Source organism: Pelmatolapia mariae, linkage group LG6, assembly GCF_036321145.2.
Source record: "Pelmatolapia mariae isolate MD_Pm_ZW linkage group LG6, Pm_UMD_F_2, whole genome shotgun sequence".
NCBI classification, from domain to species: Eukaryota; Metazoa; Chordata; class Actinopteri; order Cichliformes; family Cichlidae; genus Pelmatolapia; species Pelmatolapia mariae.
Genome location: NC_086232.1, coordinates 7,627,797 through 7,771,975, shown reverse-complemented (window position 1 = coordinate 7,771,975; position 144,179 = coordinate 7,627,797). Strand labels below are relative to the sequence as shown.

Here is a 144,179-nt window from a genome sequence, read left to right as displayed (position 1 = left end):
ATTTATCTCTCAGTTTTTTATTATCCCGTGTGGGAAAAACACACTGAGAGAAAGGGACATAAACAAATGTCCCAGAAGCAAAGTTTCCCTTCAGTTTCTGTTATCTTCCTTCAAATCTGCAAAGATACTGAATAACACAATCCTGTTTTTCATATGTACTTTACAACAATTCAGAATGCATTTGTAGACTTTTATTAAGCTTTCTATGAGTCTTTACAGAACAAAGTGTAACATACCAAAAACTGCACAATCAAGATCTGACATGATTCCATCAATGAGTCCCCGCGGGGCCCCCAAACATACTTTAAATGTGACCGCATATGTTTTCACTATTTCTCTCTTACAGCAATGTAAGTATTTATTTATTTAAGTATTAGGATCAAAATTTGCAAATTTGTCTGAGATGTAAAAAAAAGAAAAAAGTTGCTGTATTGCAGTTTATTTTATTATGTGAAATATACCTGCCGCTGTGCACATTGTCATAATTTCATAAGGTGAATAAGGTAAATGTAACACCAAACTAAACTAAACTAAACTAACAATGATCTTGTTTATGGCCACACACAGACCTGTGCTGGTTGCCTGTGTGTAACCCAGCAGATAGTAAATATCCTGCGGTGCAGCTCTATCTATGGAGCTAGAAACAGACAGATGTATGTGTGGATGTTCGTGTAGACACCTCGGCGACTTTCTCTATTTCACTCTATGTCATCATCGAGCGCGTCCTCATAAAAAAGGGCCAAACAAAGCAGGATGGTGTTTAGACTGGCACACGGCCGCCTCCATTTACTTTAAATAAGCATTAAATCCAAAGACGCCAGGCTGAGCACTCGGTTTCTGTGTGTCAGTGTAGCCAGAGCTCTAAAGTAGCTATTGGAAAGAAAATAAAACTTGTTCAAGTTAAGCGACTCGGGACATTTGGTTTTGGTTGGGAGGGCAAGCATTTTGAGAATGTGGTGCTCTTGGTGTTCTTAAAGGGTCTTCAGAGCGAGGAATTCTTTAACCGTGAACTATGCATGATCTCATTTTAGATTTAAAACTTGAAGCTGACTCTGTGGAGCCACACTAAAGAAAGAAGAATCTAATGAAGCAAACAGGCTACATATTCAATCGCTCATAGTAATCCAAATATCCATCACATTCAGTGTATAGTGCCACAGTTTCATGGCTGTTACCAGTTCCCACCCAACATTAAATGAATATCCTTTACTTTTTAAAAACAATTTCATGCCCCTGAGCATAAAAAAAGTCTGATTGAAATGTTGCTCTTATTCAAATGAATCTACATCTGCACCATGGAGATCACAGAGAGGCATGAGCTTTTTCGACTCTTTGAGCTTGTTGTTTTGTCAAGTAGCTGTTTTAGGATACTAGCTGCTGCACACCATCTGCCCACTTAAAAGCATTAAACGTTCTTGTCAGAAGCTGTGCAAGTGTTGGGAATTCTTCACTGTGCGTGTGGGTGTGTGTGAACTTTAGGGATCCTACATGTCCTCTGAGGTTTTGCAGTAAAGCTGGAGGAACGCTGCGAGTTCAGCTCTACAAACCGCAGCGACTCATTTTACTGTATAATGTCCATCTGGAGGGAGGAGGCTGTTGTGTTTGTGGTGCTGACAGACGTGGAAGGGAGACTGCGACCTTTCCGGGAGCTTCTGATTGGACTTTTATCTTTCACACAAACAGAGATAAGTCAGTTAGAATGTGGGTGAGTGAAGCTTATCAGAAGTTTGATGGGTTAAATTACTTGAATGTATCACTTTGCCTCTGTTTACTGAAAAAAAAAAACAAAATCATGTTTTCTTTGAAGATACTGAAGGACTACTTGGTCATTTTGTTACTAGATCCTTCTCGATCTCTGCTCCAAGAGCTCATGCACTTGGTCACAGTCTTTTATGCTACTTGTACAAATTATACTTATAAGGCAATTTGTGTCTCCTTTCTTTTAAAATACCCTGTCAGCTACCACCACTTACAAAGCTACTAACTACATATTTTGCTTTGCATTTCCTTGAAAATTGTTACTTGTTACGTCCCTGTTCTCCTGCAATTATGTTCTAAGTATGATTAGATACTAGAAACTAAATACTTAAATTTGAACATTTTCAGGGTAACATTTTGGAAAACAAACAGCAGAATATCCACAAAATCTGATGAACATCAGCCATGATTTTTTTTTAATTGTTTTTTTACCATTCTAGCACCAAGGTCAAAGTTTAACTTATTATATTTTTTCCAGTTATAAGCCTATTTTATTTAATATTGTTACAGAACTCATAGTCACTTCCGGGAATTTGGGTTTGTGTGTGTTTTTTTTTTCTTTTTTGTTTGAAACCATAATTTTACAACTGGGACGTTAGTGAATTTAGTGAAATTTCTCTCTCTCTCTCTCTCTCTCTCTCTCTCTCTCTCTCTCTGTATTATGAATGTAGTTGGTAACAACAGGAAATGCTACACCTCTTGTCTTCTGTCTGTTTGCGGCCCTGCAGAGGCGCCAGGCGGCTCTGGATGGTTGGATGGAGAGAGAGAGAAGTGAGGGAGATAATCACCGCTTCAGAGCCATGCATTTGTGTGGTGTGTGTGTGTGTGTGTGCGTGGTAGAGAGCGAGCGCGTGTGTGCTTGCAATGTGTGTGTTTGGATATAAAGGACAGCTCAGATAGTTGTCAGAAGGTTAAATGTGATGATGAAGGAGGGTCAGCCAGCTCCAGAAACAAACTTTATTAGGCAGTTAAATGGCAATAACTGACACACACACACACACACACACACACACACACACACACACACACACACACACACACACACAGCTGTATACTATAAACACGACTCCTGAAGTCGTATCATTTCTTCGATTCAGTGTTATGCGGACAGTAAAAATTCAACAGAAAGGGAAAAAAAATTCAAGTCAGTTTGTTTTGGAGGTAAGGTGGGCCTCAGACTGAGAGTGTGTAGAAATTTACAGAGATGAAATAGAACTGAATAGAACAGAGTACAAATTTCTACAATTTTCAAGTGCAAAGAGATTTAAAACGAAAATCACAATTGCACAATCAGTTCAAATGAACAATAACTTGACAAACGAACCGAGTAATAATAAACATGTTCTTAAAAATTGTATTGTTATTTTTTTGTTTACAAGATATTTACCAGCGAGTCTTTTGGCTTTGCTGTGTTTTATTCGTTTCCAGTTTCGGAAATGCGTCTTGATTTATAACCGTTTTTTCTTTGTTTTCTTTCTTTTCGTGAAATGACGCAGTAAGTATACATTCAGTTAAAAAATGCATTTCTCGTCCGCATCGCATGTTTTGTTCAGTTTGGCAGCGTGAAGAAAAGTCGTCCTTTATTTGGGTGGTTCAACAAAATCAGCGAACATGACGAAACTTGATGAAATATGTGTAAAAACAGAAAAAACATAATTGTGATACTTTTTAATGCTTTATGGTCTTACAGAAATTTGAATATTAGATCTTAATAAATCTCGATTGTCCTCACCTGTTAAAATGTCACCTTTACATTGTTTCTTACATTATAAGATCACTCTGTAAACGTCATTAAACTTTTGGGGATGTCCTATCCAGACAGTTCGATTAGGGGCTAAAACAACAGGAACAGGATCTTCATTTTGTGATAAGCTCGTACAAAAGTAATCAAAAGTAAACAGACAGAAACAAGTGTAAATCTTTGCAGACTGGACGTCGTGCGTAAAAGTTCGCGCGTCTTGGAGCCTGTAGCTTAAAAGCTGAGAGTGCATGCGTGTGCTCGCGTGTGCGTGCGTGTGTTTAGATAGCAGAGGCCTGCAGCCAGTAATAGCTCCATTAAGCAGAGTTGGAAGACGCTATCTCAGTGATCCGTAACGTCTACCTCCGCCCTGCAGGACAGGACCAGCGGCCACACACACACACACACACACACACACACACACACACACACACACACACACACACACACACACACACACACACACACACACAATTTGATCTCCAAAACAACGCGATTTAGCGGAAAGACGTAGACACATGGCGGCTTAAAAATTCGGGCTTTTCAGGACTTTTCTCCCGAGGCCTGTCCGACGTTTGTGGGTACTCCCCCCCCCCCAAAAAAAACCCCCAAAACAAATTATAATAAAAAACAGAAGTAATGAGAAAGAAAAGCGCACACTTTTTGCGCAAAAAAGAAAAAGAAAATCCTCACATGATTGTATCTTCAGATGCCAGGCCTTCTCTCTGCTGATGTGTTTGGCCCTGATTCGGAGTCGTTAAAAGTGCGGGACAGACCTCTATATCTCTCATACACAACCGCAAACACACAGCATGACGCAACCGGCTGTGTTTATGAACCCGCCCGGCCTGCTGTATAAATTGCGGCGTTGAATGGTTTACCTAATGGGACTTCTGTTTCTCGTTTTCTGTCACCCGGCACGCCAGACCCGGCTGACAAACGACCGACTTTTACCGGCAGAGGAATTCCTGATTTATGTGGGAAATGAAACAACAGCGAAGCGTTTTTTCTCTCGTCTTTAACCATGCAAATAAAGTAAATTATCTCCACCCTGCAAACATTAATAGCGGGAGATTTGTATATAAACGCGACAGCAGAGAGGAGGCGATGTCTTCCATAGTGATAGATGTATGTTTTGTTATTTTGTTTCTCATATTGTGGCGCGATGGAGGAGGAATAAACTTGAGCTGGATGCAGGGAGGGAGACCCGCCGCCCAGTATATCGACTCCTAAGCCTCCACTTCCATTGTTATTACTGCAGAGGAAACAAGTCGTTACAGCCACGGTGCTCTGATTTATTGCCGTGTTGTTTCGTTGCTTAAGTAGAAATTTCCAGCGGGGCTTGTTGGTCTAATTTAATGAGAAAACCACGCAGAGGTACGCCTCCCGAAGAACGAACGAGCGTTTAGAGCCTCTTTAGTGTTATCACACAGCGGGGATTCATTTTGCCTGAGCTTTCGAGGAGAGAAGCATTTTTATGATGAATAATTTGTCCAGATAAACGCAGGCAATGTGATGAGTCCTCCCGTCTCCCGTGAGAAGTCTGTGTGTCTGTGTATAAACTGGAGGGCATTAGTGCCTCCAGGAGAGAGACAGACCACTCCATCACGGCGCAGACAGTCCGGATTCCCCCATTAGAGCCCTTCACCCTTTTTCTCTCGCTGAGCGTCTTCTTTATCTGCTCTCTATCTCCTAAACAGCATCCAACCTGGCTGCTTTACAACCTGCCGAGGGTCTCGGCCATCAATCACCGCCCGGCTGAGCTCTGTCAGGCCGATCCGAGCCTGTATCCAAGTGTCAGAGTGATGCTTCTATGGACACCAGAAACCGAAACATTGAGACTTATATGGCTTTTTTTCTGGATGTAAAAATCAGTATTTGCATTCTTTTTAGCGAAATAAAACAGAAGTAAATTTCAAATAGGCAAAACATAAAGAAGGAGGCAAAGGATACTTTTAAAATGTCACTTTTTAAGCACAAACAAATTAAGTGTTTCAAGTATTTCCCGATTCACCAAATTGGCCGCATTCAGTGAATTGAAGCTCTTTTGAAACATGATTTTTTTTCTTGTTTTAACCGAGACTCACTATGTTTTCTGAAAATGTTTGAATCAGCATAATTTTATCTGGGAGCGTTTTTATGAAATATGAGCTCGTCTCAAGAGGAGAAATTTTGTTTTTAAAAGTCCAACGGGGATGTTAGACACTAAAAGGTTCTTTCTTTGTTTCTCCTGTAAAAAAAAAAATCTAAACACATGCTGCTGAAGCTTAACTCGCTGACGCACTGGAACGAAACCCTTTAAACTTATCAAAGTGGCATCAGCTGTTCTGCTTTCCCCTTTTCCAGCTTCAAAGACATAGACGGGAGTCGTCTCCCTGCTCTTCTCCCTGCTCAAGCTTTTAATATTATGTCGACGATTTGCCATCTAAAAGAAGTAGAAGGAGTGTTTTCTGTGGCATTGAGAGGGGGCCTGCACCGGTTTCAGGGCCCCTCCAAAACTGCTCGGCTGCCCTGCAGGGGCTCACTTCTTCCGACCACGCAGAGAAAGTTCCCACTCACACGACCTCTGTCAGCCCTGATGAATTAACTCTGAACGAAGACAGAAAGATTCCCTGCAACTTCTCAACTACTAGGCTGAAGTGAAGCGTCTATGGAGGACGTTTGATTTGTACGTTTAAGATAAACATGAGACCCGGTTCTCAAATGTTGTCTTTGTGTCATGAAGTCTAAAGTTAAAATGTCAAAAAATCATTGTTCTTTGACCCTTTTTGATAAATATCTAGAATACAAATAACATCTTTCATGAGTCTGATTAAAAAAAAATCTTTTGTTTTTACGCACGGGTTTGGATTACGCGCGCTCAGGGCAGAGCAGAGCGTGCACATGTCTCGCGCGTCCTCGTTGACCTGCCAGTTACCCCACCTCCGCTGGAAGACGGGGAGCCTCGTTCCCCACAGCGTCCCGTTGATGGTCCCCAAGCGTCCCTCCCTGTTTAGGCGGAGGAAGGGCCTGTTTCCTGGACCAGGCTAAACACGGGCCTCCGGAGCGTTGCACTCCGACAGGACTACCCACTTCTGGCCGGACGGACACCGGCAATAGATCACTTCGATCACCGTGGGCCCCGGGGCCAGGCGAACAGCTGGGAAGGGTCCGAACCAAATGGGGGGGGGGGGGGGGGGGGGTCAAGGGCCTCCTGTACCGCTACTGCTCGGGAGTTTGTCATCCTTACTCCCCCAGCATGACAGCAGGGTGGAGGGGAGGAGGATGTTTACCGCTGTTTCCCAGCAAAGCTTCCTGCCTGACTTTCACTTTCACTTCCACAGGACTGCAGAAACATCAGCAGGGTCTTTATTTACATTCATCTACACACATATACAGCAACTCTTCTAGCAAACAAGACTCCTGTAAGTCACAGAAAATAGAAAATAAAGGACCGCTAAAAATGATAAAACATACCGTCTTAAGAAGGAATTGATTGATCAAGAGTGATGTTTCATATATAAAGCTGAATTTTTAAAATATATTTGAAAATGTGCTGTTGATTAAGCTCAGCGCAAGGTTTAAGGACACTTGTTTAACCTTAGTATTAAACAACTAATTAAGAACAAAGAATTATTAAAAATAATTCACCAGAAAGTGAGTTAATATTTTGAAGGAGTGCAATATTTGATACCGATATTCTCACCCTTCTTTCACTGATTGGGTTTCTCTGCTGTGGTCAATTTTCCCAGTTTCACTTCCGTTTTTTTTTGTTTGGTCTGTGGCTTCCTTTATCCTCAGGTTTGCTGCTGCACCTTTCCCCATATTGTCTAAAACAGAAACAGCTGCCGTTCAGCGCAGTTATACTGAGATTATGAGTGCATGTCAGAACCTTTGGAAAATATCGAACATGCCTAAATAATCAAACAAGAACGAAAAGGAGATGTTTTCCCCTTAAAACACCTGTAACCATGGTGATAGGAAGTGAATGAACAGGTTCAGCCAGAACTCTTCACTCTGCATCTTTCCTGCATCTCTCACGATGAAAGTTATGCGTGTGTGTGTGTGTGTGTGTGTGTGTGTGTGTGTGTGTGTGTGTGTGTGTGTGTGTGTGTGTGTGTGTGTGTGTGTGTGTGTACGGGTTCGTACTATCCTGGTGGGGACCAAAATCTGACTTTTACTATCCTGGTGGGGACTTTCTGCACCGTGGGGACCAAAATCCAGGTCCCCTCGGGGTTGAAAGCAATTTTCACACTCAAAATGCGGTTTTACTGTCAGGGTTACAATTAGGTTATGGTTAGGTTTAGGGTAAGGGTTAGGGTTAGGCATTCATTTTTAATGGTTAGGGTTAGGGTAAGGGGCTAGGGAAAGCATTATGTCAATGGGATGTCCCCACGAGGATAGCAAACCAGACATGTGTGTGTGTGTGTGTGTGTGTATTATATCTGCATTCAAACTGCATGTGTGTCACTTGTGTGTGTATCAGATGTTGTGGGTTTGTGTTTCGCCTGAAGTGAACTTGATGCTGTAACCCAGTCCAGTGAATCAGCTAATGAGTTTGCTGGACATGTCATTAGCTGTATAGACGTGTAATGATGCCATTCATGTGACACTTCATCAGTGTGTGTGGGTGTGTGTGTGTTTCAGGTTGACTGTGAGCGATTAACACTATAGTTTTTTTTTAAACAACTGGCTCCAATTATCGGTTATGTGTCACCTAAATATTCTTAAGCGAGTTAAAGTTTACAGTTCAGCCTCCACTTAAAGACTTTTCATGTAGCTCATTCATGCAATAACTCTTAACAATAACATAATATAAGATAATGGAATAGCATTAACTCCACACAAGTATTAAATACAATCATTAGATTTAAAATTATGATAATTTTCCCAACTACTTTTGAGCCTCTGAAAATGAGATACTGAGGATACAAATGACTGTAGTTCCTAAATGGTTATTGTAATACTTGTTAAACCCCCTGAATCAAAGCTGAAAACTTCAGTCACACCATGATCACATTTAAAATCCACTGTCTTGGTGTAAAAATTTAAAATGGCAATAAAAATGTAATTGTCCACATAGTCATGGACGTATCTGTATATCATTTACAAAGGAAGTCAGAATAAAGTAATGAATGATAACATTAATAACAATGACATCTTGACCTATCATGGAATTGCTTGTTAATGATAAAATAACTACGAATTTACAGTTTATTAATGTTAATTATTATAAGGGGTTACTCACATATCTTCTCCTATTTATGTGTTAAAGACAGAGGACTCCATTGCACTGCATACAAATACACACATACAGATCACCAAATTGGCACACATGACATTCTGTGCACATAAAGAGCTGTAATAAATATTTTGCGTTGTTTTGTTCATAGTTTGATTTCAAGTGACAAACAGGGAAAACAGTCATTTGATCCAAAAATGCAACAAGTAATGAGACTTTTTAGTTTTATTTTAGTTTTAATTTATTTTAGTTTTAATTTATTTTTGTTTTAATTCATTCAGCAATAATTGAATGAATTAAAACATTCATTGGTTCAGTATGTAATATAGAAGCTTCGTTACACACTGATTCGTAGCATGGTACTGATAGTGGTATTATTTTTAATACAACAACACTTAGCACAATATAGATCAAGTTTAAATTTGTATATTTATTGACTGTTATTGTTAAATGATTATACTACACCTGAAAGTACAGTTTGCATTTAGATTTAGAGATAATTTTATTAAATAAAATTTCAAATAGTGATGTTTAGCTGTTCAAATATAACTATAATATCTGATAGTCCCACATGAATTCCAGTTATGCTACAAACAACTCAAATGTATTTCATGTTTATTTACATTCACAGCCACCAGATCTGAACCAAGCTGAGCTCTTACAGGTAATTTTAGACCAACAGCAGTCCTCCATCACCACGATCAGACCACCAAATGAGGAAAAAGTGGTGTTTAATCCTCCGTTAGTGCTCGGAGAGTTGTTGCCAAGGAGCACCGGAGCGTCCTGGTTGCACATGGCTTCCCCAGCATCTTAATACAACACCTCATCATGTTTTTTACTTTGTCTCACATCTCTATGCCGTGCTTCGTGTGTGCAAGTATTTACACACTGTGTTGTATATGTGTGCACACGCCTTCATCTAGCACCGGGTTGTGTCTGACCTTGTTGACCTGCGCTGGATTAAGCGGCTAATATATCTGTGGAATGATTGTGCAGGTCTAATCATAGCAGAGATAAAGTGTCTGCTACTGTACACACACTTCCTGTGTTTCTGCCTTTGTGAGGCCCTTCAGGTTGTGTTGTGTTGACGTTGTGTTTTTATCACTTCTGAGGTTATCACACTGATTTACATTAATTTCCTGAAATTAGCTTCTGTTGTGAGACCTTGAGATAACCTCAAGTCAGGTCTTTGTCATATATCTGTACTGAGTGATTTACATGAGGAAAACCTGCTTTTTGCCGCCCAAAAGGAAGGCGGTCCCCATAATGTCACTGTGTAAACACCGACATCGCACAATGTGTGAAATACAAGAACCCATTTTCCAATTCAAGTTCTTTGTCCACACCCTGAAATAGTCCTTGGCCAGACAGAGAAAGAATGACACACTCACACACACCTCAGCAATGCAGCGGTGCTTGCATCATGTACAGACCTGTCCTCTCTGCTCGTGTGTGTTGGACAACAGACGCTAGAAACATGACAGGGATTTTTCTCGCTGCATCTGAGCTGCGACAGGAATGTCAGGAAGTGTCGGCCATGTTCAGATGCTCTGATCTGACGGTATGTAGTGCCCCGAGTCACATTTCTTTCTCTCTGCCACTTCACCATGCACAACAGCAGCAGTCCTGGTCTGTGTCATAGACCTGCAGTGTGAAAGCAGTCAAATATGTAACAGACTGATATCCCTGCTTGAGATCGGCTGAAGCACTTTCTGATGTCTTTTTAAACTACACTGCTGGCACAGAGAGGATTCCCTGCTGACCTTGCAGCAATGACAACAAAACTAGTTTAATTACTTAAAATTTCACAAATGTCAAACATTTGTTTATGTGCAGAAAAGCCTTCGGTCAGCATAGCAACTGAATTAGTGAGTACTGAGCCTGTGCACCAAGTCTACTCAAGTAACATTTTGACTGCTCCAAAGAATCAGTCACTTACCCATTAATTATATTTTATTGGCATTTCCAAAAGTAATTATGGACTTGCATGGTTGCCATGACATCAACCATTTGTCATGATTTACTGTTTTTTAAGCCTTGTGTTATTTGTATGGGTGTATTACACAGACACATACACCTGGCTATACTGTAGTTTCCTGAATGGACCGTATTGCATAGACACACAATGTCAGTGCAGCTTCCTTTTCTTTTGTAATTTGGGAAATTAAACAATCAAGGTTTGATCATCCTTATCACCTTTAAAAAAGAACCCAACACCGATCATTAGGGGGTAAGAGCATTTGTGTGCCTATCCATCCACCCCGACCTCCTCCACAGGATTTACTGCCTTTTACCTTGTTCTGTTGCCTCAGCTGGTCCAAACTGTTTGCAGGTAAACAGCAAAATAAACGTTTCTGTGAAGACATATAAAACATCAATGTTTTTATAAGGTATATTGTAAGAAATTTTAGAAAAAACACCTTTAATTCAAATAATTTTAAAACAAGCCAAGAAATATTTAGTCATTCCTGCAGAAACTTTTAAGAAACACTGGACCCATTTTATCTGGATATTATCTTGCTTCCAGTGAATGAGAATGTTTTTGGTTTTGTGCATCTTTTCAGTGAGGCTGTGTATATTTCCCCCCATGCATTGTTTGCCTGCTTAGACTGCCGGCAATCATGCATGCACAGCAGATGCAGTACAAAGCACAGCAATTACAGCAAAATTGCTGAAACAACTTTTTTGTGTGTATTTAATTAATTAATTAAAGGAAAACCATCCACCTATAAGCCAGAATCTCCAGCTTCCTGTCTGACACTGTGCAGCCGGAGACTGTCCTTCAGCTGCTTGAGGCAGTAGGCCTCCACCCTGCTGTAGTGTCCTTGACCAAAATACCGAACCCCTCACAGTTCCTACACCCTGCTGCTGCCGACTCTCTGAGCGAGTAAATACCAAACAACATTATATATGAACTCACCTCTATCAGGGAATCCTACAGCGCAAAATGAAATGAGTCAGACACTCTTGGGGATTCCTTCTGATCATTTCTTTACTGCGTCTGCAGAAAAAAAAAGAAATCACTGAGAAAAACACAGCGACACTTAAGTGCTCTCCTGGACAGAGCTTAAGTACCTGAGAGCTCAGCTGTCGCAGGATGTGGGAAACCGCAAGTCTCCCACAGGACCAACCAGACACCCACAGCCAGCAGGTGTTTTGAAGCAGGAAGGCTGTAGTGTTGATGGTAGTCGCTATGTTTGCTCTGCTGCTCTTGAGATCAAGAAAGGAATTTTATTTCTTCCTCCACGTGGAGTTTCACACACTTTATGAGGTGCAAGGTCACGACCATCAAAACTGCAAGTAGCGCATGTTTTCTTCATTTTTTTCAATTAGCTTTTGTTCAATTTTCATTGAGAAAATTTTACAAAGGTATCAAAGTATTAATAGCTTTAATAAATGTTTTATTTTTATTCAACGTTCATGCTGCAGTGTGAGTTTTGTTATTATTAAGATGTGTATAAATAATATGATCATTCATAATTCTGATATGTTTAAGCTGCATTTGGAATTTTTGCCAGTTTGTTGTATCTTAATGTGGCCTTGCACCAGTTTACTGTACCTTTGTTGTGGTGTATTGGGTAACAGTGATGGAAATAGATAACTTTTCTTTTTTCCTCCAGAAATTTTAATTAAAAAAGGTTATTGTCTTTGTACAGAATTATACATCAAGCATATTGCATTTTGGTTTAAAAAAAAAAAAATCGGTCTGTCACGTTAAGCTCTTTTAACTCCTTTGACAAGACTGTAGCCTTGGAGCCAGCATTTAAAAGAATCATGTCTGCTATGTTTTGGGGTTTTGACTACCATTTAGTATATGAATGGTAATAATTAATATTATAAAGAACAGGGGCTTACCTCTTAGAATAATTTTACAAAAGTGCTCATTTTCCACTTCCTCTAATCCTTTTCCAAAACTTCTGAAAAATTAAGACCTGTCATTGGTTCTCTTCCTCACGATTACACTCACTGTGAATTAAATCTGACTAACAATGATTTAATTAAACAACAATAATGCCTTCTAATATGAGGCATCACAGCTAAAGAGTACACTAGGCAAATATGCAATAAATGCGAGGTACTTCCATCTACATGAATTACTCAGACTTCACGTTGGCTCTCCGACAAATACAACCTAATTAAGGGATTGATGTTATTTGAATACTCCCCATGAGCATCATTATTTGTTGAGTAAACATGCGGCTAATTAACCTGTTTGAATAGGCTCAAAATATAACAGCATATATGATTATAGCCTTTTGCTACGAGATGCACAAATGGTTTAATTTCATAGTGATAGTGGCAAATTAGGGTTAATTACAGTATGCGTCATAAAAAGGTGACTCAGAGTGTATTTTGTGCACATTATGAATTTGAAATGATGAATTTGTTTATGCACACACAAGTCATGTGAGCCGTACTGAAGCAGGGGAAGAAGAGGAGAACCCTGGATGAAGGAGATTCACTGATATAATTAAAGTGCAGACAGGGTGATTTCCACTTGTGGTTTCAGATTAGGCTGTTTGTGGTGAATCCAGCTTCCCTTCCCAAGTTGTACCGGGCTTTGGATATACTAATTATTCCACACAGGCATTTATCTGTGTTACTTTAGTCTTTAATCCCGGATTCACCCTCTTCTGTCTGAGGAGATTTGAATGGAGAATCCACATTAGATATACAGAAACAAACCGAGCTCCACATTCTACTTACCGACTTATTCTCATAAGCAGCAAAGCAGCTACAAAATCTGGGCCTTCTCTCGGCTGTTTTGGGACATGAAACCATAAACACCAGTGATTTGTGGCATGCTCCAGAATGTCTGTTATTATTTGGTGTCCTGGAGCCATTTAGCTTGACACTCATGTATGATTTCATAATTGAGCTATGTGCGTGCTTCCTTTTCTCATCGTGATGAATGTAAGCCTACAGTGTGCTGACACTATGAAAGTATTTAGACATTCATTTGATTATGAGGTAACACTATCTAAAGCTAACACAGCCTAACACAGCATTCATGCAACGATCCCAGCCATCACAAAGGTCAAACTGTCTGATTTTTTGAGGATGTACTTTGCGGTAACTTGGACTTTATTGCATCCACCCATTAATATGAATTGGGTGCATGAAATAATATGCCTCTGAGTATATATGGAGCGTGTCTATTTAACACAAGAAATGGCTTTGAGCTAACTTTGGTACAACTTATCAGTGGCAACAACCTTTTAATACTTTTAACAATAAAAACACACAAATTGGAAAGCAAGGATTGGCTTAGGGTGGCACCAAATGATTTGCATATTAATCTTTTTTAAGCTGTGCTGCCAGTGTTACTGGTGTGGAGCCAGTTCTGCTTTAGTATCTTCATTAGAGAGACTAGAGTTTTCAGGCCCCTCTTCTGTGGAACCAGCTTCCAGTTTGGATTTGGGAGACAGACATTATCTCTACTTTTAAGATTAGTCTTAAAACTTTCCTTTTTGCTAATGCATATAGTTAGGGCTGGACCAGGTGACCCTGAATCCTCCCTTAGTTATGCTGCAATAGGCATAGGCTGCTGGGGGATTCCCAGGAAAGGGAAAAGACTCCCAGTTTTTCCTTTTCAGTCACCTTTCTCACTCACTGTGTGTTAATAGACCTCTCTGCATTGAATCATACCTGTTATTAATCTCTGTCTCTCTTCCACAGCATGTCTTTATCCTGTCTTCCTTCTCTCACCCCAACTGGTCACAGCAGATGGCCCCGCCCCTCCCTGAGCCTGGTTCTTTCTGTTAAAAGGGAGTTTTTCCTTCCCACTGTCACCAAGTGCTTGCTCATAGGGGGTCATCTGCTTGTTGGGCTTTTCTCTGTATGTATTGTTGTAGGGTCTACCTTACAATATAGAGCGCCTTGAGGCGACTGTTGTTGTGATTTGGCGCTGTATAAATAAAATTGAATTGAATCACATCGCTGCAAACGAGGCATGAGCGGACCATTTTAGAACAAAAGAATTCTTCTGGTGTTGATTTACAGAGCCGTAAGCTCCTCCTGCGATCAGTATCTTCAGAGTATAAAACCCGTTATTGCTGTTATTAATAATGTAAGTGGGAGTCATATTTTGACAAGGGAATGTATTAAACACGTTTCCCTCCCTTGTCTGACTCTGTCTACGTGGAAACTTTTTTGCGCACATTGAAAAAACAAAAAAAAGAAAAGAATTATATAATGTCAGTATAAGGCCGTACTTGTATATCCATTGCACCAGCATCTTTCCAGTGTTAACATGTTTCTCTGGATTGGTTAGACATAAATCACTCTCTCTCCTCAGCTTCTCAAACAGGTGGCGCCCCGCAACATCAGCCCTGGACAAACACCGTCTGGTCCGGTTTTAAACCTTCTTAGAGCTGTCTATTTACTGCCTCAATGGTATGAATGAAACCAGAAGTTTGTGGTGCACTCCCCCCCCCCCCCCCCCCAACCAGAACTGAAAGGTCAGGGAGGGGTCACTGTTGTCACCAGTGCAGAGATGGGAAACTATTATTGGAGCTATTGTGGAGTGACTATAATTCATGCGAGAGGAAGTTGTCTTGTTGTGTATAAGTGTACATCTGCATGTTCTAATGACTGCACGTTTACACAAATCTATCTTTAGACCCCACGAGGTTTATGATTCATCATCCTGCAGTGGCACTTTAAAAAGTTCCATGTATCCTCACTGCTGAACGCTGAAATACACAGAATAATGAGCTGAGACACCCAGTGATGATAGATATCTGACATTTCCTTTTCAGGCTATTTTACGAACCTGCTTAATAACATTAGGAGCTTTGACTCTTTATTATTTAAAGAGATAAATGAGTGTTTGACTCAAACACTGTGATGAATATTCATATAGAAAATGTAAAGATTTCCCATGACTGTGTTCATAAGTGTGCACATAAACGCATGTCCTAGCGCTCTGATGTGGCCTTGTGACCTTCCAGGAAGTAAACAGTATTTCAGAGGGATGAATTCAGGCTGTTGCGTTCTGTCCGTGTGGTGTCGCCATCAAAATGACAATCTGTTATTGGGATAGACGGCGTGGCTCCTCCATCACACGCCAACGCTGTAAATAAAAAGTTTCCAGAGTCAAGCTTTTGGGCCTGAGCGCTGGGGTTTTTGGTAAAGAAATGCTTTTCCCAATATTGTTTAGGAACACTGAGCTACGCATTAAAAAAATGCGTAAAGGAATTCTGGGTCATAAACACAAAAACACAAACATAGCGGACATATCAGCGAGCGCTGCACGAAAGCACCAGCAGGGCATTTTTTTAAGAAAATACTAGATATCAGATAAAGTCTTCCTCTTTCATCCTCACAACTTGTTTTTCAAGTTTGAAGATTTCAATTGATCTCACCAAGTCTAACAGCATCACAGATCATACACGGTTCTTCAGCTTCTTACAGCAAATCATTCACATTCACATTCACGGTGTTCATACACGTTTATATTCTCAAATATTCAATCAAATTTGATCCTTTTAAAATGAAAAAAGGCAGGATAAGCAAAAAGAACTGGACAAGTTATGTTAAAGTAGACTAAAAATACAACCAATCCAAAAACTTGCCACTAAATTTTAAAACCAGAAAAACACAGAAACAAAAAAGCTTGTACTGTGACAAATTCACATTCAAAATGACCAAAATGTGATATGTCATCCAAAGAATCAGCTCATGCAAAAAAGGAGACTGAAGATCTTGAAACAAGCCCTGAAAGAAAAGAGACAAAAATCAATCTGACACCTTTGCATTTTGTTTTTTAATCTTGGTGCTTTTTATAATTTATTTAGTGGCTAAATTTCATCAAATTTTATTTTTGTTGTTTCTTTCTTTTCCCATTAGAAAGTATAATAATATATTTTTATTTCTAAAGACTTGTTGAATTGTATTTTTGAAGTGTTGGAGTGGAGGAGAAGAGGACCTATAACACTAACATGAGAACTAAGATGGTTTTCCTAAGCTGTGCTAATAAAAATAACAACTAGTGGAAATAATGTAATAGTTCATGTCTATAAACATCCTCATTTTCGTACTTTTTTGCTGCAGAATCCTGCTGCAATACAAAGAGGTGGAGATGACTGGTGCTTTTACTGAAGTTTAAATAGCAAGCACACACACACACACACACACACACACACACACACACACACACACACACACACACACACACACACACACACACACATATGCACACTTTATCCAGTTCCCCTCAGCTGCTATGCAAGGCCTTGCCTCTAAGAAAGTGGCCCTGAAGACCCCAAAATAGGAGCTGACTGTTCCCAGACTTCAGCCATCTTGCAGCTCAGTAGCCTTGACAGCAGCCGGCCGGCAAAGCAACAATGAGGCCGTCAGTCAGCCGAGGCCCGACACCGACCGCCGGACAGTTCAGGGATACGCGCCTGCATCTGCATACCAGGACTTTATGTTCAGCGAACAACTGGCATTTTGTTTGGTCACACACACACAGATAAGATGACTGAACCGTCAGCACTTTGCTGTTGATGTAAAGCTAAAACAACTGAAACCTGCTGCCAGAAAAAAAAATTCTCAACCATGAAGCCAAATGAGGAACTGATGTGGTGAAGCTGTTAAACTCCCAATGTCTTTTTCCTCATTTGTTCCATTCGGTGATGTTTGAGTCTGTAAACATGATAGCTGGAATTTTTTTTTTCTGATAAAACTTTGTAGGGGTGTAGAGTGGAGTCATTGGACTAATTATCCATTAAAATCTGGCTTATATCCAAGGTCAATTTCATGATTTATTGGTCAGAAACGGACAAAAAGTTTTATAACTTAAAAACTGTGGTACTTACAAGTGTGGTGTGTATATTATCAACATATAAAAGTACTGTATAAAAATGCAGAATATAAATGATAAATTATGTCAGAGGTCACACCTCTGACCTCTCCTTCAACATCAACAGACTGATCTAAAGGTCAAAGTGATAATAATGGTATACAGAGATATTGAAACTATGTTTCTTATTGCTATTCTTTGTACTGACATTATATAGGGATAAAGGCAATGACTTATCTAAATATCACATAATTGTAGTATGACTTTGTTACATGCATTACAGAAACAGGTTCTAACTGTTTAAATACATAACATTTTGAACGTGTACACAAATGGTCCAAAAACCTTCATATTTCTTACAAAACATTTAAACAGATTTTTTTTAATGAATACTACACACGTGGCCTTTGCACTTAGTTTAACTGCGTGCGTTTAAAAATAAGAAAACAAAATGACTACAGAGGAAAAAATACAATGCTATTGCGTTAAAATTAATAAAGTGGGAGTGCACTGCCTTGACAGAGGTTTGGAGTACTTCTTGTTAAATCACTGTGTTTTTCCGTTTGTTTGTAACTTTAAAGTTGCAATGCTAGAAAAATGGAGATGTAGAGAGAGACTCCAGGGAAAAAGCAGCAGGTCATCATTTTAGGAAATGAGAATCGGAGGAGAAGGTTCCTCTCTGATAAAAACTAAAAAGAAAGGAAAAACCTACAAAGAAGACATTTCTCTGACCAAAGTGTCCTTGCCTGACTGAAGTTTCAAGCTGTCAGCCAATCACTGAACAAGACCCCCCACCCCCTTTAAAAAAAAAAAACTTAAGCAGGATCACCCCCTCCTCCATCCACCCAAAAACCCATCTCTGCGTTGTCTCCTCTTTCTGTCTTGTCTCCTCTTCACTATCAGCCTGAAGCCTGATGACAGGACCGGCCTCTAGTCAAACAAACAGCAGACATGCTCCAAGTAAAGGCCGTCAGTCAACAGTCTCCTCCCACTTTGACCCCTGACTTTGTCCACCACCTCCAACACCACCTTCTCCTCCTTCTTCTCCTTGCAGACCCAGGTCCTGTTTGTTGATGTGTACACAGACACGGATCACTTCCTGTCAGAGATCAGCCAGACTCAACACAGACACGAAAGCAGGGAGTGAGTACTGGCCTTGGTGTTCTTGTACTCAGACATACAGTACACACACACACACACACACACACAGTGTAAATTACTGTGTTGACAAGTTGTTGTGCGCACAAGTTTGACAGAGGAGGAAATGAGACCTATAGTTCACCGACAAACCACACTCCATTAACAGTCAATGGCAAACCACAGACACACAGAAACAGTCAAGGAGGTGACGACCAAAGACGCTTCCAGCAACACACGAGGTCCCTGGAGAGGCTGACAGGGTATCCTCAGAAACAGGAGCAGCAATGTTTCCTACACATGTGTCAGAAAGGTGCTGTTTGTTGTGCACCTTCAGCAGGACTTGTTGTAGAATTTTCGACATGTTGCTGATGCTTCTGGTTTGTGCTCTTACTGCAGTGAAGAAATGAAAGAGCTTGCATGAAATTAAGAGTGAGAGAAAAGGGATGTGTAATAAAGAGTCTCAGCTGGACAAAGTGAAACTTGTGATTGTAACCTGAGTTAAACTGAGGTAAAAGTGAGCTCACATGGGTTTATTTCTGTTTACTAAACTGAACTAAAGTAAACTTACCTGCAAATATGAAATCGAGTGAATCATTACCTTTTAATTAATGCAGTGCACTCGATTGCAAACATTTGTTTTTGTCTCATAAAGAAATATTATAACAACATTAAATTAGCTTTATATATATTATTTTTATATATTTTACATATTATTAGGTTTATTATGGCAACTTTTTTGAAACTCGGTTAACATAAGTCTGGTTTTCACCCTCTTGATGCTCAAATGAAATTTGTCTACGTCACAGAAAAGTGCTGCGCAGTACTCATGAGCTTAAACTTACTTTGATTGCTGTTTTTTCTGCAAAGCAGGCAAAGTGGACCGTGGGTTCTTATAGCTCTTGCACTAAAAAAATAAACAAAACAAAAAAATGCCAGTTGCAGATTCACTTGTTAAATATCAGTAGGCTCATCTTCATAGTGATTTCTTTAACAATGCATGGAAAGTCCTGGAAACTCCAGGCAGGGGCTGTAGCAAATGGTGGATTTTGTCTTTAAAACCAGGCCAGCTATTTGCTTTGCTTCTGATGGCCTTCAAGTACCCGTGGCACAATCTGGCAAACGACATGAGGGAAAGACGATAGAGTGCTAGCAAACACAGTGTGCTCTAAATCCTTTGTGTACAACCTTCTCTATGGATTTTTCTACTCACGTAAAGTTCATTAGTTAATGTATACCCACATGTGTAAATGCTTTCCTGTGCATTTTTTTTTGTGTGTGTGTGTGTGTGTGTGTGTGTGTGTGTGTGTGTGTGTGTGCGATGCGTGTGTGTGCGTCTTTGTGTCAGAGTTGGGTTGAGTGTGTGTTTCCGAACATGAGCAGGCAGAACTTAACACTAAGCAGCTGTCAGAGAAGCGCTGGCTATCGTCTTCCCCGGGGGGTCGACCTATCAGCTTCTCCCACTGATGGCTCTCCTCTCTCAGCCTCGCCTGGGCTGGCCCGGGGGTGGTGAAGGTGTGTGTGTGTGCAAGTCCTGCTTCTGCTGGGGCCTCAGCAAATCTGATAATTACTGACCTGACAATGATCCCCCCTCTACCCACCTCCCACCCACTGACTCCCTTCTCCCAGACCTCCCTGATGAACAACTCTAAAAAAGTTGTACAGTGGTTGAACACATGAAAGGTTACATTAGAACTCTCTTTAACATTATCACACACACACACACACACACACACACACACACACACACACACACACACACACACACACACACACACACACACACACACACACACACACACAGAAAGAGAGCGGAGGGATTTTCCCCATTCCCCAGATATTTCCCACATGAAACACACAGGAATGAGAACATCTGAGGCTGATGGTGTGTGTTGGAGAGCTACAGTCTGACAGTCACTGTACAGGTGCTTTGCCCAGGCTGTTAAATACACACACAGCACAGTCCAGCGCTGTTATGTGGGCCTTGATACGATTTAACAGGTGTGAGAAAATCCAAATGTAGCAGCTTTTCCAGCTGGGAAAATCACATAATCTAACAGGCTGAATTTTATTATTACCTTTTCCTGGTTAGTATGGATCTAGGTTTTAAGCTGTTTGCAGTTTTAGAATGTAGTTTTAAAACATGATTTATCATTCACATATCCACTGTAACAAATATCCGAGCTCCCACCAAAGTAGCTATAAAAACTGCCATTCACACATACACAGTATTTCCAAAAGTATTCAGTCAGCATCCCAAATCATTCAGGTGTTCCAATCACTTCCATGGCGACAGGTGTATAAAATAAAGCGCCAAGGTATACAGTCTGCTTCTACAAGCATTTATGAAAGAATGAGTTGATCTCAGGAGATCAGAGAATTCCAGCTTCTTACTGTGATGCCAGCTGTGCAACCATTCCAAACATGAAATTTCCTCGCTACTAAATATTCCACAGTCAGCTGTTAGTGGTATTATAATAAAGTGGAAGCAATTGGGAATGACAGAAACTCAGCTGTGAAGTGGTAAGCCACATAAAATCACAGTGTAGGGTCAGCGGATGCAGAGCCAGAGTGCAGAGCCAATAGCTACAGAGCTCCAAACTTCATGTGGCCTTCAGATTATCTTACATGTGTACAATGAGAATTCACAGGATAAGTTTCGATGGCCGAGCAGTTTCCACGCCTTATATCACCAAGCACAATACATAGTGTCGGATGCAGTGATGTAAAACATGCTGTAACTGGACTCCAGAACACACTGGACACAGGAAACCTGTTCTCTGGAATGACAAATATCTGGCAATCTGATGGATGAGTCTGGGTTTGGTGGTTGCCAGGAGAATGGTACTGGTCTGACTGCACTGTGCCAAGTGTAAAGTTTGGTGCAGCAGGAATTATGGTGTGAGGTTGTTTTTCAGGAGTTGGGCTCAGCCCCCTAGTTCCACTGGAAGGAACGTTTAATGCTTTAACATACCAAAACCATTTTGGATGATTTCATGCTCTCAGCTTTGTGGGAACAGTTTGTCTGTTTGTCTTTGGCCCCTTTATGTTCCAACATGGCGGGGAACCGGTGCACCAAGCAAGGTCCATAAAGACATGGATGAACGAGTTTGGTGTGGAAGAACTTGATTAGCCTACACAGAGTCCTGACCTCAACCCGACAGAATTCAGACTGTGAGCCAGGTCTTCCTGTCCATCAGTGTCTGACCTCACATATGTGATCCAAAATTCCCATAAACGCACACACACTAACCCTAAACCTTGTGCAAAGCTTTCCCAGAAAAGCTGAAGCTGTGGGCTAACATCATATTAAACTCTGTGTGTGTGTGTGTGTGTGTGTGTGTGTGTGTGTGTGTGTGTGTGTGTGTGTGTGTGTGTGTGTGTGTGTGTGTGTGTGTGTGTGTGTGTGTCCAAGCTACCTTGATAAGTGAGTTCTTGTGAGTTTTTCTTTTGTCTTTCCCAGGATGTCCTTGTAAATATAATGATAATGTTCGGTGCAGCTGCCATGTTGTTCTCCTAATGCATGTTTATGGATGCGAGTGCTCTGCCCACAATTAAAATCAGTTCAATGTTAAATTTTAAAATGATTTAAAAGTGATTTTTCTTGTCATTTCTGAGACACCAGGCCTCCACCCTCTAACTGTTTTTTTCCTCTCATGTAAAAGTAGTACTTGATAGTTAGGGAAATTGGTATTAATTGTTTATTTGATAAGGATCGCGCAATTTGACTTAGCTCCAGTGAAGACCATCAAGCTGATCTTTTTTTTTTGCCATTTCAACCCTTATTCAGAGTTGATTGTTTATTTACATGACATATCTGAAATATATAGTTTTCATTTTCATGACCACAATTCACTAAGAATAAAAAAAACTACTCTAGTATTGCTTGGCATTCCCCTTCCCATCAGGTACTTGACGCTCAACTTTCCACACAGAGTCCTCATCAGGTGAAAATGACTAATAAATAAAAATTGCTAGCAAACAACAAAGACCAAATGCTGAGTTGAGAGGATGTTAGCATGCTGCTAATGTTTCTGTAGCCTGTTGATTTCAGTGAAATTTAAAATGCTAAACTTTTGCACTTTTTCTTTTACTGAAATAGCATTTTTTTTAATTTTGCTGACCAGTTGTTTAAGATTGAAAGGGAAAGATACATCAAATTTGTAAATCATAAATAGCTAAGGGTTGTTGATCAATGTGGAAAATGGTTTTAGATTGACTCTAACAACCAAGTGCGTGTGTACATTTAGCTATTGTGAACCTGCTTCACATTCTGACTTGTCAAATTAAGGTTTCATCCAGTGGGTTGTCCCCTCTGCCTCTCAGTAAAACATCTTACTCTTTTTTTTTTCCTTCCTTTTTTAACCTACCTAAAAAGCCTCTGTGGGCCCTGTAGCCCTGCAGCCAAGCAGGAAAGCAGGAGCTGAGGCCACAAAACGTCCATCATGTCGACAAATTGACTCAGTCAGCTTCATCCAGGAGCATTAGTCCTTCGGCCCTTTGAAATTTTACCCCGTTGATGGTTCACTGGAGTGCTTTATGGAGAAGCAGAGAGAAAAAGAAAAAAATGGAGGAGAGGAGGAGGCCTCATCATGTCTGGTAATGACAGTACGAGAGAGGAGCAGCAGTGTGTGTGTGTGTGTGCGCGTGTGTGTGTGCAAACGTGATGTGACCCTATGTCCATCTAAAAGAAAAAAAAGAAAAAGAAAAATCGATTTTAAGTTTTTGACCTGAAAAAGAGAGTTTGTTTCTTAGTTTAGATTTTGCTAAAACTTTAAATTAGAGTTCAATTATTATTTATTTGTGTGTGTGTGTGTGTGTGTGTGTGTGTGTGTGTGTGTGTGTGTGTGTGTGTGTGTGTGTGTGTGTGTGTGTGTGTGTGTGTGTGTGTGTAAATTCATCAGCAAGTCACACACTTGACTGACACAAAAACATGCTACTTTAGCTGCAGGAGGCCTGCAAGTGGAGGCTATACAGGAGTGAAACCGAGGCTATTCATCAAACACTTCAGACCTAACAGGAGAGACTGAGAGAAGAAACGCGAGAGAGTGAAGGGAAGAGGTAGGAAGAAGAGAAAAGAAAAACACACCTGGATGTTTACAAAAAGTTTATGAGGAGAGGCCGTGTCTCTGTGTGTAATGATCTATGCTTTAAGTGTGTTGTGATGGACACTTACTACGCAAGTCGGAAGTAAAAATTTTGAAGTGAGACTTGAACGTTTTCATTGCATGATTTTCTTTAACCTAATACTTTTTGTTATAATTTACAAGCAGATGTTACACTTTTTAATGACAGCTAAAGTAACTTGAGACTTCTTATACTTGAAGACACATCAGTGCATGATATATGAAACAGTGATATAGATTAAACTACACAACAGTATATAAAGGTGGTAAAAGTTGCTCCAACTAGACCATCTCTATCACTCTATAAGAGACTAACAATTATGCTATCAATTAATTAAAAAGGATATGAATTAATCATTCTAATTATTTATCTAAACAGAAGAGTTTAAAGAGTGAAAAATAAATTCAAACACTTATCAATTAAGTTATTCTAGATTGATAATATTGTAACAAAAACTTAAAAATATTCTGTATATTTTTGCAGGACTACTTGTACTGCTAAATAGTCCAGTACAAATTCCATAAAAGTGAGATGGACAAATTATTTATTTACTTTAAGAAAACTGCCAAAAAGATACTTAATGCTCTATGATGTAAGACAACTAAAGTGGGAAAATAAATGCAATAAAGGATTTTATTTGCTACCATTAATTAAAATCCTAACTGTTGTAATTTGACAGATTTTACATTTTAATTTGTACTTATTTACTCTTGACAAATGACTGAAGGTTCCCTTAATAATCCAAAAAAGCTACAGACTCAAAAAAAGGGGTAAAAAACCAGAAGGAAACATGCTTTGGCCAAACCATTCCAGTGTTGTGTGTTGGTACAGTTTTTACTGCTGTGAAATCACAGGTCCAAACTGACGTTTTAGCCCAAGTTTAACTTAAACTACAACAACGAGACGCCACTAACTCTGCATATTTCTCTGCAGAGCAACACTGACCCCTTGTGGTAGATTGCAGATCCTACATCAACGCACTATCAGACTTCAATCAATTTCGAAGATGGTTTGATAAGAAAGTCTGATTATCTGAAGCACTTACTCTTATCACGAATTGTTTATGAAAAAAATACATAAGTTTACACAGCTACATTCTCAGCTGAAAATATGTTAAAAGTTTTTTTGCGACCCAGAAAGAGAAATAAGAGTAATATTAAAACTAAGTAGCTGCCGCCATTGTTGGAAACTGGAATTGGCTGGGCTGCGCTATGAATTCTGCGATATGGTTTTTCAATTTTGTTGCCCGGGTGGAAAATCGGGAGAAATTCGGGAGAATGGTGGCTCCGGGAGATTTTCGGGAGGGGCACTGAAATTCGGGATTCTCCCGGAAAAATCAGGAGGGTTGGCATGTATGGTTGTGGCAACATCACTAACCTTGTCAAACACCTCAGAGTAAATCATATCACAGAATATGACGAGCGTATGTTGAGACGAACTGAAGAGGAGGACAGGGACAGGTGCTGCTAGGGCGAGACAGTCGTCTCTCACGGAGTCCTTTAGTGATGCAGGCAGGCAAGGTGTTCAAATAGCGCACAACTTCAGTTTTTTTATTTCTATATGATGAACTCTGCATTATTAAGTGATAAGAACAAGTAATCTGATGTCCTGTAATCATTATGACGCTATAATTTGAGATACAATAAATAAAATAAGTTTTTGTACAAAGTATCGGTATCGGATCAGTATCGTTTATACCACCCTGAATATTCGGAAAGGAAATCAGTGGTATCGCACATCACTAGCGTCCAGTTGTCGGCAACTATGAGTATGAATTATGTCACATCATTTATTTATTTATAGATTACTTTTAAAATGGGACAAATCCCTATGGCACGAATTTGTCCAGTGAGATGGGCTTATTTAGACTACAAAGACTATAGACTTATTATCACTCGTCACGGGTTTATTATCTTCTTTCTTATGGTATAATTGTAGTTTTTTTCTACAAGATATTTCTCCGCTCTCATTGGCTACTTGACAGGCTGCGTCAGTTTTCTGCCCCTTCCTATTGGTAGCTGAACTGATGCCTATTTCTTGCGTCCTGGTCCAGTTTGAGTGAAGGTGAACCTGTAAACCCGGTCTGTCTCTAGAAACACCCATTCCTCATTTGCTCCTCTTGCACAACACCGGGATCATCGTCTGCTTCATCCCGAGCCATGTCCCTGTTTAGCGACGTGCCCCAGGCTCCCCCGGTAGCCGTGTTCAAACTGACCGCTGACTTCAGAGAGGACACCCATCCACAGAAGGTGAATCTGGGCGTCGGAGGTAAGAGATGCTAGATGTCAGCTAATGCTAAAGCTAGGTTGGCTTGCTCTCTCTTGTAGTGGCACTGTAAAGCATAAACACATCGCATCAGCTGTGTTTCCTATCTTTTTGTAGCTTCCATTGTTTGGTACATTCGGGCGATGGCGGTGGTATCATGTTCGCACACGTAAGCAGCTTTTGATATATGACCTTCGCTGCAAGCTGCTAGCGGCAAAGCTAGCATTAGCTTCTTCTCATGTTGGCAAGTAAATTGCTCGAATTTTTTCATTGTTAGTGCAAATGTTACACCTCTCACTGAAAGAATTGACAGTTCCAGGAAGTAGGGCTTCATGTCGTACCACAAAACACTTCTCATTTAAAGACTTTAAAATCATGATGTTAAAACGCATAGCGGCTGTGACTTGTTTTACTTGTCCATCTGTCCTTGAACTCATCATTCTCCACTTACACACTAACATCCTGTCAAAGCAGGAACTTACAGGCTGAAGTTTTCTTACGTAGTACCATCAAAGTAGTTTAGTATTTTTTAATATGTAATCTTACGAGTCGTGTTTGTTGCGACGTTGTCAATCATTGTGTGATACATAATAGGTAAGTCCTTGAAACTGTCATTAGTTTGCTTGGTTGGGTAGGAAAGTTTTGTAAGAAAGTGTGTTCAGTTTTTAGAATGAATGCTAAAGTCGTGTCTCATTTGGAAGGTTTTGTGCTAGTTTGTGTCCCTTACTTAACGTGCACTGTAAAATATCTCTTTAGTGTTATTTTATCCTCATTCTGCTGTAATAAACCAGCAGACAATTTTTAGCCATCTTTAATAGGGTTAACAGGTTGACACTTGTATCCCAACAGTTTCAACATTAACCCCAATGTGCCAGATGTGTCATCTCGTATGAGCCTAGTCTATCCTGCTCCTAGCCCGATGCTTCTGGCTAAAGTGAACTAATACTTAGTTACTTCAGGTCAGCCAGAATAAGGCAAAACTCTGATGTAGCTGCTGTAGAATCTATTAACATATTCTGCCTTTAGGATGTAATGTAGAGCTAGCAGTTTGTCACCTTTTCATGTGCACAGCCTGCATGTACACTTTATGGCAAGAGTCAAAATGCAAAATATGAGCAAAAGCTAATGGGCAGAATATGATTTAACGATCAAAGTGCTCCCTACAGGATTATTAAAATTCAGTAGTTTCACTTTTTCTGGTCATTGCCAAAACAAAACTGAGCACTAAACCAGTTTGCCCTGGAGAAACCATTCCAGTAGTTTTATATTAACTCTATAATTTAGTGCCTCTCTCTGTGTGGAAATGGATCAGTTAATATGTTAAATTATGTTAAAAGCGAGTCCACAAAAGCAACAGGAAGAGTTTTCTGGGTTCCAGATTTCTCCAGGCCTGTTTGCCACTTGAACTGCGTTTTCAGGTAAAGTGATGTCAGATTGGGCTCTATTCAGATTTTGTACTGGCCACACACAGAATTATTTTGCATACCCCAAAGCCACCATAAGCATGTTTGACCTTTTAAGTGTGCTTGCCTTTGGACCCTGAGTGACTGTGTACCGCCGCTGCCAAACCCTGATATGTGATACTGCTCTGCCCACGCTCCAGACCAGTATGAGGGAGCACAAGTTCCTAAGGAGTCAGATATGTGCTACACACATGTTTGCCTGTGACCTTCAAAGTTTATATGGCATCATATGAAGTTAAATGGCAGTTTATTCTTTCATGTGCGCATTTTCTTCTATTCACTTTACTATTTGCAGATTGCAGTGCTGTGTTATTACCATTTTTATCTTTGAAGTATTATCTATAATTTTGTAATACTCGGTGATATGGCGCTATACACAGTGACGCAAGCAGCAGAAACAAAGTGTTTGTATTTAGTTATCTAGTATATCAGTTGTAAATATTTATCAATGTAATACTAAGCATAAAAAAGCTTTTTTGTGAAGTGCAGGCATGAGTAATAGTCTACACAACCTGTCCCTAAGAAGCAATACCTGTGGCTTCTGGATTAACATTTGCTTTGCTTTGTGTCCCCTCCAGCTTACCGTACTGATGACTGCCAGCCCTGGGTGCTGCCAGTGGTGAAAAAGGTGGAGCGGCTCATCGTGGAGGACGAAAGCCTGAACCACGAGTACCTGCCCATCCTCGGTCTGCCAGAGTTCCGCTCCGCTGCCTCAAAGGTCGCCCTGGGAGACGATAGCCCTGCCATCAAGGAGAACAGGGTGGGACATGCACACTGACACATGGAGGTTTTTGAACAGTTGGAGCAAATGTAATAAATGTTGTTTATTTTTGCAGTGAAATAAAAAGGAAATAAAAGCACATTTTACATTGATTAAAAGTTCTTTAAATTTTAATCTATACCTCAGCTTTCCATTGATTAATGGACATAACTGGATGGGTATCAGCTGATCAGGTTTGCATGCATCTTTAATCTCTTTTAAACGTCCTTAGAAACCCTAATTTAAAGCTCCATGTTTTTATTTCTCAGACTCCAATAGTAGTGGTGTATTAGTTCTGAATACACTGAACCCCTCAGTTTATCGTCTGTCACACCCAAGCACCTTTATTTCCTCTCCTTTTAAGGCAGATTTCTTCTGATTGGCTGCCCCTTGCAAAGTTTGAACAGTAGGTGGGAGGAGCTGTTGTGCTCACGGCCATAGCTGTGTGAAGGCGATGGCCTCTTAGGATCTACATGAGGTCAAGGAAGAGTAGAAAAAGCAATCTGAAGCCTGCGATTTTGACTCACAGGGAATTCTTGTGCGCAGACTTCCCTGCAACCTCATTATTTAAAACTTAATTTATATTAAATATGAGCATTTACCACTGCAACAGTTTAGGTAAAATAGGGAAAAAAGTGAAAAACAAGAGAATAAGGGCAGGAAAAACTGTGAAGGCAAGGTCTGGAAGACCAACAAGTCTTGGTGAATTAAATTCGTGCATATTAACAGCAGTGTTCAGAAGCAGGCATGACCTGCAACCTTATCACAAAATTCACCGGCCGAACTGTGAAAAGCAACATGTATTTAATATCATACGTATATTTCTCTGATTGCGTTTCCCACTGCCCGTTTTCTCTCACAGGTTGGAGGAGTCCAGGCTCTGGGTGGGACAGGTGCACTGAGGATTGGGGCAGAGTTCCTGCGGCGGTGGTACAACGGCGTCAACAACACAGCCACGCCTGTCTACGTCTCAGCACCCACCTGGGGTTAGTGGACAGTTTTAGGATGCAGGAAATTGTAGTTGAGAAAGTTTGACTGTTTTTCGATAATGGAGTGAACGTCTCAGTGGGTATCAGAGCTGATTTGAGTGGTAAACACCTGCTGAACGTTTCCTCTTCCAGAGAACCACAATGGTGTATTTGCTGATGCTGGCTTCAAAGATATCCGCCCCTACCACTACTGGGATGCTGCCAAGAGGGGCCTGGACCTCGCTGGGTTCCTGGATGATTTGGAGGTGAGGATGGAACGATGACTCCTGTTTAGTTACAAGAACCCAACAGACAGTGACATGAAAACAAGAAGACTCTTTGGGAGCATTTTTTTTTCATTTATTTTAAATATTTTTACTCATTATTTGTCTTCTCTGAGCAGAAAGCTCCAGAGTACTCCATCTTTGTCCTCCATGCCTGCGCACACAACCCCACTGGCACCGACCCGACCCAGGAGGAATGGAAGCAGATTGCAGAAGTGATGAAGGTAGAAAGACATTATTTTACCATCATCTGATGGCCTTGGTGGTGTCTAACTCACCATAAATATCTTCTTTTTTAAAATTGCTTTAATGTGTAATTAAAAAAGAAATGAACTAAATTTTAATGTATGTATTTCGCCTCTTCCTTCTCCAGAGGAGGAAGCTGTATGTGTTCTTTGACTCCGCCTACCAGGGCTTCGCCTCAGGCTCTCTGGAAAAAGACGCCTGGGCCATCCGCTTCTTTGTCTCCGAGGGCTTTGAGCTTTTTATAGCTCAGTCCTTCTCCAAAAACTTTGGCCTGTACAGTGAGTACTCATGGTCCACGTACATTCATGCATACAGTCTTGTGTGTTTTAGCCAAAAATAAGTTTATACTGTTTATACCTCTACTTACCCTCGAATTAGTTTTATATGGAGCCATATTTTATCTGTCTCTACTTACAGATGAGAGAGTGGGGAACCTGACAGTGGTTTCCAAGGACAACGAGAACCTAACCCGCGTTCTGTCCCAGATGGAGAAGATTGTCAGGACGACCTGGTCCAACCCACCTTCTCAGGGGGCACGCATTGTCAGCAAGACCCTCAACAGCCCTGAGCTGTTTGAAGAATGGTACGCTCCATCAGTCAGCGCTTTAATATTAGCATACTAGCTCCTGCTAACCCTTCATCTTTTACCTGATTATTCAAATAATATTAATAACTTACCTTCCTCGTCGGTGCATGCACATGCATGCTTGTTGCCAAATGTGCATGCTAGCATGGTTTTGAAACTTTGGAAACACTTGGCCTTTCTCTCATGTGCTATTACTTTTAGAGGTTTATAGTCTTTGTCAGCTGACTTTTACTCTCATATCCTGTCTTATGTCCTTTTTTAAATATCCCCACTTGTCTCCATCCCGCCTCCCCGCTTTAGGAAGGGTAATGTGAAGACCATGGCAGACCGAGTTCTGTTGATGAGGGATCAGCTGAAGGCCAAGCTGCAAGCTCTGGGCACCCCGGGGACCTGGGACCACATCACTCAGCAGATTGGCATGTTCAGCTTCACCGGCCTAACTCGTGAGTGAAAACATACATACACGCACTAATGTAGAAGCACATCCTGCTTTTAACATACTGGGATTATCAGAGTTAAGCGTCACAATGGTGGAGGGACCTGCAAGATACCCAAAACATCCTTAAAGGAGACCTATTAAACTTGATGTTTCTGTTCTTGGACTCTGCTCTTCACAGTTAAAGTATCTTTATATATCTTATACTTGACTTTTGTGCAGCCCCTCAGTTCATATTCTGTTTGAAACAAGCGGTCTTGGCTCACTTTATCTTCACATCATTTATGAAGTTCACTCACTCTGTTGCAATTTGTGCTACAGCCAAACAGGTGGAGTACATGATCAAAGAGAAGCACGTGTACCTGATGGCCAGCGGTCGCATCAACATGTGCGGCCTGACCAGCAAGAACATCGACTACGTCGCTCAGTCCATCCACGAGGCCGTCACCAAAGTCCAATAAAGGCCATTTGTGCCCGCCCACTTCCTGCCTCCTGTACGCCACAGGACGTTTCATCGTGTCTGTGTCCCTCTCTTTGCTTATCCTCTCCTCCTATTGGTCAAATTGCATCCTCACAATTTGCAGTTGAACCAACGGGAGGAAGGATGTGTTTTTGTTCTCACATGACGGCGTCATTTTATGGGAGGTACAGTGGTTTTTGGAAGAGACTTGATTGCACACAGCCAGGTATGATCGAATACGCAGACGTGACAACCCCATCATTTGTTTGAATTGTTGCCGCAAGCTTCTGTGCAGTCCAAATCATTCCACTCAAACTGGGCACCAGAATGTGGACTGGGAAGATTTGCGATGAAATTATTATGCTTCCTACACAACAGTAGTACTGAACAAACTGCAGCACAGGAAAAGTCGTGTAAATAGATGTAATTACTGTTAGAGTCCTGCCATTTCATTCATAAGCACTGAGACCACAACAAATCACTTTCCTGTTTTTAGCCATTAGAATATAAAAGCTGGTACTGTAATCTGTGGCAGTCTGCATACACAGCACCAAATTGTTTTGTTACTATGCTGAATATGTTTGACTTTATTTTGTTGTGTTAAAGTTCAACGGTCATCATCCCCATCATCATCATCTCTCAAAGGTAAAGCACATGCCTGATGCTGTGTTGCCTTGTTAGACATACGGCAGAAGATAATTTGTTTAGCCACTAAGTCAACAAAATCGCCTTCTGTGCCATCATTGAACAAAAATCACCTTTTTCCTCTCTCTGTTACTTTGTTTCCACCCTGCAGTGCCCTTATGTTGTTACACAAAGCTTCTGTAAGGTCATTTGCTGTAAGAAGCCACTGATCAGACCTCAGAACCTGTTCTATGCCGCAGTCACATGTTAAGTGGTGTTTGTAATGGCGTTCGCACCAAATTAAATTATGAACTCTGTGTATGTGTTTTGTTTTTTCCCATATCTACCTTCTTATGAGACAGTGCATTTAAAATATCTTCATATTTAAAGGCAAAAACAAACAATCTGGAACAGACACCCAGATATAATATAATCAGCAGTTTAACACCGTACATTGTGTAGAATGTATGGAGATGTTGACGGCACTGAGTGTGAAGTGAAGTCATCAGCTGTCACAAGTAATCATAGCTGTGCTGAGGAGCTTGTGGCTGCTTTCCAGAACAGAGCAGGTGACTAAAGTGACTTTAAACAGACTATTTCACAAACTGCTGATTTACACAGATATCTCTATGGTTCATAAAAGAGAACTGTCCAGTCAGTGACTGCTTTAAGTTAATCTAAACTGGAGGCATAGAGATAGAGGAACTCCAAACTCGCTGTATGTCAAAACTTGAAGCAGCAGACGATCCTACCAGGTTTCATTTCTGTCCTCAAACAACAGGAACTGAGGCTAAAATTGGACAACAGAAGACTAGAAAAAATGTCCCCTGATTTGATGAGTCTTGATTTGACATCTCCATCATTCACATTACAGGGTCAGACGTTAGCGCAAACAGCATGAAAGCATGAATCCATCCTGTCTTGTAACAACGGTTTATTGAATTTAGGCTGGCGGTGTTGGTGGTGGTGTAGTGGGGTGAGGGATATTTTCATGGCATACTTTGCGCCCCTTAATGCTAACGACACTTGTCAATAGGATCGTGTTGGTTGGTTTGGTCTTGTGGGAAATGTTTAAAGCAAGAAAAATAAACCATAATATATCATCACCAGATTTGTCTTTAATATAAAATAAAGACAGCAGACTGTTAAAATTCAGTATTTTGTGGAACTCTGTATTTTTATATATTCTGATACAAAAAACATCACATAGTTGCTTTTCTATTTTACAAGTATTAAACTCTCATATTTCCAAGGAAATGCTGTCTGTACATGTCTGCAACTCGGCTCCTTCTGTTAGAAAATACAGTGAAAACAGCTGAAAACAAATTTGCACTGATCAGCTGACATTACCTTGTCTCATAGCAGAAATAGTGAATATACAGAACTGATCTCAGACATGTTATGAGCGCATCCTGATCTCCAAAGCTCAAATAGATGTACAGCAGGAAGCATGAACCGACCTAAGAAATCAACAACGTCCTGCAGCAGAATCTGTTATTGTCTGGATTTGACCTCAAAGGATGCTGCTGATTGGCTGAGGCTGGTGCCCCAATGCAGCAAAATGACTCAGCAGGTTTCATGTATTGTACTCAGGAGGGATGTTTCTCTCTCCCTGGCCTCCTGTTACATTAACCAATGAGCAGAGTTGAAAAGCACCCCTCCCACTAGTTCCTAAATATGTGTTTGTACTGCTGGGCGAGGCTGTTTGATGCTAATGCATCTCACTAATTTGTTGACTGTCTTTCAAAATTCAATTTAAACAAATCAAGATCTTTAATCCTCCCCTCCCCCAATTATGCAAGTAGAGTTTTTAAGTGCAGATGATGCAGCACGATAACATTTTACAAAGTAATGCAGCAAAGTGGTGTCAGTCAGGAAACAAAACTGTATTGGTGAGTCAAACTTTAGGCCTTTTAGTGCATTTTCCTTTTTTTCACATTCCTTCCTCCTCCTCCTCCTGCTCCTCCTCCTGCTCCAGGTCTGTGCTGCAGTGGCACAAATCTGATCCTGAACCTCAGTGACAGTGCCACACCCATCCATCCCATCCCTGCTGCACCATGCAGGCCAACAGAAAGCGCAGGTTCAGAGGCAGCTCTTCACAGATCACCAAAAACCTGAATGATTTGGGCCTTCAGACAGTCAGCAGTAAACCTCCAGAGCCTCCATGCTATTATTACTGAATCATTTTCCTACACAGTAAGAGTGGCAGGATATTATACTTCACAAAAGTGATCAAAAAAGCGACGTCTCAACTATCAAAACCGAGAAGGATTTCAAGTGATGATGTCATCCACAAACTGGCACTGGGAGTTTTCAGCACTGCTGTCATATAAACTGTAGTTGGATACATGCAGGAGAAAGAAAAACAAACAAAGCCTTTTAAAGACACTCTTCCACCTCCGCTAACAACGTTTAAGGAGAGTTATATAATCATTACATCCTCTCAGAGCCCAAACACTGCCTGGTGTGGTCTTTGGCTCTGTGGCTCAGCAGCCACTGTTTCTCATACACTCAGCACTGCCTGCAGCACATGTAGCAAACATCAGAGCAGAACAATATTTCAATGCTGGATTATTTCCAAAAAACCACTTTCCTGATGTTCTCAGCCATGAGTTTAAAACATGACATCCATGAAACCCACATAACCCCCAACAATGAGACTTCTCTAACAAATGGATGACATTTTTTGGCCATAGTGTCTACCAACTTTTTGAGTCTAAATGCTCACTAGCCCTTTGCTAACACCTCTGCGTGGGATGTTTTATTGTTACCACAACAAAACACTGATTTTAGCCGCTTAAAGCAAATTGCGCCAGACTCCAGGATTTAGGCCAAGCTAAACTAATCGCTCTCAGCAAGACAGGGAATGACTTTGTGTTCGACATTCAACAGTTAGTAGATTTGTCTCCAGCCCACGTTTTACAGACACTTAAATACTTCTCAGACTCAGCGATGAATAAAATGAACAGGAGGTTTAGAGCTCCAATCGTAATACCCACATGCAGTTGAAAAATATATTATCATAACCATATATTTGTCTTCATCTACTGAATCGATTCACCGCATGGGTAGAAACACGTGGGCACATTGAAAGGTTTACATTATATGTGAACATGATATTCATCCAAAACTATGGATATGAATTCACTGCTGTAATAGCCTACACCACACAAGCATCAGCAATGCTGGGCACTGATGTTTTCATTTTGTTCGTTCTTTCTTTCTTTCTTTCTTTCTTTCTTTCTTTCTTTCTTTCTTTCTTTCTTTCTTTCTTTCTTTCTTTCTTTCTTTCTGTTGGCACTTCTGGGCCTCCATACCATCAGGAATCGCTGTATGCTATTTCACTATTTCTCAGTGTGACCACATTTTGTGAGCGACTGGTGGAAAATGTGTGCATATTTCATATGCAGTATATGAAATGCAAGTGTTAACAAATAGAATGCAAATAGACAGTATTTCTGCACTGTAGGCTGAAACTCTAATTATTATGTAAAGGGTGCTAATCAGGCAGCCTTTAAAAGAACCTTATAATTTCACTTGTGCATTTTGGAGCAGTACGTACAAAACAGCAACGTCTTTGGTGTCTTCCCTCTGTTTCCCGTGCAACATCAGTGTCTTTAGCTCCATTGAAGAAGTAGTCTTACATGAGTAAAAAGAAACCCAATTTTTCTATAAATGTTTTACATTCACAGTCTTTTCTTTATACATGTGCATCCACACGAGAACCTGGAGATGAGAAGCCATGGCATAGTGCTGAAGCTTGTGTTCTTTGATACCGTGAATCAAAGAGTGGAGGGAGCAGGAAAGCCAGAGGGTTTGGTGCATGTTGCTAAAGCTGCACCCCCGCTTTTTGTTAGAATGGTGTCTTCCACCCACAGGTTCTGTGCATTCCTGGAAACGGGCCCACTTTACGGTCTCCAACAGTGCGTGCTTTTGGAGTGTGTTTTCAGATAAAACTCTGAGAGCTGTAATTCAGCAGCCACATTTGTCTTTACAAACAGCTTAAAGAACCATCACATGATGGAGTGTATTCAGGTCTGTTTCACACACACTCTGCTAGGTTTTCACCAGCGGCTGCTCTGAAATGTCCTCTGGTGTTTTTTCCCCTTCACGAGATTTTTTCCTCTTCTTGTGGCCTGAGGAAACAAAACACATTAACAGTTAAATGCAGAAGGACTGGTGTACCTATCATACACCTAAAAACTACCATACTGTTGTTAAATTTAAATTTATAGAAAGTATTTATTTTGGCTTCTAGCTAAGGTCACATCATATTATTGCCAGTTACTAGCATTGTAAGGCTTTGGATCTTAATTTAAGGTGTAATTTTTACTAGAAATACACTGAAATGTTTCTGTTTATCAATCGCCTGTCTATGTCCAGACTTTCTGATAAATCAACATGGCTGAGGCTTTTTTTTTGTTTAAAATAAAATTCTTTTCTTTTCTTTTGGGTTTTTAAAATTGTTTTTAGTTTCTCATAAAAAGATAAAAAACACATCATTGCGCTTGAGGATGAAGTATCATAAAGTAACAGGTCTCTATGAACCAAAAAGTAATTTTCTCAACAAAAAGAAGGAAACACTTTGATCTAAACAGTGGAAACCAAAAACATCAATTCTTTGCAAACTGGAATAAAAATCTGTCAAATTTGTTTTATACACCAGATGGAGGTTGTAATTTTCACTCATATTAAGCATACATATGTGGAGCATTACAGTTAGTTCTATTTTACTCAATCTATCAATCTTTCAGTATCACTTTAAAAGTCCTTTACAGGCTTCTGTAAGCTTGTGTTAAGCTGTATCCACATAGGCAGCAATCTCATGGTGTATTGCTTTGAATGGTGAGTTCCAGGCTCCAGTTGCTTAGGTAACAATCTAATGTATTTACTGCCCTGCATCATGTCAATTAGCCGTATCCTGTGATCTCATTGGAAATCGCCTCAATCGGTTGCCTTGAAGTTGAAAAAGGTTTATCTCAGGACTGATTCACTTCTCATTAACAGTGATTTTTCACCTGTATTCACTTTAAATATTCACCTGAAGTTGTCGATTGTCTTTGACTATCTATTGGAGATTATGTATCGGAATTTCAGGAGCAGGACCACGCCTCCAAACACGCTCCTTCCGGCTGTCATCTATGTAGGTTCCCCTAGTTCTGCAAGCTGATCATTCTCGTTTACGTGCCCCACCCTCCCTCCCTCCTTCTTCTTCATTCTTCAACTTCTTCACTTCTATTTAGTACACGGGGATCTGCCAGGCCCGGGAGCCATCGCCAGTCTCCTTCGAGGCCTTCCCCAAACCGCAGCTCAATTCATGTCAAAGCATTCACTTTTACCTACTAAAACGCTGTCAAACTTAAATGAGGACGTGGGCCCAGCTAGTGAATTGTCTCTAATTTCTGCAACACTTTTAATGCTGAGTGCACAAAGCTTCATTTCTGTGAGGTTTTCATTTCAGATTGAAATGAAGAGAAGTAAATGAAATACCCAAATCAACAAAACTCAAATGTCCCTGTAAACTATTTATAGCTGTTTGTGTATAGTTTTACTTTCATGAAGATTTGGTTTTCAAATTCAGCAGCAGCAGCAGCAGCCTCCTACACATCAATCTGACACAAAGAGCTGGAATCATCCTCCAGAAACAGCACGAGAATACAGAGTAGGCAAGTCCAAAACACTAATGTATGTTTAAGTGTGTGTGTGTGTGTTTGAGTTTGCATGTGAATCAAATCCAAGTAGGAAGTGAGTGAAATGAATAGAAAGGGTTGGTGAATAGGTGGCTTGTGTGTGTGACTGACTTAGTTTGAGCAGCAGTTTCTTGCCCAGTGTGTCCTCTGAACCACTCAGCGACAGGCTGCTGATGAAAGGGGATGTGTCCGTTTCTATGGGAACAGAGGCCATGTCTGAGAGGGAGAGACAGAGAGAGAAAGAGAGAGAGAGATTATGACCTGTCAGTGATAAATAGCTTTGGTCTCTGCTAGAGGACAGACTAAAGTCCTGTGTGACTCTGTGCTGAGTTTGAGAGCCATGTGCTAAAAATATCTGTTATATTATGTTTGTGTTTGGAGTTTTCAAGCTTTTTTCAAGGATTCAAGCTGGTGGTAAACCTGCCTTACATGCATTAATGCAGAAAAAGATTTTTCGTGATGATGTGTGACGAGTGTGTTCTTTTGGAATATTTTAGCGTTGTATACGTTTCATGTCCGCTGTCACCGTTAAAGACATGGACGTGACTTCCTCTCTGTACCCGTGTCTATATTTTGTAATCAGTCAGATTTCTTGTGTGGAAGCGTTTATTTTTTAACATAAACAGTTAGACTAACCAGGCTCACATCTGTCCTCTCTGATGTAGGGGATCTCATCCATCCTCAGAAACACCGAATCACTCGGACTCTTCTGGCCATCAGACTTGCTACCTGCAGCAGACACATCCACAGAAACATGTACATCAAAAAAATCACATTATGTAGTTTCTTTTACTGGATTTAAGATGTGAAATCTTTTACTGATTAGTGAATAAAACTGTTTGATTATTGTTTAGTTTTGTTTTGTTTTGTTTTGCAGAAATAGCATGTTTTTCTTGGTTTTGGGTTTTGAAATGTTTGAATCCCATGTTGGACTCTGAGGAAATCACCTTTAAAAAAAACTGGATAACTTTACAGAGTAGATAATTTAATATACCAAATGTTGAACAATAAAATATACAACATAATTGTTTTGTATAATAATTATGAATGAAAATAAAATAGCAACCACTCACTGAAACTCTAGATTAGATAGTAGGTGACAATGGCTCTAACCTTTCAGTTTCCTGGTACAAAGTCTCTCCAATTTCCCGTTTGCACTTATATGCTAGTAGAGTTGATAACGGTCACCAGTTAGCAAGTGAGTGAATCCTACAGACTTTAGGAATCCCTAATCCTAAAGCTTATTGAAGTATTTGAAGTAGTTTCCAGGGAAATACTTCAACCAAACTAATTATTTCCAGTAATGACAGCAGGTCTGCAGTGGGTTAACTGTGGCTTTGTCCTGCATGTGGAACAATGTCCTGATCCTCCAAACATTGACTAGAGTCCACTGGCGGCTCTATCACTAGAGGTAGGTACCATCTACTCCTTGGGCAAGATGCTAACACCATGTCTCTGATGCATCCATCGGACTATGAATGTATGTGAAAGCACTTATGTAGAAAAAGCAGAGAAAAAGCACGTGTATGAATGGGTGAACGAGCCAAGATGTATAAAGTGCTTTGAATGCTCAGGTAAAGTAGAAAAGCACTATATAAGAACCAGTCCATTTACCAATTCTAAAAAAAGCTTATGTTAACTATCCTAATATTGGTTTTAACATGACTTCTTAATGGCTCAGTCACACTAGAGGAAAAAAATCAGTGGCTGATGTTTGCATTGAATGTTTTCACATTTGGAGCAAATTTAAAGTAGATGCAGTCACAACTTCAAAGCCCAGAAGTTCAGGGTGCAACGCCCCAAACTGCTGTGGTCTGAGCTGCACTGACATCAATCGCCCTCAGGCAGTTTGGCAAAGGTAGGCTAATTTATAAATGCAGACAGATTTCCAACAGGCTGCAATCTGTCTGAGTCAGCATCCACCAAGGCATCTGTTTGCAGTAGGACACTCAACTCAGCTGGTTGTAAGGTTATATTCCTGTATAACCGCTGCAAAGCACCTGTGTCATTTTGCAGTTAAATTGTTATCCTGCAGCAACAGAATTTCTGTTGCAGACCTGTCAGGTGGGTAGCCTCTGAACGTAAGTAGTTAGTTTAATGTTCAAGTAGTTTAATATGAATTTCTGTGATTGAAGAATGCAGCACATCTGTACTTTTCACCAATTTATCGCAGTTATATTATCACAGCTTGCATGTAACTGTCAACTTGAACCCATTCAATCTCAAACTGATAGCAGACTGATGACGTCCTATTGTTGTTTTATTGCTGTCTCGATGCACTAAAATCACTTTGAAGATGGCAACTGACTGTGAGTGACTGCAGATCTGGTCCCTGCCTTCAAACTGACCATTTCAAAGGCAAAGAAAGTTCATTTTGGTCGTGCTGCAGTCTCCAACCAAGACTGTACAGGGTGGGCCATTTATATGGATACACCGTAATAACATGGAAATGGTTGGTGATATTAAAGTCCTGTTTGTGGCACATTAGTATATGTGAGGGGGCAAACTCCTCAAGATGGGTGGTGACCATGGTGGCCATTTAGAAGTCGGCCATCTTGGATACAACTTTTGTTTTTTCAATAAGAAGAGGGCCATGTGACACATCAAACTTATTGGTAATGTCACAAGAAAAACAATGGTGTGCTTGGTTTCAACGTAACTTTATTCTTTCATGAGTTATTTACAAGTTTCTGACCACTTATAAAATGTGTTCAATGTGCTGCCCATTGTGTTGTATTGTCAATGCAACCCTCTTCTCATTTGCAGGAGTGGCATGGCTTTCTACCTCTGATGGCTCAAATAATCTCTCACTGACATCACTGTGACATGAAACCTGCTTCAAGTCATCCCTGTTGGCATTGCATGACTCCATGTCACTGGAGTCGAGGTTACTTACGGACAATGCGGTTCTTCTCATTCAGCAGGGAGGTGCTGTGCGGTACACTGGACTGCTGTCCCCGGGTTCGGGCTGAACTGGGCCGACTTGGCTCCCTGGGTGGGGGCATAAGGGTGGCAGTAGTGTGCTCTGGGGGCATCAGTGTGGTGGTGGTGGGCTCTGGTGCTGGTGGCCCAGGGGTCGGGGAGTTGCTTTCTGTCAGACGGGTGTCAGCATCAGGGGTCTGAGGGGAGCTGTCCATCCGCGTAGCTGTTACTGCATTCTGGTAGTGACTCCGGGTGATCTGATACATAGAAGCAGAGGATTATGGGTATTATTAAGAGTTGAACGTGAACCTATTCTTTTCTAAAAGTTTTTTTGTAATTAGATTTTATTACACCCTGTTATATCTAATAATTAATAGTGTAAAACTCTCTTATTTTTGTCCATTTTTGACTAAATGTTTTTTCCTTATTCAGTGTGATGTAAGAGCCCATCATATCAGACTTGTCTTTACTTGTCATGGTCAACTTTCTTTTTGTCTTTTGCTACAAGTGAGATGAAATCAAGGACAATGTTAATGAGGATGGTAACGTCTGCTGCTTAGTTCAAGAGATCTCATTAAATATTCATTGTCTCAAGATCATTTGTGTCATCGTTAATGATCCTCGGGCCTTTTGTGTTGCACCATTGTCACAGTATAGCTTCCTTTCAACACTGCGACCTCGAGAAGTCATCTGCAAAACTGAATTTCATCACTAGTACCCCGTCCACTCAGACACCGATGTCCTCTAACCATGGCCAGGAAAGGCAATCATTAAGTTACTGTTTAAAAAAAAACCTGAAGCTTTAAGGACAAGCTCACTTTAGCACTCAGTGGTGATGTTAAATTTAGGAGTAAGTGATTTGGTTATACAATAATGTCAGTGAATGTTCTCCATCTGATATTTGATATCCAAACAAATATGGCTATGAGTGTGTGTGTACACTGTAATAGCACTGTACTCCTGCCAAGGTTGAAGGCGACTGGATGATTGTGATGATTGAGATATGTAAAGAACAAAAAGATGGAAATGAAGAGAATTCTCCCGTCATTAGTAAGGTTACACTGTGACTTTGCATGGTCCTCTGAAGGACTGATCCTAATATTTTTCCTGAAACTTAGTTTCTTCATATTGATCAGAACTCAGTTTGTAGTTTACCATAGCAGGGATTTTAATATATCTGAGTCTATCCCAGTAACATTTGTTGTATACTGTGGGGATGGATTTAATTTTGTTTTTTGCGGGCAATTTTGTGTTACACTTTCCCCCATCTGTCTTTTATCTGATTTCATTTTGTTCTGATAGCTGACGCCTAAGTGACCAGAGTTATTTCAGTCCGAATTTTAGTCAGGGAAACATTTCTTCCAAGGAACTATGAGCAAAAGATTTTGGGAATGTCAGACTTTTCAGTCCTTCAAACGTGCTCTTCATTAATACAGTTCTTCAGCAAACTCAGAGCAGTCACAAAAGCCTAAGAACAAACCAGAAAACTAAATATTTGTTCCTTGACCAATGTGATGTAAGAGCCCATCATACCAGAATGTATTAATCTAATGTTATATTATGAATGAGATGGATCACAGATGCTGGCAGCACAGTTTTTATTTACTTATGTATTATGGTAGATCTACAATAAGCTTTCAGACATTTCAGTAATTCTGTAATTTTATAAAATAATCCCGTTATGAAATTCAGTCTCTGGTTTGGCGCCGATAATGGACCTTCAACAAAATCCCCAAATTAAATGAAGTAAGAAAAATCCAGCATGTAGCCTCATATTTAGTCTCAGCAAAAAGTTGCTAAATGTAATGAACTTTTTTCAGTCATGGTTATACCGTCTCCCTCTCCATTCAAGTCAGAGTACATGTGCATTTTAAAGCATGTCGTCTTTCCAAATGAAAAGAACGCTTTCAGACACCATGTGAGTTTCAGGTTTTACCTTGATGAGCTGAAGGTGCGTGAGCTGCCTTACAGAGTAGTCTGGCAGGTAGACATTCCCCCCTCCATTCAGCTGGCTCATACTTCCCCCATAGAGCATCAACTCAGAGCGGTCCAAACCGCTGCTACGAGAGGGCGATCTGTGGACTGCAAAGGACGATATGATATCAAATATGTATCTTTTAACAAGGACAGAAAAATGGTAGAGGAGTGTCAGTCAAATCACGAAAGATCTCAGGGATGTCACTGCAGCTGAAAGAGTTCACATTACACCTGTTATATCTAATATTTAATACTGTTAGACCTCCTTACCACACGAATCTTACAATAATATTTAAATATTTAAATGCTGCCACTCAGAGCATTTAAATGCTACAACTGAAGATTTTTGAAGAGTTTCAGAGCATTTTCACAAATACACTATGTGTTTGCACAATTTCACTCAGGCAGTATATTATGCATGTTTAGGGAACTAATAATCATTCACTACACAATGTTTGTGTTTGCTCCATAGTGGAGTCACTAGAGGACACATGCAAATGGCAGATCTCACATTTTACATTTAACCTGATATTTAAACACACCGCATTCCAAATTATTATGCAAATGATATTTTTCTCTGATTTTCCTAAATAGTCAGTTCAAATGACAGTCAGCATAATTTTCAAATGTCAAATGTTACTCAACAAAACTCCCAATGAAAACAGTATGTTTTTCAAAAATAAAAAACTTAAAATGCACTGTTCCAAATTATTACGCACACAGAGTTTCAAAACATTTTATAGGTTGTAGAGAATTGAAAATGGTCATTTGTTGAATTTGCAGCATTAGTAGATAAATTTTACTGAAATCAAAAGCTATTTCAATCAAATACTTCTTAACAGGTCAAGTTACATATTAACATAGGACCCCTTATTTGATAGCAGTTTCACAATTCTTGCATCCATGGAACTTGGGAGTTTTTGGAAAGTTTCTACTTGAATGTCTTTGCAGGATGTCAGAATAGCCTCGCAGAGCTGCTGTTTGAATGTGACCTGCCTCCCACCCTACATATTTTTTTGCTTGAGGATGCTCCAAAGGTTCCCAATAGGATTGAGGTCAGGGGAGGATGGGGGTCACACCATGAGTTTCTCTCCTTTTATGCCGATAGCAGCCAATGATGCAGAGGTGTTCCTTCCTCACCTCTGTCAGTGCACACCAGGGCGGCTGTGGCTACAATGTAGCTTGCCATCACCAGTGTGTGAATGTGTGTGTGAATGGGTGGATGACTGAATGTGTAAAGCGCTTTAGGGTCCTTAGGGACTAAGTAAAGCGCTATACAAATACAGGCCATTTACCATTTTACCATTTGTAGCATAAAGATGCACTTTATAAATGGTGAAGCTGTTTCATAGAGTATGTGGAGTTCTGGCTTCATGCTCGTTGGTTTATAAACTCATTTTTAGTTTTTCTGTGAATTTGTGTTGGTTTTTGCTTCTATTATTTTGACAGCAGATACTAAAGGTTAATAATCAGGCCCCACACAGTGCTTAACAAGTTTATTAAATCACCTGTGATACAAAAAACAAACCAAACAAGACAAATGTTTTAGAAACTTAAAAATGAAAAATGACTAAATTGATTTGACTGAATTCATATTTTATACCCATAATTTTATGTTGTTATGAAGGTAAGTAAGTCCAATTTGACATGGTAATAAAAAAGTGCTTTACTATTTTATTTCTGCTTTTTCTAAAATAGTAAGTTTAATAGACAATAACTATGTTTTAGCATTAAAGAGCATTGGCATACTAGTGTATTAACCATTATAGAAACATAAAAAATGATGTTGCAAATTAACAATAATGTTAATCTAAGACTGCTGTGGTATAAACCTTACATTCGGTGGCGGTCTAATATATTTGTAAGTTCAATGATGTTTGGGAAGGTTTTTTGTACCTGCTGGCATGATGGCCGGGACCCCGAAATAAGAGAACGCTCCATTCTCGAACTTCAGTGCCTCCTTACCAAACTCTACTTCAACTCGACCCTGCAAAATAATATTGGAGAAATATAACGTGATCTGACTGACTTGCACACAGGATATCATAGCCATAGCTAATTACTGCCATGGCGGAAGGTCAAATTCTTACAGGTACCTGTAGCACTAGGATGAAATAGTCCACTGGTTTGTTGCGCTGGAACAGGAAGTGCTGAGAGGCTCGCTTGTTCTTCTCATCAAACTTGAGTTCTTGAACCACACTGGGGTGTTTGATGAGCCTCAATAAGATCTTCTCTGAGATGTGTGTTGGTTTGAAGGGCTCCACCTCTGAAAAAAAGCAAAAAGATACAGGTGCATAAACACCTGCACTTTGACTGGATTGGGTGAAGACAAACACTGCAAATATTCTTGTTACAAGTGCTAACACACTGATGTTCTTGTTGCATATGATGCAGAAATGTAAGCGCTCAGAGAGACAGAGAGGCTATTTGATTGGCTGCTACCTGTGGAGAGGAAACGATGTGTTGCCAGGAGAAGCTGGGGGGAAATCTTCACTTTCATCTCATTTTCTGACAGTTTGAAGATGGAGAAGTCCTGCTGCTTTCGCTCATGATGAGAAACACGACGCTTTGTGCGATTATCAGCTTAGACACATAAAAACAGCGTGATTAACTCTTACATTTCCATGTATTTTGACCACGTATGTACATTTGAGCTTATGCACGTGTGTTTGCATACATACTGTAGAGATCTGTCTCATCCAAGATCTCTGACTTGATGATTTCCTCAATGACATCCTCCAGGGTCACGATGCCCATCACCTCGTAGAAAGGGTCACCCTCACCCTCGTTGTTAACACGCTGCACGATGGCGAGGTGGGACTTCCCTGCATGCACAGTGAGTCTCGCATCAGTGTCACTTTTCACTCAAAGCCATTGGCAGTATGTAGATAGGAGGGATAAATACAAGTAAATCTATTCAGATTACCCAGCTGTAAATATAACCATTTTTAATATTTAAAACAATATGCAATATGGTCCTGTTTAACTTTTACACAGCTTCACAAATGTCACTGGATCAATGGAAAAGAAATTTCTACAGCAGCGTGCAAAGTCATTAACTTTGACTGAACTATTATTTAACAACCTTGTATGAAAATGAGTATCAGAGTGATAGTAGCTTCTATCCCCAATTTTTCATTTTTTATATGGATGTTCTCCAGTAAGATCCCTGACTGGTTGTCACAGTAAACTGTGTGGAGTGTGGTGATTGTTAGTGGACCCAAATGCAGAACACAGGCGGAATTTAACATATGATGAGCATTTAATGCTGGAGCAGTCAAAAAAAGCGCAGTCTAAAAACAAAAAATAAAATCCAAGAGCTATGAGGAATTACTACACTGGGGTACACACAGCAATGTGGGACAACTCAACAAAGGCAAGGGGAGACTGGGACAATAAATACCAAAGGTATTGAGGCTAGAAAAAGCAGGTGGGAAACACAGCAGAAAGAAATCATGGACAACAAGACAAGGGAAGCAGAACTCAATGTAAAGCACCGGCGACAAAAGACTACCAAAATAAAAGAGGAAATACACAATCAGTAGACAACAGACTCAAACATTTAAACTTTACACAGCAGGGCACAAGGGGGAGATGAAGAAAATAACAATAGAATATAACAAAATAAACCTAAGGCAGAAAGCGCATGAAAATAACTAGAAAAAAAGGGAAACACAGAACTAGAAGTCAGTGAAGTCAAATGTGGCAAACAAGAATACACAATAATGAACAAACAGAGAACCAACAGAACATTAAAGAGCACTTCCCCCTCAAGGACAAGGGGTATGTTACAACTTTGCTTTGTTTTATTACATGTTGTTTTTATTACAACATGCTGATGTCAGCCATTTTTAAAAATTGCGATACGATGATGTCAGCCTGTTATGGCTCCATATGTCGTGGAGTGTCGGATTAAAAAAAATAAAAAGCGTGTTATATATGATATAATCCTTGATATGGTTTCTTGAAATTTGTTTTCAAGTTTAATTTTGACCTTGATGCCAGTAATGAAGGTAAAGGTCATAAATGCTTAGCCAACCTAGGTATTCATGCCCCAAAGGCTTTATGAACTGTTGGACAATTGTTCAGACAAATCAGCTGAAAATTTGTTGGTAATAGTTTTCAATGTCTTTGGTGTGACCTTGACCTGATTTTTGCCAAAATTAAATCAGATGAAGCTGTCAATGTTATCTTCCACCACACAAAATTTGAAAATGATATCTTGAAAACTGTGGACACTAGACAAACAAACAAACACAACTTCCTAATATGGTCATCTCATCCACACTGCTCTGCCTCTAAGCACAGAAGCCCCGCCCACCTGCCGATTAAATCTTTAATGTTTATGAGGAACAGCCAAACAGAGCAAAGTAAAGGCAAAAGGAGAGGGGAAGCTCCTAAAAACCCATAGTGAAGGGAATTATGGGCTGCACAAAGACTCAGTATAAGATAAATAAGGATTATTTTGAAGTATAAGTCATGCGAAGCTACCCTAGTACAGACCCTTAAAATTGAGGGATTCGATTGCTGGAAACAATTTTATAAAATGATGATTGAATTTGTTTAACTTGACTTACTAACAGTACACCTTTTGATTCTTGAGATGTGAAACTTGGAATACAGTTATCCTGTAAAGTGTTGGTGTGTCAAATAAGATGATTAGATTTCATATTTAGCCTCTGGATTAGATTTAAGTAATGCTCCTTCCCTTTCCACTGCACAGTATGAGTCATAATGACTGAGTGGAGCTGTGCTGTCTGATGTTCAGTAAGTGGAGCGCCAGCGGGAGCTGAATGGAGTGGGTGTAACAGCAGATGGGATTTAATACAAAGGGCGCTCTGGATGCAAAAACACAATCCGTCATATGAAAGTCTGCCGTGCTCCTGCTGTGTTTACTTCCAGGGTGATGAGTGTGCGCTTCTGGAGGTAACATCTTGTGGCGTTCCCAAGGATAAATGGCATAATTAATAATCCATGCACTGCTGGATGAAAATCTTGTTTGGGAGCATATTTTACAAAGGAGAAAAACAAAACAAAATGATGAAGTGCTTAGTCAGGCTGACAGGATTGTCTTTTGATCTTATTTCATTTGAGATGTGTAGGAAACATAATGGAAGAACGAGTTCACCGAGTGAAGAGTGAGCACTTGTTTGTAGCCCCTCCTATTCTCAGCAGCCTGGCTTCAAATCAACTTCCTCGCTCTCTGCTCTTACACTCTTTGCCTGCCAAATACTACCTCGCACACACTGATGCACAAACACAGACTAACACAAATGCACACGATTCTGGATTCTGGCAGTGTTTCTTGTAGCTAAATAGGTCAGGCGTACATCCAAAGTGGACTGAGAGAGGCTCATGTGCAGTGCGTTCTCTCACAGTATTCTGTTTTTTAAAGATTCTTTTAAGATTTAACAACGGCAACTGTGTCTCAGTGTCTTTCCTTGCACAATTACATCTTTCATTTCATTCTTTCTAAAGTATTTTGGAATTTAACATTTTTATTCTTGACTTTTAACAGCTATATTGTAAAGGCACCGATCATATCATTAAAAACGAGCAAAGTGTTATTTCAGGCCAGCCTCAAAACCAAGCTCAACTGCCATCCTGGTAAATAAAAAAAGAACGAAAGAAAATGGCTCCCTTCATTTCACTTGGGGAGATGGCACGCGTTGGGTTAGCTTCCTCCTTAAGGTCTCGGGGCAAATTAAAGTAGCTTTAACTGGTCTACATAAGTCAAAATATAGACATATAAAGCATCATAAAAGATAAAACAATAATTTATTGACAATAGAACAGAAACACAGTTGACCTGGGTAATCCTGTGATTATTGTGTTCTTCTTTTGTCTTTCTTTTCTTCCTCCTATTATTATTATTATTAGTTGTTGGGTTTTAGTTGTAATAGTAGTAGTGGTAGTAGTAGTAGAAGTGTATGTGATAATTAAGTACATTTTAAATAAATAAATTTTTAAACATACTTTACTAATTAATTTACTATTTATTAATTTATTCATTTTTTGTCTATAGCCTAGCAACTTTTTTTTAACAAACTAATCTTATCAAAAGTTTAGGATTCCTTTAAACTTTTATCTCCTGGAAACAATGTCTCCTAGCACCAGCTGTTTTAAACTATGTCTTCTTATGGCAGCTGACATGTCTGAACTGAGCTCATCCTACAGTTAATCTCCGAGTTCACATTAGGATTTCATTCCTGTAAAAAGAGACCGGACTACACCAAAACCAAGACACAGGAAACTATGCTTTCATAGCATTCATAAGGTTCAATTCTTCAGATCTGAAGAAGCCTCATGGATGACGGGTGAAATGTCCTCATGTAACTTAAAGTCCAGTCACTTTTCTTTCCAAGCCACTTATGGGGAAGTTCAACATAAGATCAAAATTACAAGTTTTACATCTGGCTCCTAGCGTTATTTATGTTAGATTTCCCCCGTTTGGGGATATTGGCTGTAGAGATGTCTGCCTAACTAAAAGGCACTCCCCTTGAGAGGATCGAATTGCCAAAAACATGTATTTATAAAACATCAAAGGCTCTTTCCTGAAACCGTTACTCTGTTATTTTTTTTTAAATCCACAAATGTGGCTGAACAGATTTATGTAGGCACTATTTTCTTTCTGTTTAACTACATTTTCAATCCAAAAAAACCCCTGTGCTTCTAGCTAATGTTACAGTTCAGCCCTATCAATAACATGAGCCTCTCCTCACAGAAAGATGTACTCGTCTCTCTGCACAGTTTATGGTTGGAGGATTACAGCACTGTGAAAAAATATTTATCCCCTTCCTGATTTTGTATCTGTTTTTGCATCTTTGTCACCATCAAATCTTTCAAATCACCAAAGAAATGTCCAGTTTTATTATGCTGTTTTTAAATATAGCTTACTTTTAAAAAAAAAAACATAGCAAAAAGCAGAGAAAGGAAAGAATTATATAGTTAATTTCCTCCTATTAAAGTTAATTTATAAACGTGAGCCTCACTCAGAGGTGGACCTTGCTATTGTGTTTCACATGATCGTCCTGCCACATAACTCAAGCACTCTTGAGCTTCAACTCATTGACTGATGTCCGGACATTTTCCATTAGGATTTTCTGGTAGACAGCAGAATTCATGATTCCATCAATTACAGCAAGTCATCCAGCAACAAAGTCCCAGACTACCTACCACCGCCATGCTTGACTTTTGGTATGAAGTTCTTTTTATGAAGCACTGAACTAGTTTTATACTCGATGTAACAGGATGTAAGCCTTTCAGAAAGTTCTGCTTTTGTCTCATCAGTCCATGAAATATTCTCCCAAAAGTCTTGGAGGGCGTCAAGATGTTTTTTGGCAAATCTAAGATGAGCCTTTGTTTTCTTTTGGTCAACAGTGGTTTTCTCCTTGGAACTCTCCCATGGATGCCATTTTTGTTCACTCACTTTCTTACTGTTGAATCGTAAGCACTGACCTTAACTGAGGCGAGTGTTCTTTTGTGACTCCCTGCTGAGTTCTCGATGTGCTCTTAGAGTAGTGTTGGTAGGCCAGCCACTGTTCCAAATTTTCTCCATTTATGTATAGTTCACTGTAGTCCCACAGCTTTAGAAACATCTCTGTAACCCTTTCCAGATACAGTTGGCAATTACTTTTCACATAGGGCCAGGTAGGTTTGAATACATTTTTCCCTTGATATACGAAATGATAATTTAAAAACGACATTTTGTATTTACTCTAATATTAAAATTTGTTTGATGATCTGAAAACAGGCAAGTATGACAAATATGCAAAAACTAAGAAATCATACACAGTTTTGTATAAGGAAAATAGTTCCTATTTGAAAATGCGTCATTCTAAAATGTCTCTCAAACAGATTATGGACTGAAATGTAAAAAGCGGACATGAGAAAGAACAGATGGCGGAGAGACAAACTAGAAATACAGCACACTGAATATTTTATACTCTCCCTCCTTGGAGACTGCATACTGAGAGGAACTGAGAGAAGGGAGAAGATTCAGAAAAAGAAAAAATAGTGTAAAGGGATGCAGAATTTACACTAGAAGGACAGCATAACTCGGTGCCTGTCATTAGATAAAGTTGACCTAAACTAGCATTCACTTCTTCTTTTTTCACTGTATTTCCATCAGTGAAAGCTCATATGTATGTATTTTTGGTGGTAGTAATGAAATCTGACTTTCATTGACAAACTCCTTTCCTACTTTCAGTTCTCTGGCCAGATTAAACACACTTTGATCAGGCTTTCTGTGCAGTGCTCTTATTCAGCTTCCCACCTGTTTAAAGAACCCTATGCCTGGCAAACTAAAGGTCCCCTGTACTGGTGCTGCCGTTGTACACAACAGGAAATGTGTTACTTGGCTGCTTTCATTTGTGCCAGACACACTGCTTAGCATTCAGGCCAAAGAATCCCTGTGCAGTCTCACAAGACCAGCAGACTCTCTGCTGCAGCTCTGACCTGCAGTCACATCAGTGTTTTACTTACTTTCAATAAATTATCACCTCTTCTAACCAGCCCTCCTGTTACTCTGTTCTGCACTGCAGCTAATGTGCTGTCTCTCATTAAGCACTGGTTAACTATTTTCCCTGTTATAGTCAGAATTTAGGTCTGAAGTGTCATTTTAGCAATAATTACAATGTTTTAAATGCACTCGAAAGAAAAGGTTGGATGTAAACTGACCTTTCAGCCAGAGCTGAGGTTTAATGTCAAAATCTTTTTCGACCAGGCTCTAGCTCCGCTCATATTCATCTTTGGTAACTTCAGTATTTCTACTATTCCTCACAACTGAAAACATAAAAGTAACCGTGAGTGTGTATCTGGAGCTTTACGAGGGATAGCATCTCCAGCTAAAACATTAGAATTACCCAATGATATAATGTATATACCTCTGAAAATGGTCACTGCAAGCATATTAGATACTTTAAGTATATTTGGTACTAAAACTACTAAAACTGTGCCTTTTACTTTTTTTTTTTTAAAGAATAAATAATACTCAAAAAAAAGCCAACATAAATCTGGCTCTTGTGGAATCCTGCTCTACATATGATACCAGCTGCATGACGACAAGGCGGCACATGAGCAAGAAAATTGTACAAAAGGTTTTCTACACCAGATTTCAACACTGTACTTATTGCTGAACAAATATGCCTGTGGCCTGCAGACTTTGCTCTGTTTAATCATCTAAATGCTATGCAAATAAATATGGTATAATCATGCTTTAAGGCTAAAGTGCAAAACTGTGTTTGCATAAAAGATAATCAGCCCTTTATTTGTAGTTATTCCTCAGAATTTCATTTCTCTAGTTTTATGTTCCTTTTTCTTGATGATTCAAAGAGCTGTGGCTCAAATCAACCCACAAAGCCAGCAGGCATATGTCGAGCAACCACTGATGCATTATACAGTACTGTGCAAAAAGACTTGAGGAACTGCTTATTTCTTAGTATTTTGCTTCCAAGCAGTCAGACTTTCTTGTCATTTTTAAAGCAATAATTCTTCAGGCTTTCTAAAAGATCTTTTAAAGTTTCTATTTGGGATTTTTTTTCCACTCATTTTCAGTTTAGTCTTTGTACCTAACCGTTTTCAGAGGGATGTTTTTGTTTTTTCCAAGGATGAACCAGGGTGGTGTCTACACAGAACAAATCAATTAATAAAGAACCAGTTTTGAGTTGTACCTTTAGACACTTTGTTACTACCAACCTGCCACAAAAACACATCATTTTCTCCCATGTTTTAATGGGATCGATAAAAATGGCAAAGATAGCACAGTTTAACATAAAATAGTATATTTAAATCAACAAGTTGATTCCCAAAGAGTTATTAGCCAAACACATGTCATATCCCATATCCTCACATATTGTGCAGTGTGCCCTTAAAGAATCTGAGGAAACCTACAAAAGAAGAAGTGGCAGGCCTAGAAATCTATTGACAGCTGATGAACAGTATATGAGAGTCATGTCTATAAGAATTTTTTTTTAATCTAGCAAAGACTTGACACAGGTACCCTATTGAAGAAACTGCGTTCTCATCAGAAATGGGTTCAGTGGATGCGTGGCTGTCAACAAGTGGTTCTTAAGGAAGAGAAACGGGAAAGATTTAACAGGAGAGATCTAACAAATCACACGAGAACTCGACTGAAAATGAGTAGAAACTGGTCTTATGGAGTGATGAATCCAAATGTGAATTTTTTTTTATATAAACCATCATCAATATGCAAGAAGGAGGACAGGAGAGAGGTGCAACAATGGGTGTCTACAGCCATCTGTAAAACATGCTTTGCAGTTGCTTTTCAGCCAGTGGTGTTTGGAATTCACAGCTGATGGAATTATGAATAAAGACAAAGTACATGACGATTTTGACCCGCTGTGAAATACCATCTGGAAAATGTCTGAATATTTCAGCATGAAAATGATCCCAAACACACTGCCAATGCAGTATAAGCATACCTGGATAGAAAAACCTCAATATTATTGAAGCAGTTTGGGATCATTTTGACAGAGGACAGAGCAAAAGGCAGACCCTGAAGATTACTTAAAGAAATGAGAAGAACATTTGCCTAAGAGAGTTCAGGCTGTGTTGAAGAATAAAGGTGATCATTCAGAGTATTGACTATTACTTTTATTAATATTACTTTTATTACTATTATTTTTTCCCATTTCCTAGAAAATTTTAAAGAAATGAAGGGTGCCTTAAGACTTTTACACAGTGCCGTAGATCACCCTGCAGCTGTGTGTTTCCTGCAGCAGCTCTTTCTGTGAGCGCCAGCTACTGCAGGAGTCTCACTGAAATGAATAAGAGGGCCTGAGTTTTCTGCTGCAGTGCCCACACAGAGACAAAGAGGCACAGGAAGAAACACACACACGCACACACTCCCACGCACGCACACACGCACGTACCGAGGACAGACCTTGTTTATAATCCTTTGACTGTGTAGATTATCTCATCCAGATCCCTTTGTTGCAAAGCGACACAAGAATTATATTTGTGTTCATCCTGCAGCGCTGGTGGCATCTGGCTTCATACAGTACAAGCTACTACATAATCCAGATATATGCAGCTCATTTTAAATCCACACACAGGTCTTGCTTGTCTGTTACAGGATGTGTAAGACAAGACAAACTTTTTGTGCTTAAAGCTAAAGAGTCACACAGCTTAGATTTCTGGAAAATTATACCATTACCAAGTTTATAAAATGTTTCCAAAAACATTTCACTACAACACGCTAAAAAAAAAAGATGTTCAGAATAAATAGAACCCCCTCTGTGACATTTGGCAGTGAAAGCTTTTCGCTGTTTTGTGCCAAAACAGACAGAAATACAAACTTCTCCTGCAAACAGAGTCTGCCTGGGTCAGGGTGTCCTCTATTTATCTTCCTCTCCTCACCACAAACACAGCAGAAAAAAAGCGCTGACTATGCAGGGTCCCTGAGAATGCAGGAAGGCAGTGATAAGCAGCAAGGTCTGTGATTGGCCAATTCGAACCCCACCTATTTAAAACTAGAGTAAGATGGAACAGCCTGCTGCCTGCATACAGGGTGGAAGACTGCTTCGACTCTGCAGGGGAAGCTGTGCACACTGCAAAAACAAAAGAGAGGGGGAAAAGAACAGCTTCTTTTCAGCCTCAGATTGCAAAAGTGCATATTTGCATTCCCTGGAGTATCACAACTGTTTAATACTAAGAAGACCGTCTGGAGATGAAAGAGGTTTACGCACTGTTGCTAAAAGATAGGTCAGCTGCCTCAGCTGCAACTTTCAGGGCCCATATCATTCTCGTATTTAAAGGTGGTAGAAAACAAATTATGTGTCAGTACACAAGTTACCGTCTTAAGTTCATACATTAAATACTAGGGTTTGATTTCCCTGTGTGCATGCCACAAGTGCCGCTGTATGCCCCGCAGTGAGACACCGAGTCCTTCCTGCTCCCTTTCTGAACTGTAGCACTTCAAAGCGCCAGAAAACATCTGCAAAGTATCACAAGTATCACAGTATCATGAACTGCAGAAAAAACTTTCTTGTTAAAAACACGACTCATGAGTGCAAAGATAAATCAGGTTCAAGTACAAAACAGGAATGTTTCGTTTTGTGTGTTTAAACGTTTTATTTTTTTATTTTTTGTTTGTTTGTTTGTTTGCCACCTCTCACCCGCATTTCTCACCCAGGTTACTTACAGAGTCTGTTACAGCTTAAGTTATAAACTTGAAGCACCCTGCTAACGCCACACCCACTCCCTTCTAACACCCCTCTCACCTTTCTTGAACTCCTCCAGCATGGCGTCCAGTTTAGTGTCGTTGAAGACGCAGTGCAGCGGGTGTTTGTAGAACTGGGTGATGGTCTTCAGGGGGGTGCAGTCGTCTGGGTCCACAAACGCCAGGTCCTTCACAAACAGAATGTCCACGATATTGGATCTCTCGTTCTCAAATACCGGAATCCTCGTGTATCCGCTCTGCATGATCTCGGACATGGTGTTGAAGTCCAACACCGCGTCCGAGGCCAGCATGAAGCAGTCGGTCAGCGGAGTCAGGACGTCCTCCACAGTTTTGGTGCGCAGTTCTAGTGCTCCCTGGATTATGTTGAGCTCTTCTTTTACCAAGTCGTGGTACGGGTCGGTGACTCGCAGCATTTCCAAGAGTTTCTCTCTTGTGTAGAAGTTGGAGATCTCCTGGTTTAAGATGAGGTCCAGCAGCTTGCTGATCGGGTATGAGATGGGGAAGGAGAGCACCATGAGCAGCCGTGTCACCCAGATGGTTTTGGATGCGATGGCCAGGCCGTGGCGCGATGCGACCGAGTGTGGAAGAATCTCCCCAATGAAGAAGATCCCGAAGGCGCAAATGACCGTGGAGAGCCAGGTCATGCCCAGGATCTGGCACATCCACACGGCGAGCGAGGCGTTGATGATCGCGTTCCCCAGCAGTAAAGTGCACAGGACATAGTTACCGTGCCGACGCACAGACTCGATTTTCCGCGCGTAGTTCTGTTCGGTGTCGGTGCCGCTGTTCTGGAGGACCTGTAGCTCCACTGGATCGAGCGCCAGCAGGCTCAAGTTCAGCCCGCTGAACAGAGCTGACAGCCCGAGCAGGAGGACGGAGACCAGCACTTGCAGCCAGAGCTCCGGCACTGCCGAGCGCTCCTTCACGGCCACCCAGAAATCTTTAGTTCGGTAGTGTTCCCATTTGGATCCGTCAAAGGCGCACATGGAATAATATTTAATCTTCTCCCCTCTCCGCAGGTCTTTGGCCAGCAGCTCCACCAGCACCGAGTTCTGACTGGAAGCAGACTTGAAAGAGCCCAAAACCTCGATGTCGGAGGTGCTGGCGTTCTTGTCCATGCACATGTTTCGCTTCGGGTGAACTTGCCCCTCTCTGCCGGGAGTTGGCTCTTCGATGAAGGCGATCCAGGGCGCGGCGTTGTTGGCACGAGTACGGTTGAGCTTCTGCGAGGAGGTGGAATAGTAGACCCGAAGTATGAAGCGAGTCCCCTCGGTGGCTTTCAGCACCCCGTCCTCCACGGACAGCTCCGCCCCGGTCTCCTCTGGTCGAAAGCCGAGCAAGCCGAGCGCCGGGGCTGGCAGCAGCGAGCAGGCGCAGAGGAGCAGGAGCAGCCGGCTCAGAGAGAGCGGAGCCCAGCAGCAGAGCAGGGAGACGGCCCGGTATCGCGCGGCCGCATCGGATGCAGCCATGATGCGGTGTGAGAAGCTCTCTCAGTCCACGGTCTCCGGGTCACGTGCCGCGCGGTTCCGGTCCATGTGGAAGAAGGAGGGACCATCAGCGCTCCGCTGACTGCGGTGCTGATAATGATGTTCGCCTGCACGCACACACACAGAGGGAGGGGGGCTCTCCACCTTGCCGTGACGCAACTTTCTAATAATAACCTCGTGGATTTCACTGTGGAGTTTACATCAGATTTGTTGCGCTCAGCAACTCCAAGCATTCTTTCACCTTCATCGAGGTTTAAATAATAACTTTATTTTATCCTAAATGATCGAGCTCATTTCAATACATTTCTAAAAAGTTTGGGGTACTGTGTAAAATGTAAATAAACAACAGAGTGCGATTAATTAGCAACCTCATAAACCCATATTTTAGAAAACATATCAAATATCAGAGCAGTTGGGGCGGGGTGACAAAAAGCAGGTTTATGAAAAGTTTTGCATCTGATCAGGTTAACTGGCAACATGTCAGCAACATCACTGGGTATAAAACGAGCATCTCAGACAGGAAGAGTTTCTCAGAAGTCAAAATGGGTCGAGTAAAAGAACAAAAAAAGAAGAAGGAAAAAACACATTAACAAATTGTGGAACAATTTAAAAACAATAAAACTGTGTAAAACTGCAAATACTTTGAATATCTCATCATATTACCAGAAGATTCAGAGAAATCTCAAGAGATTTCTGTGCAAAGGAAAAGACTGAAAATCAATATTGATTGGCTGTGATCTTCAGGTCATAAGACAGCACTGCTTTAAAAATGGACATGGTTCTGTCATGGAAGTCACTGCATCAGGAAAACCTCCAGAAATGACGCTCTGTGGACACAGTTTGTTGTGCTATTCACAAGTGCAGGCTAAAGCTCCAAGGATCCATATGTGGACATGATCCAGAAACCCAGAAACTCAGTGATCCAAAGCTAATTCCAAAAGGACTGAGCTAAATCGTAAAACTGTTCTGTGGTCTGACACATTGAAATTTGAAATTCCTTTTGGAAAACATGGATACTCTGCAAGCAGAGAGGGGCCATCTCTGATACTATGGGAATGCATTCATGTCTGGAAATGGCTGGAATTCACAGCTTGCACATCTGGTAATGAATGCTAAAAGACGTAAACAGGTTGTAGAGCAACACTTTCTCCAATCCGGATGATGTCATTTGCAGGTGAGGCCTTACATATTTCAGCAAGACAATATTGAACCTTCTGTAATGAAATGAAAAATATAAAGAATACTCAGGACTGTTGAGCAGCCAGCAGCACCTTGACTCTGTGTTAGCTAGTTCCCTGATTCCTGAAATAATAAAGATTACTCCCTGAACTCCGCCTTAAAACAAGCCCATTGTCTGCACTATCACTGTGTGCTGTAGAATGACCTGAAAATAATAATTTTCAGTGAAAATAATGGGATCAAACAGCAAAACAGAACATCACAGCAAAAGAACAACAACACACCCAAGTTTCAGTGTTTAGTGTATTACGAAACAAACAAACTTTTTAGTTTGTTTGTTTTGGGTGAGCGTTAGAGTAATGATCAGCAGTGATGATGACAGACCTCACAGGCTAAAAGGTGCTAACACAGTTGGTTCAACAGCTTTCAGCGTGGGCCGATTTTGGAACACTGCTATTATTGCTTATTATTTTATTAATTGTAGTTTCTACATGGAAATAAAAACAACAATAGATGCCAAAAAATACCAAAAGTAATCAGACTTTATCAGTCTGTCACATTACTGTGGGGGAATTTTGGCCCACTCTAGGTTTGGACCTTGACTGGTCCGTTGCAACAGCTTGATTCTTTCCTTTTTTTGCCTGTTCTGTTGTAGATTTGCTGCTGTGCTTGAGATCATTGTCCTGTTGTAGACCAAATTTGGGCCAAGCCTTAGCTTTTGGTGTCATGGTGAGCCGTGTGGCAGGCAGGGGTTGGACCCAAACGCAGGACTCCAAGACAAAAACTTGACTGAAAGCAGCAGCTTTATTTGGAAAAACAAACTAACAACAAAGTACACAAACATAAGAAGAAACAAACAAAAGAACAAAAACTAGAACTAATGATCCTGAACTTGGAATACACGACAAGGATCCACCGCTAATGTGGAGAACGGGGCAATAAACAGACGAAGACTGAAGACTTAAATACACAAGCAGGACAAGCAGAAGATGGGAAACAGACGGGGACTAATTAGACAACAAGACAGAGAGGAAGCAAAACTGAATACCCTGAATACAGGACAAAGGACTATCAAAATAAAACAGGAAACAAGAGACATGGCAGGGAGACAGATGAATGGACATGTGAGGTTGACACAGTGACTGAGGGGATGAAAACACAGAGACAAGACTAGGGGAGGGAGAATATGATCACAAAGAACTGAAGGCAAACAGAAACACACTAAACATGATGAAAGAATGACTAAGAAGCTAAGAGCTACAACCTAACAGAAACTAAATGATCAAACGAGAACACAAAAGTACAAGAAAACCAAACACGAACCACTCAGAGAGTATAACCCAACTTAGAATATAATTCCACCTGATGCAAAACAGTCCGTAACATAAACCCTGAGTCAGAGACGCAGGGCCATGACAGTTGGACAGATGGCCTCACATATGACTATAGAATACTTTGACATACGGAGGAGTTCATAGTCAACTCAGTGACTGCAAGGTCCCCACGTCCTGTGGCTTCAAAACAAGCCAAATCATCAACCTTCCTCCATTGTGCTTGACTGTAGATATGTTGTGTGTGTTTGTGCCTTATAGTGAAAAATCTCCGTCTTAGTCTCAGTGGTCCAAAAGGACATTGTTCCACAAGTCTAGTGGTTTGTTCAAACCTAAACTGAGTGATGTTGTATTTAGAGAGACAAGACCTCTCTTTCAAACAAGCCAAACTAATTCAGTCTCTTTACCTGTAATGTCATGAACTTTAAAATTAAAAACGATAACTGAGAAATACAGAGTAAATAATGCAGCTATTTTGTTGTTGTTGTAATTTCTCTGACCACTGCATGGTCTGACACTGGGGTCAGTTTGCAGGCACGTCCCATCCTGTTTTTAATGATTGAATAACCTCTCTCACTATAGAATGATGGACTTCAAATTGGTTGGAGACGGATATATAACCTTCTGAGATTGGCGGCAACAACTGGTTGTCTAATCATTGCTAATGTCTTTCCTCCCAGACATCATGTTAACACATAGCTGAATGAACCTTCTGCACCTGGCTGATACTTATTCTCCTTCTTTCCATGGAAGCACTTAGGGCATACACAGATTTTCTCACACTGTGTCTGCATTTTGGCTTCATTTTTTTCTTTTTCATTTTAAAGGGGGTCCTTTTTGTCCACTCCAAGATTCACTCTGTAGTTTCAGTTAACTGCGAGCAGCTAGACAGCATGTTTATACCATCTGGTATAAATCAAAGGTAATTAACGGCAAGAACCGCAGAGAATGTTATGATTTGGTCATTTTGTAAATTGAAGGTAATAAATTGTTTTTTCCACAAGGTGGCAGAAGTGTAAAGGCTATCAGAATCTGGGGGTGTTCGTCACATCCACCAGCACAGACAGTAACTTGTCGGATCTGCGTCGCTCAAAGCTGAATCAGATCACTTTGAGTGGCATGTCATATAAGCTTTGCTATAGCGATTAATATACAGTCCATAAAAATACCCCAATGTTTCCTCTTGTTACTTCTTATTTGTCTGTTGTGTGACGTTTGCCGACTGAAAATGTTCAACAATAGAAGAGCCAATGTCAGGATCAGTCTTATTACAGTTTGTATTTTCCGCTTCTCTTTATTGTTATTTCATTTCGACTTTTTGTTTTTAATTCTGTTTAGTTTCATTTAGTTTTTCTAGAGTGGATTTCACTTTATGTTTTCATGTGTTTCATTTTCATTTTAGTTCGTTTTTTATTACATACATCGGTGGCAATAATTATGAAAATCAGTACAGGTATTACAATAAAAACAAATAACTTTCTGAAGGCAGCTGACTCACAGAGTCTCGTAGAAACCCGAAATCTCAATAAGCACGTCCACCAAAGCGTCTTGAGGCAAGTTCTAATTAAAATAAACCAAATTTAACTGACAGATATTGCAAGAATATTTCCTCTGTATTTTGATTTTATTTTAGTTAGTTTTCCTTTTAATTGTTTTTAGGAGTTTTTTTTTTAATTATTTTTTTTATTGTAATTAACTAACATGGTTTTTTTCCACATCCAGTTTTAGTTTTGAATTTAGTTTTAGTGAACTATAATGACCTCAGTCGAGATGTGCTTATTTTTATGATTGCTTAATTATACATCAAGCAATGATTTTGGAGAGAGGAGAAACTGGATTCGAGTATATTGTGCATTTTGTTCATTTATGGTTATTAAACGATTGCCAGTTTTAACCAGTTAATGTTTGACAAAACATCTAAATTCCAGTTTCGGTAAAAGTATCAAATAAGCATCTTTCTGTAAGCATGTTTATGTTTTCCCTCTTATGCATCATACTAAAGGGATTAAACAGGCCACAACTGTCTCAGCCTTCCACAAGAAATATTGAAATAAAAATTTAAAAGACTAGTATTATTTTTTTTTTTAATTTACTTTAATTTATTTGTTTATTTATTTTCTTGGCCACAACATGATCGGTCATATTAACCCTTTTGCGTTTATTTCAAAACTTGCTTGTGGTTGATGATCCCTTATTGATCCTGGGCTGAGCTGTGGATCTGTGGCTGTGTATTGAACTTCCGCGAGAGTCCATGTAAATCGTGTTACCATTCTTTTAAAACTGATTCTAAAGTAGTTAAGGTTTCAGCCATGTGGACGTTGTTGTAAAATTATCACAAAACCGTTTTACGCAATTCAGGTGTCCCACTGTTGTGAGATAGAGGTGTTCAGGGTTGAGATCGGGGATTTAGAAATGACTTATTTGTGGTCAATATTTGAAGAAGCAGGTTAGTGATTAACTGTTCTCGGTTGCAGCAGCTGCACAGAGTCCCAGCACACTGCCAGCGAGCACCCCAGTCACTCTGTGTCCGAATTACAATGCAGTGCGTCCGGGCTTGGAGAAGTCTGAACTCCCTGTGCAGGGTAGCTCACCACAGAGCATGGAAACGATCCCAGAGCCACACAGCAGCTGCCAGGCTGGACCTCAGCGGGATTTATCCGCCTATTGCCACCCCGTTCACCGCCAAGGAGGACGTAGACTATCAGAAACTGGAGGAAAACCTGCAGAAATACGCCAAGATCCCATTTAAAGGTCAGGCCCGAGGCACGCAAAAGTCAAAGTTATCAAAAACAGTTGTGTGAGTAACAAAGAGGTCATTGATACGCATAAGGTCGATTTTATTTACACAGCTCAGAACATTATGAAGCTATAGTTGAGTTTGGAGCGTAAAACACCAGCAGCATACTGTTTGCACTGCTGCATGCGCCGCAGTCTGACATCCATGGATAATGTCTGTATTTGCTTAGGGACGAGACACACAGGACAAAGTTCAGCACTGAGGCAAAAACGTAAAGTAACGGCAGGGCCTGATTTGGATTTGTCGCCCCCTGGTGCTCGTTACCTGCTCCTGCTCCTGAGTTTTACTTTCCGTCCACAGCAGGACATATTTGCACTTCTGCTTCCACAACATGTTACTGTTGTTCACTAAATGATCGTTCTACATGATTATTCTTCATTGACCAGAACATTTCTTTTATTAATAATTAAATGATAATTAATTATAATGAAATTGGCAAATAGCAAACCTACACATAATACTGATATTATGTTTTGTATTCTTATACAAAGATGGTGAGTGAACTGTACTAAGAATCAAGAAAGCGTACACATCAGTCAGCACATTTACTATTGTTGCTTGTGATATTACACTTTCTATTACCTTCGGCACTGTCATTGAACCTGCTACTCCGTATGTTATATTTCAGTCTCACTGTTCTTAATAGACGGCATTTTTCAAGGTAAGCAAAGAAGGACTCACCGGCTCCACCAAGGTCTTATCTCCTACATTCACATTTGCTGTAGCTAGATGGCAGAATAGTTTATAATACCTGCAGCTCAGTCTGATGGAAGCATAGCTCCATCATGAAGCAGCTTCAAGACACCAGAGGGGGAATGCAAAACCTGCACTGTGCAGGCCGGCAAGACCCTCAGACTCAGCTGCAGCACCACGGAGGTGCTGGACTCAGACAGACAGAAGCCGAGAGCTTCTCTCTCTGCCCTACATGTCAGTTATTACACAGGCAGTAAGAGAAGAGGCTGCTCGCTCTAATGTTGGCACAGAGGAAAGAGAGGATACAACCCCAATTCCAGAAAAAAGTTGGAATAGTTTGTAAAATGTAAATAATAGCTGAATGATTTTCTTAATAAAATAAATAAACTCATATTTTATTCACATACAACACAGAAAACAAAGTGTTTAAACTGAGAAAATATACCATTTTAAGAAAAATATGAACTCATCTTGAATTTGATGGCAGCAACACATCTCAAAAAAGTGGGAACGAGGCCATGTTTACCGCTGCGTAGCATCCACTCTGCTTTTAACTACCGTCTGTAGATATCGGCCAGCTGAGGAGAGCAGCTGCTCAACTTTTGTAGGTGAATGTTGTCACATTCTTGGCTGATAGAAGATTCTGGCAGAACAACAGTCCTGGGTCTTCTTTGTCATATTTTTCATTTCTTGACATGCCAAATGTTTTCAATCGGTGGGAAGTGTGGACTGCAGGCAGGGCACTTCAGCACCCGGACTGCAAAGCCGTGCTGTGGTAATAGCTGCAGTATGCTGTTTAGCATTGTATTGCTGAAGTATGCAAAGCGTTCTTCATGTGGATGGGAGCATGTGTTGCTCTAAAACCTGTACATGCCTTTCAGCAGGGATGGCATCTTTTCAGAAGTGCAAGCTGTGAATTCTATAAGCACTGATGCACTCCCAAACCTTCAGAGATTCATGCTTTTGAACTGAGCACAGATAATAAGCCACATGGTCCCTCTCTTCTTTAGTGCAGAGGATGTGGCATCCGTGTTTTCCAAAAAGAATTTTGATTCGTGTGACCACAGAATACTTTGTTGTTTCAACCTTGCCTCAGTCCTTTTTAAATGAGCTCTGACTCAGAGAGAATACGCCTGTGTTTCTGGATCATGCCCACATATGGCTTCTTCTTTGCATGACTGAGCTTTAACCTGCATTTGTGGATGGAACAGCAAACTGTCCACGCATGATTTCTGGAAGTGTTCCTGGGCCCGTGCAGTGACTTTGACAGAATGTTTTTAATGCAGTGCCGCCTGAGGCCCCAGAGATCACGGGCATCTAGTATTCATTTTCAGTGTTGTCCCAGACATTTCTCAACATTCCCAAAGTGTTTTTATAATAATATGTTTGGAGATGACGAGGTATTCAAAATTGTCCCAGTTTTACATCGGGGAACATAATTCTGAAACTGTTTTATAGACACAGTTCTGTGTGGATTAGTGAACTTAGGAGAAAAGAGGAGCTTTTCTGTTATTTAAAGGAATATTAACAACAGTTTATCTTTTATTTATTTACTTTGTTGAAGTATGCAAGATTTCAAATGTCTTTGTTAATGAGAAGGGTGTAAAATCTGACAAAAACATTTTTAGGGGTTTTTAGGGCGCTGTGGGTCATCTAGAAATGGCTGATACATTTTGAGATCATATGAGCTTCTTTACAGAGCTAACCCCTTCCCCCAAAAAACACCTCAAATATAAAAAATGTGTTTTATTGTTACAGGTCTGGTGGTTCAGGGCTCCAATGGTGAGTATCCTTATCTGACGGTGGAGGAGCGGGTGGAGGTGGTGAGGATGGTTAAACAATCGCTGCCGGCGGGAAGGCTGCTGATAGCCGGATCAGGCTGCGAATGTAAGTCTCTCAGCTCCTATGAGCTCAGGCTTTAACTTTACAGTGGAGGGTTCAGTGATAAACAATATTAAGTAAAGACAATAATTAGCCAGCTTCATGTTGTGTTAAAATAATTCCCAATTCAGTTAAAAGAAGTTTCATTTTTAGAAAACAATTACTGACACTGAACTGAAGCTCATTACAGAGAATCATCACACTGTGTGGTTATCTTCTCCAAACTTTGCTTATACGGTGAACAAAGCCCCTCAAATGCATCGCGACCACTGAAATGGAAAATTGTAGCATTTATAATGGAAACCATTAAAAAATTAGTTAAACTAGTTAAACTCTGACCTCTTCTAAGTGAACAGAGTTAATTATTTTTGCAGATAACGCTTTTTGTTAAAGGCACAAAATGATGAAAACATTTTGAAAATTTTTTTTTGTTAATCAAGTGTAATTTCATTCTGATCTGCGCACGTTCGGGGAGAAAAAACAGTACAAGTGAAATATTTTGTGAATAATACAGAGTTTTGTACGATGAGTGCTAAAAGTTTAAATTGACTCATTATGTTTTCCATTCTGGATTTTAATGACTGCGATTCGAAGCTTATTATAGAGGCGGCAGTGTCACCGGTCTTGATGGACTGATAATTGGAGTCAAATGGAGTCTGTAACAGTTTGATAGGCTGTTCATTCTGTAACGTATAATAAACACTCAGAGAGACGAGAGTCTGCATTAACTTCTACTTCCATAGCCTTCCTACGTTCACTGCTTGTGTAAAAACTTCCTGGTTTCTTTTTTCCATTACTTACTGCACATATGATCAGCCACAACATTAAACAATGTAACATACCAACATAACAACATTAAAGCTGGGTTTACTGTACGAGTGGCTGGGACAGTCTGCTCAGGAGTGACTCAAGGAACCCTGCGACCCACAGGACCCAAAGCATGCGCAGGACCCAAGTGCCTCAGGACATCCTCAGAGATCTCACGTTCATACCTTCACTGGTTTGGTGCCAAGAGGGGTAAACTAAACGATATTTGGCAGGTGGTTTGTCAGCTGTGGCTAATCAGTGTTTACATCAGATGTTACAGTTACACTCTGCAGGCACATTTACTACGTGAACTGTCCCAATTCAGCTTCTATAAAATACTGCAAACAAAGACAAAAACGGGTTATTCCAGTGCTCCCCAAGCTTTTTTGTGTCATGGACCAGTTTCATGCCAGACAATTATTCTGTGGTCTGAGGGGGTGGGGTAATATAATGTAAATTTAACTATTGCAGAGCACAGAGGAGGTTCATGAATGTAGCGATTCTGCTTGATTAAATTAGTCAAAAGTGAAAGTCTGCGTTGAAGTTGTTTCCTTTCCTCCTCCTTTTCCTGTTCAGCCACCAGAGCCACGATCCAGCTCACGCAGAAGATGGCAGCAGCCGGAGCCAATGCTGTGCTTGTGGTAACACCCTGCTTCTACAAGGGGAAGATGGACAGCCGGGCTCTAATCCATCACTTCACAAAGGTCAGCGCAAACACACGAAAACAGAGTGCCTCGCAAATTTGGGGTTAGGCCTTGATTTGGTGTTTAAAAAAAAAAAAAAGGGTGAACGATCAGTGCTTCCCAAAGTGAGGTGCTGCAGCACTCTCAGATGAGGGTAAAAGGTGCAACAGAAATGAATACAAAAAACAAAAATTCCTTATATTTCCATGTGGTCATGTTCCCGTGTGTCCAAATAACTATATAAATGTGTGCGCTTATTAATTCTGAAAATTATGCAAAATTCCATTAAAGAGTTACTCTGAGAATTCTCTATGAGGAGCTTAAAAAATCAATTAGAATAATACTTCTCCACCTCTCAAGTAAAGGATGTCTGTTTATTACAACAAAGCAGTACGGCCCTTTGGGTTTGAATATTGCATTATTATATATTATCTACGCTTTGCTGAGCTCAACATCAGTTAGATTTACGAGTTGAAAAGTGTTTTTAGAAGATAATGAAAGAAGATTAAATGAGCACCACCAAGTGAGTATTCTTTCATTTTGCTGCTAGTCCAACCGGAGTTCTATAACAAGGAATAAAGTGTCTTTGTTTTTACCTGGCTCACTCTCAGCCTTGTGATCGGACCTGTGCTGATTATCATAAAATAATTAGAGCTAGCTGTTTTAATTTTCAGGAATCTTTCCATGCATGCAAACATGGCAGAAGCTGTATCAACACTGCACTCCAGACAATGTTTAACTGCAGTTCTGACTGCAGTACCTGCTCCCTGTTGCTTCCACAATTTGCTATCGTTATTTACCCATCGCAGTTTTAATAGTTAAATGTCAGCCAGCCAGGCCACCAACACGTCTTTTTATAGTGTGAGCCTGATCCGAGTTAGTAAATTCACTGTAAATGAAGAAAAGACTGGGAAAGTTTGAGAACCTTCAACAGGTGTTTTATTTGAGGTCTCACGTCTGGTTTTTCTCTCTTGCAGCTGGCGGACAGCAGTCCGGTGCCGGTGGTTCTCTACAGCGTGCCGGCAAACACGGGGCTGGAGCTGCCACTGGACGCTGTGGTGGAGCTTTCTCAGCACCCAAACATCCTAGGTGTTAAAGACAGTGGGGGAGATGTAAGAAACACTTTAACTTCAGGTTTTTTTTCTTTTTCTCTCTCAATGTAGTCTGTGAGTCATGAAGAAATCGATCAAGTGAAACAGTATCTCTGCGTATGTCAAGCAGCCACTCCAATGCTGCTTGATCTAGCAGAGCCACAGATCTCCATGTAATTTGATTTGAATTCCTTTTACAAGATTATACTTGATAATAAACTGACGGAACCAGACAACATCTCATGAGATGAGATTCTGAAAAGTCGGGAAGAAAATTGATTTAGCCAGGCCACGTTTTACCTGGCCAGGAAAGTGAGTGAAACTGACGAGGAGAAAAGCTTCTTTCAAGAACTAGCGTCGTGATTTCCAGTCGAAAAGGATGTAAGCCACACCACCTAAACCCCAGTGAGCTCACCAGCACTAATCTGACTTTTGTTTTTCTTTTCCGTCATCTGCATTTTATCTGGACAGAAAAATCAAACAAAGCGGAAAAAAGTTTGCATTTTGTGCAACTATGCAATCAGACAGCGCACGGTGTTCCTGTTGTTTTTCAGTAATCTAACTGCTGCAAAGAAAAGAGAAAAGAGTGGAGACTCCTGAAGAACCTAAAACTAAAGCGTGTGTAGTTTTATCCTGCAGGGTTGATTGCAGGGTTGCGCGTCTGGGAAAAAAAAAGGACAGTTTGCTCTTGTCGAGCTCTTAATACCATTTTGTCTGTGTGGGAAGTGTTTGCAAGAAGTTGCAAATGGATTTCTGATTTGGGAAATAACATGTTTGTCCACTCGCTGGGAGACTGGAGTGTGGGTGTAGTTCAAGTACAGAGCAGCCCTGCTCAGTTGTAGGCGTGATGAGGACAAACACAGAAAACAAGGGGTGATGGGTCAGATTCAGGGAAGCAGACAAGTTGGAGAAAGATTTTTTAGAACTTGAGAGACAAACACATTTGCTGGCATGAGCCAGCTCTTGTTATTTGGCACAGATTGTTTCAGCTCATTAAACCTCTGTATTTTGTGTTCAAAGAGAATTTGACCAGGGTTTACAGGGAGGGGACAGTTTCCCCCAACCCCCCACTTAAAAGGTGTGTCCACTTGACTCATGTGGAGGGATTTATAATGGAATTTGAGTCACTGCACAATCATCTCTGATGGGTCTAAAACTGCCCGTACTCTGTCATTACCTACCTTTAAACGTATGCAGGACAATATCTGGCTGAAACATTTTTACCCACCTAAACGTTAAGTTGTGTGCAATCTAACTTTATCATTGCATAAGACGCCTGCAAGTAAATTGCAACATTTACGTCGTAGCTGCACTGAAAAAGGTCAAGTCAACATCCAAGATGAGATGCTGCTATAAATAAATTATTAAATAAAAAATATATATGTCTAAAAAGCCACAGTAAGTGTCATAAGTCAGTTTTCAGAAGCTACATCTGACAAATTTGTTTGATATAAAGTGAAATACACAGAGGTCTCTTGGTTCCTTGAAAATGAAAAATGACTGAAACTATGGAATTATTAAGCTGTATAAACTAACAGGTGTGAAGTGTGTATATCACAAATCTGTGAATGAAAACCAGGGTTAATTAGAGCCTGACTGATAAAGCATTTCTAACATCACTGCCTGACATTTGCCTATTTAAAAATCTCATATCCTGATATAGCGTCCAGTACTCCTTTTTCTTTCAGACACATAAAAGTTAAACAAACATTTGTTATGTTTAGTTATTTAATGCTTTGCTTGATTCTGCTAACCTCAGCTGACTGTTATGTTTGTTATGTTTTCAAACACGTGTCTAGCTATCAAGAATGTTGTAGAGTGCCCTCTTGTGGGCAAAATATGCAGTATCGGCATCTCTGAAAGTGTGTTTCCCATGTCTGTTCTTTAGTTTTTCAATTTAAATGCACGAGGCATTTAAAAGATTTATACTGATATTAGCTGATACTAGCTTGGCAGACGGCTAATATGAGCCATTCCAATGCATCATACTGACTTTATGGTATGTTTCACATCAAAAGTTTTAACGTGCAAACTAAATGGTAACTAAAGCGACCAGCTTAAAGGAACCTCATTGCATTTTTTATAGAAAATCAAAATGATGCTATTCCTATTCATTGACACTCAGCCAAGCAAAGAAGAAGTATCCAAACACCCAAACAGTTTACATCTTTTTATTACAGCTTTATTTCCCTACAGTCTTCTCTTCCCACATCGCTGTGTATCATTTGATGTAGTGACCACCTGCAGATTAGAAGATAACTGTGAAACCGTTGGCAAGAATGTTTATTGTGTGTGTGTGTGTGTGTGTGTGTGTGTGTGTGTGTGTGCGCGCGCGCACGCGTGTGACACTGTCCTCGTGAGTATAAACAAGATTAACAGGAATGCACTCATCACAGCAAAACACATACATCATGTAGCTGAGTGAAATATACAATATTTTGCTTTGAAATATAACAGAAATTGTTCAGTTAGATCTCTTTTATTTATATAGCACCACTTCACAAAAACAATCAACTCTGCAAATGGTGCAAACTAGAGGAGAAAGTACACATAAGTTGATGGCATGCAGTAGTGGCACATTTACACATGGGGAGTAAATAGAGGAGAGGGGAGGAGAGGTGCTCAGGGCATAATCCCAGCAGTCTGAGCCTATAGCAGGATAACTACAGAGTGGTTCAGGGTTAAAGTACCATACCATAGCATTTTATTTATAAGGCACTTTTAAAACAATAACAGGGCTGACCAATGTGCTGTACAATAACACCAAATATAAAAGACAAACACATAACAGAAGGTAAAAGATATAGAAAAACAAATGAGTTGTTGAAGTTAAACAAGAAACGAGTACATAAAAGTAACATAGACATCTCACACTGGGTCGAAGGCCAGGGAGTAAAAGTGTGTATTTAAATGAGATTTCAAAAACAGTGAGTGAAGGAGCCTGCCTCACATGCAGTGGAAAATCATTCCACAATTTTGGAGCCACAACTGCAAAAACCCTGTCACCTCTGAGTTTACGTTCCGTCTTTGGAATAAGCAAAAGCATCTGGTCTGCTGACCGGAGAGAACGAGGCGGGAGGTGCTCCAGCTCGGACAGATCAAATGGGGCACAACCATTAAGAGACTTAAAGACAAATAAAAGGATTTTAAAATTAATTCATAAACGAACTGGAATCTAGTGAAGGGATGCTAAAATTGGAGTGATGTGCTCTCACTTGCTTGTGCCAGATAAAAATTTAGCGGTGGTGTTTTTTGCACCAGCTGATTACGATGAAAGGTGCATGACAGTAATCGAGACGAGAAGTTATAAACTCATGTATTAATGTTTCAAGGTTGAGTTTGGCTAGAAGAGACTTGACCTTTGACAGTTGCCTCAGTTGGAAAAAGCAGGATTTTACCACTGCATTCACATGAGGATTGAGCTTTGAATTACAGTAGTCCAGCCTAGAAGTAATAAATGCATGAACTAGTTTTTCAGTGTCACTCTGAGACAGGATAGACAGAATTTCAGAGATATTGCACAAATGGAAGAAAGCAGTCCTATATATTTGTTATAACAATAGTGTATGCTAGTGTAAGTAGCAGAAACTCGAAACTATGTAAACTAAGTAAATGAAGCACAAGTATCCAAGATTTCTACATAAACGTACTGGCAGTAAGTGTTTCGTAACTCAAACAAACATTTAGAGTGAAGTATTCCTTCAAAGGCGCTCTTAGACTTGGCCTGGAGATGTCGTTAGTGAATAAAATCATTGTGCTGAAATCCTAACATTGACAGTATAAGGATGCACTGAGTAGAAATGCTCTTTAATTACTTTCTTTCAGTTCTATTTTAGAAGCAGCTTGATTGCAGCAATTGCATTTTCAAGCAGATATAGCGATGCTGATGACTGACAGCAGCCAGATCTGAGAAGGGTGGAACAAAATAAATACAATATATTGAAGGTAAAACCTGAGGTTTGAGTACATCTAGTAGTTTAGTAGCTTGTTTGTTCAGTCACAGTGCCCATTTCAATCCTGCTTAAGACACTTCACAGTCTTTCCTGATTGCCAATCTGAAATCTGATTTAAAACAAAAAAAAGCACAAAGAAATGTCTGAAAAGGCACTCGACTCTTTCGAAGACTTTATGTTATTTTTGTCATGTACTTAAGTTATTTACTGCTTTCACATATCCCCTCACTGGCATTATTAAGGTTTCATTTCATCTTACTTCATCTTCTTTAATCTGATTCCTTCTGCCTACACAGTGGGTGTTTTACTAAAAGTCTGTGTGTCTCCTGCGCACGCAAAATGTGTGAATCTACTGAGCAGTATGACATCATTGCTATCTTGGCACGGCAAACCTGTCTGCGCAGTCCAAACAATTATCTCCTCTAAGTGGAGTAATTAAAACAACAATATTATTATTTATCCCAGTAAGAGAGAGTTGGAGGCAATTAAAGTCACATCTTAAGAAGCCATGAACACTCAAATAAGACATAATGAGATGTAACAAATCTTTTCATCTGTAGTTATAAAAACGTTTAATGGATTGAAATGGAATCTGCCCATGCTGTCACTGAAATTCAAACTATGTACTGTCAGAAAAGTAACAACTGGATGTGATGAGGGTTTAATGTCTTTTTTAATATATTTAAGATAGAACCGTCAACAGCTTTAACTTTAAAGCTGATGACAAAGTTTCTACATTAAAATTCAATCAGTGTTGCTTGAGTCCTTGTGACCATGTGATCGCTGATAAATCAAAGGGGGTGCACTTCAGGATAGGAAGTAGCTACTCATCTTGAGATTAATCTAATACTGTTAAAGAAAGAAAAAAGAGTAAAAATGTAAATTAAAAAAAAGCTCTTCTTTGTTTAAATGTATATAACTGACGCAGATAAACGATAACTTCAACTTGACATGAATTATGCTTCAGTGGCAAATCTACGTTGTAACGATGGACACAGAACACATAGCTATGTTTACCACCTATAGGTATTATTAAAAGTCAATATTTCGATGCCTTACTCTTTCTGTACATATTACGTTCTTACAGTCCTTATTTTACAAAGATGGGCTTTGACAGAAGTATCCATGATTGTGTTCTTCGTTTACATGAGTATTTTCAGTATTTTCTATTCGTTCTACATCGTTCTTGTTGCACATGGGCACATCACTTGGTGTGCTTAACTTTTATACTCTTCTTTTTCTTTTGGAAACAAAATTTAGACATCAGTATTTGATTGTGGCTGTTTCTTCTTTATTTTGTTAGACCACAAATTATTTTATTTTGACAAGCACCTATCAATGGTTAGCAACATGGCTAATGCTAGCAGTATTTTCTCTCACCCCAACTGGTCCCAGCAGATGGCCCCGCCCCTCCCTGAGCCTGGTTCTGCTGGAGGTTTCTTCCTGTTAAAAGGGAGTTTTTCCTTCCCACTGTCGCCAAAGTGCTTGCTCATAGGGGGTCATTTGATTGTTGGGTTTCTCCCTGTATGTATTATTGTAGGGTCTACCTTACGATATATATTTATACAGATTTGGTGCTGTATAAATTTAAAAAAAATTGAATTGAATTGAATTTCTATTTTATAAACCAATGCAAAATTGAAAGAACCTCAGAGATGTATTCCTGTGGTATGCTGTGGCTGTATGATGATGCTAAGTTGGTTAACAAGCAGATAAGTCTTACTGATGGAGTAAACATAAAGCTAGCTGTCTGTTATGAAGCCCCTTTAAGCCTAAAGATCTCTTCACTGAGTTTGTACTTGCACCAGATTAACCCTTGGTCTGTCCTAACTCCTATTACTCTGTCTTTCCTTTCTTTTTCTCTTTTCTCTGATAAAGCGGCTTTTTGCATCTGCCATGCCAGGTAATCAAAGATGTCAGTCAGGCTCTCTGACATTAGAACTACATATATATATATATAGGCTATATCTATATATAGTTTTTATACCCATTATAAAGAAGAAACATAATTAATTTCATAATAAAAGGTTAAATAAAAAATGCTATAAAATGAGCTGTAAAGTAGCCCAATGTTTGCAATATACCCATATCAAAATAAATTGAAAACATTTTTATACATAAAGTACATAAGTACATCCTAGTACATGAGTTTATTTGATTTTTTTTACACAACTGACCAAGAACATATTTGATTGTGTTTAAAAAAATGTCTTCATATAAAGCTGATATACAATATATGACCTCATATTTAAAAGTAAGGGCTTTTATAACACCTGTAAATCCATTCAGTGAGAATCACAGGTACGAGATTAAGAACCAAGTATTAATCGGCACAGGGTATGGGGTGATCTTTATTCAAAGATCTGACATGTATGATCTTGACTTTGTTATTGAAAGCTGTTCTGTCATCATGTTCAGATCTTATGAGAGCTCGAAGGCCTTCAGAATAAAAGGCTGTGGATATTTTTTAGTCTGAACCAGGTTTAAAAGATTTCTGAATGATCTGAAATAAAGCATAAAATTATCTACAATTGACATAATTTTCAGATGAAATCAGTGGCAAAGTCAGCCCAAGAGTAGAGTGTTTGATGCAAAAAAAAAAAAAAATCTCCAAAAACCTTCAAATTGTGTTACAGAGTCTGCAGGCAACGACTGGAAGAGATGTCAAAGTTCATATATCTGCAATCAGAAAGAGACTGCACAAGTTTGACCTGCATGTGAAGCATACCAGAAAAGTCTTTGCTATCCAAAAAGAACATCAGAGCAAAGCTCTGCTTGTCTGAGGCTTTTTCAAGCAATATGCTTTGAATGGACTGTTAAAGATAGAACTGTTTAATCGACAGGAACAGATTTTATGAGGATGAGAAGAAACTCATGCCAGCTTGTAGCCACTGATTTAAGCATATATTATACATTCTGTCAAAGACGCTTACTAAAATGTGAAGTTATCTGTGTGAAAGTTGAAGTCGAACCAGAAGTCACTCTTTCAACCACATAACGATTCTGAGCACAATAGAAACACCACCAAGGAATGGCTCAAAGCAAGTAAATTGAGGGTTATGGAATGGCTGATTCGAAGCCCAGATTCAAAGCAGATTGAAACATTGTAGGATTTGAAGAAAGCAGTGCATGCATGAAAACTCTCAAACATTTTGCAAGTGAAAGTATTTGCCCTTTTGAACAGCTAAAAGAAGCCATTTATGCTGTCGGGATGACTAATAGCTTGTGAACACAGTTTCTTTTCCTCAGAAGAACATCTGAAAATCTCTACATGTTGATATTTCTAGCAAATAAAATATAGAAAAAGCATATTTTCCTTAGGTTGTTTAAGTAGGTTAGTTAGAAAGTGTTTAGTAAGTGTTCAGTAGGCACAGTTTCAAAATAGGGTCCAACTTCTTCTCCAAATTTGTCCAAAAGCGAAGTTTCCACAGGATGTCCTTATTTTGTTACATGACTATTTTGACTATATTAGAGAGACTTTTTTCTGTTATTTTAAATCAGATTCATGGATATGAACCCAAACAACATTGAGCTCTGCACCACATTTAATAAGTTCCCCAGCAAAATGAGCTGAATAAACAGTGAGCAGTTGTTAAGCTAGGGGAAAACAAACAAAGTGACAGGCATAGAGATTTCTCACATTAATAAGGTAAGACCTGAACCTTTAAAAAAAGCTCCAGCAGACCAGCCACCTGTACAGCTCATACTGCAGAGGGTTAACTCTCCCCATGCCCTCGTGTTAGATCATAGGCTAATGACAATAATAAGAAGGGTTAAAAGAAAAGAAAAGAAAATGACCGTGTTTTAGGGCAGACTGCAGCCTTGCAGCAATTTTGCTTTTCCATTGAGGACCTGCCTCTAAATAGCCAGAGTGCCCGAGCCTTCAGGAGGCCAGCGGGGGCTCCTGCAGCCTGCCTGACTGACTGATCAACTGCAGTCCTCTTGTTTGAAATTAATAATATGGGGAAACTGATTGACAGTCTCTGGTTAAAAATAGAAGCTCCTTGGTAACACGGATGGAGGGTGTGGGTTTTCCCTGTGGAGCGTTCAGCTTCATGCACAGAGCAACCACAGAGTTGTCTAATGCTCCCTTTGAACACTTCAGGTTATTTGGATTCTGCACTTCATATCTGGATTGACAAAAGAGAATTAAAAGAGGCGAAACAAAATGGGGAGCTCATCAGTTATTCATGAGCTTCTCCCATCATCCGCCTCCTTCTGCTTCCCATCTTTTGAAGTTGATTCCTCTTTTTAATTCTCACTTGGGACTTGTCTGTTTCCCTCTCTCTCCTTCTCCTCCCCCTTCTGTTTTGGATCTTCAGCGATCCCCTCCTCTAAAAACCTCGACCATGTGTAGAGACTGTGCTTCTCTCAATTCAAGCGATTTGTTTACCCCTGTGAGATGTTGGGTTTGTCGTCTCTTGTGACAGCCTCCCCTGGGATTAAGAAACTATAACAGATATTAGTCCTGATGCAAAAGAGGAGTGATAACAATGAAACCATTCTGATTTTTACTTCCTCTTCCCCTTCTGTTTATTTTTTTTAACTTGTTCTGCAGATCACACGGATCGGCCTGATTGTCCATAAAACCAAGGCGCAGGATTTCCAGGTTTTAGCGGGCTCGGCTGGGTTTTTAATGGCAGCCTATTGTGTGGGTAAGAAATCTAATACAAGGACTGCTGTTCCTCACAGAGATCCACTGGCACCATTTACTTGTTAAAGTGAAAATATAGGAAAAAAGTGGATTTTAGGTTCCTTTTTCCACAAGAACAAGTGTAAAAACACTAATAATAATAATCATTTATAAATATTTGTTTCTGATAAAAGATCATCTCTGCTTTCTGGCAGGAATTTGACTACATCTCAGGCCACTTAGACTTACTCTATATGTGTTTTTTTTTAGGACTGTTGCTATATCAGATTATTGGTATGTCGGTAAAAGTATCCATTTCTGAGATTTTGTTACAGCATATGAAATAATATTGTATTACATAGGATGGTAGTATGTGTTAAGAAAGTGGTAGGAAAGATTTTTAGAAAATGAATTAAAAATGATTGAAGAGATGTGCGAAAAAGAACATTTCTCATCGTTTTATGTGTTTTTAACACATTTCATGTTTTTTTAAAACCAGAATTATCTTCTCTACGACATCGTGACTCTTCTGTGGATTAAATTTGCCCATTGTGTTTTTCAGGGAAGAAAGTAATTTATATTTGTGAGAGACATACAAACCTGTCTCAATCAGAGTTTTCTAGGTTTGTATAGGCGTACCCTCAAAAACACAGACAGATAGAACTTTATTAATCCCACAAGGGAAATTGTGCAGCAATTAGACCACACGCTAATGCAGCGGGAGACAAATACAAAACAGTTAACCTATCCTTTTTAATAAGAATGAGCAAACACAGACACTAAAAATACACAGAAGCTGCAACAATACAAAATCACTTGTGCATATTTTAGCTAGTACTTCAGTATTTAGCTGTAGCTCTTTTTCATTTTGTCTCTCGCATCCATCTTCCCTTTGACCATACATTACTCTAGGGACTTGTCTAACATATTGTGCAGAGAGGCAGGTAGGTACTGGATGCCTTGCAGAGTGAGCGGGAGAGAGGGCTATCAGCAGCATGCTGTACAAGTGTCTTTGAGGTGCACACTCACCCGCTACGGATGAGAGCATGAAGTCTACTGCATCATCAGATTCATGACTGATGTGTGGATTCTCAGAGGTCCTTCCACTCATTCCTGCTTTTTAGAAATATGCTACTCAAATTCAAGACAGATCAAAGGGAGCTCTCCCTGTCTCCCTGATTGTCCTGGAATTACAGTGCCGACGCCACACGTCCTAAACATGCTCATACAATAAATTCCTAAATCACACAGTAATGGCTTAAAATGGGATGTCCTTATTATTTGTCCTTATTTAACACTTGTTATTGTTTTCTAATTGATTTATTCTACTTTCCAGCTAGTACAGCTGCACTTTTCTGCCCTCCCTCAGCATACAGCTGCACAGCCACACAGAATTTGAATAGTTTGTGTCGATTACAGCCAACACAGGAAGACGTTTAAAACTGTTGTAAAGGACCATAAATAAGTGGTCAATAATAATTACGGCAAATCACAAAAATAAGATGAGATGCCATATGTGGAGCAACTTCCAACTGCTGATAAGCAGGTCTGAGGCACACAAGCTCCTTACTACCACAGACCTGGAAAGAGGACGGACAAACACAAATACACAACCATTCAAGCCCACAGAGAAAAGGAGGCTATCGCACAAAGGAAAGAGAGAGGAATGAGAGGCGAAGCTAGGTCTCTTAGAGCATCTGGATGCAACACATCTGACAGGCAGGGGAGAAAGGCTGCATGATTCATTATATATGTAACAGTTAACCCAGCTGCAAATTACAGATAGTTAATATAATCAGTAATATTGTATTGTAACACTTTGGCTTAAAGCAGATGGTAGCAATGAACTAAAACACTGAATTCATACAGAAACACAAAACAACTGTGAGAAAAGTTGCTTGTCAGTGTTGCTTTTCTAACAGATCTCACCAAATGATGGATGTAACAGCTGCTTTGTGTGTAGTACGTACACAGTAAAATGCCAACCATTTTATTGTGTGTCCAGATTCTAAGTGTTCCAAATTTACTTTCACGAACATTCAACAATGGGCACCAGAGGCATTCGCTACCTTCTGCTTAATAGCCCACAGTATGTTTTACAGCTGTGAAAATTACAGTTGTTTCACTAATAACACAAAATGACAAATTGCCCCTAGAAAACAGTAAAAGGCACAGGCTTGTGTATTTGAGTCGTAAGCTGCGTTTCACCATGAACCAACCAATCAGGACTTGAGTAACTGTGCCATTGTTAGCAAGAGTAGGAACAAACCAGCTGGAATCTGATTGGATCATCAGAGGCAGAAGGTCTCTGGCTCATCCCTGTTATAGGATTTAAAGATTTCAGATATTTAAAAACTGAAATAATTGAAATTGAAAATGTCCTATTGTTACACTGTCCAGTAGGGGACACAGTGTTTCTATGTAAAGCCACATTGAGATGAGTTTTTATTTTATGCTTCAGCTTTCAGGTTAAACTTTATATCTGACTTTCATGACTCTCACCTTTCCCTCCGTATAAGGCTGCTCAAAGCCAGTTTCTGAAAAATAAACCTGGACAGCACAGCAAGCAAACACAGGAAACTCAAGGAACCATACAATCATGTCTATATTTCTCACAAGTTGTTGAGCCTAAATCCATATTTCTTCAGGATCAAAGAGCCTGGAAGCACAGAAGGGTTATCTGCATCCAACATTCAAGACACCAGCCCTGTGGCATCTTCTTATTTATATCTTAGCTGTGTGCAAAAAAACAACAAAAAACAACAATGTTACTAGTTACTCTCTGCCTCATCAGTTTTTTGACACAACTATTTAAAAAAAATCAGTTTGGTGTTTTCTCACCTAGTGGAGAGGCACGTAAGCTTCACTAAATTGTAAAGCAGCAGCAATATCAAGTAAAGTACCTTCTACCTTTTTCATATGCTGGCCACGTACAGTGTACTGTAAGCTCGGATTAGATAACACACCTGGGAATAGGCATCAGTATGATGCTCAAGATGCTCAAGAACCTAATGAGTCATGTTCTCCCACTACCAGCCCCGTCAAACACACACACACTCTCTCTCTCCGACGGTTCTCTGATCTTTGGTCCTTGACATGTTGTCATATATACAGAATTTGTCTTGTGAGTAAACGTGTGCGTGAAAGTGATGAAGGCAACACAGAGTGAGTTAAATGAGAAAGTCTCCTCACAATTTATGTTTTTTTTGTCCGAATGAATTCTGTCAGCAACCCTAACAAAGATGCATGTCAGTCAGTTTTAAACTTTAAAGAGACAGGACTACTCACATCTAAATCCTCCATGCACGGGTTGCATGCAAACATATTATATGCTCTGCTGGCCATAGTTTCTAATTCTGCTGACGTTTAGCTATAGAGATATAAAGTGAAACCATTACATTGTTCAACTGAGTTTGAATCCTCATTAAAAATATTACCTTAGCACAAGTAATAAAAAAAGGATCCGATTTAACCTTCTTTTTTAGCTTCAGCGAACACTTTTCCCACCATCTAGCCTTGATTGCTGAACCCTCTCTAGCTTGATAGAGCGCTGCGCTAAAGAATGGAGAGCACTAAGGGGGAAGAGCTTTTTAGATTTACAGGTCAAAAATCATTAAAGAATAATCTGCATGAATAAGAAAAACACTGTACTTACAATTTAATACAGTATATTATATATATTTAAACATTAATTGAAATGGTGACTTTATTATAGTAAATTTTAATTAGTGTGAAATGCACATTTCATTGTGGATCGTTTTCACTGTGACTTAGTCTACGTCAGTTTAGCCTTTAGTACTTCTGTGGAGAAGCTTCCCCTCGCAGGCCTGCTTGCCTGTCTGTCAGCAGCCAACAGCGATACTAGACACACAGTTGTTGCCTGGGTTATCTATGTGAAAAGAAAAACAACTAATGAAAACAGAAAAGTCAGACAACCGTCTCTAAAGTGATCATTGCCTTGTACTGACATGCAGTTGGAATGCAAAATCAGGACAGCTATACAATCAGGACAGTGATATATTAAAGTTGATATACTGATTGTTGGGTTTGTTCATTTCCATTTCTTTGAACACTAAATTCTACCCACAGATGCTATATTTAATATTTAAAACACTCTGAAGGGGACACAGAAAGAGACACGCGGCGATGTGGTGATGGAGAACACTGGCTCACAGCTGATTGGGTGCTAAATATTTATTAGAGCTTTACCTTCACAGTCAGAGCCCAGACTGTCCACTAGCCATCAACCGTCAGCAACACGGTGACGAGCGAATTGCTTTATATGCAGACTAAACGCTGCACCGAGTGACTCCACACATAAAACATGTCAAACCTCTGCCTTCAACGTAGTTTAACAACAAGCTGTCAGCATACCATCTCACTCCTACATCAGGTTAGTTTGCAGAAATCTGAAGTGCCCATTGTTGACAACCTTTAAGGATTATGCTTGCAGCTAAAGACATCATTATGGCCTAGTGTTTTCTGAGGTCTGAACTAGCGCCCCCCAAAAAAGAATGTTGCTTCTAGACTATTAATGAAAAAATGGTTGCAGTGAAAGTATCAAGTAGTCAAAGAGAAAAAGAGGGAAATATCTAAAAAATATAAATTTCGTGTTGGAGATTATTTTTTCTCCCTTCTAATAACCCTGTCACACTTCAGACTTTACTCTGTAACTACTGCAAAAAAAAGGTCTGATATGATAAAACTAGTGGAAGTTGGCAGATCTGCTTTTCTTTGATTTTTGTCATAATTGTAAACAGGAACTTGTATCTGGCAAAAACAATTCTGGTTTCTTCCCTCTTTATAGATGAGGTTTTTACAAACTAAGAATATTTAAACTCAAAGGGTTAAAAAGATATCTCCTTGCATAACAGTTCCTAAAAAAAGAGATGAATGGAAAAGGGAAGAAAAAAAACTATATATATATATATATATATATATATATATATATATATATATATATATATATATATATATATATGCCTTTTCCAGTGATTCTTGAACTCTCATCGGTCTTTGATTTGTGTCTCTAGGTGCTATCGGTGGAGTGTGTGCGCTGGCTAATGTGCTGGGCCAGGAGCTATGTGAGTTGGAGCGTCTGTGTGTGTCCGGGCGTTGGGAGGAAGCCAGAGTCCTGCAGCAGCGCCTTATCGAGCCCAATGCCGCTGTGAGTACCATCTGCTGCTCATTGCACGCTTTTATCCACCGCAGACATGAACTCCCACAAATGGTGCCAGACTGGAGGTTTAGTCACATTTCTTAGAGGTAAAACTGTTCTGCCTGAAATACTCTTACTGATTGCACTCTGGGCCAAGAAGACAACCCTGATTTTTTTTTCTCTGCTGTATTTATAGATAATCTGATGTTAAACTCAACACAAATGTTACTTCCTCTATTAACATGCAAAGTCCAGTCCACTCAGAAAGCCAGCTTCCTTCTCAGACACAAATGATTCTTTTGTTTTGTTTTGTTTTTATAAACAACAGACACTGACGGCATAAGCTGTTTAAAGTTAACCTTAGCCTTACCTTTGGTTCGTCTTACACCTGTTAGCACACAGGGCAGCTTATGATCGCCAACAAATTCGGTCATTCAAAGCCAGCTGATGCCAACAATGTTCAGATCTTCAGTGAACATCCACCTCAAGTGATCTTTTGGTTGGCCTTTCTTATGTCTACCCATTCATGGAGTCCAGGTCATGGTGGTCTTTGCAAATTGTTCAGGAGATACAGTGGCTTGCAAAAGTATTCGGCCCCCTTGAACTTTCCCACATTTTGTCACATTACAGCCACAAACATGAATCAATGTTATTGGAATTCCACGTGAAAGACCAATACAAAGTGGTGTACACGTGAGAAGTGGAACGAAAATCATACATGATTCCAAACATTTTTTACAAATAAATAACTGCAAAGTGGGGTGTGCGTAATTATTCAGCCCCCTGAGTCAATACTTTGTAGAACCACCTTTTGCTGCAATTACAGCTGCCAGTCTTTTAGGGTATGTCTCTACCAGCTTTGCACATCTAGAGACTGAAATCTTTGCCCATTCTTCTTTGCAAAACAGCTCCAGCTCAGTCAGATTAGATGGACAGCGTTTGTGAACAGCAGTTTTCAGATCTTGCCACAGATTCTCGATTGGATTTAGATCTGGACTTTGACTGGGCCATTCTAATACATGGATATGTTTTGTTTTAAACCATTCCATTGTTGCCCTGGCTTTATGTTTAGGGTCGTTGTCCTGCTGGAAGGTGAACCTCCGCCCCAGTCTCAAGTCTTTTGCAGACTCCAAGAGGTTTTCTTCCAAGATTGCCCTGTATTTGGCTCCATCCATCTTCCCATCAACTCTGACCAGCTTCCCTGTCCCTGCTGAAGAGAAGCACCGCCAGAGCATGATGCTGCCACCACCATATTTGACAGTGGGGATGGTGTGTTCAGAGTGATGTGCAGTGTTAGTTTTCCGCCACACATAGCGTTTTGCATTTTGGCCAAAAAGTTCCATTTTGGTCTCATCTGACCAGAGCACCTTCTTCCACATGTTTGCTGTGTCCCCCACATGGCTTGTGGCAAACTGCAAACGGGACTTCTTATGGTTTTCTGTTAACAATGGCTTTCTTCTTGCCACTCTTCCGTAAAGGCCCACTTTGTGCAGTGCACGACTAATAGTTGTCCTATGGACAGATTCCCCCACCTGAGCTGTAGATCTCTGCAGCTCGTCCAGAGTCACCATGGGCCTCTTGGCTGCATTTATGATCAGCACTCTCCTTGTTCGGCCTGTGAGTTTAGGTGGACGGCCTTGTCTTGGTAGGTTTACAGTTGTGCCATACTCCTTCCATTTCTGAATGATCGCTTGAACAGTGCTCCGTGGGATGTTCAAGGCTCGGGAAATCTTTTTGTAGCCTAAGGCTGCTTTAAATTTCTCAATAACTTTATCCCTGACCTGTCTGGTGTGTTCTTTGGACTTCATGGTGTTGTTGCTCCCAATATTCTCTTAGACAACCTCTGAGGCCGTCACAGAGCAGCTGTATTTGTACTGACATTAGATTACACACAGGTGCACTCTATTCAGTCATTAGCACTCATCAGGCAATGTCTATGGGCAACTGACTGCACTCAGACCAAAGGGGGCTGAATAATTACGCACACCCCACTTTTCAGTTATTTATTTGTAAAAAAATGTTTGGAATCATGTATGATTTTCGTTCCACTTCTCAAGTGTACACCACTTTGTATTGGTCTTTCACGTGGAATTCCAATAAAATTGATTCATGTTTGTGGCTGTAATGTGACAAAATCTGGGAAAGTTCAAGGGGACCGAATACGTTTGCAATCCACTGTAGGTGAAGGATGTGTCCTCCTAATTGAAATCACTAAGTAATGGTGTCAGTGTAGTAACTCAGTCCGAGTAAGAGATCTTAAAAATCCTTTGCAGGCTGTGTTGTTGCAGTTTGTTGAGGTTTTGGGAAATGTTTTCCGTTGCTCTCCATGTTTCTCATGCATACAGGACAGTGGGCACAGCTACTGAATTGAAAAGACATATTTTTGTAGCTGAGTTTAGAGAGGCAGATGCACAGATCGGTTCCAGTCATTATAGTATAGTTAAGGCTTTGTCCACCTAGCTGATGACAGTCCAGTCAACCATACTGTCAGCAGTGAATAGATTCCAGAGTACTAGAACTTGTTCACCTCTTCTACCTGCCTTTGGTTGATATGAATGAGAATCTGTATATGCAGTACCCAGTCTGTAGTCCTCTGATCTGGTTGAGGTCTACAACATGTTTAGCTTCTCTACAAAGCAATCCAACAGTTGACTCACCCCCTTATAACAAAATCAGTAGTGAAGAGGAATAGAAAAGGTGAGAAACACAACCCTGTGGTATTCCGGTTTCAATCTTGTGGAAATCTGTTGTGGCATTTTCCGTGCAGATGCAGCAGCAAGAGCAATGGTAAAGAGAGCCTTGTGCTCTTGTAATTCAAGGTTTTGTTTGATGATCATTCGCAGGGTAAAGATCTGTTTAGTGCATTAACTGCTTCTGCGAAATCCAGCTTGTACCTTTTGTAATCGCTGTTATAACTGTACGTGATGGAGTAAAAAAATCTGAGGATTTTTCCAGGGACACAAATGGTACAGCCAACTTAACTAGCTGGCTAACCTTAGCTTGCTACTGTTCTTGCCAGAAAAATTATATCTGAACAGAAACACTGGCTGGCTTACATAAGCCATGAAAGTATCTCAGTCAGTAAAGTAGCAAATGATTTTGTGCAAGAATAAGTGATGTAATGCCACAAAACACGGGGAATTATTAACGATCGTGTTCTGTAATAACCTGCTAGCCGTGACTCCAGGCAGGTACACTTAGCTTTAACTTGGCTTTGCACCATGTATATTTATATACATATATATCTTTGTAGCGTCAGGTTAAATGTCAGTTTTGCACTGTATGTCACTCTGATTTGTTCTGAATTGAAGGCAGGTGCTGTTGAGCATGTCTCACGCTCTGTAAGTGTGCATTAAGGTGAATGTGGTGGTAAATGTCACTGCTCTACAGTCTAAATCATAAAACTCCATCTTCACTACAGTATGAAGTGGCATGTGGTACAGGTGGATTTCAGCCGTCAAATATAAATCACAAATAGGGAAAATGTCTAGGTTTAAAGCTTTGCAAAGCACAACATCATCCATATGGGATATACAGTCAGGTCCATAAATATTGGGACATCGACACAATTCTAACGTTTTTGGCTCCATACACCACCACAATGGATTCCAAATGAAACGAAGAAGAAGAAGAAGTGGGAGGCGCATTTGCAAACTGTTGTAATTGTCACTGTCCACCGTTCACCTGATTTGGATGTAAATACCCTTAAATAAAAGCTGACAGTCTGCAGTTAAAGCACATCTCGTTTGTTTCATTTGGAATCCATTGTGGTGGTGTATAGAGCCAAAAATGTTAGAATTGTGTCAATGTCCCAATATTTATGGACCTGAATGTATATGAAGACTGATTAAAGCTCTGTGTTGCTAGGTGACTAGGAAGCTGGGAGTTCCCGCTCTGAAGCAGGCGATGGAGTGGTTTGGTTTCCACGGTGGCTCCTGTCGATCACCTCTTCAGCCGCTCACAGAGGCCGAGAGTCAGCAACTGAGGCGGGACTTCTCCTCCAATGGGTGGCTGTAAAGTGATCTAGGCGGAGCGAAAGTGCGTGTGTGAGCGAGGTCACTATGTGTGGACCTATTAGCTGTTGGTGTAATTATATCATGAAGGGAAAACACAGCTGCCCATGAAAATAAATAAATAAATATTCAGTTCTGCCCACTGTTGATATTTATTGAGCCAAATCCAAAAACCTGCAAAAAACTCCCCCAAAACATTAAAATAAATGTGTAAATAAATGAATCCAACTTCAAAGTTCTATTTGGTTTTTGTTCTTCTTTTTCTTTGACCTGGACTGACTGAAATTTTCTTGGCCAATTCCAATTTTTCTCCAAGTGCTCTGCGACCAGTACTGCGACTGATTAACTGAAAACGAGTTGCTGTACACCCGCGTGTCTCTGACATATTTTAACTTTCCACGTAATAGCAGGTGCAGAATATATAGTATAACAAAACAATTTTTCAATTATCTCCACTATTTTGGGCCATTACTAATACTGACGCTGCTAGCTTCCGGCTGATACTGAGCTTTGTTAGCTTCTGTAAAATGTTCAACTGGCTGAGGTTGATTTAAGTGTCTGCTTAGGTTTGTTGTAACAAACATCGTCATGGTGGTCCCCCCGTGGTTTACTTTGCCAGACTTTGTGTACATATATATGTACACAATGCTATATAGTCTTTAAATCTACACCATAAAACATGTAGCAGCTGACATTACAGGTAATGGATCAAGCCAGCAGAAGCCAATCAGACTCAGGAAGAAAAGTGCCTCTGGCAGTGCAAGCCACCACTTTAAGGTGTTTATACAGTAAAAAACACTAAAAGTATGACAATGTACACAAACCAGAATAAGAAGCCAGTGACAGGCAATTAGCTGCTGATCTTTCCTGTTGTTTTTATCATGTGATCAGTTATTTACTTTCATATTTTGTTCCACTAAAGCAAGAGGACAAGTGGATGTAATAAGAGATTCCAAACTAGGGACACTTTTTATCAAGTGCTTCTTAACCTCAGCCTTACACAGGGAAAAATAATACCCTCATATTTTAGCCTGTAACTGTTATTTTTCTTCTTTCAAGGAGGTTTTGTGATTACTCTGTCCGTTTGTTAGAGTTGTTGCACAAAAAATATTTCCATGAAAATCCTGCCAGGGGTCGCTCGATGCAACTTATGGATCCAGTTTTGAATTCAGGAATTCCGTTAAACTCCCTTCAAATCTTTACGTATTAAATTGAAATAGGAAATATGTCAGCCATTGTCTTAATGTTCCCAAGATACCAATAACTAACCTGGATTGGTTCATAGCGAGGAGTGGCTTTTCAGCCTAGTGTAAAAAGTAGATTTGTGTATAATTGGCGTATAATGCATTTGGCAGATCATGACCTGTTTGACTTAAGCTTTGAAATGTGGGACTTGGACCTGGAACTCTTTAGTCAGGACTCATGTGTAACTTAGGAAACAATTACTTTGTCTAATCGTTAGTGGATGTGTAAAAATACAGAATTTGTAGACTCACAGCAGTAGACAGTAAATGGAAATCACCCGACAGTGGAGTAAATATGAGTTATTTAATCACAGTATTGTCTGTTTTGTCATTAGAAATACGGTGATCTCACAGGGCATGCATTTTATACTTTGGACATTTGTACCTACTGCAATGGCAGAAAGTCATTTGTATGCATCAGCCTCATTAGTTTAAGATGCCCTGTAACCTAAAGGTAATTGTCATGTAATTACAGCACAGCTTTGGCATGCTTTGACCTCAGGAGATGTCTTATTATTCAGAATACCTCAGTAGAGCTATTGTATGGAAACTAAAAGTACAGCCAGGCCACTTGTAACCTCAGGCTTATTCAGCCTCCCACTGAAGCCTCCCAAGGTCTTTGAAAAATAAAAAATCTGGAACAGAAAAACTATCACATCATTTTGCTCTTATTTAAATCAGTCATGTATGTTCAGTGTGTGTGTTTGTGTATAAAATATCTCACTGGGGAATGATGCCCATACTTTTTTTTCACTAATTTCCTGTGCTGATATTTATCTAATATTAGAAAAAACAAACAGGCGTTCAAGAGCACATGTGCCCCGTGCCCTTCCTTGGCCAGACACAGCACTGAATGATGTGTTCATGCATGTCTGAGATTAAGTCTGGCCAACCAAAAAGCCAAAAAAAAGTTCCTCATCTCAAATATAGATTTGATAAATGTTTTCAGAAAGACCTGAGATCAGCTAGAGTTCAGTGGGAGGCAGAGCTGCAGGTCATGGTCACAGTTTGCTGCAGAATACCAGAGCGCTCTTTGATGTGAAAAAGTTAAAAACCATAATTACTGTAATTAAAGCCAAGTGTAGCAGGTAGCCATGGCAATGAGAGCCTTTGGCTTTTCACATAGCACTTTTTTGCTTTTATCTTACCATGAGTCCAATTAGCACCTTTCTTAGCAGGAGATATTTTCAGAAATACTTACAGGATCATAAAAAAGGAGGATATGTTGTGTTTTCTTCTGTTCCTGTGCGACAACGACACAGTACAGATGGAAAGCTCTGAGTATAAACAGTTTTGATTAAATCACCTGCCACTCAGTTTTACGGACATCTGTCTTACAAGCACAGTTGTAGTTTATAAGTAATGTTTAACCCTTGGTCTGAAAATTTTCACTGTTTGAGAAACTTTGAAATTGTTTTTTTGAAAATACACTGCTTCACTGTGACAGACCTTTGTTACTGTGATTATTTGGCTTTGTCAAATATTGGAAGCATTCAGAGCTATTGAAGACACCGAGTTCGTGTCCTTTATTTGGGAGAATATCTCCGCATAATGACATGTGACATTTTTTTGTGTAATAAGAGAATGTTCAGTGACTACGTGTGCCTTGTCTGTAAGACTGCAGAAAGTAATTTCCTTTAGAGTGCATGGCCTTATAACAATTTCTTTCTTTGTGGCATGAGTGAAAGATAAAAATCCAGATTTTGTGAATAAAAGTGCACTTTAGTGTCACCTTGGTTTTCAGGGGCCTGCTTTCTTTGCTGCAATACACGCTTTTTTGTGTCAATTTTACATTCAATTATAAGACCTTTAGTCACTTTTTTTTAACAAAGTATTCAAGGACTTGTGTAAAAAGTGAGTTACTGAGCACAGCGTCTCTGAAAAGTCACTGTGATTTGAAGCTGCGAGGGATAGTTGGCCTCTGCCTAAACCTTTCCTCACCTGCTTGTTAGATCCGGAGGATGAAGGGGAAATATAATATAAGCCAGAGTGCAACTACATACTTTTGGAGGCAAAGCTTCTGCAATCTGATACCCAGACATGCATCCCCCACCCTTGATATTGCTCTGCTAGGTACCAAGATAAGTGCAGTTTTATATGAGGTCACATTTCCTTGAAAAACAAGTTTATATAGGGTCCATGTACCGAAGACAGAAGAGGAGTTTGATATATAATACAAAGAACCCCAAGTTTCTCCCAATGACAAGCCAGCACCTTGCCATACATATGAGGGTGTATGAGTTTTTGTGAGTCAGTGGGTGAATAACAAACACACTATAAAACTCTTTAAGAACTGCCAAAGTTTAAAGAAATGATTTCCGCTGTAAATGCACATCATTTCCCCTTCACCAGATTGCGCTGCAATCAAAGCCCAGCATTATCACAGCAACAGGAAATAAGTTATCCTTTTAAAAGTGTCATGATGATAACAATAACTGATATTTTAAAATGAATAAAGATGAAGCAAAGTTACAGCATCAGTAGCAATAATATTATGCAACTGTTCTTTTTTGTGTGCTTCTTTTTGCCTCCATGGTTACCTCCAGGTGCTTGTATTTTGACTCTAATTACCCAAAACCAAGACACACACACAATTATGAATTTGACTGATACTGTCATTGCTTTTATTTTTCTCTCATTTTCTTTTTGCAAAGTAAAAATCAGATGTTATATCACTTCAATACTAATTAATTAGCACTCATATCCAGAAACTGTGCTTAAATGATTAATAACCATAATAGATTGTATTAGAGAAAATCACATGGAAGTACACTGTTAGTGCAAGTTTTACAAATGTGCTGTCAACATGTTGCGCTGTGCCAATTACTAAGTGTTTCCTTATTAGTTTATCGCAGCTTTTAAGCTGAACTCTGCTGCCCAGTGCTGCAGTCAAAGTTGACGAGAGCACAGCAAAGCCTGAACCGCGCTCCACAGAAACAACAGTGTGAGCTAAAAGAGGCAAAAACGTTCAGCAGAGCTACAGAGTTGATAATAATCTTTTGTTTTTGCTACTATGAGTGACCTCTTTTCATCCAGCTAATGAAACCAGTCTGAAACGGTAGTTAGTGGGGCTTTTACATGGTAAGTTAACAGTGGCCTTCTATAAAATAAGGTCTATTCAAAACACAAGTCAACAGCCGTGTTTTTTTGTGTGTGTGTTTTTTTAAGTTCATGAAAGCGATTTAAGGCTCTGATCCTGCAGAGTTTGAAAAACATTCCACTAATGAGTTCATATTAATAAACCTGCTCAAGGATTTCTGATAATATGAGGTTTCTTCTTTTTATTTCATCTGTGTTTAAACTCTTTCCAAGGGCGGCCTTGTTACTGAAGATTTTTGCCAAAGAACTAAATAACAAAAAATGTTCAATAGGATCCTTAAATACCTATTCCTGTATGTCTCTTGTCACTGTGGTACCTTTCAGTCCTTTCAGACACCAGAGGAAAAGTGTCCTAATGTTTGATCAGCTGTGTTCTTAACTGTTGACCCCTGAGGTCTGAAGCCTCTTGGAGCTCAATCGGTATAATTTAAGCATTCACGCTAAGTGTCATCATAACTTTTTGAAGTGTTGTCTTCACTCATTTCAAAAACCTTTTGGTAATTGGTTTCCTTTATCATTCTGTGAGGTGCAGTGGCTTTAAGTGACCACATGGAGGCGACACGCCCCACCGCTGCTTCTGCACTGTCAAGGGCATCCCTTTGATCTGGTTCGGGTGATGTCTGTGCTCCCGGTGGGCAAACAGTAGGAGGGGGGACCGGCCTCTATCTCGCTCCTGCTCCTGGGGCGAGCAAGTGGCGAGTCAGCAAAAGAGGCACAGCATCACCCGGAGGAGCGTGACGATGACACGGCGAGGTCATCGCAACGAAATCTCCCAACAAATACACTCTCTCTCCCCCCGCTGCCTTCTCTGCACATCATCATCCCTCCACACCTGACGATCTGTCATCTGTCTCCCCCTCCTTTCCTCTCTCCACCCTGCCCTCACCTTTCTTTCTCTTCCCTCTCTCCTCTCTGCATCCCAGCCCCCCCAGGCAGTGTGGTGACCTCTCTGCGTAGTGTTGCATGTACAGCCCAATCCCTCTCTCCTTCTGTGCTCCTTTCCCTCTCCATTATCCCCCATCCTGGTCGTGCTACAGATTAAAACCAAACTTAAAAGATTCCCCGATCCCTCCCATCCCCTTTTTTTTTCTTTCCCATCTTTCTCTCCTCCCCCATCCTCTCTTCTTCCTTCCCCTGTGATTAGCTACTGCCTGACTCACGCAGCTCTCCCTCCTTTCCCTCTTCCCGAGAGCGTGGCACAGTTAAGATGGCTAAATATGAAATATCTTTTGCTCTTAATTTTGGCCTTCCACACCATTGTGTGAGCTTCGTTGTGTAAGAGGAAAAACTCAGTTACAGCCTACCATGGTTAATTATATCAGTGCACAATATGTAGGCAAAGCAGCTCAACATGTATTTGTCTGGTTAACAAGTAGTGTTTATGTAGTCACAGTTTTTCTGCCCCATGAAATTTCTGATCTTACTATTGTTCGCACTCTCTGGATAGCCACAGAGCTTCATTCATGTACAGAGGCTTTTAAAAAACACCAGTGAGCCGGTTTCTTCACTGTAGTAGTTGATTTTCATTCATGCAGCATTCTGCAACTGTAATATTCTTGAAAGGGCCCAGTGCTGATTGATCCTGCCACTAAATCCCATCCCCAACAATTGCACTATTTGATCCTGTTTGAATCATTTTTGTCAGCTCATCGAGGAATATAAAGAACTTTTGTATTTTATCTTCATTTTGAAGAGTCTCACAGAGCAGGTAGCATTAAAAGAATAATGAATTTTTACTTTTGAAGAGAGCTTTTTGACAAATAAAGAACGGCTGTTTAAACCAGCAGAGCCTTGGCTGGGTGGCGTTACAGTGTGCCTCGCTTCTAACCAGAAAAAAATAAAAAGCTGGTCTGTCGTGAACTTTGCAGGAATTATCAGTTAAATGTGCGAGACATTAATTGCTACATGCAATGTTCTATAATTTGTGTCTAAATTGGACAAAAGTAAACGTGGCTCTTCTTGTGTTAGTTAAGATTAAAAAGTGACTTTGTATTAATTGTAGTCTACCTTACTAATTATAAGGTGTCTGACATCAATGTGAGAGTTTTAGATCAAACCAAAGTTACAAATGGGGTCCCTAGAGCTTGTTTAAGTTTTTTTATGCTCAGTATCTTTTAGAATTGGAACATGAAGCACACAGTCAGGAATTATCTAAAGACTAAGTTGAAGTATAAATCTCTGAACATTTTTATAATGAGGTCCCAGCTCACCACTCTTTGACTCCCTGTTTCTGAGCCACATCACTACTACACAAAAAAAGGACGAAAGGAAGGGCAGCATGAGGGGGAAGATGAGAGAAAGAGACAGAGAAGTGGGGGGGAATTTGTGAACCAGATGGATGGAGCTCAAAGATTACGAGCGTGTGAAGGTCCAGACAAAAGGTACAGAGTGGAATAAATGGAAAAGTAATGGTTGACATGCCTGGTAATAAGTAGAAATAGTATTTAAAGTCACAAAGATTTTAAAAAATATAATAAGTTTGATTAGTCTGACAAAGATATACATAGCTGGTTTCACAGTGCGATTTCAGTCCTAATTGGGATTGGCAGCTGGAGGTTGGTACAATAAGGGAGCTTCAGAGAGTGACAAAGGTAGCGACAACCTGATTAATAACTAGTTAAACTGGGCGTTGTAGATCTAAAATTAAGCATAATTGAGCAGCTGCATGACCTATTTCTTTGCCTCAAATGGAGACCGTCTTCAGCAGAGGAACAAAAAAGCAGCACTGATTGCTCAAAAGCTTTGAACAGCCAGCATTTTTGTGGCAAGATTATGAATTAACCTCATTAAAAAGCAAAACTGGAACTTTTTTTTGATGTGCTATAAAAAATAAAATAAAAGTTAAAACTTCTGCTTACCTGTAAACTTAACTAATGAAGTTTTATTTTATAGACAATGTTGTACAGCTTTGATTCACACATACATTCATGCATACATTTTGGAACAAAATGTGATCAACACTGTTATCTGTACAGTGGGCTCTAGAAGCCTGATCTATACTGCCTGCTCTCCAGCAGGCTTTGTAAACACGGTGGAAGTAACTGTTTAGCAAATACAGGGGCAATATTCCTTCAGGAGTTAGTACAGACCATAAACTCTATATAAAAGTAAGACTGTCCTTAGTTTCTTTTTCTTTTTTCTTTTTTTTTGCCTGTCCCGTTTGGTTCTTTTGCCATCAGAATTGTTGTCTAAAGGCAAAGAAAGATGCCCAACGGATTTACTTTACCAAATGGACCATCCCAGCCTTGCCGTATTGGTTTATTTGATTCACCTTTGCTTTTATTGTTTATTTTATTTTCATTTGCTGAACATGGGACAGACTTGACTGGGGAAAAGAAACGGAAGAAAGAAAGAGGGAAAGAAAAAGAGCGGGGAAGAGGGACGGTGATAAAGGGCAAAAACCAACCAAACAAACAGACAAAAAATACATATATCAATCACCTGGATCACCTGTTGAGAAAAAAAAAGAAAAAAAAAGAAAGAAAAAAGAGCAATACAATAAACAACATCATCGCGATGATCTATGTGAATATAACAGTAAATACTAAATATTAAATATTATTGTGCAGCACGTAAGATCGACAGCGCACAGTGTGCTTTGAGGTAGGAGCCAAAAAGGGTGTAGTTTGTTTGTGTGAGCACCCGTGTGTACACCTGTGAGCATGAGCGCGCTTGTATTTAAAAGGTTCCTTCATGTAATGATCTGCTAGAGGGTGTGGGGAGCCATAGCCCCAACCTCCCCTGTATCAAGACTAGTGTAATCTATTAGATAATTTCTATACTGGTTAGAATTAAGATTATATTTATTTTTCCAGTTCATGAGGACTGTTTTCTTGACTGTTCTTAGTTTCTAGGCTATCGTACTACCATTTGGTTTTCGGGGTTTTCTGGATTACCGGGCACGAGCTATCGGCTAACGCTTGCCTGGCTTGCTAGCTTCATTACCAACTAACATCCATAATTCACTGCTATATAAAATGGGATGCTAACATTTCCAGTGAAAATCAGGCTTCAAAGAAAATGTACTCATTGGAACAGTCTCTTTAAGCCCCCCAGTCACAAAAGCATAGAGATGGTTTGCAACCATGTTGTAACCACCAGTCACTATGTCAAAATGAATATTCCCCAACCAGCTGTTGAGGTTGGTTGCTGGAGGTTGCTGGCAGAGACTGTGGAATAAATTGCTAATGACCCATTCACTCAGGCTTAAAGACTGGTCAGTGACCTCCTGGCAACCATGGGTCGCTGACAGTCGGTCCTGGCTTTAGTCACTATCAGGATTCTGTGAGCAGCAGTTTGCATGGAACCTGTTGATTTGTTTGCAAACAAACTACTCTCTAAGCAACAGTGTGAAAACTGTGAAAAAGGTACCACAGTAGAACACATCTGCCTTCAAAGTAAAAGTGATGCCTTTTGAAACATGTTGGTTTCACAGGTAATGGTACAACTTCGACTTAGATGAACATTCTCTGTTTCCTGTTTCTGTCGCACTTTTTCGAGTTTCACAAACCCCTGGGTGGTTGGTCAGTGTTTCCAGACAAGTTGGCGTCTTTCATGCAGATTACTAGAGACTGCAGCAATCTGCTCATAACCAAAGCAATCACAAGGAAGTTTCTGGTGCAGAACCCTCTTTGTGATTGATTTAATTGGCGACAGCCAGCAATATCCATCAATCACATACCAGTCAGTGAATACTCATTTGAATTTGCCAGGAGATTGCCAGCAGGTCTGTAATGATGTGTAACTGGGTTCTTAGTCCAATCAAAAGGGAAAAGGATAAATCAGCACCTTCTTGTCTATGTGACCATGTCCTTAACATTGCTTTAAGCTTTGAAACAGTATAAACCAGTAGGTTAATTGATTTAAATGAGCACTGACCAAATCACAATTCTGTTTATCCCCAGCTAAGAGGATGCCACTTGGTAGAGATGGAAAACAAGCAAGTGGACAGTATATTTGCTGGGCTGACATTTGCCAGGTAGTCTTAAATCCAACTTTTTAAATATACATAAATGAATAATTGATTTATATTATGTAAAAAATCAAAAGGTTGTTTGATCATAAGAGCTCTGGCCCTCCCTATTATTGAATTTGATACATATTGTAGGCTACAGGAGCTATATGAACAGTTGGTTCATATTAGCAATTAACATTGTGTTGCAATTGTTTGATTAGAAAGCAACTTCTTTACGTGAATATGCAACCTGATCATTACCAGAATTAATGTACATTGATGTGATTTCAGCCTCGGTAACTTTTACTAAGCAGCAGCGGTGATAACAACATGATCCTAGTTTTTTCTTAAAGTATGCTTTTACTGTTGGTTTGAATGAGGAACCTCTAGCAGCAGAAATCTCATTCTGCACAGTTCGTTTTTAAGTGCGGAGTCAAAAATGACTTCACCAGGACATTCTACTATTGAACCATGTTTTTATATTGATTTATGCTGCTTTAAGACTTAACCTACTTCAGTGATTATATTCATGTGAAATGCATATTTCAGCATTTGTGGAGTTTAAAACAAGCTTTAAGTTAACCATTGGTGGCCAAAAATAGCATGTAATCTGTAGAAAGTAGATTGGAGTGGGGCCAGTGGCATACAGGATAGCATCATGAGCGTAAAAACAGAAATTCCAGAAATCAGAATTCAAAGCAGCAATGGCGTGTGTTGGAATTTTAATTCATTGGAACAGCACTCACCTTCTGGAGAGGATAGGCTCTGCTGTCTCTCCCTATCAATCTCCACCCACACTGTGCATTTAGTCTGAATGCCCAAGTTCAAGCACCTTCTTCAGGACTGAAAAAAACAAAAAAAGGCTATTTGTCACAGATTACTGCTAGAACCTACTAGAGATGGATTACATCTATCTGACCATCAGTGTATGGATTTTTTTCCTTGATGGATGTTGAATATGTATATCATGTCTTCATATCCCTTGGTACTCCCACCCCCTACATCCTCTCCTCTCCTCTGGTGTTTTAGCTAAGCCCAAGTGTTATTCCTCCTCTCCAGCATTTACACATGCAACTCCATCCCTCTCACCCTACTGCAATCTGCCCCACTCTGGTTTTTCTTGTTTCTTGTGCCTGAAGCACCTGCAGGGAGAAGGCGGTGGCATGTTGAATGTGAAAATATCACCATAAAATTAATGTGTCCTGGTCTTAAAATCAAGACGTGCTGTGATGACTAGCCTGAGGGGGAGCTGTAATAAAGACTTGATTTCATCATGTAGGGAATGAAATGAATGTGAGGCTCAGACTCTTTGAATTTGGGGGAATTTTAATGTACAGTACTTGTAGAATACTTCTGCACAAAAGCCCAGTATGTGTGTTTCTTCGCACATTTTGTAATGTTAATGTCAAAAATCTTACAACATCTTGTTGCCCTTTGCATACAAAGTATGTACAATGAATGCTCATCATCAGAGTTAAGGCATGTACTACTTTTTACACCATACTGGAAAATAAAAATACAGAAGGTCCATTTGTTGTCAGTAGACATCTATGCAACACTCAGAAACTGTATATAAAAATCAGCATAGCTTCTGGGTGTGAAAAAGGAAGCCAAGTCAGACTAGGGAAAGCAGACTAGGGAAAGCAGTTGGTAGAGACTGCAGAACGAATAAAAGTCTTGCAACTGCGTGCAATGAAGTTGCGATCTTGTTGCCTTTCAAATGGTTACTTCAAAGACCCGTACCAGGTTTGCAAACACTTTTCCATCTTCAAAGTGACCTTGTTGTGTCAACACAGCGATAAAACTGAATGACGAAGACATTTTGCCATTAGTTTGTGATTGAATGGGTGCAACTGGGTTTCTAGTTACAAGGAGTCTTATTTTTCCTCCAGTGTCATTGACCCACAAAATCATGCATTTTTTTCTACTGCCCAGTAGAGGGTGACTGTTGCATCTAATTGTATAGTTTGATAAAAATGACTTGTTGGTTCACGTGATCTGTGACCTCACAACCCTTTTCTGAAGAGTTCATGATCCGTGTCCCTAGTTTGAAATCTTACTGAGTAAAACACAACGCTGGTTTTGTAGGTTATGGTTGCTGTTAAGGTGAAAAAGGAGGCTAAACCAGCAGATGCTACCATGCGGCTGACAAGTCATTAGCCTGTGAGCATACAGCATTGCCACTCACATTTGGTTTCAAAACAACAAGACAGTAATAGTAAAAATGATAAGCCCGAGGCTTCACAGTGGGTTTTCCGGTGGCTTGGTCCATCGTTTATATACATTTTTTATATACGTTTTTTGGGATTAAACATAGTCGAGTTGAATGATTACGGGGTTTTGTGTTTTTCACAAGGAAGTTTTATATTGACATCAAATGCTGTTCATGAACGTGATAACAAATGGGAAACAGCCCCAGAGCCCCCCCCCCTGATAAATATATACCCTCAGTGTATTTAAGAGTTTCCTGCCCTATCTATTTCATTTGAATACCCTGCAGTTGCTTTTGCAATGACAAGATCACACTGGACTCTCTCCTGTTAAAGCTCTAATGTAAGCCTTCCACCCAACAATACATTTAGTATCTTCAGGTTTCATCATTTAATTCCAAAAATGGACAAATGTCTGTGTGAATTCGGTTCCTCTCAGACTCGTGTTTTCTTTCCTGGCTGGCAGGTCTTAGAATCAGCTGATTTGAATAAGAAGCAGCCAGTATCGGGGTGATGTTTATGTCTAACCTTTCTGCCTATATCGTCTCATCCTTGAGCTGCAGCTTATAGCGGAAGAGTAATGGCTGCTGAAATTTTTATTTAGCAGATGAATATACCTATTATATAACTCCCCCAGCGCACTCAGGCATCCATGCATTGACTCAAACACACATACACAAACTCCCAAAAGTGCCATTGTAGAGCAATTAAAACAGGCAAAATCCACGCTTTGTGTATCTGTGCCCCCCTCTTTCTTCATGCACCAATTTTTTTTTAATTTCTCACAGCTATATGTGCAGTGACAGGCCTCTCTTATCAGTATGCTGCGTGCACTTCCTCTCTAAACATGGCCAAAGCTTTTGGGAGCCGTGAAGCTTCACTGATAAGATAAGAGACAAAGCCCCCTCTCTTTAAGGAAAGCATGAAATAGAAAACAGGAGATCCCTCCCTGTGGAATTAGAGGGATAGAATGGAAGAAGAGAAGCGATGATGTTTGGAAAATGAAATTTAAAAACCACGTCAGATGTGATCCACGAGGTTGGGGGGGGGGTCACTTTTAGGAACAAAAGAAATGCACACAAACACGCATGTACATCTTCCAGTGGTGGTGTGTTACATGAAGATGATCTGCAGAGCATATTTAAATACTTTGCCATGGAAACAGGCTCCATGATTAGGGGCAAATAGGCAAAACTGCTGCAGCACTTGGGATTGAGATGATACAAATTAAGGGAACTCTGGGCGGTTGCCAAGGAGACGAAACAGGCGGAGGGGTTAAAGTCCAACCTAAACACACCTTAAAGCTATTTTAGTGACAGCAGAGCAGAGAGTGGGTGGGGGGAGGGGAGGATGAAGCGGGGGGAGGGGTGGAGGTGGGCTTCCGACAGCCGAGCTCCACGAATAATCGTTAGACCTGCCGAGATGTGTGATCAGAGTTCAGAATCCTTCCATATGTCTCCGCATGTGTATGCGTGTTGACTTGTGGTTGTGTGCACCTTTCGTTGTTGTGCCGTTCCAGTGTTTCATGTCTCCCGGCGGCCCTCGCACCACAAACACAAAAGGCTCACAATCTGGTTCAGTTTCATGCATTTTCTTTATTGTTTTGTCTGTGGATTCACTTCCATCTAAAATACCAAACGCTATTCATCTTTTGTTTCCATGACATCATCATCTTAACAACAATTCACCAGAAACAACAACACAAAGTGACTTTTTGGCTTCGTGACATCAGCGAGTCTCAGTTTCCAAATGTTTTTGCAGTGTTTAAAGGTGCTAAAACGGGGACGTGGCCCCACGTGAGACGACATAAAACATGCATCTGTGAAATTTCTGAAAAAGAAAAAAAAAAGCCCAGTTACTGAGTTTTTATTTACAGAGATAAATTTTGGTTATCAGTTGTCAACTTTGTCTTCAAGTTTACTTTTAGTCAACAATAGCTTTTGTTTATTTTTCATCAAAATGAATATTTGAGCTTACGACTGAACTTGGACAAATGATTAAATGCCTAAAATGTTTTTCTCCTTCAGTTTTCATAAAAGACTGAAATGCTGCTCACGTGTAGCATGTGTAAATGTTTACAGTATGGCACCTGAAAGGAAATGTGATTAAAGCCTCTGAGAAGCCACAAGTTGACCTGTGATCTGTTTTGCCAACGTAGTTTCACAATAAAAACGCTCTGTATTAGGAAAATTAAATTCAATTATGAGACAAGAAAAATAAATGCATTATGCAGACTTGTATCTCCTGATAAAGATCATGGGGAGTGTTTACAATTAGAAAAACCAGTGAATGGACATAAAAGGGGACCAATTTTAACCCAATAAATACTTCAAGCCTTAGTCATATTGGTCAGTGACCAATGTGCAAGGTTTACTGGCGCCTTCAGTCATCCTTTAATAACCAGTAATATTTCTGAGCACTTTTAGCTTCAAGTGCAAAAAGAGATAGGTTCCTAGAACCTAATTGCAGGTCTTTTGCAGAGTGTCTTTTTCCCATCCCCTTCCTCCTCTCCAACAGGAAAGCTGTAAAGCCTTCACTTGTTTCTTTTTAACTGGAAATTGCAAGCAAAAGCAGCACACCATGACAATTTTTTAACCTCTGGTTCGTTAGAAATTTGGACCGATTCAGTTTTTAAATGAATAAAAGCATTCTATGCGTTTTGACAGCGTGCTTTAGAAACAGCGGCCACAAGCTGAACTACTCAGGGTTCTTTTTAAGGCTGGTAATCATATTTTAGTGCAACTATTTTCAGTTGACAAATAACTTTTTTTTTACCTTAAAGAGTAAATGTCATTTACTCTGTGTTGATTGGCTTCTTTGACCAAACAGTCCTGAAACAAATCTAATCTGCCTCTAATCTGTGGAGCTTTCCTTTGGCTGAATTAGCAGAAGTGCTTTCGTCAGGCTGTCAGCACACAGAACTGTGAGGCGTTCAGTCTTTTTAATGGCTCAACAATTATTCCCTCTAAAGGGGTACTGCAGCAATTTCATATTCCACTTAAATGGGTGAAATTCAATCAGCAGAGGCTGACATATCCTGACTTTAAACTATGTCAACACAGGAGGCATAACATAAGCAGCAAATTAGCTGCTCTACGATTCTCTGTTTCTACACAGTATGGAGGTGCTGGCTTCACTCAGAGCCTCATTCGCAATGATTTTATTTATGTGCGTGAAATGGAAGAACATACACTCGAAGTACAAACACACCTTTCTGGCCACCAAATGTGCAATACAAATGAAACACAAACTGCCTTCTAAGCAGAAAGCTGAACTGATTAAAACAGAAGCATATCTGTTCCATCGGAGATCAGATAGACGACTGAAAACCATGCATGAAATACTTTCTCTGCAGAACAGCCATGCATCCCTAGTCTGGATCACGCCCCAATGCCGAATCCTAAATTTCCCATTATGCAGCTTGATAGGCTTTTCTATAACATAAAGCAAGTTCTGGTTATTTCAAACAAAATTGCCAGAGAGCCCCTTAAAGACACCAGTTTTACTCCAACAAAAGCTATTGTTGTATATTCTCATGGCGTATTTCAGGATAAAATCTCGACAGCAAGATAATGTAAGACCTGAGCCATTTTTTCCCTTTGTTGCTGAAAACTTAAAAAAAATCAAAAAAATCTCTAAAATCCAGATATTTTGAAAAACCTTGTGTAATGTTTCAGTTTCCATCTCTCAGGTATTTGAAATACCCAAAACAAATATGAAGGCATACTGTGAGTGAAGGCAGTGAGTTGGTTGTTACTCATCAGGCAATCATCTCACCAGTGTGATAAACTGGTCAACCGCTGCCCTTCAACCCCACACTCATTTTTTCCTTTTATTAAGCACAAACACAAAAACACACAAAAAGACAAAAAGATTTAAGAGAAAGCAATAAGAGTAAGTAAAACAGTCAGCCGGTATTCAAAGCACAGTAGAAGAAGGTTTTTGTTCAGGCACTCGATTAAGTAACTGTGTGTCATTTTTCATAAGCAGTGTTGATTCGCTCACTTGTTGAACAACTGTTAAAGAGCCCTGGATTGCTCTCGCCCTATTTTCTCATTATAGTAGTGATTATGGTAATGGGCTTGTTTGTGTTTGTGCCGTACATAAGGACAGTCTAAGCGCAAGTGTGTGCGTGTTTGTGTGAAAGAGTGTGAGAAGTAAATACTGTGGAACTAATGAAATTATAGACACTGATTACGTCTCCATTCCTCACACATGTGTGTGAATTAAGTGTCCGTTTCTCTCTATACAGACTCAGGCAATGCCTCTTGAACTACACAGAGAAAAATATTAAGATGTACATACAGCTCAAGACACCAAGAAAAACAACAACAATGGATTCCTGGTGTAAATGAAACAGTCAGAGAGCCTCAGTAAAAAAGAAAGAAAGAAAGAAAGAAAGAAAGAAAGAAAACTGTCCTCAACAATGGCATTTCACTGTTAAAATAACCCATTTAAAAGGCATCAAGTCCTCAGACTGTTAGAAATCCCACCTAAAACAGAATTCACGTTATGTCATTCCATCCTTTAGCAAAAAAAATTAACTGTCTGAACTTTGCTGATGTTCTTTGTCTTTATGTTTACATTTTGATGAATATCCAAGTAGGCTGATGTGTACTCTCCTTTTAAGAATATAATAAATAAACCACAGCACTCCCAATTTATAGCTAGCACTTGAAGTGAGATTCATGGTGGATTGATGTGTGTGGGGTAGCTACTAATAGATTATAATTAAAGGTTAATCATAGGCTATTAATTTTAATATTCACTAATTATTTTATTTATTTGATCATAATTTGGGGTTTAATAAGAGGAAGTGGTGCTGAAGCTGTGGAAGTAAAAGAATTAACAAATAAAGACACAATAGTCTCTAGTAAGGACTAATCAGACACAATGTGCTGTTTACACTGCTGACAAAAATAACTGAAGAAAATGAATAAATGTGACTTTGGACATTTTGATATGGATCCTGCTGCTCTTTGATGCTGCTGTGTTTGCGAACAACCCTAAAGGAAAGACTTCTTAAACAGTTGGAAGCAACTTATACATCAGCTGCAGTTCAAGGTGAGTGTTGTTCATTTAACCTGTTACAGTGTTTTTTAATGCAGTCAGTTTTCAGTTTGTACCTAATAATTTTAAAATTAATCAATGTGGAAAAGCCTAAAATGCAAGAAAAGAAAAGGAGGACCTCTTTTGAAATGATGCTGAAATGTGCGGAGAGTCATGTTTCTGTGTACAGAATGTGTACACAAAATAATTTTTTAGGCTTTGAATTAACCTGAAGTAATGTTTCTAATATTTCATAAAGAATCTATATTTTTGTCCAACCCAGAGTCGTCAGAGTCAAATTTAATTAATAAGACTAATTTCCTGGTGTTAGCGTATCTTAGCACAAAGCCAGGGAATAACAAGAAAGAGCAGAATAGCTTTGGCTATAAAAAAATCAAACTTTCAGTTAAATAAAATTTATACAGCAATCATAAACAATTATATGAGAACTTGAGAATCACTTACTGCCCACTGGAAATCAGCTTAGCCTAGGAGAAGACTGAACAAAGGTAGTTGTGCTAAAGTAGCTTAATCTGGCTTTAGCATCATACTTGGCACAGATGTGGACATGGCACCAAAACGTAAAACTATTTCTTAGCGTATTATTATTTATTTTAGTGATCTTAGATAATCTAGTGAGAATTAAGAGTTGAAATGCTTTGTTTTTAAATCAAACAAATAAAAAAAACCCCAAAGAAAACAGTTCAGTGTTCCTGTGACTATTAATTTTAATTCAAGACCTCACATTCTCTTTTTATAATGTTCCAGCTCTAAAAGCTATGGCAGATAGCATGTAACCTAATTCTCTCTTTAAGTCAATAAACTGTGTCAAAGCTACATTCTTAGAGATCGTTTGACTTTTACTGAAATGTGTGAATTCTGTTTTAGGGTGGACTTAGATGGCACCCTCATTAATAATTAATACTCATCACAGTGAACCAATGATTTCAGTCATACCCACATTAGAAAGTGTAACTTTGCTAATGCTGAGAGACAGTCATTCGTGTTAATATCACATGGCAACTTTTAAAGTTGAGGTTTTAAGGTGCATTTTAAAGGGTTTCATTATCCTCTTTGTTTTCTAAGACTGTGAAGGAACATGGGATCATTCAGTTAAATACAATACACGACAATGTTAAAAGATTCACTATGAACATAGTCACAACATTTTTGTTTGAAATAATACAGTGAATAAGACTAAAGATTATTCCAGTGGAAACCCAGCCCACGTCATCCCCCTAATAACAGCATACGTTTAACAGTTTCTGTTTGGATCCCAAAGCCAATTAAAAGGTGTAAGATGCCTCCATCACTTCAGCTCTTTTAGATGTCGCTGTCAAACTGGTCAGCAGGGAAGACATCGGCCCCCAAACCACATCCCAAATTAATTGCACACTGGAACATTCACGTAACTGACACTTAACTCCATTACACGTTGAATACCCCAACCCCCACCCACAACAGTACGACTACATTCACACACACATATATATAGCACATCTACACCACCAGTCTCATTACATAGATGGCCACTGATTCCCAGCAGGTATGATACACATAAAGGATGTGCTAGTTACTTTTTTTGTTGGGGGGGGGTAAGATACACAAACTGTAAACATCAGATGAGACTCCAAAGTGACATCAATAATTAAGGGTTGTGAAGAGTAAAAAAGAAAAGTGCATAAAGCACATTACAATATGTTTTACCTTGCTGGAAAGCCTTGGACTATGTGAAGATTTTCACTGCAAAAATACACTGCAATGTTTTTGGTTCATGGATTTTGACATAAATTTAAATCACATTTTGAATTACGGACATTTAAAAAAGAGGCATAATCTTAATGCTGTTTCTTAGAAAATGGCTCAAATTTCACGCAGAAAAAGGTCCACATAGTTCTCCCACGAAACCCTTCATTTGAGCCTCTCCTTCATCAGATGGCCCTCCCTTTCACCTACAAAGCCTTTCTTTCCTGACAGAGCAGGAAGCTCCTCAACTCCAAATATAAAAGCCGGTGGAAGGAAAATCTTGCTTTCAAACAGAAATTGCATGCTATTATCAAATTGCACCTCCAAAACAGAAATTGCACTCATTATTGCAGCCTGTGACAATGCAGGCACTCCCATTCTCCTCACTATTAATCCCCATCCTCCACCCTCCCAGCTTCCTCTCTGATAATAAGCCACTGATTCGGGATCAGCTGCAGCCGCTTGGCACTGTGTGTTTGGCACTGAGGAAGATGTTCCTGCTGTTCTGTAATCAGACTGAGCTGTAACGGCACTGAGTGAAAAAGACCACCAAACGCTGCTCACATCATCTCTAACCAAGGCCCTCCTGACATCTCTCTGAATCAAACTGAACAATCTGTATTCTCCTTAGAGCACCAATAAGAGGTCAGAAAAAAAACACACATTTTAAAGGGAAGGTAGGAAACCCAGAAAGTACTGATCTGGTGAGCTGATGTTCAAAACAAGTGCTGATATGAAAATAAACATGGGCTTTGATTTATTTCAGTTTGAAGAATGAAGCCTGTTGACACCTTTTTGAATAGTTTTCCCTTATATTTAATTTGACTAAAAACAGGCAATCCATTGTTAGAGCTGACCTATGTGGACAGTTCTCAAGCAGTAACTCATTTCTCTTTGTAATTGTAAATTTCATTTATACAAACAGTATCTGAAACTGTAAGCTTTGTTTATATTTTTGCAGGGTCAGCTGACCTCTGCTACACTGTCTCAAGCAATTAAGTAAATAACAGTGTTCCACTTATTCATGGTCTGTATTTTGACTCTAATTAGAATCACATGGCAGAATTCTTTGAAGTTGCTCATTAAAATCTGAGACCTATAAAATAAAGTTTTCAGACATTTTGCTCTAAACGTATATGAATGACTTAATTTCCATGTGAAAGCATGTCAGTGCTGCTGAAACACTAATTCAAGTGACTAGAATTGAGTACTGAATCTACTGTGGCTTTTGTTCCTGGTTGGCAAAATATGAGAGAAATGAATAATCTCTTATTAAATCAAATACGTTTGTATTTTTTATGTTAGTAATGAAAATGTGCCTGTCCCGTGTTTGTTGGTTGTCTGCTGTGTAATGCAATAAAGTTACTTTTTACCACATTTACGTCCTTTGTCATAGCCATGGTCTGTAGTGCTCTGCTGAATATTTGAAGACAAAACAGCTCTATCTAACACAAGTTTTACATCAATAAATTTGAATAAAACTGTGATTAAAAGTTAAAAATGTAATCTTTGGTTTTAAACCAGTTGTGACTTTTATATTTGTTAGGCTTGAGAATTCACCAGTAAAAATAAACATTAAATCAAATCAAATCAGAATCATTTGTTTTACTTTTGTTTATCTACTATTTGTTAATAGTTAATTTATTCAGAAATATAAAAAGTCTCACTATTTTTTTTGTGCACTTCCTCTTCGAAACATAAATATTGAGTTCTTTTTTAAAATAAATTTAGGTCACTTTAAACCCACATGTCAGATATTCTTTTGACATGAAACTCACCAAATCAGTGTTTACTGGAAAACGTCCACATGCACTTCTGTGTTTTGTCAGATTAACTGACCCTGAAACAGATTTAGCACCAGTGTGTGAACTGAACATTAAATCTGCATTTGGCTCAGCAGATCCTGATTCAGTGGCTGTGTTGACAAAACTTAAGGGAGCCATTCATTTCTTCTCTGCACATACTGCATATTATGTGAATGAGAGATAGAACAGACGTATAAGAACAAAATCCTAGAAACTAACTTACCAGTCCAACAAAAAGTGGATGAGAAGGAACCAAAGAGTAATAAAATTAAAGGAAAAATTAAACAGCTCAAACCAAGGGGGTAGTGTTGGGAGGATGATTCTGGTACTGGGGCACTGTGGGTGATGTAGTCCACGTCACATGGCCAGAGCTCGGGCCTTGGCAGCTGCCGCCTGCGCCCGCTGCACGGCTCCCTGGCTGTTCTCTCTCTTCATCAGCTGGCTGGTCTCAAACAGACCCTCGTGGGTGCCTCCTCCTCCTCCGGGGCCTCCGTCCACAAACGCCAGCACTCCTGCACCACACAAAATTCTCATCATGCATTTTATCAAAGCAAACAGGTACGGAGGAAACTGACTAACAGCCATACTTGAGACACAACTCACTTCATCAAACAAGTGACACATGGCCAGAAGTGTCAGATCTGGCTGCCTTTATGGACTGTTTTGAATTTTCTGTCTCTGAAAATAACTATCTGCTTTAGCAGGAAATGTAATTGCTGCCTGAATTAATGTTTACTGGCAGCGTGTCATGTTCTTATGCTTCACAGAAGTCAGAAGGAGGGGGTTCAAAGGGTGGATGGTCCATGTACACAGCACAGACTTTGACTCTGAAGGCTGCTTTCGCATCTTTGGGACAAGTTGCCTGGCAACTACTGGGGAGTCCAGCAGGTTATTTGTAGCCTGTCACATAACAGCCCCTAAAATGACAGACTGTCATCTTTACTCTTGAGCTTTGTACAGATTTAACAAACAAGGAACAAAGTGTTAGCTTTGGCAAGGCAAGGCAAGGCAAGTTTATTTATATAGCACAATTCAACAACAAGGTGATTCAAAGTGCTTTACAGAGACATTAAAAACAAAAACAAATAAAAAGCACGATTTAAAATTGATTAAGACAAGCAAACAAACAAACAAACAAACAAACAAACAAACAAACAGGCTTGAAATAATGTGGTAGAAAGTTGTTTTTTGTTACCTTTGCACGAGGCCAGCTAAGCTAAGCTAAGCTAACCAAGTACTGGCTTCATCCAACGAGCAAGAGATTAAATCAGTTTAGTTCCCAACATGTTAAAATATTGCCTCAGTGTTTAGGAGATCACATGACAAAAACAACGAAAGTGGATACAATACCAAAAAATTGCTAACAAAATTTAAAACAGCAAATAAAACACATTAAAAGCACAAATAAGTTAATACACAAAGGGGTATAAAAATGCCAGGTGACACAGGATGCTGCTCCTACTTAGGTAGGTCTTGCAATCCCAAGACGATTTCAAGGTAATAAATAAATTCAAGAAGGGAAACAATGTTAAGAAGTTAAAAATTGCATGAAATTATTAAAACAAAGATATTTAAATGAAATGTGTTTGCATGTTGATCTAGAAGTTTTCCAGTACAGTGTAGCTGAACACCTTTTGTATTGTGGCAGAGCACCCCACCCAAGTATCTGATATATCATGTTAAGCTGTTAGAACTCAGCAGTGTAGCCAGGAGTTTGAGCAGACCTTTGCTCTTTGAATTGGTTCAAGGCTGAGTAGCAACAGGAAAATATGTGACACTGATGTTTGGTGTGCGACTTACACCAAATACAGTATAGAACTGCTACTCAGACTCACAACAACTAAGTTCTGGTCCTAAATGTGGCTATAAGAAACCATGACAATAACTTCAAGTTAATTTTACATTAACTTTTAAATTTTAAGTTAATTTCTTCATTTGAAAAAATACATCATCACCTCAGCTGAGAGTTGGGAACTCGGCTTAATAACAATCAACAAAAAATTACATTTAAACCACCGCTCAAATCAGCTCTGATTTCTGGTCTTCAACTGTCAGGAAACTGAAGGAATCTTTATGTTCCATCTCTATTTTTACAAGCACAAAAAAATCACCACTTGTCACACTGACACACTGATCCACCCTCTCCACACAACAGCCTTCAAATAAAAAATGTGTTGATTACCTACAGAGACTCTGTGCCCAGACACACGGTAGCTTCAGACCAGACAATTAGCACATTTCACTTTTTAATATAATTAAAAACACTTAAAGTAGTTGGAATCACAGACAGATAAACCACTGAGACTGGAGGGTTAGTTGAAAACATACATCTGAATTACTACCTTAATTTAATACAAACTTAAACAATTAAAAAAAAGCATAAACATTAAAGTCCAGCAAGCAACACAAGCCAAAGGTTTCCAAATTTAGAAACTTTTAAGCTTTTCAAAATGTTTTTTCATAGACAGCATTGCAATAAAGCAGGCTTCCCTTTTAACTCACATGATACTGAATAATTCCTCCTAATGAAATCCAAATTACCTGATCAGGGCTCGCAAAATCGCTAGCTCGACGTCCCGGGGCTAGCGATTTTTCCAGTCGGGCTACCAAAATCCATTTCAGCCCTGCCCGTCGGGCTATCATAGGAAGGAAAGATATGTCAATGCTTTTGCATTCTTTCGCAAATGTAGCTGAGTAATTATGTCATCGGCATCGATGAGCCACTGTCAATATGTGACACATTGAAATCGAGTTTGAATTTGCGCTTGTTTTTTGCTTTCACTTTCACTTTGCGATCGCGCGAACTGTGTATAGAGAGCAGCAGCACTGATTGGTAAGTCACAGATTAATTGCGCACCAATTCCTCTGGCATCGTCTTATCAATCGTTAGCTTACTATCAAACATGACAAGTGAAATCTCCTGCAGCAAGCTTAAACATGTGATAGAGGTTGATTGCGCAGAGAATTGCTGATCGTTATGTAAGTACATGTGTAAAAGCAGATGGATTTACGCAGGTATTTTAGTTCTGCAGAGCAAAACAAGACAGAAGGGGCAGCCAAAGAAAAGCCTACCACAAAACGGAAAAGTTATGACAAATCAGACTATGAGGCAAAAGGAAAGTGCAGCATTTTTGGTTTCATGGACAAAAGAATTTATGTGGCTGGAATATGACGAGCTAAATAACATAATGTTCTGCCGGGTGTGTTGTGAGTTTCCCTCGATTTCTGAGTCGACAAGCGCCTTTGTTACTGGGACCAGTCATTTTAAGAAAGACCCCATCAGAACCCATGAGAAATGCAAGAAATGCATTATTGCTCAGTCTGCAGTATCTTTCCCAGAACAAACACCAATTGCAAAAAACATACTAAAAATAAACCAAGCATAACAAGAAGTCCTGAAAAAGCTGGGCTTTTGGGCTACCAAAAACTGACAGCGTGCTATGTTGCAAAGAGTGAACTACCATTGGCAAAATTTAGCAGTCTTTGCAAACTTCAAAAAGCAAATGTCCTAGATCTTGGTTCCACTTGCCTCTTACCCGTGATTTCAGTGGAAATTTCAAATTCAGGATCTGACACAGACTGATTCATGTTCTACACAGTTCTTGCAAGTTCATAGAAATTTCTGTTCAATTAGAACCAAATATTTGAGTTGATGATTGTAATTTGTTGTTGTAATTTGTGTTTTAAATATTTTTAGACTGATGTTTTGTTTCCTTTACAATATTATACATTAAAGTATAATATTGTAAAGGAAACAAAACATCAATCAAAAAATTGTCCTCTTTTTTTTATTCGGGCTACTTAAATTTATTTTGGGCTACCAAAAACTGACGAGTGCCTGCCCGAAGGGCTACCAGGGATTTTGAAATTTTGCGAGCCCTGCTGATACATCATATTTAAAGGTAATAATAGAGTATGCAAAAACTAAGATGCTGGCAATGTCAATCTCATCCAAAATCTCTAAATAATCTAATAGTGAGTATCAGAATATAAGGTCTTACCATAGCCATCCACACAGCCACTTTTAAATTCGCCCTCAAACTTCATGCCATCAAAGCGAGTGAAGACGCCGACACCTTGAAACTTCCCCTGCACAAATTCCCCTTCATACCTAAAAAACATTCACATAAAAATGCATTTACATGAAAGACAGGGGCAAATTCCAGGACTGCAATAACAGCACTGCAGAAGAGAAAAGGAACAAGTAGGTGAGTAAGGAAGGACATTTTTTTTAAAGTATGATTTTAAACTTACAAAAAATACAAAAGCTTTATTGACTCTTTAATTCTGTCCTTGAATATTTAAATTATGAGTGGTACAAAAGCACAAAAAGCTTTTGGACTAAAATGTAAAGCTGCACTAAAGTACCAAAGCTTTCTGTAAGTGTGTGTCATCTTAAGTTCACAGAGGCAGAGGAAAAATGTACTTTTTCAGGGTTTCTTTTAAGAATTTAAAATATGAAATTGTTTTTTTTTGTGGTTTTTAAAAAGCCAAATGTTGGAATCTCAACATTTCTTCCTATGGCAAAAAGAATGTGTTGATTAGACATTACAACCAAAATAACTCCAGAGAAAAGAAATATGTGAAGGAACACAACAAAATCATGTAGGAAGCAATATGGATCTATCACTATTGCTGGATGGTGTTGGGTGTAAGGCATTGGAAAGTGATTAGGGATAAGGAAACAGCATTAAATGCTTTTAAAAATAATAATATGTAACATAAAGGATTAGTTTTACATTTCAGGTAATCAGTTATTCATGCAGTAACCTTTTTCCAATAGGCAGCTTGTTGCTTCATTTCTCTTTGCCTTTGAAAAAATAAATAAATAAATACAACGAAAAAATCAAGACTTTTGCTTTTGTCTCTGTTCCTCTCCTTGGTACACAGCTAGCTAGCAAGAGCAGAAAAACTCTGATGCACCTTTTAGCCAAAAACAGCTCCAAGTACAGCTAAAAAGAAAGCTAGTTTATTTTTCCCTATAGATTGAAGTAAATTCAATAATGTACAGTAATCTACACACTCATTTCTCTCTATGGGAAATAGAACTAACACAAACAAGCTAAATGCAGGTGCTACATAATGTAATCTGAAGACATGTGAAAGACTTCAAAATTAATGGTTGAATATACGACACCCCGAGGCAGCTGCTGTTGTCATTTGGCCCTATATAAATAAAAATGAACTGACTTCAATGACAAATTATACCATAACACAGACACAACCACCAAAATGTGAAAAAATATATATTAGTGCTGTCGAAATTAACGCGTTAACCCAAATTAATCCGACATCAAGGTCAGCACGATTAAAATTTTTAATGCAATTAACGCATCTGGAGTGCAGAATGACTCAGAATCCCCGAAAAGTTTCTGTCAACGCATTTTGGGCAGTTTGTCCAGGTAAAGTTGCCTTCACACATGTGCAAATGGCCAGTTGACCTGGTAGTGACAGGCAGCTGAACCAATGAACTCAATATGGAAGATGATAAACGCACATTTGCCCTCTCGATGCGAAATTTGAGTATTAAAAAAGTAACAAGATGGAACAGTCGACCCACATAAAGTATTATGCACATTGTGCAAGAAGGAATTTTGTTTTCCCTGAGGCACTTCCAGGTTAAAATATCACATTGACGCGAAGCTTACATTAGTCGGGAATGCTGCTAGGACTTTGGCTAATGCGTCGCCCAGCTTGCGACAAACCACTCACGGAGCATCGGGGACTCAATAAGTCTACCTCGGACATATTGACTGACACAATTGCCAAGTGGATTGCAACAAACTGCAGACCTGTTAATGTCGTTGAGAACGCACTTTACATAGCTTTGGTTCCTCGTTTCAAGGACTTGAAGTGCCTTCCCAAAAGTGACAGAGAGAGACTGGATAAATGTTTACAGAGTTTTTTGTTTTTTAGTCTCATAAACAGACCAAGCGAAGTGTGATGTGGAGGACCCAAATGAGACAGATTAATCTTAATAAAAGGTGATTCGTTTATTAGGCTGATAATCCACAAATAAAAGCTAAACATAAAAAGAAAAAGAAACTGAAAACATCGAATTACATGAACTAATCCTGGAATGACAATAGGAGGTACAAGAAACTGGGAAATACACACAGGAGGGTGATCAGGGAGTGGAAACAGCTGGGAAGCAGCGCAGGGAAAAATCAGGCATTGTGGCGGACCACCAGATGGCTCCACTCACACCCAAGTTGAAGGGAAGAGCTGGGTGGAGATTTTGGCGCTTACTGTATCTTAAGTTCTGAGAGACAGTGTGTGAATAAACAGTTGGAGTGAGACACAGGAACCTCTCGTGTCGTTATTACATACCTCCACATTGGTGACCCCGGTAGCGAACATGCTAAGGCTCGACGACGAAGCCAGCTCCGGCCTGGAAGCATCGGCTGCCCCCGGATTTGCACCTCCGCCGATGGCTGCGTTTGCTGTGGCGCTTAAATTGCCGGATTTTTGGCTTCACGATCCCCCTTCATGGTTCGTGCACGTAGAAGCTCAGTTTGCTCTTCGTGGAGTTTCAGCCGACGATACTAAATACCACCATGTGGTGGCCTCTCTTGACCCGCTGTCAACCCGCCGCGTGATGACTCTCCTCCGGGACCCCCCAGCCCAAGGCAAGTACACCGCTCTCAAGGCGCTGCTGCTGCGGCGTTACTCCCTCTCTGATGCTGAGCGAGCCGAGAAACTCCTTTCCCTCGCGGGCCTGGGCGACGGCACCGCCCTCGAGCTCATGGAGAGCATGCTGTCCTTGTTGGGCGCTGATGATGGAGGATTTCTCTTCACCCACCTCTTTCTCCGACAGTTGCCGGCTCCAGTGCGCGCTGGCCTTGCCAACTCCCCGCTATTGGCCACGAAGGATTACCGCTCTCTGGCGGAAGAGGCAGATCGCATCCTCCTTGCTACCAGGAGTTTCGGCGTCCAGGCGGTTGTTCAGGACTCACCAGCGTTTTCCCCTGCCTCCTCACCGATGCTCCAGGGACCCTCCGACTCGTCCACGGTGGCCGGAATCGCTGCGCGGCAGCACCGCGGAAAAGGGCTTTGCTTTTATCACCAGCGTTTTGGGGCGAAGGCCCGGCGCTGTCTTCCACCTTGCAGTTTCCAGACCCAGGGAAACGGGCATGTCAGCGCTCGGTAGCAGCCGCGACCGCTGGCAACAAGGAAAGGCTGCTTTTCTTAGAGGACTCACGCTCGGGGAGGCGTTTCCTGGTGGACTCCGGCTCACAGAAGAGCCTTCTTCCCCCGGCTGGCTCGGACAGGCTAGCTGAGGGCTGCGGGCCATTGCTAACAGCGGCTAATGGCTCTCCCATCAAAACCTTCGGTGAAAGGTTGGTGACTGTTTGCTTTCATGACCGTGACTTTCAGTGGAACTTTGTTGTTGCTGCTAGCTCTGTGCCTATAATAGGCGCTGATTTTCTTTGTGCTCACGGACTGCTGGTTGATGTTGCTAACAGACGTTTAATTGATGCTGTGTCATTTTCCTCATTACCCTGTTTTACTCGGGGTGCTCAGCCCGTGGTGCATGCTAACTCAGTGGATTCGGGTGACGTTTTTCAATGTTTGCTTTCTGAGTTTCCCTCACTCACTGTCCCCACTTTCTCGAGCGCTGTGACGAAGCATGGGGTGGAGCATTACATACCTACAGTAGGGCCCCCGGTTTTCGCGCGCGCGCATCGCCTCGACCCTGCTAAACTGGCTGTCGCTCGGGAAGAATTTGCCACCATGGAGCGCCTGGGCATCGTGCAGCGTTCGAATAGTGCCTGGGCTTCTCCGTTACACATGGTGCCTAAATCTGATGGTCGGTGGCGACCTTGTGGGGATTTCCGCCGTCTTAATAACGTCACAGAGAACAACCGTTATCCCATTCCCCACATCCAAGATTTTTCCGCCCATCTTGCGGGGACCTCGGTTTTTTCGAAGATCGATTTGGTACGGGGATATCATCAGGTTCCCGTGCGCGCGGAGGACGTCCCCAAAACCGCCGTTATTACACCTTTCGGCCTTTTTGAGTTCCTGCGCATGCCGTTTGGCCTGAAAGGTGCCGCCCAAACCTTCCAGCGGTTGATGGACTCTGTCTTGCGCGGGCTGCCCTTTGTTTTTGTATATCTTGATGATGTACTGGTGGCCAGCAGCTCAAAGGAGCAGCACCTGTTCCATCTGCGTCAGGTTTTTCAGCGTTTGACGGAGCATGGACTGATTATTAATCCGTCTAAATGCCAGTTTGGGTTGCCCGTTCTCAATTTTCTTGGGCACCGCATTTCCGCTGAGGGCGCGGTTCCGTTGCCTGACAAAGTCCGCGCTGTTTCGGAATTTCCGCGTCCTGCACACGTTAAAGCACTGCAGGAATTTTTGGGGATGGTGAATTTTTACAATCGTTTTCTCCCCAGGGCGGCACATCTGCTGAAGCCCCTTTACGGGGCGTTAAAAGGTAGGAAGGCTAATGACGCCGTCGACTGGTGTCCAGAAGGCATCCAAGCGTTTTCTGATGCTAAGTCAGCGTTAGCTAATGCTGCCCTTCTGGCCCACCCGTCCCCCTCAGCGCCGATTGCGTTGACCACCGATGCGTCGGACATAGCGGTGGGTGCGGTGCTGGAACAGCGAATCTCGGGTGTCTGGCAACCGCTCGCCTTTTTCAGCCGTACGCTGCGTGACAGCGAACGCAATTACAGCGTTTTTGACAGGGAGCTACTCGCGCTCCACCTGGCGACTCGCCATTTCCGCTTTTTTCTCGAGGGTCGTCACTTTACCGCATACGTGGACCACAAACCCTTGACGTTTGCCATGTCCAAGGTTTCTGATCCATGGAGTGCACGCCAGCAGCGCCAGTTGGCAGCCATTTCTGAGTTCACAACAGACATTCGGCATGTGGCTGGTAAATCCAATCATGTGGCTGACTGTTTGTCCCGTGCGCTGGTTTCTCCTGTCTTTCTCGGCATAGACTACTCCGCCATGGCTGCCGATCAGAGCGGTGACCCGGACATCCTCGAGCTTAAATCCACCCAGACGGGCCTCATACTGGAGGACAGACCCATGCAGGACGGTGGTCCTTTCCTGGTCTGTGACGTTTCCACTGGCCGCCCTCGCCCAGTGGTTCCCGTTTCCTGGCGTCGTCGGGTTTTTGACTCGGTACATGCTCTCTCTCATCCGGGGGTCCGGGCCTCTGTTAAACTGGTCAGCTCTAAATTTGTTTGGCCAGGCCTTCGCAAATCAGTTAAGGAATGGGCGTCGGCGTGCATTCCCTGCCAGCGTGCGAAGGTTCATAAACACATCAAGGCGCCTCTGGAGCAGTTCTTTATACCCGGCAAACGTTTCGATCATGTGCATGTCGATCTGGTGGGTCCTCTGCCGCAGTCACAAGGTTTTACGCACCTTTTGACAGTTGTTGACCGGACCACCAGGTGGCCGGAGGCAGTCCCCCTGGCATCCACTACTGCAGCAGTGGTGGCCAGGGCATTTTTGTCAACCTGGGTCTCGCGTTTCGGCCCGCCCGCGGACATTACGTCAGACAGAGGCCCCCAGTTCATTTCCGAGCTTTGGTCGGCCATGGCTGATGGACTGGGGGCTAAAGTCCACCGCACAACTGCATACAACCCGCAAGCTAATGGGATGTGTGAACGGTTCCACCGGTCGCTTAAGGCTGCTTTTCGTGCCTCCTTACAAGATGGCAATTGGGTTGACCGCCTCCCGTGGGTTTTGCTTGGGCTGCGCTGTGCGGTTAAGGAGGATCTCGGCGCTTCCCCAGCTGAGCTCGTGTTTGGTCAGCCCCTCCGCGTGCCTGGAGACTTCTTGCCTGAGAACCCCCCCCCTTGCTTCGATCCATCAGTGCTATCGCTCAACCCACTTTTGCGCTCGCTTCGGGTTCCTGGTCCTGTGCACCATTGCGTGCCTGACACTTTTGTTCCAAAGACCTTAGAGACTGCTAAGTTTGTTTTTGTCAGGCACGATGCCCACAAGACACCGCTGCGGCCGCTGTATGACGGCCCATTCAGGGTTATCGAACCGGGCCAGAAACATTTTGTTTTGGATTTTGGGGGTCGCAGGGAGACTGTGTGTGTTGACAGACTTAAGCCTGCACATGTTCTTCCGGACAGTAATGTAGTGCCGGCCCAGGCCCCTCGCCGTGGCCGCCCTCCTTCAATGGGGTTGACAGACTCTGGTTTCCCCCGCAGGACTACCCCCGGACCACCAACGTTTGAGCCCCCGTCTGCCTTTCCTGCTCGCCTTCACCAGCCTCGTTCACAGGATGGACCTTCCTCTGCCTGTTCTCTCCCTCCCAGGTTCAGTCGTTCGGGTCGTTTGCTTAGGCCCAGGGTCCTGGACTGAATAGAGACCTCACTGTGTGTTCACGGGGGGGTATGTGTGGCGGACCACCAGATGGCTCCACTCACACCCAAGTTAAAGGGAAGAGCTGGGTGGAGATTTTGGCGCTTACTGTATCTTAAGTTCTGAGAGACAGTGTGTGAATAAACAGTTGGAGTGAGACACAGGAACCTCTCGTGTCGTTATTACATACCTCCACAGCATAACAGGACAGGGAAGGCAATGCTGAACATGAAGCACAGTAGACACAGGACTATCAAAGTAAACGAGGAAGCACAAAAACTGAGAGACTAAGACACATGAGCTTGACACAGACAAAACATAAACTAAAATGGAGACACGACAGACTTGACATGGAAGATACTAAAAGACAAAATAGTAAGTAGACAGGAGGGGGACGATAAAGGGAACTAATAACATGGAAAACAATATGGGAATGAGAACAGCTCATAGACACAGCCAAACCAAAGCATATAAATAGAACCTAGGTAGGGCTGTGCGATATGACCAAAATCTCATATCCCAATATAAGACATCTATCGTCCGATAACGATATAAATCACAAAAATTTAACATTTTCTGTAAATTCTGTGAATCTCGGGCAGCTCGACTTGCGTGAAGTGTTTCCAGCTGGGCGTCGTGTACCTGGAGTCGAGTGTTTTAACCGATGCATGAAACGATACATTTTTAGACATAAGTTGTAACGGCCGCCGTTTTCTTTGTGAGTATTTATTACACGGCGTGCTGCGGGGAAAAGCCTGTTCTAACGTTTGAATCTAAGGTTTATTTTTTAGCACCTGGCGGCTCTTTTTTGCTTCTCATCCGAAAATACTCTGCATACTATTTCACGTGATTCAGTTTATTTTGAAAAGTCTCAACAGGATCTTGAGCTTTATTGTAAAAGGTTTATGTGGAAAATAAAAAACCGGACACGCGATGGTTTTACCGTCGTTGTTGCTAACGACAACGCATAAATACAGGCGCTTGTCCATCGGTAGTGTGGTTATATTTAATATAAGAGAAAGAGAGAACTTTAAGAAATTAATATAGCCGCTACAGTGACAATCAAAACGATAAAAAAATATTGCCGTGAACAGTTTATTTTGCGACACCACGAAACAAACGATAGCGTAAAATGAAACGATAGATGTTTTTATATTGTCATCCGATATATATCGTTATATCGAACAGTCCTAAACCTAGGAACATAAACCATTTCTCATAACTCAAAACAATGAATAATTAACAATCCCAAAACTTGAAAACATGAAACACTGTGTCAAAGAACCAGAATCATGACATCTAACATCTAAAAACATCTTATTGAAATGAAAATGGTTGGTGAAATCAAATCGCCCTTACAAAAGCCCCGCTGACACAAACTAATAATGATATTGGTTATAATTTACATACATATATACTGAAGATGCAAACAAAGCGAAAACAAGTAAGACTTGACAATTACGATTTAACTGCAGTTTTTATGTTAGATGTCAAATTTTTTTTTTTTTAATAACTGATTGCAGACCTTTTTAAGACATATAGTCTGTTACTACTAACCCAGTCAGTTTAACTAAACCAGACAGTATTTCAGTGAAGGAGCCAGAACCAGATCCATGCTGTATTGTAGTCACTGCTGTACAATAAGCTTAGCATGAATCTAAGTGCAGAGTGTCAGCCTTTTTAACACACAGCATGAACACAATTACTTCAGTGTCAAACAGGCACAAATTAACAAAAGGCTGAACTGTAAGAGAGCAAAGTAGGGTTAAAAAAATCAGCAGGATAAGAAGGATGACAATAAAAAGCTGAATGTGAAATTCGTCTCTAACAGTCTCTTGAGCGTTTTTCCTCTGCATTGTTTCCTTAAAGTAATTGCAACTTAGTGCGCAAAACACCAGCAGTGCAACAGGAGATTTGCTCCTTTTTCAAACAACACTGGGCTTCCAATTAAACTTATTGTAGCTTCTGTGATTTTCATCTAAACTAAAAGGCTTCTCAGAACTCGACAGGCAGTAACTGAAAAGATATATGTTCTCTTTATTATTCACGTGACCTTTAAATATTATTCACTTAGCCTGAAATACATGTTTTAGTGTTTCCAAAGAACTTTGAAGGATTAATCAGTTGTTTTTTGTCCAAACAAAAATACAACAGATGGCATTGAACAGGCAATACTTTGCTTCTTTATCCTATGCCGTGCTCTACTTGAACACTTCACCTTCTCTTGAATTAACTGAATCTTTATTGGGCTGACATCTTTTTTTTATAAATATCTTGGGTGACAAAGCCAACAGACAGATACAGATAAAATTCATGTATGAGGAATAAATAAAAGGAAGCAGCCAACAATAAAATACTCAACATATTGAGGCGATGAAAGCACTCAAAGTATTCTGAGGTTAAAAACTTTTTTCTTTCTGTTTTTTCTTTTTCAACTGCACAGGTTGTGCTACAATCTGCTGTGTATTTTTTTCTCCGCTTATTTCTCTTTTTTTCGAGACTGGGAGACTAAATGTTCAAATTGTGCACTGACTTATTTCATTGTATGTAAGGACACAAAAAAGACTGACCCCTTCAGCCACCTTCCTGCCGTTAATTTTAGTGTCTGAATTTTACAATTTGTGCTGGTGATAAAAGGTATGTGAAGAATAATTTACTAACAGTCAACAGATCCTTATTAATAAAAAAACACTTACATACTCTAATTTTAGATGAATTGTTATTCAATCTGCAGTAATTTATATTATTCAGTATTGCTCTGTTTGGGCCTCTCCATGGAAATTCTAAGAGGCAACACGAATAACATGACATAGAGGAGCTGGGGTGGCGGTGGGTTGTGTGCCTCTATGTATAAATATATATATATATATATATATATATATATATATATATATATATATATATATATATATATATATATGTATGTATACATATACATATATATCATTATTAGATATTATTTTTCTGGCTCAGCTTTTCAGCTCCACCTTCACTACTTTTTCCACACTAAACTGTTCTACAATGTGTGTGAACGTACAGCAAACGTAGGGGAGGTCCCAGTTGTATCAATAGATTTAATTTGGCAATACAATGTTGGTAATGACAATAAACAATGCGTGTAGGGTGGGTGCGCTTGACTCGGTGGCGTGCCAAGACGAACGATCTGCTCACTTTGTTATGTCTGCCTTTGGGCCTTCTTCAAAGAAAGAAAAATAAATATCTTTGTTGTTTATTGTACCCATGTCCTGTAACTGATTTTTTTAAAACTCCTAAAACAACACAAATGTTTGCAGATTTCTTGATATTGTCCTCTGTAGGACGGAGAGCAAGACAGGTAACATAGTACAGAGTAGGTCTGCACTGGAATATTTTCTCATTGATTTTTCACCTCAGCTTTTGTGTGTGACAGTCCTTTCCTCACAGCAGTGGTCATCATGCTTCATTTAGCTGCATTGTTCTTGATGTCTTTATGATTGGATATTTTTAATCAACAGAAGCAGAGAGAGAAACAAAATCTTCTTTCAGCTCTGTGCAGAAGCTTTTTCAATCACATGTACCACCAAAGTTAGACTGTTGAGATACTGTTGTACTTTTCTACTGTTGTATAACTTTCTCACATTGATTATTTCGTATGGAAATAAAGCTGAAAACCAGCACAAGCATTATGTACATTATTTACATGGATTTTTTAGGATCACCACCTCTCAGCACAGGCTAAGAAGCCTGAAGGTACAGACTTTAAAAGTCTTTGGGACAGCTCTAGAGTGACGACATCTACATCTGACAGAAGTAATGAAGGAACAAATCAGACACGTTTCATTCAGGAGGAGGCTGGGGTTGTATCTCCTGTACGACATACTTATTTGCAGGTTTTAAATTTTCAGGTGCAGAGTTTCAAGGTTTAACAACCAGAGTGTGCAAAAAGTGACTGACAAACCTGGAACCGTCAGGAAAGACCAGCACCCCACAACCATTGAAGAGGCCGTTTTCAAACTGTCCAGTGTAGCACGTCCCGTCGCTGAAGGTCAACTGACCCAGGCCATGACGGAGACCTGCAAGAGGATAAAAATCACCTCACCAATCACTTCCAGAAAAATAAAAATCTAAGACACGAGCAGAGAGGTTTTTTTGTTTTTTTACAAAATCACATAAACCACACAAAAAACCCCAAAACAAACAAAAAAAACCCCAGCTAAAAGTATTTGAAATGCCCACTGATTACTGCACACTTTTGCACACATTTCCCCCCTTACATCTCCTACTTTAAGTTAAATATACTAATAAGACGCTCTCAGGATTATCTCTTTGCGCCACCAGGAGGCTCATGGTCATGAGCCATGGTATTAGCTTTGTTGAAAAAGAACCAAACAGTGCTCATGGATGCCCTCTCCCAACCTCACAACTAAAATGCATTTAGGAAGGCTTCACTAAGCATCTATTAATTAAAACAGAATGGAAAACTGAAAGCTTTTTCATAAATGAGTGAGTTTGTTGGTCTTCTAAGAGCTTCCAATTTGTTTATGAATGAATGCTACAATGTATGAAATGGCACACAAACCTTCAGGCCATGCTTCCTTCCTCAAGGATACAAAACAAAATCGGTGTGTAAGGATGTTACTGAGAGGTCACAGACACAGATATTGAAAGGTCCTTTTATCCCTGAAAACAGGACAATTAAGGGCTCATACCACCTATATGAGCTGATTGTATCGCGTGTGTTTATATCATCCTGTATTCTCTCTTATAATTGAGAGAAGATGACATTTCTTTAACTAAAGAAATGAATAAGTGGAACCATGACAGAAAGGATTAAAGGAAAAGCATGACCATGAACTTCCACCGTGGAACAAAAAAAGCATAGTTTCACTCATATCTTCACAGTTCTGGCTGTTAAACATAGTGGCCTTAACAGGATATTGGTTCATTTGTAAAACACTGGTCTGCACAGATATAAGCTTGACTTCTGCACATGAAGACCCAGGTCAAGACGAATGTTTTGTTTCCTCTAAAGAAAGACCTAAATTAAATTTCATATTTTCAAATGACTAGACATAGATATTTAACATTTTCTATCACACATTCCACAATAATCTGTTCTTGAATGAAAATAAGCGGTGATGGGAAATGGGGGACCTCATGACCTGGCACATGGATGCTGTCCTGATACCTGTTGCTAGAATTTCTCAGTGTTGTGTTTGTCTGCTCAAATATTAGTGCAAAGAATCCATATCAAACTTCAAAAATTGCTGCCCTAATATAATATGGTTTTATGCATATCCTTATGTATCCATTTTAAATATAAGATTTTTACATTTAAACCTGCTTCAAATTTCTTTTTTAAATGCAAAAACATTTTGTCAAAAGATATATATGGCACAGTTGTTGCCCACTGATTTTCTCTGCTGTGTGTAAAAAGAGGAAGATTTTGGAAGGTTAAGCATCATTGCCCTGTCGCACAGAGTTAATCTCATCCAAATATGGTCACTTCTCAAAGAAAAAAAATTAAAAACAACAAAAAAATGCCCCAAATGCACTGAACCTTGAAAAGAGAGTCCAGAAACCAAATGGTAATCTCATAATGGCCGTGCCCATCTTTTAGATACAGTCTATGGCATTTACTTTAAATACAAAAGTTAATGAAAGAAATTAGATTGATAGAACTGTCATGTCTATACACTAATTAAAACACTATGTATCCAATTTGTTTAAATAAATGCAACAACAAAAATGTACTTCATTTGTTTTCCTAAATTAAAATGCTGAGGCAGCATCTCAGCAAATAGTACTGCATTTGTTCACAACTACTGTTTTAAAACTGTTTATAGAATAACACGAAACTCCTCTGATTTTTTGGCACAGTTGCTGCTTTATGTTCACTGTTTTCTTTAATTATTTATGCACTTGGTCTGAATTATCTTACACAAAACAAAAATATGTATTAAAAGCATTCAGACCCTTTGCACTATGCAACACTGAAGACTCAAAACCTCACTGGTACCTGTATAGTTTTCAGTAGAAGTCATTGAGTGAAGAAAAGAGAGAGAGCGAGAGAGATGGCAGATGTGTTATTATACTTTAATTAGATTTTGGAGTTAGCAGATTGGGAGATTCATAATTGGTGCGAGCAGACAAAAAGGTGAGCTGCTAGCTTTCATTTTTCACCTCTTAAAATGTTCCCTGAGAGGTGAGACCCAATTTTCCCTCTAATTCTCAGACTAATTTCCAGCATCAGGAGGATGGCAGTCGATGAAGAAATGGAGGGAAAAGGAGTGAGCATTTCTCCTTGCCAACCTCTATTAGCAAGCCCAGCGGGAATTAGCAGAATAACTGGATGTGAGGCACAGTTGGACACGGGCAGAGGAGGTCCCGGTATGCTCATGGCAGAGGATTTAATGGGAGCTCAAGTGGCAAGAAACTGGTGGAGTGGTGGAGTGAAGAGAAGAGTGGAAGATTGGGGGCTTCATATATTGAAGGGGAAACGAACTGTTGGCAGGGGTGGGGCTAGTGAGTGTTGTCCCTTACTCACAGCTCATGGGTAAATTAGGCAGTCCATCTGTCAGGCCTGCTTAAAGTGCTGCTCTCTGCCTAATCTTAGCAGGGTTTTCATGGGAGATTTGGAGAGGAGATTTGGCTGAAACTAAATCTGGAGCTCTGCATTCGATTTTCAAAGTCGCTCCAAAAGATCCAGAATCCATATATATATGCTGATGTGTGCGCGTGTATTAGCTGGAGATCATAAAGCAAACAGTATGAATACAGAAGACGGCCAGCAGCAGTTTAAATCCAACTCTTCAGCCTCCATGAACCTTGACAAGCGAGTGAGACCCTGAGGCAGAAATTTCACAGACTAGCCGCTGAAATATAACAATCTGTTAGGTGTCAAAGAGGCTGCGGTGTGCCAACAGCAGCATCTCCCACCAAGAATTTCAACAGCTGTGTTATAGAATGAAATTGAGTGGTAGCAGTGTCAGTGTTTTGCTGACCACTATGAAGGTTTCTTTTCTTTTCTTTTCTTTTTTTAAATGAAGGTACAGATTATCAGCTGTGGCAAGGGACAGTAATTTCCTCTGTCTCCTCCAATTTGATCCCTCCAGACTCTAATCTGCTGTTCAGCTTCTTTGTAACGCCTTTCTCCAATCTTATGTTGGGTCATGGTCTCCAGCTAATTACGGTTTAGCTGAATTTGTCCGGCTTTTATGTCAATCAATAGCGGTAATGCATAGATGTAAAATGACCACATGGGCAAAGTACAGTAGTAAATGGCTTCTGGCTGTGCCTTGGCTGTTGTGTTGTGGATGCACCCAACCTACTTCCTGTAACCTGATAGCTCCCGGGCCTGTGTTCAACCAGCGCACTGCTGAATTATTCATGTGACACAGTAGACCTCTGTCTGACACACACCTACATGTTTGTGTGCAAACAGTGACTTTGCATGCATGGACGCAGAGACAGGAGGCGCAACGCGCATCAGTCTGTGTTTATGACAACACGGCGATCAAAACCCAATTGCATCCTATTGCACCAATTCAGCAGGGTTAATAGAAGTTTTCGAGTTAAAATAAACAGAATGTGCAAAGTGTATATGAAGTGTGTTTATGTAACATTGGTAAAGGTACTATCTTCATCTGGCTTATGCTGAAGATAAGAACGAGATGCTTTGGGTATAGTAGAAATATCAATAAAAACAAGGTGCAAGGTAATATTTTACTACAGATATGGGGTCGAAAGGTCAAGGGTGACCATTCCTGTTATATTTTGCAATATGTTTTTGAATCTGAAGCTAAAAAAGAATGTGGACCTTGTGACCATGACTACATGATTTTCATCACAATCTGTGTTGTAAATATTAACTTTAATATTAACTATGTTTTTAAAAGTGACCAGAAACTGAAGTGATTTAACACTCGAGAAGTTCTAAGAAGAACAAACTAGCTTGGGCAAAAATTAAATATTTTTTCAATTCTTGCCTTCCAGTAGAGTAGATTTTCAGGATTTACAGCTCAGATAATCCTTATTTATCCTATACTGGGCCTTGGTGCAGCCCTACATTTCATTCACTGTCTGTTTATCTAAGCTGTTTTAGCTCCTCCCATTTAGACAACTTTATTCGCATTGGCTGGCACTCACAGATAGAAACTTTCAACAGCAGCTAGATGGCCCTCCTGTGCTTACAGTTTTAGCTGAGTTGACCATATTAGTAATATCCTCTCTGTGACATCATATATATTAAATAGTAGAAACAAATGTCTGAAATTGTAGTGTTTTGAGTTGTCTGGAGCCTGAGCTTTGGGCTCACACATTAATTATGGATGCAACTCTTTCTGTAATGCAGTAATGTAACATATTGCTATACTAAATTCAGTAATTACATTACTACTTGCATTATAATGGTTCTTCAATTATCTGCACATTAGGCAAATAGAAAAAAAGTCATAACACATGCCTTTTTTTTTTCCTGCATGCTGGCGCTACAATCAACTAAATTTAGTTTCTGCGGTGGAAGAAGGAAAATTCATCTACAACGTATAAAATCTGAGAAATGGACACCTGAATTTTTGTTACATGAAAAGACAAATGAAATGTGATAATAAAGAGCAAACTGCGCCCAGGACAGCTACTAATAACAGGTCAGTTGCATAGACTGTGTGCCAAACCAGTGATTTTAAAGCTGAGTGGATGCTGACACCGGCCAAGGAGCCAGAGCCTGATCTTCAACAGGTAACCAAAGCAGAGCTGGCTTGTAGAATTGTAATCTCTCTTTTTACCCAAACCTGTTTCCACAGTAGAAACAGCAATCTCTATGTTGATCGCTGTGGAGTGCTCTTTTGGGCTGGTTTTCAGCTTTGCTTTCAACTTTGTGTTTGTACTTAAACATTAAAAGGAAGATCTCGTTGATGTGTTACTCATTAGGATAGGGACATTTCTTCAAAGAAAGGAAAAATAATGTGTAATACATTAACTTATTTAGGTAACAAACCCCAAACCGTATATAACACATACGAGGTCCCTGCTCCAAAGGAGTAGAACTTTTTTTTTTTTTTTACAGAATCAGCTGCTGCTGCCCTCTTTTTGAAGATTCATATTGAATATATACTTACATATACATTTAAATAAAATGTCTGGAAGAAATCCGAGCAGTTCTTGCCAACGCAGCGATCCGTCTATTAGTGAACTAATTTTTTCTCACTTTGAAATGTCTGAGCTAAAAAAAAATTTTAATCCACCCCTGCTGTTTACTAAAACCCGAGCATATCAGTGCATCACAGCCAAAACCAGTTTAACAGTTTTTTGCTAATCATACGGAGAACATATGTTTCTTCCCGCAGCCTCATGCACACTTCAGTGCCAAACTTTTGTTCTTTGTTTAACCTTGCCCTAAAGGTTGTCTGACTGTTTTTGTTATAGTACAAGTGCTGGTTTAGGTAGTGTGATATCCTCTCTCAGCAGGCTCACTGGCACCAGATGGTCCATATGTGCATATGTGTGTAGATTACTTACTGACTTTAGCTTGACACCTTTTTCTGTGTTTTTTCCCCTATTAGATACAATCTGTTTGGGTGAGAGTGCAGGTTCATTTCAAAAGTACTTTTGCTGTTGTGACTCACTTACAGTACACCCACTTCTTTCTAGACTCTCCATTCTGACATGAAATCCCACATTAATTAAAAGCTGCTGGAGTTAACTTTCTTTTATCATATTTTACTGACATCCCTATTATCCATTTATCCTAATAGGTATTCTCAGGGGGGGATTCAAACTGAAAACAACAATGCATTAGAACAACACATGGGGCTGTGGTGGTGGCGGTGGGGTGTTGTTTAAGAAGCCAGTGAGACGATAAAATGCAATCCAGGAAATCCAGTAGGAGTAACAGATTAATGCATTTATGAGCTTATTGAACACCCAAACTCAATTAACACCTGTTCTGTACCTACACGTTTCATTTGTTCATTCATTACTATAATGACTGTAAGGTAGTAGTACCCATTCTGGCGGGGCGATCGTGGCTCAAGAGTTGGCAGCTCGTCTTGTAATCGGAAGGTTGCCGGTTCGAGCCCCGGCTCCGACAGTCTCGGTCGTTGTGTCCTTGGGCAAGACACTTCACCCGTTGCCTACTGGTGGTGGTCAGAGGGCCCGGTGGCGCCGGTAATCGGCAGCCTCGCCTGTCAGTGCGCCTCAGGGCAGCTGTGGTTACAATGTAGCTTGCCGTTACCAGTGTGTGAATGGGTGGATGACTGAATGTAGTGTAAAGCGCTTTGGGGTCCTTAGGGACTAAGTAAATACAAATACAGGCCATTTACCATTCTGTGTTTATGTCACACTGGGAACTTTTTAGATGGACAGCTAGGGTGCTAGCCCAGATCAGCGACAAGCAGAGTCTTATTTAGGATACAAGCCTGGAAAGGGAGTTTTTTTTAAATAAGATACTCATGGGGCCTAGGTATGACTCAACTCAAATATGTGAGGAAAGGCATAAACAATTATGACACCTGAACTTGAAGCAGTTTCAGAGGAATCAGGGTTGGATATTGTCTACTTTGCTCTTTTTCCCATGTAGCACACAGCATGAGATGGTTCACTTCAGTCGTGTTCTTACTACTGAAAATATTGTTTTGACCAGGGGCGTGTGAGAGGCCTGACATGTGATGCCCACTCAGAGGCTATGAATTTACCTGAAAGCTATCTGGGCTTACTGTCACATGGCTATAAATCATGTGGACTTTGTATTAGGAGCATTCCAGGTACAAGGCCATCTGGAAATGTTTTGGGCTCCAGTTCATATGTAAACACACTTATACAGTACTGTAACTATGAAGGTAACACTATAAGGTTCAAAGTGCTGTAAGACTTTTAAACAAAAATTCAAAACTGAATATTTGGTGTGATTTCATTTACCTTTAACATAACAACACTAACTGTAGATAAAACTTTGCACAGTTTATAATGTAAGTTGTTTAAAGCATCTTTTAAAAACTTGCAACATTTGTAGATGCTGAAATATCACTGCAGATACTTAGCATGCTTGTAAACCATCAAAGTTGTGTTAACAGCATAATGCATTTCTTTCAGTTCTGGATGCAGTTTTAACTTTACCATCAAGCTCTCGTGCTTTTGTGCAATAAAAATAAAAATTATGTTCATATAGGTGGTGTAGACTGCACCACCATTTTCCTCCTGTGGCACACGAACTAAAATCAGCTGATTGTAGAGCAAGTGCAAGTGGAACCGATAAACGAGATCAATAGGCATTCCAAAGGAACTGAACTGGTTCTTTACAAGAACCAGTACTCATTCCCCATTCCTACCAGCATGGTGGTGGAGAGATGATGATTTGAGTTTGTTTTGCAGCTACACGACTTTTCGGTCGTTGACTCAAAATCCACACAATGATGTGACAGACTCATAAAGTTATACAGAAAATGATTACCTCAAGTTATTGGTGGTAAGGGGAGTTCTATAAGCTACTGAATCATGGAGCGTACTTAAGGTTTCCATACACTGCTTCTGCATTGTGGCTTAGTTTTTTACAGAAATGGTGTCACAGTAAAATATGGCATGTTTTGTAGTTCATTCACCTAAGAACCAGATGACTTTTATTATGTCCTGATATGTAAAATCTTAGAAATGAAAGAGGGTGTACTTTCTTTTTACCATGACTATAAATATCTAAAGAGGCTTAAACCTTTGTGCAGCACTGTGCCTCCACAGGACATCACTTAGACAGTAAAATGCTTCACAGTGGTAAGGCACAGGGGTTGGAAAGTTACCCTGAACTGCTGAAGGCTCTGGATATTGTTGGGTTGTCATGGTTTCTTTGATGGTGCAGTGCTTTACAGTTTAAAAAGTGAACTGGAGGGAGTGCTCGATTATTTGGATGTCACACTGTTCAGCCTTTCTACAAGCACATGAATGCTGGAGTGGAGGCTCCAACTGATTATCAAACTAGAGACATATTTTCTTTCTTTCTTTCTTTCTGTTTTTTCTGTTTCCTTACCACCACAAGATTTTCACTTTTAAGTCGTGTGCTACTTTTTTCAACACGCTAGTTCTACTTTTTTTTCTTGAATTACTATATTTTGAATTCTGTTCTTGTATTCTACCAACAAAATAAAGTTTCTATACATCCCACGGAAGTACTTTTGATGCTATTGTATATAAATATAATGTGATTTAACAAATAACACATGCATTTTAAGTTATTACCATAATTTTGATTTAGAAAATAGCATATCATTCACATTAAAAAAATAATTACATTCATACCTTTATCACACATTGAGATGCATAAAATTTGCATCAGCCAATGTTAACAACCTCCTTAGGGACAGACAAGTGAAACCTGTGTAATTTAAACTTCTTGCATCTTCAGCCTGCTGTTCCCTTTGACATTCAGAAAAAGGGTGTGAATGCATTTTTTAAAAACTGCTCTAAATTAAATAAATTCCGCTGTAAGAAAAATATGCTGTGGATCCTATAGAAATGGTGTGTGTGTGTGTGTGTGGGGGGGGGGGGGGGGGGGGGGGGGGGTTGAAACAGGCAGTGCATGCAATAAAAGCCTCAAGCATCTTGCAACTGAAGGAATTTTACACTGAAGAATGGTCAAATATTTCAGCAAGCCGATGTCAGAGACTGGTGTACTATTATGCAAAACGCCTACAAGAAGTTATTTCTGCTAAAGGGAGCCAGATAAGCTTCTGAGGCTAAAGGTGTACTTACTTTCCCCACAGAAGCATGTAACATCTGTTAATATTTTTATTGAATAAATGATTGAAAAAGGTAATGTTCCTCCTTTACCTCACAGCAGTGTTTCACTTAGAAACAAAAGCTAGCAATTTCCAAGGGATGTTTTCAAGATATCCACACGTGGGAAAATTGGTCCCCTTGATTTTTGACTCTCTTAAAATTGATGGTAGCGATATCACTGTACAACTGTAGAGTGTCTCGAATCAAGAAATGTCCCTATGCTGGTAAGATGTCAGAATAGATGTCTGTTATTTTGAATAGGGCATAAGTCAAGCACGCCACATATGTTACTGCAGATTATGTATATAATTTTTACAAGCATTATCATATTATTATTTGGTTCTTCCCCTGCCTGAACATCAGTCTTAATCACATTATAACAACACTTGTGCTGTTCATGAAATGTAGTCAGTGGTGGAGGATGGGTGGGTGACTGAGCAGGTGGGTCTTGCCTTCTTTCCATTCCCCGTGGTACTCCTCGCCATTGGAGTAAGTGAAGGATCCTCGTGTCAGGGTCATGGGTCCTGCTGCCACACATGACACAAAGAAACATTATCAGGAGCTTTGCAGCTGTAGTTTTGGCATTCTGATACACACTGAGCTGGGAGTTTATTAAATAATACTACCACCTCTCAATCTACCGTGGGTTAATTGCTAGCATTTGAATACTGCAGCCAGCCTGCAGGGCAATCAAACTCAGATTATGCAGGCAGGAAAACTACACATGCACAACTGCCCCCACTATTAGAAATCTGCTCAATGCTCAATCACTGCTGGCTAAAAATCTGTGGAAACCTTAACTTTACACTCCTATGTAAATAATGAACATCTGATTTCAAAACCACCCGTATTAATCTGCTACCATAAGAGCCTTTGTTATTCTGGCATCATGTTTTCCATCAGACTTTGGAATTTGATTACAGGATTTACAGAAGTTAATTAGTTTTACTAAAATCTCACATTCTTTGAATGTCACATATATCTCATATAGTTTCTAAAGTTGAGGCTGGGGTAAACCAGACCATCTTTTCTACACCATGTTTCTCTTTTTGGGACACACAGCTGTTTGAAAGCAGACAGTTTCTGCATGTTTTTCTTCAATCTATAACAACAAAAAATCTTTCTTGCACGTACCTGCCTTAAGGTTTTATAAGAAACAATGGTTGCAACTGGTTTTATAAGATCATACATGCCACAAGTGTTTTTCTCTCTATACATTCTAAATATTTGGGGGTCAGGTGGTCACCATGTGGAAAGAGGTGTCCACTGTCTTCATCTCAAACAACTTGGTACAGGATGTTTCCTTAAATATGAGATTTCAGTGTGAGATGACAAAAGTGTGATTTTTGCTAAACATGTTTGATACATTAACTCACACTGCACATTTTGTGGCTTCTCTGCTTACACTGTATGGGTTAACTGATGGTTACCGCTTAGAGATCAAACTAAATGTAAGTTCCGAAATCCTGAACAAGACTATAGTTGTACAGTAGGCTAATTTGCTGTTAAAAGTGACCGGTTATATCACCTGTTATACTCTGTTACCTGTTATATACCTGTTATATTTTTGGATTTCTTTGCTGTGATAAGAGGTATTATTTGTCTGCTGGTAGTGTTTAATATAGCTATATTATTATAACTCTAATTTTACTCAAACACTACTACACGGCTGTGTTTATTGTGGTTCTCAGTGGCATGCTATCTTCTTTTTGCTGCTTCAAAATGAGTATGTAGACAAACAGCCGCTGAAAGGAGCATCAAAGAAACATTTGGGCGACTCCATAAAAGAGAAAACACCCAAGGTCCGTTTATTAAGCAAAACAGGCTAATTGTTCAATGCCAACAGGCAGCTGTCAGCAGACGGGAGGAGGTGTGCGTATCCCTCCATCTAATGTTGCCACAGTAACGGCGCCCTAATCCCTTTCATCCTGCCGGCATGACGCTGTCAGCCTCCAAAACACACACGCATTCACACGGTGAGCGGGCCTGGAGACAAAAAAAATAAAATTTTTACCTGTTTTATTTAAGAGCAGCTCAGCCTCTTTTCTCTACATCGCTGAAAACAAGAGAGCAGTAGGAGGATAGCGACTATTTAGCCTTTTTTTCGTAGCTGTTTGTTTCCTGGTAGAGCTGCCTCAGCGTCGCTCTAAAGCACCGCTATACGATTGGCTACCTTTGTGTCACCTCGACTCAACGTGTCCTTTTATTGGTTGCTCTTCTGCTCCGGCCAGCCCTCAGCAGGAGACATCTTTGTCGAGGGCAACGGGTTCAACGACTTAATTAGCCGGAGTGCTGCTCCGTTAAAGCATTTGCCCTTGTCGGTTTTTTATGTGCTGCCCGGCGTCTCTGTAGGATTATAAAACGGCAGCGGGGTTCTCCTTAATGATACCCTGTCATTTCATGTTTCAATTTGGTTATTAGACCCGCGTTTTGGCAAGTTTTATGGGCCTTGATTTATTGTTCTCTTTATGCCTTAAAACAGCTGCGCTAGGTGACGAGGGTTTGCTAAATGAGGTGATGTAGATTCAAAGCTAATAAGCCTTTAACTCAGTAAAAGCTAAGAAGAAGAAAAGAAAAACAATCAAGGTGACCCAAATGAAGCAAAACTCCGCTAACCTCATTTTTGTTTCCCTGAGGGGAAACCGGGGCTAGGATTAACCCGCTATTGAATATTAATTAGTCATGGCCAACAATGAAGCACGTGTGATTAGAAACTGATTATCATTTATCAATATTAGCCTAATAGAATAAAGAATACAATTATCAACCCTTCAAACTCTAGACAAATAATGTAGAGCCAAACATGTGTTATGGGTATATGAAGCTGTTATGGTGCTATAGAAGGGAAATGGAAGAGCCCAATTTATATTCTGCACAAAGTATGAGATGCAATTTGTTCTGAAATTTTGGTCAATTTCTGCACAATTTAGACAAGTTAGAGAGACAGGGCAATAGACCTGCCTTAATCTCAGAATCATGAAGTACACAGTGCCTGTTAAGATACAGACTAATTCAAATTGTGCATAAACAAGGTGCACACTTATATCTTATTTGCATTAATAGGATACCATGTGTTTAATGTAGTAAACCTGACCGTGAATTTCTTTAATTCCCTTCACTGACCACTTACTGGTTTTCTGACATTATAAATTAATACATTTATTACATTCTTTTTTTCTTCAGAGTGACACAAAAAGTGGTGGACAAGATTTTAGAATCTTCTGCTATTTCTATCAGCTTTTGTTTTGGAGAGGAAGACAGGCGTTAAGTGTCTAAATTAGAGAAATAAATGATGTGAGTGAAAAATGAATGCATTTGTCATAAGGAAAACAAGATAGAAAGCGTAATGAGCCTGTGGAAAATTACATAAATGCTTGAATCAAATTGTGCCTTGAAAAAAAAGATCATATTAACTTTGGATCATTGACTCAGCTCTTACAAATTCAGCAAGAAAGACAGAGCATGGCCAAGTGTTTGGCAGTATGTGTATGGTTTGTATTTTGTGTGTTTTATTCCCCTGTCATACAGCATAAGTCCAAAATACAGCTAACAAAGCGATATTTTGACTCATTTTTGCCTCTGAGCTCGGGTGTTTTGGTGGGAAATAATCTTTCATTTAAATGAGATTAGTCAGATTTTCAAAATAGTACTGATATCAACATTTTAATACATGTAACTTTCTAATATCCCACAGTTCTTTGCATAATTTACTGCAGTCTGGTAGTTGTCAATTAATTAATTAATTAATATTTATATCTTGAAACAATTATGATACATTTTTTGGGGCCCAGGGAACTTTTAGACTCATTAGTAGATCTGAAGTCTTTGCTCCATCTTACAGAGAACATGAAAAATGCGCTCAAGTTGCAGTAGATGGGTAGGAATAGGCTAATGGTTGAGCCTTTATTAATTTAAGACCACTTAGTAGACTAACAAAAGGCAATACTATCCTTTAAAAGAGAAGTTATAGTAATGAATTAATTAGCTGTATCCTATGAACGTTTAATGTGTAACCTTCCTCAATGTTTGACTTGGCGCTGGATGGCCTGAAAGTTCCTTACAGGCACCTTACGGTCTCATCCCACCAATGCGCTTATAGATGCCTTCATAAAATAATACTGTATAAGTTTGTTTTTTCTTAAATAACTTCTCTTCTTACCCGTGATAACCCCGTTCCCCGTGTACCGGGGCAGCTGTACGTGTCTCACATCTGTTGATTGAAACAATGCGCATTTTGAAACCCTTTGACACACGTCGCTATAAGCTATGGCAAATTTGGAGCGCAGGCGCCATGTGCTATAGGCTACTCCACACAACATTTCATTAAACGGCCAGTGCCAGCAGCACACCCTCGCGCAGAGAGATGCTGGGAGGGATGGGAGGGGGCGCTTTTGGTGGGTGGGACATATGAGCGCTATAGAAAGGGGGATGCTGCAGCCCCGTCCCCCTCATATCGCTCTCCACCCAGCCCTAGAATAAAAACCACCGGTGACGTGCGCGCAGGGAAGCACCCAGCAGTATGTGCGCGCCCACGGGAGGGGCCGATAGAAAATGGCGAGTCTGTGCAAAAGGCAGCAATGCACGATAGAGAGGCGCGGCTTTCGGCAGGAACTTGACTCTTGGAGGCACAAACTCATTCACTGTGTAGGTAAGCTCGCTTGGCATTGTGTGTGTGCGTGTGTGTGCCGCGGTCCGGACGCCCGGCGGGTGCCGGTAACTGTATGTTTTCGTTTTGGCTGAAGTGTGAGGAGCAAAGTGCCGGGTATGTAGGGCCTAATGTCCACTAGTAAGCCTATAGGGTCTCCATGAAGCTGTCATTTTTTTTCTTTGCGCACGGCTGTTGCCTGGCGCTGCCCGCCTCCCACCGGACATATCCAAAAACGATTGAGCTCCAACTTTGAGCCGTGTTGTGGGGCTCTCTGTTCCACCTGCAAACTTGTGTGTGCGGATACTTTGCCTGTTATGAGTCGCTTTAACCGGGCTGTGAGCGCTCCGGGGCCATTTGGAGTCGTTTGAAGTATTATTCTATAGCTGTTTATTTATTGTAAGCAGAAGATGTCACGTGCGCAGATGGAGCTGCTCTTCGGCCAATCGGCTGCCCCGCTATAGGTTGGCCCGTGCCCGAGTGCGCGCCGCCGGATGAGCTTTTTAATATGGGAGGGTGGCGCGCGCCCTCAGCCTTCAAACATGACACCCCCCACCCCCACCCCCTCAACTGCCCTGGAAATCGGCTTTTGGGAGCGCGCTTTGCTGCATTGGGGGAAATGTCAGTGGGCATAATTTTGTTTTTAGGGGGGTGGAAATCTATAGGCGCGGGGGGTCGACAGGGACAAACGCCCCAGTGTCCGCCTGTAAATCGGGTTTGAGACTTGTTGAAACGGCGCTCCTGGATGTGGTGGTGGGGGAAAAAGATCTGTGCTTCAGGTTCGCTGTTTACATTAATAGTTACATTAACATTTTTTTTAATCGTATGATCGCATGTTGTCGCTCCTGCTGGGACAGCGGCAAAATTCAGATCTTATCTTATTGAAGAGCCGATAAAAATCACTTTGAACCTCTTCCCTTCTTTGACTTCGTTTCTTCTTTTATTTTGGATTTCATCGTCTATACATCTCTCCCACCCACCATCCCCTCTCCTGCCCCAGTCGTCCATTTGTGGTGTATTTCATTAGCTCGGTTTAATCCGGTTACATCAACCTTTCCCGATGTTACGGCAAGATTATCATCCCCCTCTTCGCCTCTGATCTTCTAACCTCCACGGGTTTCCTCGAGTCTCTCTCTGGTTCCCAATCCGGCTTTTATTGGCGATTTATTAAAAAAAAAGAAAAAAAAAAAGAATAATAAGCATCACGCACAGCGGCAGCGGAGGAGTCGGGGTGTTGCTGCTCCAGTTGTTTTTGGATGCGTTTCGGTGTCCAGATGTTGAGCGTTGACCTGTCACCTACTTACCCGTTCGAGCGCTTTTTAATAGCCTGGCCTGATTCCGAGCAGGCTCTTGGTGCCTTTTAGTGAGAAAAGGTCAAACCGAAGGAGTGCAGCTAGCGGTAAATTAAAAGGCTGGCTAATCTCTGACCTTCAGCTGATGTGTTCGGCATAAAGCCATAAAGTATCACAGTAAACAGCAGGAAAGAAAAAGCAGAAACAAGACTTGGTTTGCTTTCCATTTGAACTTGGATTTCTCACTGACTTCATGTGTAGCTTTTACTCACAAACTGACTTTCAAATTTCACACAGTAGGACTGGATTTTATTTATTTGGTTTTGGTGGCCCTTACCTTTTACTTTGTATAATGTATAACATTACTGGTTCTGTGGGTTTGGGGATGGTTTTGGCCCCTCCCCACTAAGTGTAACACAGTTTGGGGGGGGGGGGGGTTGCTTGCAGTTACTCATAATGAAAAGGAGATTCTTGTAACCTATAAAAAAACGGAAAAAAGGCAGTGCAGATAATTCAGTAAGGATATAAGGCGCCGTAGGAATTCTGTAATGATACTAAATTTGATAGCGATACCTTAAGTATGATAAACACCCTGCAAGCTCCTGTGCATCTAGAATCTGTGTAGTAATATCACAGTGATACCACAGGGGACACAGATACCACAAAGCTCAATAATGAACTCACAGCTGGATATTACAGCATGCTTTAGCTCTGTATGGGGTGCTGTATGTGTGTGCATGTAAGTTCCATATTTCTTCATTTCTGCTTGTTGACATTCAGTGGTTTGCAGTGCGTTGTGAGTCGTAGGGCTGGGCTGAGAGGCAGCAGCAGCTTCTCAGCGCTCACATTGAAATCTGCCATGTTCTTATCCATTGTTGAACTATGAGAGGCTGAGAATTAGTTTCAGAAAGATGTGTAAAAGAAAAAAATTAAATCGGGCTACTTTAAATTTATAGCTCGTTAACATTTGGGAGTTGGCACTGTTATTATATTGTGTTTGGATATTAAAATGTTACAGAAAGTGTGAGGTTTTCACACTTTCTGTTTGTCTCATCAACAGTAAAACTGAAAGGTGCCAAACACTAAATGAAAAGCAGTGACTTTAGTGACTTACGGCAGGGTTTTCCAGCACAGAGGAATGTGCTGCTAGAAACAGAAGAAAAAAAAATCTGTAGTGTTGTAATAAAAGTCGTTAAACTTGAGTTTCATGTACCCAAGCGTAATCATCAGAAACAACAAGAAAAATGCCCAGATTCATAATGTAACACACACTCACTGACTTTACTGTACAACGAACGGCCATGCTTATTGTCATTAAGCCTCTAAGGTGTCATTCTGAACCTGAAAACAAAATCCCGGCTTAAAGGAAACTCAGAACTCTCAACTTGACACCTGAGAAGCCTCCAGGCGTCAGCCTTGTTATAAGGAAGGGTTGCCGGCATGAGAATTTGTACCTTTACGAGGCAGCCTTATTATTAACAACATATTGTTAACGGTGGCGGGGACATTTGGTTGAAGAAGGTCAGCCAAGAAAGATGGACACCTTACAGTTTATTACATTTTACTGTGATGTGCATGGATGCAACTTGTCGACACAACGAGCCTCATCTTTTTACCCTGTGCTGCACTGATAATAAATTAGGGCCTATATGCCAAAGAAAGGTTAACATTATGAGTTGGGAGCAAATATAGCCCAACTGCTGATTCCTTTGACACATATTCTGGGGAAGGGAGTGTAGCTAATTTGATTGCTGAAAGGTTGTGCCAGTGCTGGAGAGAGACAGACTGTGTCGGAGATAGAGAGAGAGGTGTGAGTGTGAGTGGCAGATTGCTTTTTTTCCCCTTAAATCTTCCAACATTTCTAAGCGCGGTACTGATGGCAGCAGTTGAGTTAGTCAGCATAGTTAGTAGTGGTGTACCGATTGTGCCGTTCTGAGCCATTACTAAGGTTCCAAATAACAATTTGGCCAGCACTATTTTTTTGTGGTAATTTTTGATGTAATGTTTTTTCTATATCCTCCTTTCTAATCTACCGATATTGATAATTGATTGCTTTCTTCATTGCTCATACTGATATCAGTCATCAGGGCCAATATTTGTGCATCACTAATATCTAATATTTGGTGAAAGTTTTCAAACAGTGGCCATCCTGTTAAAGTAAAAAAAGAATGAGTGATTTCAGACAGGCTTACAACAGGCTTACAGATATACTCTATAAGGAGCACACTTCAGTGAGAGAGTTAGCCTCCTAATATGAACTTTATCAATGCAAAATGTAAGAAAAACCCAAAAAGAGTAAGAGACAACCCAAGGGTGATGTCTGTGTAACCTTTATTTAACCAAGTAAAACCCAATCAAGAGAGGATTGCAGTATAAAACACAACACACAAGGCAATCCAAAAGAAACAAGGCCAAAAATATTGGTAAAGTATGGAGTAATGTTCGGCAATTTTAAGCTCAAAACAAAAATATTGACAATATTAAGGAAACAAAAAGTGACAGTTCAGCTTTTCCTTTAGGTGAAACCATTGCTGGTTAACATTCTGTGGGTAGCTCAGTAGTTCACAGGTCTTTTCCACCTTTAAGTGCTCATCTCTGTCACATGATTTGTAGTCCTTTGAGCTGAGTGTTTCCGGGTAATTTCCTTTTGTTTACTGCTGATTAATGAATGAGTTTGAGGCGAATCGTGCTGATTTTGCAAGAGGATTTGGCAGCATGTGCTATAAAGACAGCAAATGTCTCCTGCAATTACAGTTAAATTGTGATGGGCAAGTTTATCCGTTTTGGTTTAGTGTGTCAATACATGAATAAATCCCAGTGATTTCTATTTATCTGTCCATCTTTCTATCACTCTATCTCTCTGCCTTTCCCTTGATTACCCACTGCGCTCCATCCTTGTCTTATCAAGTCAACAAAATCCCTCCATCCCTCAATCACGCCTCCTTCTTCGAGTGGACAGCTTTTATTTCAGTAATGGACAGATGGACGCCCCAAGAGATCTGCCTGCTACTTTCTCATCTTGCTAATTCTTTTCATGGGCTTCCTGAAAAGGAAAACAAAACATGGCACATTTATCCAGAGCTGTTGGGGGAGAGTGGCAGCAGTCCACACGTTTGACCGGACCGGATGCCAACACTGTAAATCTCTACATGCACTCTTCATTATACATGCGCGCGCGCGCGCACACACACACACACACACACATACACACACCCTCTGCCGCTGTAGTATATATGTGGAGCTGCCTTAGGGGCTGATCCATGCCAATCAGGAGCCCCGTGGGAGGAGGGCTGCTCTCTTTGGTGGGGGGTTGCCATCGGTGAAAAAGCAAAATGCACCACTGGCGCTAAAGAGAGTGTCGACAGAAGGTGTGTATGTGCGTGAGAACCTTTATTTATCCAGAAAACAGTTCAGCGAGCGACGCGCTCTTTTTACAGCGGCGTCCTGCCTCTCGTTCATACACGCCGAACTACCTGAAAGATCCCAGCCACCATCCTTTCTCTTACACGCTTGCGTCTTTTATCCCAGTTTGAATTTGTTTCCAAGCACCAAAAGTATTTCATCTTGTTGTTGCAGTCTGTTGGAAAGTATGGCAGCTTTCAAGGACAAATTCATTTCACTTCTCAAGAGAGGAGGATGGCAGGTGACTTCCTAAAAAAAAAAAGCCATTTTGCATGGCTGTTGTTGTTGTTGTTGTTATTCAGTTTTTTTTTTTTTTAAGAAGTCACTTCTTTGTTGTTTTCCTCCCCTGGGATCTTTGGCACAGAAACATAAAGCGATGGGGAGAGACTAATTATTATCTGTGAGTACTGGACCATCTTCAGCAGAAGTGTTGGTTACTTTGAAAACCACATAAGAGACTGGAATGCTTGTTATTGTAGTCTGTAAGCAGGGCTGGGCACTCTGAGCAATTAGATAAAGCTACTGAGGCCATCATATGAACTTTATTTTATTCAGAGCGGTCCTGGTTACATTTAGAGGTTCAACAGTCAATTAATACATAAAGTGGATTTAGCTAATAGTTTAAGCAATGTTTCAATTAAGAAAACAAAACATAAATTACCTGCTTTATGCATCTAAACTGTTGTTATGCTAGTTGTTACATCTAGTTCAAGCTGTTTCTTCTTGGTCATGTTAGCCTTCATCCATGGATGATTAAATATAGATACTTTTTTCTTTTGTTGTTTCATTATGGAAAAACTGAGCCTGCTGCGGGTTCGGGAGGTTTACACTTATGAACCTCTCTGGAGTTCTGTATATGCTTGAGTCATTAAACAGTTTATATCCGAAGCCTCTCAAAAGCACGTTTTCTTTTATTGTCTGCCCTTAATTATATATTTTTTTACTTTTTTAATTTCTTCAAGCTTGCAGATGAAGGTCAGTGTGACAATCCTAAGCTGGAGAGAAAGGAAGCAGCAATTTTGTTCTCCGTCTTTCTCTCTCTTTGTTTTTTCTTTCCTTTCCATCTTAGCAGAGGCCAAAGTCCTCTGCTTCCTTAAACTTTGTACACGGCGTTCGTTACTCAATCCAAAAATTTATGTAAGTGTTCCATTGTTTGTGTGTTAATGCATGTGAGTTTGTCTACTACTTGACCTCCCTGGTACAGTTCTTTGGATCTCAATGTGGGCTCATGCACTGTTTGGAGCTTGTGTTTGGAATAGACACACACACACACACACACACACACACACACACACACACACACACACACACACACACACACACACACACACAGAGTGCTGGCGAGAGGTGCTGAGGCTTTAAAGCAGCAGGAATGTTTACTCGGACCCGCCTTTAGTGAATTCCTTCTGGTTCTTCAATAGTGGCTGCTTTTGTGCGGAAGGTCATATTTGAGCAATGTGTTTTTCAGAGTATTTGATTAATGGTGCGGAGTAGCTTAGGTGTGTGTGCTGTACTTCTGCCTTTGTAAAGGCAACTAAAGACCTTAAAATTGAGGCTATATTTGGAGATTGAGGACATTCTGTTCATTTCTCACCTCTAAGAAGTGTGTGAGAGTTAAAACCTGCGCTAAATCATACAACTGTGATGATTAACCTTAAGAAATACTTTAATTGTTTTAAATCTCCTCTTCTTTGTAGGAATTCAGCATTAATGGAATGGAAGTGTGTGCCATTCAGACTGTCATTAACAATTAATTAATACAAAGTAGCACCTTGGTATTCCGGAACAAGAGGAACCAGCTAATGAGCTAATAAGCGGGGTGAACAGTCGGTTAAGCAGTAGTAAGCTGCCATGGTTCACAGTTAAAGAGACAGTGCACAGGCAGCTGCACGTGCAAGAAAAATCTTCACTTTTTGTCATTTCATTCACAGACTAATATGAAAGAAGATCTTTGTCAAAAACCCATGCAGCAGCAGGATGTCATGTTTATATAATCAACAGTAGAAGGTATTTACGGTAAAAAGAAGTGTTAACTCACTTTATGATGTTTTTTTTAAGTACAGGAAGTTTCCGTTTGTTATGGCCCATTAATAAAGGTGACACCACAATCTACAAACCTTAGAGATTATCGCTTATTTTATTTGTCAGTGACATTGAAATGTACAGCACCTAATGATCAAGTATATTAATCAGTAACCGCGGTAAAGTGATAACATATAACGTGGTCTTTTTTTTGCCACATACATTTTTATTGTTAAAAAATTATTTACCTGCTGTACTAACTGAAATACTGCAAAATGAAAGCAAAAGGAGTCCTCCACCTTTACATTTGTGCAGTCACCGCTAAATACTGTAATCAGCTGCTGTCTGTTGCACGTCACCATGTACCACTATGTACTTTGTGTCAGTTTCAGTGTGACGAAGCCAACGTTTTCTGCAGAAGTGGATAAAATGGTGGAGGCAACAGTCAGTCTTCAAACGGCCCTGTTTCAGAATTGTTGAATATATAAATAAAAGCCCTAATGTCTATGATTTGGGACTCAAATTAGCACAGAGACGAAACGTCCGACGCGGGGAGGTACGGCAGTTTAGCATGCAAACTATTTTACAAACATGGCGTTTTGTTTTTTATTGTATAGTTTTGCATTTTCTTCGAGGAAAAAAACAAGATAGTTTTCCATTTGCTTCTGTTTATCTTAAACAAGGTCATACACAGGCAAGGTGGCCGACAAAACAACCAAGAATACATTTTAGTATTTAGTAGAGGTTAGCTATAGCCCCTCTATAAATTATCTGCTACATGAAATGTTTTCTTTTTAAAAGACATTGTTAAAAGTATATATCTTTCTTTCTTTTTCTTTTTTTGTTTGTTTTTGGAATGCTTTAATTTAGAATGTAATTGTAAAGCCAGTATTGTCAATATGTATTTATTTATTTTCCTTTACCTTGTAATTTTAGTTCTTAAAATTTTTATTTTTATTTTTGCTGGTTTAATACCTTCTGCTCTTAAATGTTTTTGAGATGCAAATTCTTTGCCTTTTTTCTTTTTTTTTAAAGCACAAGTCTATACCTGTATTTATGTAATGTGCTATATAAATATTGCCTCATACAACATCCAACTGTAGCCTATTAGACAGTGATACATACTGTTATTGCAACTTCTAGTACTGCTAACAATATGAAGATAATAATGGTAGCATGATCGAACAAATTCTGATTTAAGGAAACATTGTAACATTTTTCTGTATGATAATGTTAAAGTAATTATAGTAGCATAGCATTATAGTAGTTATAATAAATAATAGTTATTAAATATTATATTATATTATATTATATTGTTGGCTTAAGTGAGCAATAATGCATTTTATAACTTAAAAAGTTTTAATCAGGAAAAAGTTGGAACGGGTACAGAAAGATTTCATCACTGCAAACTGAAAAGATGATCATTTGAACTGACTTGTATGTTTGCTTTCTATAGATTGCTTTGAAGTCAGCACACTGTATTTGTGGTGTGTGTTTAAGTTGGGTTTAATCTTGCATGTTTGTTTAAAGACTCTTTACCCACCAGGCATGGCAGCATGCCCAGTGAGGAGAGTGTGCCGCTGCCGTGCACGGTTGCATCCTGGGAAATGTAGTTCTTGGTAGAGAGAACAAATGGGAGAGTACGAACAATGCGGAGACACTGAGGGAGAAGGTATGCAGAGGGAGTGTTGCTATGCTATGTCGCTTTTATACAACAAATCCTAGGAGGAGACATGATGGATGAGGTTTGCACAGCAAATGACACAGAAACAATGGGCAGTTATTTGCAATTCAAAGACTGAAAAGGACTTCATTATGATTTTGCGTTGGACATGAGATTGGTCATGGAGACACAGGAAAATCTTCCACTCCTGATTCACAGGGAAAAAAAAAACTGTTGAAGCACAGGGTTTCTTTTCAGGACATCCTCATGAATATGAATCAAAGTGATGTAATCATTCTTAACTTAAACATAAATTTATGCTGTGAACATGCTTAGGATGAGCATGATATAATAAATAACCTTAGATTTTCACAAAAAAGGCACTCTTTTTATTCTTTTTCAACTTTGACAAAAAAAAACAAGTCCAATTTAATCAAAATTAAATTTTAAAAAAGTTTGATTTGGACAGTTTAAACAAAAACAGCTAAATTTCTGCACTTGTATGCATTCCTCGACCAAAACTAACATGCTGGACAACAAAACTGCTTCATTAATATTAGTTGCTTTCTGTTAGATACAAATGATTAACACACAGTCTCTCACCTCAGAACAAAGAAACATTTACAAAGAAAGTTAAGATACACCATTTAAAAATATATGGATTAAATTAGACATGCAACAATTAGTGAGCAGGGACTGAAATAGGTCAGTTTCCAACGCTATATCCAGATATGTGCTGGTTTGTTTCATGCATGTTCAACACGTGCATGGTTGTGCATGGAAATAGTGGCACGCACTCACACACAGATACACACGCCAACATGTCATTAGCGTGGAAGCTTTTTGATTTTAGATTGAAAGAAAAAAATTCACTCAGTGGAGAAATAAGAACTAAAAGTGAAACAAAATAGCATTATTGTAACTTTATGGACACACGCATGCTTCTGTAACACACAAGTCACATGCTGGACCCTGAGAAGGTGCGTTTGTGTGCTAGTGAGCTTAGTTCCTGCTCAGAGTGTCTGTGAACAACAGAGAATGTCTCGGAGTGTAAAATCAAAACAATGTGTGACAGGACCGGAGAGGAAGGAACGATCTGAGCTCGCATGCTCAACATAACTGCTTCCATGTGCTTTTGTTACTGTAATACTTTTGTGGGAGTGTGTTTTTGTCAAGACAAACACGGGGGACAAAGGCTGGAGAAAAAGTGACTAAACCAACCAGAACTCGCAGTGCCACTCTTATTTTTGAACTCTTTTTTTGTCTGCATAGCTCACCATTTTTATTCTTACTTAATTGCCGATGCTAATAGGCTTAACCCTTGTGTCGTAATCAAGTGATGACACAGTCCCTGTGTCCTCATTTTCAGAGCTGTCGTTGACCACTTTCATCAACCGTGGATGGAGTCTTGGCAATGTCATTGTCATTAAAAGTACATACCAGTCATTGTATGAAAAGCTGAACAGAGGGTCATCCCCTGCAATGGCATCTGAAGCCATGGGGTTTTAGGGTCTGACTCACACTGCTCAAGGAAGTCTGACCTCACTGTCATTCTGTCACACAAAGTGGTAATAGCTGAAGCTTCTTGTACAGGTGACCTTCTGTTTGGAACAAGGCATTTGGTGTTCTTGTGGAACTGTCTGTTGAGCTAACGATGTCGAAGATGAAATGAGATTGTTCTTTGTCCTAAGAGGATTAATTCTGTTTTTTTGGGGGGTTTTTTTTGGGGGGGGAGTCCAGATCTTCTTATGCATAATGTGAAAACTTAAATTTATAAAGAAGATATCAGATCTCGAGCCATATTAAATGTTAAATGGCTTAGCCCACTTCCGTGTGCTCTCACTTCATTGTAGTACTCAACACAACCCACGACCCTGTATACAGCTCAAACATTTTCTTAAAGTTTAATTTAAAATAAAAATATTTGTAGGAAATTACTTACTCACTAATATCACTATTAATACTAATATTCTTTGGCTTCAAAATTTCTAAACAGCACCTTATTCTTAATGAACTAATACACTGTTACACTAAAGTACACAATAGCATTATAACTACCTAACTCTTTCCTTTTATTTAGTGTTCTTAAAAATAGGAATGAGCTCTGTGTAGTTTAGATTTATGCATCCATGTTTGTTAAATGTATTGTTTGAGCCCTTAGACCTACGTGATAATTTTGTGAGGATTTTATTGGATAATAAGATTACTTTATAAGCACATTCATAATGTTTAGGGCTGTAGAGCAGTTTGAAATAAAAAAAACAAAAAAACATGACCTTTCACATATTTAAAGAAACTTGAGATATTTAGTCCATTTTTAGCCTGTTGCTAAGGAAAGTTAAAGTATTTTGTTTGTTCTGTCAATAATCTCTGTGCTGTCAGTTGTAATGAGCATTTCAGCCTCTCTCTACAAACCACTTGTGGGGCCTTTTTTTAAACCATAATTATTATTTTTTATTTAATTTTTATTTTTTTTTATTTGAAGCTCACAGTTTTGATGATCATGGTCAGACATGTCTGGGAATCTGAAGGTTCAGAGATTCATTGGAAAACAAACAAAATACTGATAAAGCCATGTTAAAGCTTTATTGCGATAGTTAAGAAAAAACTAAAATATTGGTTGGAAAAAGAAGAAGACACAACAACAAAACACATCAATTTTAAAAACCCCCACAAAAAGCAAAACAGTGTCTCCACAGCCTGAAGGAATCTGTCAGCATCATATAAAATAATGTAAGTCTACCAGGAATACAGATGTGGGAGTAATGTTATGTACATGTGGAAGCTTGTCAGCAGTTTCTGGCAGTGTGACAAAATTTACATTTTTGTGGCCCAGATGCGAGTTACGAAGAAACAACAAAGCAATGTTATTATTTAAAGGTCAGACTGGTGCTAGTCTATTTTTTATCCAATAGTTTGAATAGTAAATCACTGTTAAATCACCAGAACCAACAACACATTAACTGTCTTTCAGTACAGTCTGCCTCCCTGACGCTCCAAGACCATTGGTTCCCAATTTTTAATCTTAAACAATGCAAAAACATTTTTAAGACTCAGTAATCCCACGAAAACATTTGGACATTGGATTTTTCTGAGCAAATATTACTCCGATAGGAGGAAATGGTGCATTTATTGGGGATTATTTCAGTGGTGGATTAATCCACATTTGGTGCTTTAGTAAGTCTTTTTACAAGCAGCGTCTTGTATGTTGGTGTTGTTTATGGAAAGAAAAATAATGTAACCCAATGCAACAGTGTGGAACAATAGTGTGCATAATACAAGGCTATATTCGATATTTGACTTACAGTACCTGTTTTGTAGCTTGAGGTATCTTTAAAAAACTAATCAGATTTGTTGTTGTTGTTGTTTAAAGCTCGGTCTAGGAATGTATTTGCTCTGTAAATTCTTAACCTGTTCCTAAACTACTCAGATCACTTATTATCTTTCTGGTTAGTTATTGATTACGTGGCCTCTATAAAATCTGCGAGTTGTAAAAGTACGTTTTAAAGCTTCATTGCAGGGAGCAGATAATCTTTCCTGTGAATTGATGAGCCACTATGCTGATTTTCTGAGACTTGAGCCATTTCTTCAGC

The 144,179-nt window shown here is 40.0% G+C and overlaps 5 protein-coding genes across 6 annotated transcripts in view; 3 read left to right on the top strand and 2 right to left on the bottom strand.

Moving 5' to 3' along the window:
* The first annotated feature begins 25,812 nt into the window (after positions 1-25,812).
* Positions 25,813-32,196, top strand: LOC134628927 (aspartate aminotransferase, cytoplasmic-like). The gene is made up of 9 exons (XM_063475764.1): positions 25,813-26,055; positions 28,094-28,275; positions 29,138-29,261; positions 29,397-29,509; positions 29,647-29,751; positions 29,901-30,051; positions 30,191-30,356; positions 30,660-30,802; positions 31,117-32,196. The coding sequence occupies exons 1-9, from the start codon at positions 25,947-25,949 to the stop codon at positions 31,254-31,256; spliced, it is 1,233 nt and encodes a 410-aa protein (XP_063331834.1). The 5' UTR covers positions 25,813-25,946; the 3' UTR covers positions 31,257-32,196.
* A 105-nt stretch (positions 32,197-32,301) lies between these two features.
* Positions 32,302-57,780, bottom strand: LOC134628926 (metal transporter CNNM1-like). Its single transcript, XM_063475763.1, has 10 exons — positions 54,711-57,780; positions 45,150-45,293; positions 44,911-45,051; positions 44,565-44,734; positions 44,365-44,455; positions 42,428-42,573; positions 40,466-40,748; positions 38,206-38,298; positions 37,681-37,785; positions 32,302-36,015 (listed from the first exon to the last, which is right to left on the bottom strand). Exons 1-10 carry the CDS (start codon positions 56,137-56,139, stop codon positions 35,936-35,938), a joined length of 2,682 nt encoding a protein of 893 aa, XP_063331833.1. The 5' UTR covers positions 56,140-57,780; the 3' UTR covers positions 32,302-35,935.
* A 3,072-nt stretch (positions 57,781-60,852) lies between these two features.
* On the top strand, positions 60,853-87,310 carry hoga1 (4-hydroxy-2-oxoglutarate aldolase 1). Its single transcript, XM_063475100.1, has 8 exons — positions 60,853-60,920; positions 61,142-61,418; positions 63,916-64,044; positions 65,422-65,549; positions 66,506-66,640; positions 75,131-75,227; positions 80,239-80,372; positions 84,231-87,310. Exons 2-8 carry the CDS (start codon positions 61,205-61,207, stop codon positions 84,378-84,380), a joined length of 987 nt encoding a protein of 328 aa, XP_063331170.1. The 5' UTR covers positions 60,853-60,920; positions 61,142-61,204; the 3' UTR covers positions 84,381-87,310.
* A 10,156-nt stretch (positions 87,311-97,466) lies between these two features.
* Positions 97,467-129,700, bottom strand: LOC134628425 (MORN repeat-containing protein 4-like). Of its 2 annotated transcripts, none has more exons than XM_063475098.1 (6): positions 129,577-129,700; positions 128,015-128,089; positions 118,756-118,870; positions 108,485-108,594; positions 104,779-104,995; positions 97,467-97,713 (listed from the first exon to the last, which is right to left on the bottom strand). In XM_063475098.1, exons 2-5 carry the CDS (start codon positions 128,079-128,081, stop codon positions 104,841-104,843), a joined length of 447 nt encoding a protein of 148 aa, XP_063331168.1. In that variant the 5' UTR covers positions 128,082-128,089; positions 129,577-129,700; the 3' UTR covers positions 97,467-97,713; positions 104,779-104,840. The 2 variants fall into 2 exon arrangements, with proteins under 2 accessions (XP_063331168.1, XP_063331169.1); XM_063475099.1 differs by having other exon boundaries at positions 128,015-128,086.
* Positions 129,701-132,044: 2,344 nt separating this feature from the next.
* lcor (ligand dependent nuclear receptor corepressor) overlaps positions 132,045-144,179 on the top strand; it is a 77,651-nt gene continuing 65,516 nt past the window's right edge. Inside the window, exon 1 of the mRNA XM_063475097.1 lies at positions 132,045-132,210. Coding sequence (XP_063331167.1) covers positions 132,114-132,210 — 97 coding nt within the window. The 5' untranslated portion in view covers positions 132,045-132,113. The remainder of the gene's footprint in view (positions 132,211-144,179) is intronic.

Bases quoted from the DNA above. Each gene is read 5' to 3' on its own strand.
- LOC134628927 (XM_063475764.1), top strand. From the start codon at position 25,947: ATGTCCCTGTTTAGCGACGTGCCCCAGGCTCCCCCGGTAGCCGTGTTC. The intron at 26,056-28,093 runs GTAAGAGATGCT...TGTCCCCTCCAG, and splicing joins GGTGAATCTGGGCGTCGGAG to CTTACCGTACTGATGACTGC. The intron at 30,052-30,190 runs GTGAGTACTCAT...CTCTACTTACAG, and splicing joins CAAAAACTTTGGCCTGTACA to ATGAGAGAGTGGGGAACCTG.
- LOC134628926 (XM_063475763.1), bottom strand. From the start codon at position 56,139: ATGGCTGCATCCGATGCGGCCGCGCGATACCGGGCCGTCTCCCTGCTC. The intron at 42,574-44,364 runs GTACAAAAAACC...CGTCCTTTGCAG, and splicing joins CCCGGCCATCATGCCAGCAG to TCCACAGATCGCCCTCTCGT. The intron at 38,299-40,465 runs GTAAGTAACCTC...TGTCTGCTGCAG, and splicing joins TGAGAAGAACCGCATTGTCC to GTAGCAAGTCTGATGGCCAG.
- hoga1 (XM_063475100.1), top strand. From the start codon at position 61,205: ATGCAGTGCGTCCGGGCTTGGAGAAGTCTGAACTCCCTGTGCAGGGTA. The intron at 65,550-66,505 runs GTCAGCGCAAAC...TCTCTCTTGCAG, and splicing joins TAATCCATCACTTCACAAAG to CTGGCGGACAGCAGTCCGGT. The intron at 75,228-80,238 runs GTAAGAAATCTA...TTGTGTCTCTAG, and splicing joins AATGGCAGCCTATTGTGTGG to GTGCTATCGGTGGAGTGTGT.
- LOC134628425 (XM_063475098.1), bottom strand. From the start codon at position 128,081: ATGACCCTGACACGAGGATCCTTCACTTACTCCAATGGCGAGGAGTAC. The intron at 118,871-128,014 runs GCAAGACCCACC...ATCCTCTTGCAG, and splicing joins CCACGGGGAATGGAAAGAAG to GTCTCCGTCATGGCCTGGGT. The intron at 104,996-108,484 runs GTAAGACCTTAT...TGTGTGGTGCAG, and splicing joins TGGCTGTGTGGATGGCTATG to GAGTGCTGGCGTTTGTGGAC.